The sequence below is a fragment of the Staurois parvus genome, unplaced genomic scaffold (genome assembly GCF_062004578.1).
Source record: "Staurois parvus isolate SC_StPar_1 unplaced genomic scaffold, SC_StPar_1.0 ptg000655l, whole genome shotgun sequence".
NCBI classification, from domain to species: domain Eukaryota; kingdom Metazoa; phylum Chordata; class Amphibia; order Anura; family Ranidae; genus Staurois; species Staurois parvus.
This window is the reverse complement of record NW_028318451.1, coordinates 357005-501183: the sequence shown is the minus strand read 5'-3', so window position 1 is coordinate 501183 and position 144179 is coordinate 357005. Positions and strand designations below refer to the sequence as shown.

Genomic DNA, 144179 nt, shown 5'->3' with positions numbered 1-144179 from the left:
TCCAGATTTCTCAGTGAAGAAGAGAAGTTCATCTGGGGTCTGGGGTGGTACATCAAGGAGAAGCTGGCTAGTTCTCCAACAGAGACTGTGCTGCAGAGAAAGCTTGTGAATAGGTCCAGGAAGTTTGTCCTCAGTTGTTGGTTTCCTTTGGACATCCTATACCCCCTTACCCTATCCAGTTCTAAATCACCTTAATAAACCTTAAAAACAAAGCTCAAGGACTGATTTCAGACTCTGGATTCAAGCTTGTGTGGAGAATGCCAATTGCCTGGCTGTGCAGGACTATAGGGGGACCCAAATCCTTAGTAAGCCCCAAGGGGGTAGTGCTACATTAATAAGCAGCAGTATGGTCACTGCTTTACAAAAATAAAAAAAACAGCACACATTTATAAAGCACAAAAGTGCTCTTTACAAATATGTATTTCACTACAGCTCTGATTACTTAAGGAGTTCTATACTGATGAAACACAATAAGAAGTTGTTAAAAAAAAGAGAGGAGAGCCAGGTCCTACAAACTGCTGAAGTCACAGATACATGGCTTGGTTTTCCTTCATATGTGGAGCTCTCTGCTAAGCAAAGAGAACTTCCTTGGGCATCACAGGCCCCACACTGTGACCCACATCTTATGTGGGCCGTGGCTTTTGATGCTCTGTGGCTCAGGTGGGCTTTCATGGTCATTGTTGATAAGAATAGTGATACTACACAGGCAACAAATGTTTTCCAACCTTTCCAAATAATGTTCCTCCCAAAGGTGGTTGGCTGCCATGAGAAAAGTCAGATAAAATGATTTTTGATAGAGTATCAAATGAATAAAGCAGACTTCAGGATTCATGGATTTGCCTTGCAAGCATATACCCCCCCCCTTCCATTTTCAAGAATTTATTACATTTTGATTAAATTCTTGGTACCATAAGGATGATTTGCATTCCAGGTCATATAGCCTTCCATATGCTTTGTGGCTTTTAGTTAGCTGTGGCTAGTGAGAGGAGATTAATCGTACTGTTTCATCAGATTCTAGTGTAGTGGCTCCACTCAAGACATTGCCCCTGCTGTATTTTTTTTTTAATGTGCAAAAATTGTTATGGAGTGCTAACGGGTTTTTTCCAAGAATTGTCTATGACTGATGGCTCTGGCCTTGCTCATACACATGTACTGATGCTGTACTAACACTCCTGTAGAGTTACAAACTACAGGGGGACTGTTTGATGAGTGGCCACTATGAAAAGAAGCAACATTCTGTCTAAAGCTGCAAGGCAAGGAAGATGATGGTTCCCAGGTTAACACTGATTGAGGATTATGATTTAACTTAAAACCTAACATAAAGCTGACATTTGGGCTTTACAACCTCTGGTGTGTGTTTTTTTTTCTTTTTGGATGTGTTACATTGGGAGGATTTCCTTTCACCTTCTGTCCCAGAAATAGAATGGACAGTTGGATGGGAATATCTCCAAAGTGAAGGGAAATCCTCCTGCAATTGTTGTCCCCACTGGAAATTGCCCCTGTTGTTTGTGTCAACTGTAAAATCTCTCTTAGTAACATTTTGTGGTCATCAGTACAAACTGAAAGGATAATGCTCCCATGCAGGAGCTCAGACAAATAAAAGAAGAATCATGACAGGAGTATAAACACTTCCTCAATTTATCTGAAACTATGCAGTGCCAGGATGAGTGGGCTTTAATGCCTAGCTGCTGCACCTATGTGTTCATGCAGCTCCAAGGTTCTGTGCTGCGAATGCATTCACTCCCAACACACTAAGTGAGCTGTCACTGTCAGCTCCCAGTCTCTATTTGCTATTGGGAGTCAGTGGAATGGGCCTGTGGTCATGTGACTGCTGTGACAGCCAATCACAGGAATAATATGATCAGTAAGCCACCTCTGTCTCCTGGCAATTACACCATTGTAACGACCCTCACAGGTGACAGCAAGGGGCTAAGGTTGCTTTTAGAATTTCAAAATGGCTTTAACAAAGGTTTCTGGATAAATCAGATGTAGGAATAATCATTTTAGAAGTTTTCCCTCAGTCATTCAACATTTTACATGTCTGGTTTTCCATCTGGAAAGGTCAGTTCATGTAAAACTGATATTTCAGTTTTAGGTAGATGTTGGAAAGTTAAACCTCTTGGCAATTAGTTATACAGTATATTAGGGGGATTCTGCTAGGTGAGATTTCTATGCTATGGCTTTAAAAAGGTGTTGCAACATGCAAAGAGGTGTAGAGAAACTCAAAACTCCCAAATGAAAAAGAACATAGTTAGAAATAAACTCAGGAAGATCTCTCTGTTGGGAAAACTAGCACATTCACAAAGACAGGAACTGGCTCAGCCCATTAATCTTTGCCTATAACTAAGATATCCTTTTTGTTTGGACTTGTGTATTCTTCAATGATTTTTTAGTAAAGACATTTTATCGAATGATTTTTCGTGTTAAAAAAAATATTCGCTGGAAGAATCAGTCACTTATCTTCTGTGCTATGTCTATATGTTTGTGGGTAGCCTAATTCTGCAAAAACAAATGGTGGGAAAATTCAAAATATATGTTACCTATTTTGCAGCTGTGTTTTCTAATAATTTTTTAATGGGTGCTCAACCTGTGGCCCTCTAGCTGTTGCAGAACTAGTCGCATCATGCCTCTGCATTTGGGAGTCATGCTTTTAACTGGCAGCTTTGCAATGCCTCATGGGAAAAGACAAGCTATGCTGAAATGAAACATTCTGTAGCTGTGGTCTCAGGTCCCAGTTCCCTGTCAGTTGTATGACAACTGGGCAATAGGAACTAAGAGAGAATCAGCTGACTAAACTGTGAAACATTTATGGAATGTAATACTAGTTGCACTATCTAGAAACACATAAGAATTTACTAATGCAGTATGCATGAGTAATGACAGAGGCACGGAGTCAGTCACAATGTCAAGTGAATTACATTTCTATAACCAAGCCCATAGAGTGTGCTGGACTTCAGGGGGTTTATTTACTAAAGCTGGAGAGTCCAAAATCAGACTCCCTTCTGCATAGAAACAAATCAGCTTCTAACCTCAGCTTGTTCAATGAAGCTTTGGCAATGAAACCTGGACGCTGATTGGTTTCTATGCAGAAGGGAGTCTGATTTTGGACTCTCCAGCTTTAGTAAATAAACCCCCAAGAGTCTATTCATGCCACAACACTTGAACTAAGAAAAGTGCTTTGTGCTTTGGTGATGCATTTGAGTATTTTTCACATACTGTGCTTTTTTGGGGGGAATATTCTTTATTTAAAACATATTTTATTTACTTAAAGCAGTCTTTTGTTAACAGTTCCAGTCTTGAGTTGCGGGGTAGGGCGAATGGTTGTTCATCATCTCCTCCATGTTCCCCTCCTAGTTGGGTACCAAGCAAGAGTCACTTGAGAGGCCTACCAGGGGGTGGGTTCTCCTAAGCTACACTGGATACCTGATACAGCGTCACTCTACTTCACAAATATGGGGTACCTTTACTCTGTGCTCTTTTCACCAATGCCCTTGGACAAGACCGTGGTTGCTGTTAGGCAATACTTAACCTTAAGGAAGGCCTCTGCTCTTAGAGATGAACATACACCGTGTACATTTGCACAACTTTTTTCTAGTTACTCTTGGGTCCCCGTGTAAATGTACATCTTCCTACTGCAGCTTGCAATCAGGCAGGCTGTGCCGAACACTGACCACAGCCACCTGTTCAGTGTATTCCCACTACCGGTCACTGTAGCACATAGCACTCTCCAATGTGCACTTGACTTTAACTCTTGAACTTCAGTACCTCTGTACAAGATGGGGATTCCCCATCCCATAGCAATCCACTCTGGTTGCTATGGGAAGTGGAATTTTGGTGTGGGAAGTGCAGAATACATCTCTCTCGTGGCTAAAGATAGACCCACCTATAACAGGCACATGTTTCAGGCTGCTAGCTGACTGTACCTTCATTGCTCATGGCAACCACATGTAATACTTGCACTAAAATTGCTCTTCATGTGCTGGTTTTTCATACCCCATGTGTTACATGACCCAAACCTTGGACCCTAGGCACCAGTTACTTGCATTTCACTCCTTTAGCCACTTCAATACTAAGCACTTTCACCCCCTTCCTGCCCAGGCCAATATGCAACTTTCAGGGCTGTCGTAATTTGAATAACAAATCATTCAATATTCAGTCATGCAATACTTTACCCAAATGAAATTAAAAATTAGTGAAGCGCTTGTATCACATGAATACAATCATGTATCTCCATATAGTGTAATTATAAATCAAAGTGACCACTATATATAATAAATGTGTGTTGACTCCCTCTAGTGAAAAGAAAAAATAGTGTCAACCAAAATAGCTAAATAACACACATTAGGAAACTAAATATATAGTGCATAAATCAAATATAATGAACAGAATATATATACGTGAAAACAGAATATTGGCCACATACAATAGTGTCTAAATTATACATAAATGATATATGCCATAGGTGAACAAGACAATATCAAAGGTGAAAAAAATATTCCATGCATGTGACTGTGCTTTAAGCTGGAACACACACGTGATCTCCACTTCTAAGTGCAAGTACTCTCCTTCAAATGGCAGCAATGCCTGCTCACCTCCCTTCCTCGACCCACACAGGGCCTCAAAGCAGTTACCACCTCAGTGGTGTATTCCTCTGGCAGACTCCTTATTCCTCCTCCTCTCTTATGCAACTCATAAAAAGACAAGAAAGCCTTCCATAGTGTAGTAAATTTAATAGGCAAAGTTAAAAATTACAAAGTTTTCCACTCACATGCTCCTTTCCATAAAAAAGCGTTTTTCCCAGCCTGTGGGTAGATATGCATGCACCTGGGGGAATCCAATATGGCCACTGTGTCCGGACATACGTCACCAGGAAGTAGACAAACCGACGCGTAGCGTCACGTGCGTCGTGACTTCATCAGAACCCTGATGAAGTCACGACGCACGTGACGCTACGCGTCGGTTTGTCTACTTCCTGGTGACGTATGTCCGGACACAGTGGCCATATTGGATTCCCCCAGGTGCATGCATATCTACCCACAGGCTGGGAAAAACGCTTTTTTATGGAAAGGAGCATGTGAGTGGAAAACTTTGTAATTTTTAACTTTGCCTATTAAATTTACTACACTATGGAAGGCTTTCTTGTCTTTTTATGAGTTGCATAAGAGAGGAGGAGGAATAAGGAGTCTGCCAGAGGAATACACCACTGAGGTGGTAACTGCTTTGAGGCCCTGTGTGGGTCGAGGAAGGGAGGTGAGCAGGCATTGCTGCCATTTGAAGGAGAGTACTTGCACTTAGAAGTGGAGATCACGTGTGTGTTCCAGCTTAAAGCACAGTCACATGCATGGAATATTTTTTTCACCTTTGATATTGTCTTGTTCACCTATGGCATATATCATTTATGTATAATTTAGACACTATTGTATGTGGCCAATATTCTGTTTTCACGTATATATATTCTGTTCATTATATTTGATTTATGCACTATATATTTAGTTTCCTAATGTGTGTTATTTAGCTATTTTGGTTGACACTATTTTTTCTTTTCACTAGAGGGAGTCAACACACATTTATTATATATAGTGGTCACTTTGATTTATAATTACACTATATGGAGATACATGATTGTATTCATGTGATACAAGCGCTTCACTAATTTTTAATTTTATTTTGCACTTATTGGTATCAGCTAAGTGACAGCAGCTGTATTTTGTCAATTATTCCCATGAGCGCAGGAGGATCCCTTATTATTTACTTTACCCAAATGACATTTATCTTTTTTTCTTCATTTCTGTTATAAAAGTTTGCAAATAAATAATTTTTCTTTTTCACTGATGTGCGCTGGTGAAGCTGTATTGATGGGCACTGATACACTGCACTGATGGGTTCTGATGAGGCTGCACTGATGAGGCTGCACTGATGAGGCTGCTCTGATAAGGCAGAACTAATGGGCACTGATATGCTGCACTGATTATCAGTGCACTGATGATCAGTACTCTGATTATCAGTGTAAATGTCCGCCATCACAGGAAAACCGGTTATTGGCTTTCCTTTCCTCAAACAGTGACAGTGCCAAGGAAAAAAAATGCCTATAACCTACATTTGTTTACATGTGATCAGCTGTGATAGGACATGGTAAAGAGCTAACATCATTGGCTCTTTACCCTGATTGGTGATGATCTGTGTCTGAGGGTCACAGCTCACCACCGATCGCTGCGCCCTCCCAGGGCGCATATGCAGTGCAAGAATGGGAGGACATCATACATCCTCCCAGAATGAGAACAGTCCCGCCTGGCTGTCATTGTACAATAGGCCAGGCAGGAATCAATTAAAGAACTTCTGACCAGGAAGAAGGCAAAGTGTAATGCATTACTTAATAAAGTGCAAAACAATACAAAGTCGAGCAAAAGAACAGTCTTTCTCCTAAATCCATAACCTCTAATCCTACTCAGGCTATATGTTGTCCCGGCATAAAAGGCAGAGTCCATGTGCTATCAGGTCCAACAGTGGCATTCCCCATTAGCTGCTGTCTTCGTGGGAGATGCCCAGGTCTATGGCTCTCACACCTTCAAGGCTGATAGACCTGCTGCAGGACGCCTCAGCTCTTACACAGCATTGTGGCTTCCAAGAATTCTTAAGAGCCCTCTCTCTGTTCTGTTTTTTCTTTCCCCGGGGGCTCTCTGACTCCAGACCACTATCCCTTATTATATCCACAGGAGCAGTGGGTTGGACCCAAGGATCCCACCAAATGAAAAACCCAAGAACTAAGTTAATCCCAACCCTCCTGTCCAGAGTAGCATCTATCTAATTTCAACCTGCTTACACATAGAATCTCCTCTGTTCCTGAACAATGTCTGCTCTCACTAGCACAATCAATATGTCAGCTATAATCATTTTCGGAGGCATCATTTATGGATACCATCCTGACAAGTTTTTTTTGAACTATAGAAGGATATCTATAGAAAGGTATTGTGACGTTTACAATCCCTAGCCTAATTTTTTATTTGCTGTTTTTTTTTGGGCCCAGAGTTTGGTGTGTGTGTTACATGAATATTACATTTATTTTTATTTTTGACAGTTTTGGCCATCTGCTTGATGTTGATGACTAAACTTCAGTATATGGCAAGGCAATGTCACCTACTAGATGTCTTGTTCTTACACTATGGTAAGTAATACTATTCAAATCATGTGTTGCAAGTTTTATTCAAGCACGTGCCATCCTGTTCTTTTGCATAACACTGCCATGACTAGGTTGTCCCTAGTCTCCCTGATGGTATGACACAGTACGCCGATGACGTCAAGCCGTAAACCGGAAGTGCACGTGCCGCCATTTTGGATAAGGGATCTATGCACTTTGATTCAACAATTAGACTGTATAGTGAGTCTTTGATCCTGTAGTGTCCCAGGTGGACACTTTTAAATGGTTTTGGAGATTTTAAGAGTTGACGGTGGTGAAGATTTATGTACCAGTACACCGTCCTGGGTTAAAGGGAAAGGAGTAGTTTGAGTAAAGTATACGGGGCAAACCTGAAGGTGAGCGCAATAGTGTGTCAGAGGTGGATAAGCACTAAGGGGTGACACAGGAGCACCATATATGTGTATGCAGTAGTGTGATCACACAGACCCATTTAGAGCACAGTGGATTTAAAGGGACGGTTCACCTGCAATTTGAGACCATAATATTGGGGCACTTGTTGAAGGTATATTTGGAACATGATGCACAGGAGATATACCACACAAGCACATGTGAAGATATTGGAGTGTTAAAGGGACAGTTCACTATTTTGTATGGTTCATTTGATATTTGCATACACTTTTCATTTAGCACTGGTATATGCAGTTTTATGGATTCATGTATATGTGTTGATATTTATTTTGATATAGCACATATTAATGTCACATAGCACAATTTTGTTTCAACTATTCACATATGCACATTGGATTTGATTAGCACCCTATTTGTATTTATAGTACTGTGTTGCATTTTGTTTTATTTATAGTGAAAGTTATAGCGTTTAAAAATGGTGGTATAGATAGTGGGATTTTTTTTTTTCTACTAATAATGGCAGCAATCAGCTACTTTTAGCGGGATTGCGGTGGACATTCTGACACTGGGAGGAGCTAACTTGGTTTCACTGACATCCCCAGTGATGCCAATATAGTGATCAGTGCTAAAAAAAAAAAAGCACTGACACTGTACTAATGACACTGGGCAGGAAGGGGTTAACATGAGAGGTGATTAAAGGGTTAACTATATGTAGGGAGTGTTTTACTAGGGGGCGGGGGGGGGGGTGTGTGTGCTTCACTGTAAGCACACTGATTGGGATGTCTGTGCTGTGCAAAGCCATCCTGAAGCAGTGTGCCTGAGCTGTCAGGGAGGAAGACTGTTTGTAAACAAAACAGTCTTTCCTCCCCGTCGGAGATGCTCAGTAATTACCGACTTGAGCCCGGTGATTGGCAGCCACAGACGCGAATGGCGGCACGGATAGGGCGCGCGCAGCTCGTGCGTGCCCCCTACTTGGAGATGCAAAATGATATATATATATACACATGATTTTGCACACCCATGCAGCCCTGTAGCAGTATTTCTGCTATAGGGCGGACGGGAAGCAGTTAATATAGACTAATTATATGTCATGGTTGTGTTTTTATAAGTTGTCTGAATGCACAGACTTCACCATTTACTTGCATTGTTATTGCAAGAATCCTGTACATAAAATTAAGTTAAAAAAAAAAAAAGTATTCGTAGTACCCTATACCACTTGAAGCGATGCTGAAGGTGCTCTGGTAAATACAGTGTCCCCCAGTAATATAGAGGGGAAGGTTGTATGATTAATACAGAAAACAGTGAAGCATCAGGGGATGAGAGACGCTGCACACTACTAGCTCAAAAGGTGAAGAGAAATGTGAATGGTCTCAGCCATAAGCTCATGGCTGAGGTCATTCACATTTCTCTTCACTTGTTGAGCCAGTGGTATGCAAAGTCTCTCAACCCCTCACAAAAACGCAGTTAATTTACCTGTTAACTGTATTTCCAGGAATCTTCTAGGACAGCTCCACTTGAGAGATAGGCTCCTCCCCAGGAAACATCCTCTCCACCTTTTTCTTCCTATAAGTAGCCTCTCTCCCAGGGGGACCCTCAGTATAGGAATATGACCGAAGGCCTAGGAGAAAGCATAAAAATGGTAGTAGAAACAAAATATCACTAGTTCATGACATGATGGAACACCAGTATATAAGTATACAGTAATCGGGAGGGAGTTACGCTGTCCTAGAAGATTCCTGGAAACACAGTTAAGAGGTAAATAACTGCGTTTTCCTGAGTCATCTTCTAGGACAGCTCCACTGGAGAGGACTGAATAGGAATACATACATTAGGGAGGGCCCTTTGCTTGTAGGACCTTCCTGCTGAACGCCTGGTCCTTACTGCCAATCAGGTCTAAACGGTAGTGCCTGGCAAAGGTTGTGAAGCTGGACCACGTTGCGGCTTTGCAGATCTGTCCAGGGGAGGCCCCAGCCTTTTCCGTCCAGGAGGCTGCGGTGGCCCTGGTCGAATGTGCCTTTAAGCCAGGTGGAGGTGACAGAGACGCAGTTTTGTATCCTTCTGAGATGGCCTTTCTTATCCATTTTGCGATGGTGCTTTTGGAGGCATTGTATCCCTTCTTTGGGCCCTGGAACAGGATGAAGAGACGGGATGAGCATCTCCATGTTTTCGTGCGCTCGATGTATGCAATTAAACATCTCCTTACATCGATTTTGTTGTAGTCACCCTCTTCCGCGTTGCTTGGGTTGCCATCAAGGGATGGTATTACTATTTCTTGTGACTTGTGAAAATGTGATGCGACCTTCAGTAGAAATGCCAGACCCATGCGGAGGATGATTCTGTCCAGCAGGATCGTGCAGTATGGTTCTATTACCGACAGAGCTTGCAATTCGCTGACTCTGCGGGCAGAGACTAGTGCTATATGGAGGGTGGTCTTAAGGGTTAAATGCTTGAGAGAACATTCCTCCAAGGGTTCGAAAGGTTCTTGCTGAAAACTCTTCAGAACTGTGCCCAGGTCCCATATAGGGTATTTTGGTATGGACGGAGCTCGGCGTCTAGAAATAGCCCTCAGGAACCTGATTACTAATGGGTTTTCCGCCAATCTGAACTCCAGAAAGTTTGACAGAGCGGCTACTTGCACCTTAAGAGTATTGGCGGCCAGGTTCTTGTCCGCCCCGGCTTGAAGGAATTCAAATACTGTATTTAGGACGGTGGCCCCTGGTGACTCATTCCTGTTTCTCCAGGAGGAAAATTTCTTCCAGATTTTATCATATATGGTGTTTTTCGATTTTTTTCATCCATCTAAGATGGTGGCGACCACTCTTTCTGACAACCCTTTTCCAGCTAGCCTGTTCCACTCAGAAGCCAAGCTGTCAGGGATAGTTTTTCCGGGTGTGGGTGTAGCACTTCCCCCTGGGCGAGTAAGTCGTGCCAAGGTGGTATCATCCATGGGTCCGTTAAGCTCAGTTCCCTCAGCCAGGAGAACCATGATCTCTTGGGCCAGAATGGAGCAATCAGGATGACCCTGGCTTAAGATGACTGAATATTCTGTATTACCCTTGGTAACAATCTGAATGGTGGGAAAGCATAGAGGAGGTCTCCTTCCCATTGTTGGGCTAGCGCGTCTGTCCCTGCACTCCTGGGGTCCTTTTTCAGGTAGAAGTACTTCTCTAATTTTGTGTTTTTCCTGTTGGCGAAGAGGTCTATGGAGGGAGTGCCCCATCTGGTGCAGATTTGGTCAAATGCTATATGGCTGAGGCACCACTCTGTCTGGGTGACTTGCTCCCGGCTCAACTGGTCCGCCAACTGATTCAGATCCCCTTTCAAATGCACCGCCGTGATGGATTTTGGGTTTCTCTCTGCCCAGCTCAGGAGGGTTTCTGCCAGATCCATCAGTCTCGGGGACCTCGTGCCCCCCTGCCTGTTTAAGTATGCAACTGCCGTTGTGTTGTCGGACAAGATCTGAACCTCTTTCCTCACTATCTTCTCCTGAAAAGACGCAAGAGCTTTGAAAATTGCCAATAATTCTTTGTAGTTTGACGACCTCCCCAAAATATCAGTGTCCCACCTGCCCTGGGCCAGGCAGTCCTCCATATGAGCACCCCACCCCCACATAGTTGCATCTGTGGTGATTCTTACTGGGTTGACTTGCTTCCACTTCCTTCCTGCTTCCAAGGTGTGGATGTTCCCTCACCATCTTAGTGATTCTCTCACTTTGTGCGTGAGGCGGATTCTGGAATCTAGGGCTGCTCGGCTGCCATCCCAGTGGGAGAGGACGTGGTTCTGCAACACTCTGGAGTGTAACTGTGCCCATTGTACCCCCGGTATGGCGGCTGTCATGTGCCCGACCAGCTTCATTGCGGTTCTGACTATGCAGGTCACCTTCCCCAGAAGGTCTACGTATCTTGCTGCAATTTGAGAGCTTTCTCTGCGGTCAGGTATAAGCAAGTATTTGTTGGGCCCAGAATGTACCCCAAATACGTGATCCTCCTGGAAAGGACTAGCTGTGATTTCTCCATATTTATTAACCATCCCAGGTTTTCTAGGAAGGATATTGTGTGTCCCACGTGGGATTCCTCTTTCCGTGTCCGCAAATAAAAGCATGTCGTCCAAATAGGGGATGATGTTTACCCCCTCTAACCTCAGGGCTTGTAGAGGTTCCGCTAGGATTTTTGTGAATGTTCTTGGAGCTCACGACAGACCAAAGGGGAGTGCATTGAATTGAAATAAGATCATTCTTTGTACACCTTTCAGTGCAAACCTTAGAAACTTCCTCGATTCCTCCCTTATCGGGACGTGAAGATATGCGTCCTTCAGATCTATTGAAGCCATAAATACGCCCGGCGGCAGGAGTTCTTTCGCCGTGTGTATGGTTTCCATGCAAAACTTTTTGGGTTTTACGAATTCGTTCACCTTCTTCAGGTCGAGTATCATTCTGTAACTTCCGGACGCCTTCCTTCTTAGAAAGAAATGGGAGTAGAAACTACTTCCCCTCTCTTCCTCCTCCAGCTGACAAATCACGTTCTGCTGGAGCATCCCCTCCAGGAGGTTCACCAATGCGTCTGCCTTTTCCCTGTCCCTTGGCAAGGGGGTCGTGAAAAATCTTCGAGGGGGGGGGTCTTGAAAACTCTATCCTGCAACCGTTGTGAATTGTGTCTAAGATGAAAGTGTTCTGGGTAATCGTCAGCCATTGTGCGTGGAAGTGTCCCAGTCTTCCTCCCACTTGGCTTCGCCAGTCACTTGGGCTGAGTCTTGGATCTACTCTGATTGGGGTTGAAGAGGAAGCCTCCCTTCCCCCTCAACTTGTTCCTGCCCCTCCTAAAGCCCCAAGCCTGTTCTCTGCCCCTGAAATCTAGCCTCTCATGTTGTATACTGCCTGTTGGGGCGAAAAAACTTTCGTCCCGTTTGCTTGCTGGGGACTGGAAAACCTTTCCTTTTGTCGGCCAACCTTTCCAGGACCAAGGTTAGTTCTCGCCTGAAGAGGAGTTTTCCCTTGAAGGGCAGGCCGCAGTGTCTGGATTTGGAGACAAGATTTTAACCAGATAGCTCTTCTGGCCGAATTTATGAGCGCCGTCGGTCTCGCTGTATATCTGACGCATCTGCGATAAAAGCCACTGCTCTTTCCAACACTGGTAGTGATTTCAGGATCTCCTCCACCGATGTACCTTGTTCCAGGTGAGAGCGGAGCTGTCCCAGCCATACATCTAAGGTTCTGGAAACACAGGTTGTTGCTACCACTGGTTTGAAGTTTTTAAGGTTTTTAGGAAAGAAAGCCTTCTTTTCCGGCTCTTCCCATTCCCTCTTAATGGTAGACCATAGGGTAGAATGTACTGTGAATGTGCGGCCGCTTCTTTTTTGTAGCCCTGCGTACAGCTGGTCGTGCAGAAAGAGATCCGGCTGTTCCTCTTCTAGATTGAGAGTATCATAGATCACCTTCAAGAGGCCTTCCGTATCTTCTACCTGAAAAGGGAACCTTTGCGACTTTTGATCGTGATCCTCAACCTCGCCTTCCTCTGAGTCTGAAGTGCTGGGTGGTTCTTCTTCTCGACTTGCGGCGGCGGCGGCCTGGTCCTGCTTCCTCCTTTTCCCCGCAGGGAAATGCCTGAAGTGCCTGGTTGGGGCTCATCCTGGGCTGGTTCCTGCCTCTGCTCCCTAAAACTTTGAAAGGTCTTAGACATTGCTTGCATCATGTTCTGCAGAAAATCTTTAAGAGGGATCCCGACTCCTTTTTAATTAGCTTATCAATGCATTCTTGGCACAGTTGCTTCCGCCAAGCGCTAGCCAGCTTCTTCCTGCAGGTAGCGATTTTTTTTCTTTGACTCACAAGGAGTCTCTCTTCCCCCTCTTTCCTCCTCTTGTGGGCCCATCTAGGGACAGGGAGACACCCACTGACACCCAGAAAGCCCTAGGATGTTGTAGAAAGAAGAGGAGGAGAGGGGAACCCCTGACGGGCCCCCCCCAAAGACAGAGGCCTCCCCCAGCTCTGACAGATCTGCCTCCATTCTCGCCACAGCCCGCCCTTGGTGCAGCGGTTTTTACAGGGTTAACGGGGCTCCACCCCCTCCCTGGGGTCCCAGTGCGCCGACCTCCCTCTCACGGTCGCCGGTGGATGAAGCGGCCATGGTGTGGGCAAATTCTGCGGTCCGCTGCCCATAACCAAAATGGCGGCGGTCCACTTCCTGTTCCTCCTGCACCAGAAGCGACGCCCTGGCTTTGGCCAGCCGCACTTCCTGGTTCCATGCTGCCAAGGCTAGGAGGAAAGGTAAGCTTACCTGCGTCCCACAAGGGAAGGCCCCTGCCTAATAGGTCGGCGGAGCGGGCTCTACCCCCTGGAGAGCCGTGCTTGGACTATCCGGGGGTCTGTGAAAAGAACCTGGCTGAAGCCACCCCACAAGGCTCCTGCCTTGCTAAGAAGAGGAGGAAGGGGGGCTCCAGCCAGGGGGCCTCTGTACCTCGCCAGACAGCCAGGAAAAAAACAAACAAATGGAGTAGCGTTGTCCTGGCCGGAGGAAACACTAATACTGAAGGTCCCCCTGGGAGAGAGGCTACTTATAGGAAGAAAAAGGTGGAGCAGGTGTTTCCTGGGAGGAGCCTATCTCTCAAGTGGAGCTGTCCTAGAAGATGACTGGGGAAAATGTAGTTTCTACTTCTTGGCCAAATTTAAATACAATTAGAACCACCAATGTTGAATAAGAACATCAATCAAAAGATTCTTAGATGTGAGGGCTGCATTTGTTTCCTTTTACCAGCTGTTTCTCTCTGATTTTCACCTAGCAATCCTGCCAGTAACACATTTCCTGTCCTAAGTTGACAATGCTCACTTGTTGCACAGTATCTATTGGAGAGTAGCATGGCCACCTTCCTGATATGGACTACAAACACTGCTGCCTTTCCTTATCTATATTACATAGAGAGGTTGTGTCCTGTATTCCGCAAAAGATGTCTGAGAAGGTATTTTATTTTTTTTTAATTTTAGTTCAGTTTACAAGGAGTTACAAGGTCACTGGATTTTTGGCAAGATCAAGTAGATTTCTGTATTAGCAAGTATGTAGTTTTCGGTATTAGATATGCCTTAAGCTAAAGCATGAACATTTGGTAAACTCAAGAACTTGCCTGACATTCAGTGAGGGGCCATGCACATTAGCTTAAAAATCGCTGCTTCTACAGGAGGTTTGTGTTTTGCCTATAGAAGCAGCTCAATGTTATCCAAGTGTCCTTGTACATTAGGATGTTTAGAGACATATTTTAAGCTCAGTGTTTAACTGATTGCCAACCAGCCACAGTACATTTACTGCGGCAGGGCGGCACCGCAGCGCAAAATCACATATATACAGTGGGGATCGAAAGTTTGGGCACCCCAGCTAAAAATTTGTATTAATGTGCATAAAGAAGCCAAGGAAAGATGGAAAAATCTCCAAAAGGCATCAAATTACAGATTAGACATTCTTATAATATGTCAACAAAAGTTAGATTTTATTTCCATCATTTACACTTTCAAAATAACAGAAAACAAAAAAATGGCGTCTGCAAAAGTTTGGGCACCCTGCAGAATTTATAGCATGCACTGCCCCCTTTGCAAAGCTGAGACATGCCAGTGTCATGGATTGTTCTCAATCATCATCTGGGAAGACCAGGTGATGTCATTCTCAAAGGTTTTAAATGCCCAGACTCATCTGACCTTGTCCCAACAATCAGCACCATGGGTTCTTCTAGCAGTTGTCTAGAAAACTGAAACTGAAAATAGTTGACGCTCACAAAGCTGGAGAAGGCTATAAGAAGATAGCAAAGCGTTTTCAGATGTCAATATCCTCTGTTCGGAATGTAATTAAGAAATGGCAGTCATCAGGAACAGTGGAAGTTAAAGCAAGATCTGGAAGACCAAGAAAAATATCAGACAGAACAGCTCGCAGGATTGTGAGAAAAACAATTCAAAACCCACGTTTGACTGCACGATCCCTCCAGAAAGATCACTGGAGTTGTGGTACACTATTCCACTATAAAGAGATACTTGTACAAATATGGTCTTCATGGAAGAGTCATCAGAAGAAAACCTCTTCTACGTCCTCACCACAAAAATCATCGTTTGAACTTTGCAAATGAACATATAGACAAGCCTGATGCAAACAAGTTCTGTGGACCGATGAGGTTAAAATTGAACTTTTTGGCCGGAATGAGCAAAGGTACGTTTGGAGAAGAAGGGGCACAGAATTTAATGAAAAGAACCTCTGTCCTCTGTCCAACTGTTAAGCATGGGGTTGGATCAATCATGCTTTGGGGTTGTGTTGCAGCCAGTGGCACAGGGAACATCTCACGAGTAGAAGGAAAATGGATTCAATAAAATTTCAGCAAATTTTGGATGGTAACTTGATGCCATCTGTGAAAAAGCTGAAGTTAAAGAGAGGATGGCTTCTACAAATGGATAATGATCCTAAACACACCTCGAAATCCACGGGGGATTACATCAAGAGGCGTAAACTGAAGGTTTTGCCATGGCCTTCACAATCTCCTGACCTCAACATAATTGAAAATCTATGGATAGACCTTAAAAGAGCAGTGCGTGACAGACAGCCCAGAAATCTCAAAGACCTGGAAGACTTTTGTAAGGAAGAATGGGCAAAGATACCTCAAAGAAGAATTGAAAGACTCTTGGCTGGCTACAAAAAGCGTTTACAAGCTGTGATGCTTGCCAAAGGGGGCAGCACGCACACTCTGCTCCTCACAAGACCTCCTTCTCTCTAGTTCCCTGGTCTCCTCCTCCCATGCCCGCCTCCAGGACTTCTCCAGGGTGTCACCCATCCTCTGGAACTCCCTTCCCCAACCCATCAGATTATCACCTACTCTCCTCTCCTTTAGGCGCACCCTGAAAACCCATCTCTTCAGGGAAGCCTACCCCCTGCTAACTTGACCGACCTCCTCCACTCTTCCTACCACTCCATCCCCCACAGCTTTCTCCTCCTGTACCACTATCCCGTCCCTTCTAGATTGTAAGCTCAAAAGAGCAGGGCCCTCGATACCCTCATGTTTTGCATTGTATTGGTATTGTTCTGTCACATGTTCTGTCCCCCTTTGTAATGTACAGCGCTGAGTGAACTATTGGCGCTTTATAAATACTGTATAATAATATAATAATATTAACTCTGCAGGGTGCCCAAACTTTTGCAGACGCCATTTTTTTGTTTTCTGTTATTTTGAAAGTGTAAATGATGGAAATAAAATCTAACTTTTGTTGACATATTATAAGAATGTCTAATCTGTAATTTGATGCCTTTTGGAGATTTTTCCTTCTTTCCTTGGCTTCTTTATGCACATTAATACAAATTTTTAGCTGGGGTGCCCAAACTTTCGATCCCCACTGTATATGTAATTTTACCTATCCGGTAGGGGGCGCGCGCAAGGCACATGACCACCCTACCCGCACCGCCGATCGCGGCCGCGGCTGTCAATCACTGGGTTCCGGCTGGGGATTACCCGCCGGAGCCTGGCGATTACCGGCAATCACTGACAAAGAGGACGGCTGCAGAGTTTACACTGCAGCTCTCCTCCCTGTCAGTTTCTAGTACACTGTTCTGGATAGCAGAGTTCAGCTTTCTAGATCAGTGTGTTCCTGTGAAGAACACATCCCCCACCCCCTAGTGAAACACTCCCCTCACACAGTTAACCTTTTGATTGCCTCCAAAAGTTAACCCATACCTCCCCAGTGCCATTAGTACAGTGTCAGTGGGTTTTTTTTTGCACTGATTACTGAATTGGTGTTACTGGGGATGTCAGTGACCCCCAAGTCAGTTCCCCACCAGTGTCAGAATGTCTGCCTCAGTCTCGCCATAAGTCGATGATCGCCACCATTATTAGTATTAAAAAAAAATTGAAATTCCAGTATATACAGTTGTGTTCAAAATAATAGCAGACATCACTAACCTGATCAATCACTGTTTTTGGTAGAAATGATATTTCTACATGGCAAATAATTTACTAGCAGGAGTAATAGACATCCAACAGACCCAACAGTCATGACATGCATGCTGCTGATTCTGTGTAATTGAATCCCTAATTGAAAGGGGCATGTTCAAAATAATAGCAGTGTGGAGTTCTATTAGTGAGGTCTTTCATTCTTTGAAAAACAGGTGGCAATTATTGCCCTTATTTAACGAAGGAAGGCAGCAAATGTTGTACATGCCGGTTACAGTGCATTTCTCTCTGAAAGTCTGAGGAAAATGGGTCGTTCCAGACATTGTTCAGAAGAACAGCGTACCTTGATTTAAAAGTTGATTGGAGAGGGTAAAACATATAAAGAAGTGCAGAAAATTATAGGCTGCTCAGCTAAAATGATTGCAAATGCTTTAAAATGGCAACCAAAACCTGAAAGACATGGAAGAAAGCGAAAAACTACCATTCGAATGGATAGAATAGCCAAAATGGCAAGGACTCAGCCAACAATCATCTCCAGGAAGATCAAAGAAGGTCTAAAGTTACCTGTGAGTACTGTTACAATTAGAAGACACCTATGTGAAGCCAAGCTATCTGCAAGAAGCCCCCGCAAAGTCCCACTGTTGAAAAAAAGACATGTGCTGAAGAGGTTACAATTTGCCAAAGAGCACATTGACTGGCCTAAAGAGAAATGGCGCAACATTTTGTGGACTGATGAAAGTAAGATTGTTCTTTTTGGGTCTAGTGGCCGGAGACAGTTTGTCAGATGACCACCAAACACTGAATTCAAGCCACAGTACACTGTGAAGACAGTGAAGCATGGTTGCGCAAGCATCACTGTCGGAGATTGCCGCGCCGCTGGGCTCGGCGCAGGCGCAGTACACCTCCCTGTACGCAAGCGCCGGGACTTGGCCGACCGCGGCAATCAGGTTCGCGCATGCGCAGTAGTGACCACGGGCGCGCGCCTGGCACCAATGACAGCGCAGGGCGGGATATTTAAACGGCCCTGAGCTGTCATTCAGTGCCTTTTGGTCTCCTTGTATCCTGTGAATCTGTGAACCTGTTGTAGTAAGTTGCTGACCCGGATTGTGCCCTGACCTTGCTGTTTTCTCCTGTTCTTGACCCTTGCTTGCCTGACCTCTCTCCTGAATGCCCCCTATTGGATCTGACCTGCTGTTGCTGACCTGGCGTGTGACCCGACTATTCTTTGCCCGCTGCTCTGTACCGCACCGTCCCCATAGTTACCGACCCGGCTTGTATGACCCTGCACCTGCTCAGCCATCCATCCATCCATCCGTCCCTCTCAACGGGGTCTCCAGACCTCCTCATACCTGGCTCTCTCCCGTGGGAGCCCCTGGCGAATACCCCTACCACTGACGGGTGTCCTCAGTAGTCACGACCTGGTCCTGGGGTACTCCAAGTCCATCCCCACCATCAGGGGCTCTGGTGAACAAGTACTCTGGGGCTTAGACTCCGTGCGCTGGGAACATCCGATCAGTGGAGTGCTAGTGGTACCGCCGGGCGGTCCCTTACAATCACGATATGGGGATGTTTCTCATACTACGGTGTTGGGCCTATTTATCACATACCAGGGATCATGGATCAGTTTGAATACATCAGAATACTTGAAGAGGTCATGCTGCCTTATGCTGAAGAGGAAATGCCCTTGAAATGGGTGTTCCAACAAGACAACGACCCCAAACACACCAGTAAACGTGCAACATCTTGGTTCTAGACCAACAAGATTGACGTTATGGAGTGGCCAGCCCAATCCCCGGATCTTAATCCAATAGAAAACGTGTGGGGTGACATCAAAAATGCAGTCCAATCATCCTGGGCTGGAATACCTGTTCACAGGTGCCAGAAGTTGGTTGACTCCATGCAACACAGATGTACAGCAGTTCTCAGAAACAGTGCTTATACAACTAAATATTAATTAAATGATTCAAAGGAAAGCAAAATCTTCAAACATTTTTCAGTTTATATAGTGAATGTTTGAGTTTGTAAAGAAGAATACAAACTGCTAATTTTTTGAACAGTCTAATATTCACTTTTCTTCAATTTTTTTAGAGGAACAACACAAATTTGATACATTTTTCTTCATGTTTTGATTTGGAATAGAATGTGTAGTGTTCCCAATGCATTTCTGTGTATGGAAATAAAAGCTATTAGAAGGATTTTGAGCTTTATTCACTTTTTTCAACACACTGCTATTATTTTGAACACAACTGTGTACAGTATATGTATATATATATTTGTAAACGCTATAACTTTCACGTAAACCAATTAATTTACACATATTGGGATATTTTTAGCAAAGACATGTTGTAGAATACATTTTGGCCTAAATTTATGACGAAATTTGATTTTTAAATTTGTTTACTGGACATGTTTTATAGCAAAAAGTCCAAGATATTGTTTTTTTTCTCAAAATTGTCGGGCTTTTTTTTTTATAGCTCAAAAAATAAAAAACGCACAGGTGATTAAATACTATCGAAAGAAAGCTCAATTCGTGGGAAAAAAAGGACGTAAATTTCATTTGGGTGCAGTGTTGCTAATAATACCAGCACTGCAGTATCACTTGGTGACGTGGCGAGTCCCATAAGTACAGTACAAGCTGGTGCGGTGGTGAGCACAAGTATTGTCCCGCAGCCACCAAGAATTCACACACAGGCCCATAAAGCCCCTAATATCCTTCCCGAATGTGCTCGCAAATCCAGATTGGCAGCCAACAAATTCTGCAGCACCGTACTTCCCCATTCACTGCCCAACCCAGAATTCAAGTGGAAACAGCAAATTTAACTACTCACATTGAATTTTTTTGGGGCTGTTTTTCATGGAAGATCTGTATACATTGATTGTGGATCAAAGCAATTTATATGCTCAACAATTTATCGCCGCCAACCGAAATTCAAACCTTGCCAGACCATTCGCATGGAAACCCATTACGGTTTCCAAATTTACAATTTTTTTGGGGCCTAACCCTCAACATGGGCATTACTAAAATAAATTCATTGCGGTTGTATTGGTCCACAGACCCGATTCATTATATGCCCGTGTACTCTGCTGCCATGGCCAGGCATAGATATGAGAGTATAATGTGTTTTATGCATTTCAACGACAATACACTCTGTCGTCCTTGAGGCGACCCTGAATTTGATTGGCTCCACAAAATTCAGCTCCTCGTAAATCACCTTAACCAAACATTTGCAGATGTCTATACTCCCCAGCAAAACATTTGCGTTGATGAGTCCCTAATTAATTTTTTTGGCAGCCTTGCATTCAATTTCTCCCCAGCAAGTGTGCCAGATATGGGGTCAAGATGTATAAGACCTGTGAGAGGACAACAGGCTATACATATAAGTTTTGGATTTATGAGGGAAGCCCCCCCGGATACCCAGACTACATGGGAAGCAGTGGAAAGATAGTTTTGGACTTGGTGTCATACTTTTTCCATATAAGGGACCACTTATACGGACAATTTTTATTCAAGCATGCCACTATTTACACATTTGTACAATCATGAAACTGGCGCATGTGGCACCGTGTTACCTAATGTGTGCCCATTAGAAGTGGGTGGATGCAGGGCGGTATATCTAATAGTGGGTATACCACACACATTTTCTGGCAGAGATTTCTTCTCTTTTTTCATTTAGCCCACAGCCGGCATACAAAAAAAAAAAAAAAAAAAAGAACATAGCATATATACCCAACAAGGATCAGCTATGTACTGGTACATCACTGGACTTTGAATGGTTATACCAGGATGATGCCTACAGCTGCAGGCATCATCCTGGTATAATTTTTTTCAGCCAGCAATCGGCTTTCATATAAAAGCAATGCTAGTGGCTAATTAGCTGCAGGATTGCTTTTACAAGCAGCAGGAGATGATGCCCCTCCGCTGCCTTCCATGGCCTTCTCGGGCAGTCCTGTGCCATCGGGGGGACCTGCCAGCTGACCATAGAGCTGATTGGAAACCAGAATGGTGCCAATCACTCTATAGTCTAAGAAATCAGAAGCATTTCATCACTTCAGTTTCGCAGGATATAAACGGCGCCATTTGTAAATTAGGAATGCATCTGATCACACCGATCTTGGTTTGATTAGATAATGTAAGGACAGAGGAGATATCTAGAGTCTGATAGACCCCATATTTCTCAAAAAATAATATATGACAATGCCCATTGAAGTTATGGGGGATATTTGCATTCCCTGTGATAGCATTAAATGTGATCAAAAAAAAAGAAAGAAAGGGACAGTGTAAAAATAATTTTAAAAATCAAAATAATTTAAAAAAACAAAAACCCTCCCTCACCCCCCACGCGCACACACCTGTGTGCACGAGCGTTGACCCTGTGCTGGTATGTAAACAACGGTTGCACCATGCATGTGAGGTATCACCGTGAACATCAGATGAAGGGCAGTAATTCTAACCTCTTCTGTAAATCTAAAATGGTAGCTTGTAAAGGCTTTGAAAACGTTGCCTATGGATTAAAAATATATGCAGTTTTTCGTTACTCCAGTGGCCTGATGTCACCCTTTCTGCCCTTGCTCCCAATTATTAACAACCCTCTTTTCCCACCAGGTTTAGATCACCCGAGGGTGTTTTCTTGGTGGGTGGCTAATGGTTTCTCGCAGGTACGACACTTTTTGGATTTCTTGGTCCTTCCCCACCTGGAATTTTCTTCGGGAGTCCCGGGATATTCCCCCAGCGGAATTTTTTCGATATCTTCAATTGCGGCACTGGCTGCTCTCGCTGCGGGGCACTTCTGCTTTCCCATACCAGAAATCTGCCTTTGAACAGCTTTGTGAGAAGCGTCCGGGCGCCCCGGGCCTTATCTCCTTTCTTTATGCAGCTCTGAACAGACGCTCGTCGCATATTTCTCTTTCATATGTTGTTCAGTGGGAGCGCGACCTGGGAGTGGCTGTGGATCTGGAGGACTGGAATAGGGCCTGGTCACTCATAGCTAAATGCTCATTCAATACAACCACGCTGGAGGCTGCCTATAAGGTATTGTTTTGTTAGTATTGGGTTCCTGCTCGTCTGGCCCAGGCTAACCCTGCCTGTAGTGATCGATGTTTTCGGGGTTGTGGCCTTCGTGGCGATGTATTGCATATCTGGTGGTCATGCCCAAGGTTGGTTCGTTTTTGGTCTCGTCTGTTTGGCCTCCTTTTCACTTTGTTCCATCTCTCCATACGCCGGGATGCTTTGCTTCATTGCCCCATACTGGGCCTCTTGGCTCGTCAGCAGCAGTTGGCTTCCTATTTGTTTTTAATCGGCCACTAGAACAATTGCTCAGGCCTGGAGGAGTCCGTTTGTCCTTTTTCAGGGGGTGCGGGATCGTATGACTACTATGATGATCAACGAACAGATGTCGAGTATATGCAATGACTCCTAACGTAAATTTTTGAAAATATGGGAGCCGTGGTTGCAATACGCCTTTCACACACTCCCCCCGGCTAGTATGGGGATGTAATGGCGTTTGGCATTGGCGCTCTTGGACCCCTGCTCTTTGGTGTTTTTTGTTTTTGTTTTCTTCTTTTTTTTCTGTTTGTTTTTGGTGTGACAGTGGACAGCTGTCTTTAGTTGTGATAGTCAGAGTTACGTTAATGTTATTGTAACTTATGTGCCTTTGCTAGCCCCTTGCCTTGTTGGAGTTTGAGCACTGTTTTCTCTATTATGCCCTTTTTTTTTTTATCGGTGCAATTGATAGCCCCTGCGCGGGCGTGTTTTGTTGCCTCTGTTTTATACTGTTTAAAATTAATAAAAAATCATTGAAATAAAAATATATGCATCTTTTCGCCATTGCACAGGGCATAGGTAGTTTTAAATCATGTCATGTTTGGTATCTATTTACTCGGCATGCCATCATCTTTTGTATTTTACCAAATAATTGGCCAATATATTGTGTTTTTGTGCATAAAAAGTAGAAAAAGTGTATTTTTTTTTTATTTGCTTTTGAAAAATCACTGCGCGAGTACTATGTGACATAAAAAATTGTAGCACCCACCATTTTATTCACTAGGGTGTCTGCTTTAAAAAAAATATATGTTTGGGGGTTTAAATTAATCTCCTAGCAAAAAATACTGATTTTTTTCATGTGAACAAAAAGTGTCAGAAAAGTCTTGATCTTCAGGTGGTTAGAAGAGTGAATGATGTGTGGCATAAACTTCTAATGCTGGGCATAAAATGCCCCCACCCCCCCCAAAACAACCCCTTTTTGGAAAATGGACACCCCAAACTAGTTGCTGAGAGGCATGTTGAATCAATAGAAGAATTTATTTTTTTACCACAAGATTTTGGAAAAATGACGAAAACAAAATATAGATTTTTTTTTTTTTTTTTTTACACAAAATTGTCACTTAAAATGATTTACTGCTCACACATGCCATGGTTATATGTGGAATTACTCCCCAAAATACATTTTGCTACTTCTCCCGAGTATGGGGGTACCACATGTGAGAGACTTTTTGGCAGTCTAGCCATGTACAGGACCCCAAAATCCAATAAGCACCTTCAGGCTTTTAAAGGGCTTTATTTCTTCATTACACTTCCTGACTACCTATCACAGTTTCACAGGCCCTGAAATGCCAGGATAGCGCCAACCCCCCCCCCCCCCCCCCAGATTACCCCTTTTTGGAAAGTAGATACCCAAAGGAATTTGATAAGAAGCATGGTGAGTATTTTTGCAGATCTCGTTTGTTGCCACAAGTTTTTGGAAAATTAAGAAAAAAAAACAAACATTTTTTCTTTTCTTTTTTTATATTTCAAAACCTTGTGAGAAAAAATTAGATCTGCAAAATACTCACCATGCCTCTTTTTAAATTCCTTGGGGTGTCTACTTTCCAAAAAGGGGGGGGTTTGGTGCTATCCTGACATTTCAGGGCCTCCAAAACTGTGATAGGTAATGAGGAAGTGAAATGAGGAAGTTACACACCTTCAGGCTTTCAAAGTGGTCATTGGATTTCCTGTATGTGGCTCCTGTATGTGGCTAGGCCCCTAAAAAGTCTCACACATGTGGTTTCCCCATTCTCGGTAGAAGTAGCAGAATGTATTTTGGGGTGTAATTTCACATATACCCATGGCTTGTGTGAGAAATAAATAATTTAAATGACAACTTGAAACGTTTTTGTCATTTTCCAGAAACTTGTGGAAAAAAAATAAATCTTCCATGGAATCAATATACCTCTCAGCAGATAGCTTGGGGTGTCTACTTTCTGAAAAGGGGTCATTTGGGAGTGTTTGTACTATCCTGGTAATTTAGTACATCAAGAAATGTGATAAGCAGCCAGAAAGTAAAAGCTGTGTAAATTCCATTATCTATACCATAGTTTGTAGATGCTATAACTTTCACACAAAGCAATCAATATACACTTATTGGGATTTTTTAACCAAAAATATGTAGCAGAATACATTTTGGCATAAATTTATGATGAAATGTTAGTTTTTTTGGATATTTTTTATGACCGAAATGAGAAAATATAGTTTTTTTCAAAAAAATGTTTTTTTCTTCAAAACTTTTTTTGTTTATAGCGCCAAAAATAAAAAGCGCACAGGTGATAAAATACCACCAAATGAAAGCTCTATTTGTGTGAAAAAGGGACATAAATTTAATTTATGTACCATATTGCATGACCGCACAATTGTCCGTTAAATTAGGGCAGCGCGGTATAGCAAACAAATGGCATAAATTGCAGTATCTATACCATAGTTTGTAGACGCTATAACGTTCACACAAAGCAATCAATATACACTTATAAGGATTTTTTTTTACTAAAAACATGCAGCAGAATACATTTTGGCCTAAATGTATAACTAACTTTGAGTTTACTATATATTTTTTATAGCCGAAAGCAAAAAATATTCTTTTTCTTCAAAATTATCGGCCTTTTTTTTGTTTATAGCGTAAAAAATAAAAAGCGCACAGGTGATCAAATACCACCGAAAGAAAGCTCTATTTGTGTGAAAAAAAGGACATAAATTTCGTTTGGATACAGCATTGAATGACCGCGCAATTATCAGTTGAATTAGTGCAGCGCCGAGTAGCAAAAAGAGGCCTGGTCATTAAGGGGGGTAAATCCTCTGGAGGGCAAGTGGTTAAAGGCAGACAAATACCCCTTCTGGTTTGTTTTGTTGAGAGCAGTTTTCTGGCAGAAAAAAATGCTGAATGCTCCTAAACTCTTATGAGCTTTTTTTCTACCAAGGGAACTGGCGTTTTTTAAAGCCCAGCGTGCACAGAACCTTACATGTGCGCTGAAACTGCTGTAGACGTTAACTCTGATGGTAGCAGAAAAACTCTAAATGCGGCAAAAATGTGTGTAAATGCGGTATTGCGTTTACCCGAGTTTAGCGCTTGGACATTTATTCATTTCAGTGGTCAGAGTATTTTCCATTGAAATGAATATACGCCCAAGCGCATTTACGCACGTTTTTGCCACTTTTGGCATTTTTGGCACAAAAGGTTTATCTCCTAAACGCAATTCTTCTGCTCTGCATTCAGGAGAGGGATGTTTAACTGCCCCTAAACTCTGCTGCTGCTAAACTCTAAGGCTACGTTCACACTAGCCTTGTGTGCAGGCGGCAGAGAGGCGTTTGGGAAGCGTTTTTACCGCTTCCCAAACGCCTCTGCCAACTCTGCACATTACAGCACATGGTGCTGTTCTAACAGGAGCGTTTGCGTCGCGGCAAAACGGACGCCTCTGGTCGAGTCAGGAGGCTTTGAAGCCTCCTATTCTCGTCTATGGTGCCGCTCCGCAAACGCCCGGCCGGCGTTTGCGGTGCGGTTGCGACGCGGTTGCGGGGCGTTTGCGGAGCGGTAACACCACTCAAATGCATTATAGGCGTTTGTGGGGCGTTATTAACGCTCGGCAAACGCCTAGCAACCGCCGCTAAACCGCGCATGCGGCGTTTGCGGAGCGTTTGCCGAGCGTTAAAAACGCTCCGCAAACACCGGACCAACGCTTGCCAAACGCTATAGGGGCGTTTGGCAAGCGTTGGCAAAACAGCCTAGTGTGAACGAGCCCTAAAAAAACAAACAAACCTATGTTGGACACATAGACTTTTATTGAGCTGAGTGCAGGGGCTTTGGCAAAAAAATTCACAATTCACATTTAGGAGCAGCAGTGTACATGAGGCCTCTCGCTTTTTTGCAGAGGCAATCAACATTTCTAATGCAATACAAGTTCATGTACTAACAATTGCACATTCACGCAAGTTGAACCTCATTTTCTTCCCTTGAAGTTTAGATTTGTAACACCAGTCTCAGCAGGCAACATTTGCCTTTATTATATCTCTGGGCTAGCACTAGGGTCAGGATGTAAAGTAATATTTCGTTAAGTTCCTATTTTAAAGACAAGTAAAAATTGTGAATATTGTTTCAATGCGGTATCAAAGCAGAACAAGATGAAACAAAGCAATTAGTGAGCAAGACAGTAATGTTGAAGTTGAAACTGAGAAAAAAAAAAACACTGAATTTTAGTTCTCTATGATGCTAAAACAAGACCACAATAATGCAAAAAGATTCCAAATGTGGTATCTACCATATAAAAGAGGATTTAGGTTATGAACAAAATCTACACAGTATGAGTAAGGTCACCTGCTTAAAGCGGACCTTTACTCAAAAGTGAAAGTGCAACTATTTCTCCTTCCCACTCCAGCCCTAACACATCTTTTTTTTTTTGACAAATACCCACTCCCTCAGTTCTCACCTAGGCAAAAATGACATCCACTTGGGCCTGACCCCTTCTCATGCCCCCCACGCACAGCCTCCTGGGACATGTCATATGTTCCAAGAGGCTGCAGGACAAGTCCCCCAGTGGCACCACACAATATTGTGCGTGCCCAGTGGAGAGTCAACAGTATTTCCTCACAGTTGGCTCTCAAATCAAAGATGGGAGCCCCGGGACCCGCAGCGGTTAGCTGCAGAAATACAGTGCTGAGCTCCAGGCACTGGTAAGTACTTGTTTTTAAAAGGTCAACAACTACAATATTTGTAGCTGCTGACTTTAATTTTTTTTCATGAAAAAAAACAGACCTCATGTAAGAAAAATATACATTACAAAGAAATAACAAATTTATATTAATCAGTAGTAGTTATTGCCTAATGAGTGAATAAGCATGATGAAATATCAGATGAACAGGTAAATACTCCACTAATTTTAAATGCACCCACTATAGATACTCTACATCAGGGCTGAATTTACCTTTAGTGATAGCAGACATATGCCTGTGGGTGTCAGAGGCAAAGAAGCATTTACTGCAGGCCCGGACTGGCCATAGGGCACACCGGGCATTTACCCAGTGAGCCGGGGCCACCAGGATAGGAGGGGCGGCCAGGTGGCACATAGAGAAACTGGACTGTGCATTTCTCGGTTCCTCTATGTGCCGCCCGGCCACCCCTCCTATCAGGCCCAGACTGGCCATATGGCACACCGGGCATTTGCCCAGTGGGCTGAGGCTGCAGCACATAGAGGAATTGGGCCGTGCATTTCTCGGTTCCTTTATGTGCCACCCCTCCTATCCATCTCCTGCATGCCCTCCCCAGTCGCCCCCCTATCTCCTGCAGTGCTGCCGCTGGGTTCCCCCCTCCCTGCAGCTGTTTTGGGGAATCTGTCAGCATATTCTGTCCCCAATGCTGACAGTTCCCCGCCCACCACAGACACAGGGACTTAGATAAGGGAGGGTCAGGGGTGTTTAAACCCCCCCCCCCCCCCCGTGCACCCTGCTGTACATCAATGGAATGGTGTTCCTGCTGTGCTGCTTGCCGTGTGTTGCTGGCAGCAGAGCAGGGACCACATGCAGCTTATTCCTGGACTGGCCTCATCGCCTCAGCAGTGTTGAGCTGTCAACGGCATGTGTGCAGGGCAGGCACTCACCCTGTATTCACAGCCACGGCTCCCTGCCCACTAGGCGGGCCATGCTGTCAAGCTCGGGTTAGGCGGCCTGAGGGAGACTGACTTTGACACGAGGCAGCAGCAGAACACAGGGGAGCGGGAGCAGCCATCGTCTGTCCCGCCTACCGCTCTATTGCTATTGGCTCCTTGCAGTTCCTCTGCTTGGGGGAGGAGCTTTGGGGGAAGAGCTGGAGAGTGCTTGTCGCTTGCTCTGTATCTACCGGACTGGTGGTTGCTGCTTTCCTTTCCAGTCCAGGTGTGTCCCTCTTTCTCTTGTGTTCTTCTCAGGCTAGCTTACTACTGCTGGTGAATTTCTTCTGTTCCTTTATACTAGATAATTAGAGCCTGAGAGATTGTGTGGCTGTGGAAACTGGCAAAGTTGATGATTGAGTGTCCATTGCTGTTGGGTTAGGCCCTGTTCACATCTAGCGATTTGTGGGCAGAATCGCTGAGCTATGTCTGCAGTCAAAGACCATCTCCTGTAATAGGTAAGCAGTCTCTGACCATCTCCTGTAGTATGCCTTCCGTCTCTGACCATCTCCTGTGGTATGCCTTCCGTCTCTGACCATGTCCTGTAGTATGCCTGCAGTCTCTGACCATGTCCTGTAGTATGCCTGCAGTCTCTGACCATGTCCTGTAGTATGCCTGCAGTCTCTGACCATCTCCTGTAGTATGCCTGCAGTCTCTGACCATCTCCTGTAGTATGCCTGCAGTCTCTGACCATCTCCTGTAGTATGCCTGCAGTCTCTGACCATCTCCTGTAGTATGCCTGCAGTCTCTGACCATCTCCTGTAATAGGTAAGCAGTCTCTGGCCATCTCCTGTAGTATGCCTGCAGTCTCAGACCATCTCCTGTAGTATGCCTGCAGTCTCTGACCATCTCCTGTAGTATGCCTGCAGTCTCTGACCATCTCCTGTAGTATGCCTGCAGTCTCTGACCATCTCCTGTAGTATGCCTGCAGTCTCTGACCATCTCCTGTAGTATGCCTGCAGTCTCTGACCATCTCCTGTAGTATGCCTGCAGTCTCTGACCATCTCCTGTAGTAGGTTCTCAGTCTCTGACCATCTCCTGTAGTAGGTTCTCAGTCTCTGACCATCTCCTGTAGTAGGTTCTCAGTCTCTGGCCATCTCCTGTGGTATGCCTGCAGTCTCTGGCCATCTCCTGTGGTATGCCTGCAGTCTCTGGCCATCTCCTGTGGTATGCCTGCAGTCTCTGGCCATCTCCTGTGGTATGCCTGCAGTCTCTGGCCATCTCCTGTGGTATGCCTGCAGTCTCTGGCCATCTCCTGTGGTATGCCTGCAGTCTCTGGCCATCTCCTGTGGTATGCCTGCAGTCTCTGGCCATCTCCTGTGGTATGCCTGCAGTCTCTGGCCATCTCCTGTGGTATGCCTGCAGTCTCTGGCCATCTCCTGTGGTATGCCTGCAGTCTCTGGCCATCTCCTGTGCTATGCCTGCAGTCTCTGGCCATCTCCTGTGCTATGCCTGCAGTCTCTGGCCATCTCCTGTGCTATGCCTGCAGTCTCTGGCCATCTCCTGTGCTATGCCTGCAGTCTCTGGCCATCTCCTGTGCTATGCCTGCAGTCTCTGGCCATCTCCTGTGCTATGCCTGCAGTCTCTGGCCATCTCCTGTGCTATGCCTGCAGTCTCTGGCCATCTCCTGTGCTATGCCTGCAGTCTCTGGCCATCTCCTGTGCTATGCCTGCAGTCTCTGGCCATCTCCTGTGCTATGCCTGCAGTCTCTGGCCATCTCCTGTGCTATGCCTGCAGTCTCTGGCCATCTCCTGTGCTATGCCTGCAGTCTCTGGCCATCTCCTGTGCTATGCCTGCAGTCTCTGGCCATCTCCTGTGCTATGCCTGCAGTCTCTGGCCATCTCCTGTGCTATGCCTGCAGTCTCTGACCAATGTCCCTATCATGTCTGCAGTCTCTGACCATCTTCCGTAGCAGGTCCACAGTCCCTGACCATCTTCCGTAGCAGGTCCACAGTCCCTGACCATCTCCTGTAGCAGGTCCACAGTCCCTGACCATCTCCTGTAGCAGGTCCACAGTCCCTGACCATCTCCTGTAGCAGGTCCACAGTCCCTGACCATCTCCTGTAGCAGGTCCACAGTCCCTGACCATCTCCTGTAGCAGGTCCACAGTCCCTGACCATCTCCTGTAGCAGGTCCACAGTCCCTGACCATCTCCTGTAGCAGGTCCACAGTCCCTGACCATCTCCTGTAGCAGGTCCACAGTCCCTGACCATCTCCTGTAGCAGGTCCACAGTCCCTGACCATCTCCTGTAGCAGGTCCACAGTCCCTGACCATCTCCTGTAGCAGGTCCACAGTCCCTGACCATCTCCTGTAGCAGGTCCACAGTCCCTGACCATCTCCTGTAGCAGGTCCACAGTCCCTGACCATCTCCTGTAGCAGGTCCACAGTCCCTGACCATCTCCTGTAGCAGGTCCACAGTCCCTGACCATCTCCTGTAGCAGGTCCACAGTCCCTGACCATCTCCTGTAGCAGGTCCACAGTCCCTGACCATCTCCTGTAGCAGGTCCACAGTCCCTGACCATCTCCTGTAGCAGGTCCACAGTCCCTGACCATCTCCTGTAGCAGGTCCTCAGTCCCTGACCATCTCCTGTAGCAGGTCCTCAGTCCCTGACCATCTCCTGTAGCAGGTCCTCAGTCCCTGACCATCTCCTGTAGCAGGTCCTCAGTCCCTGACCATCTCCTGTAGCAGGTCCTCAGTCCCTGACCATCTCCTGTAGCAGGTCCTCAGTCCCTGACCATCTCCTGTAGCAGGTCCTCAGTCCCTGACCATCTCCTGTAGCAGGTCCTCAGTCCCTGACCATCTCCTGTAGCAGGTCCTCAGTCCCTGACCATCTCCTGTAGCAGGTCCTCAGTCCCTGACCATCTCCTGTAGCAGGTCCTCAGTCCCTGACCATCTCCTGTAGCAGGTCCTCAGTCCCTGACCATCTCCTGTAGCAGGTCCTCAGTCCCTGACCATCTCCAGTAGCAGGTCCTCAGTCCCTGACCATCTCCAGTAGCAGGTCCTCAGTCCCTGACCATCTCCAGTAGCAGGTCCTCAGTCCCTGACCATCTCCAGTAGCAGGTCCTCAGTCCCTGACCATCTCCAGTAGCAGGTCCTCAGTCCCTGACCATCTCCAGTAGCAGGTCCTCAGTCCCTGACCATCTCCAGTAGCAGGTCCTCAGTCCCTGACCATCTCCAGTAGCAGGTCCTCAGTCTCTGGTCATCTCCTGTAGTATGACTGCAGTCTCTGACCATCTTTCCTATCAAGTCTGCAGTCTGACCATCTCCCGTAGTAGGTCCGCAGTCTCTGACTATATCCTGTAGTAGTTAGAATTGCTTATAAATAGCCTACCCCAATGTAGTGGCCTTTGCAATGCTCAGATAAGGTAGCACAGTAAGGATGGCTTGGCTGTTATCGTTTCTTAGGCTGTGTTCACACATACTGCAGTGACTTGCGTTTTACTGCATTGAATGAACACAGGTCACTGCTAGGACACACAAAACAATTGTGTTCTGTGTGTCCTGTTCACACTGCAACACAGCCCGGAGGTACGGTGCCGTGAGCTGTGTTGAATTTTATTGCAGTGCACAGGATGGTGCCGCATATCACCACACAGCAGCGCAAAGCACCCTGTTGCTGTGCTGTGACATGAATGAAGAATGACTTTCATATTTCATTTAATTAAAACATATTTTACCTGTTACTGAACCCCCCAGAACAAAAACTTATCTACAGCCCTGCACAGACAGGAGAGGAGAGAGAAATCTGCCCCTCATCATGCCCTCTCCTCCTTCTTTCCCTCCTTCCTTCCTTCTTTCTTTCCCTCCTTCTTTCTTTCCCTCCTTCCCTCCTTCTTTCTTTCCCTCCTTCTTTCTTTCCCTCCTTCTTTCTTTCCCTCCTTCTTTCTTTCCCTCCTTCTTTCTTTCCCTCCTTCTTTCTTTCCCTCCTTCTTTCTTTCCCTCCTTCTTTCTTTCCCTCCTTCTTTCTTTCCCTCCTTCTTTCTTTCCCTCCTTCCTTCCTTCTTTCTTTCCCTCCTTCCTTCCTTCTTTCTTTCCCTCCTCCCTTCCTTCTTTCTTTCCCTCCTTCCTTCCTTCTTTCTTTCCCTCCTCCCTTCCTTCTTTCTTTCCCTCCTTCCTTCCTTCTTTCTTTCCCTCCTTCCTTCCTTCTTTCTTTCCCTCCTTCTTTCTTTCCCTCCTTCTTTCTTTCCCTCCTTCTTTCTTTCCCTCCTTCTTTCTTTCCCTCCTTCTTTCTTTCCCTCCTTCCTTCCTTCTTTCTTTCCCTCCTTCCTTCCTTCTTTCTTTCCCTCCTTCCTTCCTTCTTTCTTTCCCTCCTTCCTTCCTTCTTTCTTTCCCTCCTTCCTTCCTTCTTTCTTTCCCTCCTTCCTTCCTTCTTTCTTTCCCTCCTTCCTTCCTTCTTTCTTTCCCTCCTTCCTTCCTTCTTTCTTTCCCTCCTTCCTTCCTTCTTTCTTTCCCTCCTTCCTTCCTTCTTTCTTTCCCTCCTTCCTTCCTTCTTTCTTTCCCTCCTTCCTTCCTTCTTTCTTTCCCTCCTTCCTTCCTTCTTTCTTTCCCTCCTTCCTTCCTTCTTTCTTTCCCTCCTTCCTTCCTTCTTTCTTTCCCTCCTTCCTTCCTTCTTTCTTTCCCTCCTTCCCTCCTTCTTTCTTTCCCTCCTTCCCTCCTTCTTTCTTTCCCTCCTTCCCTCCTTCTTTCTTTCCCTCCTTCCCTCCTTCCTTCTTTCCCTCCTTCCTTCCTTCCTTCTTTCCCTCCTTCCTTCCTTCTTTCTTTCCCTCCTTCCTTCCTTCCTTCTTTCTTTCCCTCCTTCCTTCCTTCCTTCTTTCTTTCCCTCCTTCCTTCCTTCCTTCTTTCTTTCCCTCCTTCCTTCCTTCCTTCTTTCTTTCCCTCCTTCCTTCCTTCCTTCTTTCTTTCCCTCCTTCCTTCTTTCTTTCCCTCCTTCCTTCCTTCCTTCTTTCTTTCCCTCCTTCCTTCCTTCCTTCTTTCTTTCCCTCCTTCCTTCCTTCCTTCTTTCTTTCCCTCCTTCCTTCCTTCCTTCTTTCTTTCCCTCCTTCCTTCCTTCCTTCTTTCTTTCCCTCCTTCCTTCCTTCCTTCTTTCTTTCCCTCCTTCCTTCCTTCCTTCTTTCTTTCCCTCCTTCCTTCCTTCCTTCCTTCTTTCCCTCCTTCCTTCCTTCCTTCCTTCCTTCTTTCCCTCCTTCCTTCCTTCCTTCCTTCCTTCCTTCTTTCCCTCCTTCCTTCCTTCCTTCCTTGCTTCTTTCCCTCCTTCCTTCCTTCCTTCTTTCCCTCCTTCCTTCCTTCTTTCTTTCCCTCCTTCCTTCCTTCTTTCTTTCCCTCCTTCCTTCCTTCTTTCTTTCTTTCCCTCCTTCCTTCTTCTTTCTTTCCCTCCTTCCTTCCTCCCTTCTTTCTTTCCTCCCTTCCTTTCTAAAAAAAAATGTAAACAAAGAATAAATTATAAAATAAAAAAAAAATTAAATAACCATAAAAACCTACAGACTCTAGTGGCAGAACTACCAGGGTCGCAAAGGTCGCTCTTGTGACTGGGCCCTGGCGTTCCGCCACAGGGCTCCTAGGAAAGGGTGCCCGGGCTTGTCCCAGTCCAGGCTTGATTTCCTGAAATTTTTTTGTACTTATGCATAAATCCTCTATAGCTTTAAAATGAAAAGGATGAAAGATCCCACTATGTGTTTATAAAAAATGTAATTTCGAAAAAATTGAAAGGCGAGAAGAATTCAAGTTGGAGATGTGTTCACTTATTCTTCTTTTCAGAAGACAGATGGTACATCCCACATACTGTATATGATACGCATTTTAATTAAACATACAAAGATGTGTACATTACAATTTGCATGCGGTTGCAAATGTGTCAATTGAAACTCCTCTCTTATCCAGCAAAAGAGACAGCACCCACAATTTCCTGCCCCCACACCTGTAAGAAACCATAGTACTATGTAGGTTTTGCTGTTCTAATCTAATGGAATTTAAATAAACAGATTGAGTAAAAGAATATTTCTGAAAGAAGAAGCATTCTGGCTGAAAAATGTAAATTCTCCTGACAGACCACTATGGACGCCAACATTGGAGTATAAAACAAATATTTTTTATATAAAATTTTATTTACAATTATGTGATTTTTCTATGCTAGTCAGAGAATACAAATTGCAGCCATCCAGACATAATTTTTTTTTTTTTAGAGGGATTAGATAACATTTTTATATATTCTTAAGGCTGAATACTTGGTCAACCAACAATGTAATCATGGGAGAGAAATCTCTCCACCTCAGCTTCCAAATGTTATATGTTGTCAATTCCTACCAGTTCCCCACCAGTATAGTCCTGAAAGTTCAAGGTGAAATGCAAGTATGTACATTGTAATTTAAATAATTTGGTAATTATTCTAAATCTTCTTATAGAATAAGTTCATCTTTTAATAAAAAATAATAAATGCACATTTTTTGTAGGTAAAAAAATGTGCATTTATTATTTTTTGCTTGTGGAACCTCTAAAGCATTGCATCAGCGGTCAGCAGATTGCTAGTGCCATGCAGGTCTCCCCCTGACCTGTCAGTATATCTGTTTGCTCATACATCCCGTACGGGGGAGCAGATACTTACTCACAGGAAGACTCAATGAACTACCACGGTGCTCCACAATGCCATGATAGTTCAATGACCACTACAAGCCGACAGCCGCAAAGGCTGTCGGAACATGTAGTGTTCTCATTCACAGAATACTGTGAATGAGTGACGTGGCCAGGTGGGCAGAGCCCCGTTAAGCTACATTTTTTTAAAATTGTGCAAGCTAGTGAGGGGGGAGAAGGTCCCCGCTAGCTGTCACAATGGGGATTGGGGGGGGTGCAGGGGCCAGTTCCATCATAATATGCTACTTGTTATGCCTTGACATGTAACATGTTACAAAAGGTGAACTTCTACTTTAACCACTTACCCTCCAGAGGATTTACCCCCCCTTCCTGACCAAGCCATTTTTTGCGATGCATTATTTTAACTGACAATTGCGAGATCATGCAACGCTGTACATGAATGAAATTTATCTCCTTTTTGTTCCACAAGTAGAGCTTTCTTTTGGTGGTATTTGATCACCTCTGCTTTTTTTTTTTTTTTTTTTTTTTTTTTTACATTTTTGCACTATAAACAAAAAAACACTGCCAATTTTGAATTAAAAAAACTATTTTTGACTTTTTCCTATAAAACATATCTAAAAAAATTTAAATTTCGTCATAAATTTAGGCCAAAATGTAGTTGGTTTACGTGAATGTTATAGCGTCTACAAATGGTTGTATATATACTGGAAATTTTTTTTTTTTATATTATACTAGTAATGGAAGCGATCAGCGATTTATAGCGGGACTGCGGCAGGCATTCTGATACTGGGTGGAAACTGACTGTCATGGTATATGGGCCCTGCCAATCATTAATTTCTGCTTAAACCTCTCATTAATTCCTTGTGCCAAACGTCCCCAAATTTAATTACTGTATGTCCTCCCTGTCATCCAGCCAAATCAATGTATTTCCTCCACTGTCATCCGGCTTTATGTTCCCAAATTCAATTAATGCCTTTCCTCCCCTGCAATAATGCATTCCAACCCAAACTCCGTTAGACAATTCCCTCTCTGTCATGTGTGTATTCTGTTGTGTATTCTAGCCCAAACTTCCTTAACAATTTCCTCTCTGTGTGTGTATTCTGGCCAAACTTCCTTAGCCACTTCCCCCTTTCAGGATGACCGGCCCCCTGCTGTTTCTCGTTCTGCCTCGGCTCTTTAAAGCTGAGCTTCATTGCTGAGCAACAAGGCCCGCCACCCACGGCCCGCCCCTGGTTGCCAGGGCGACCGGGAAGCGTCCTACACCGGTTTAATAGACTGGTGCTGGGCTCTTCCCGATCATTCTTCTCAGCTGTGCAGCCATCGAGGGAGCCCGGCTGCGGCGGGACCCTTGTGGCTAGACTCTGCCAAGACCCCCAGCCAAGGGGGAGACCGCACCAAAGCCCTGCCTGAGACCCCAGTCGAGGTAGGAGATTGCCTGCCAGTTGCCTGAGACCCCAGTCGAGGGGGGAGATTGCCTGCCAGCCTAAAGGGAGAGACCACTCGCCTATTCCGTACCCCAACAGATACCTGTGTCCTACTTTCCTATCCCTGGGAGACCAGGCACTCTGTCGGATCCGTGAGCATATGCTTTCCCCTGTTTTACTTGAACTGTTCCTGTGCTGACCCTCCATCCCCCCCTGTTGGATTAAAATCTGCTACAGAGACTTTTCCTTTGCCCTTGGTACCGGACTACAAGTGTTTTAACCCTTTCTTGCTGTCCCTCTATTGGCAAGGTCGCCCTCCCTGCAATCCCCCCATTGAGTGACTGTCATTTTTTGTCTCAATAAAGCTTTGTGCGTTTGCCATCTGCTCTGTGTGTTCTGTCCTGCCTACCCTCTGTCACATACTGGTTGGCAGCGGTGGGATCAGAACACTAAGGAGATGGCAGACAGCGAAAGCCAGCTGATGATGGAACAGGCCTGGCCCAGCGAATACAGAAAGTGGACTATATCGTGTCTGCAAGAAAGGGCAGAGGAGCTGTCCCCTACCTGGAGGGGCCTAGCCAAAGATGATCTGGTCACAGCCATTGAGGAAGCTGACCCCCAAGACGCCTCAGCAAGGGAGGAGAGCAGACCAACCCCAGCCTCCCCATAACGCCATAACCCAGGGCCCAAACGCTCCTGGCTTACTCGGGCGGAGGAAGAGATGGCCCTCCTGGGGCCAGACGCTACAGTAGAGGACAAGCGAGAGGCTATCCGGAGGGCGCACGAAAGAGAGAGCCAAGGGAGTCACCATGAACTAAGTTGTCCTTCCAGCCCCAGGACCGCGGGTTACCCCCCTCCCCGAGTCAGCCGCAAGGACTTTAAACCCTTCAACGAAGCCACCGGGGATGTGGAGGGGTTCTTTCAGGACTTTGAGCAGCAGTGCCAGGTCATGGAGGTGCCAAGCACGGATTAGATACGGCACCTCATGGGTCTGCTAGAAGGGGGTGCAGCCACAGTTTACCGCACTCTGGATTACTTGGAGAGCCGAGATTACACCCGGGTCAAACAGACTGGAGTATTACGCGGTGACCCCAGGAGCGCTTCGGGCATGCTTCCGTGACCTTCCCTGCCATGCTGAGCCGTCCTATCGAATGTATGCACACAAGATGTCGCAGTACTGTCGGCGGTGGCTAGAAGGGAAGCAGGCCCACACCGCAGAAGAAATCATTCAGGCCTTCCTGAAGGAGCAACCCCGGGGGCTACCTACCCCGCCCAGAAGCAGGCCGTGCAGGTGGACGGACACCCCGTCACCAGTTTTCGAGATACGGGGGCCTTCTTGACCATCGCCGACCCCCGAGTGATCCGGCCGGAAGCCATCCAACCCGGCCCTGGATTCGCCATCGAGCTGGCAGGAGGATCCAGACATCATATCCCCAGGGCATCCGTACACCTCGACTATGGATTCAGGGAGAAACAGTGCCAGATCGGCGTAATGGGCGGCCTCCCGGCGGATGTTCTGCTCGGAAATGACCTAGGGGAGCTGCGATGCCAGTACGTCAGGACGGTGACCCGGAGCCAAGTAGGTCGAGGTTCTCCTACAGACGAAACTACCACGAGACTTTCCCCCAGCATGGACTTGGTGAGTAACCACCCACCTGACCCAGACATTTCCCGGTCCCAGGTCAGGGAAAACCTTTTAAGAGGGAGGTAGCCACAGACCCCACCTTGACCAAGTTTAGGGCCCAGGCCACAGCAGGGCGGCAGGAGGGGGGTGGAGACTGGCTTTGGGGGGAGCAGGGGCTGTTGTACTGCCAGGCAGGCCCAAGCCGTCTGGGACAACCCCCTGCTATCTCCAAACAACTGGTAGTGCCTAGACGGTTCAGGTTCCCGCTACTCCAGATAGCCCATTACATTCCGGTAGCCGGCCACCTGGGTAAGAGGAGAACAGAACAGCGGCTGACCCAAGCCTTCTACTGGCCAGGCATCTCCCAGGCCGTCGCCCACTTCTGTCAAACCTGTGACACCTGTCAGAGGAAGGGACGCCCAGGGGACCACCCCAAGGCCCCGCTCCGCCCCTTACCCATCATTGAGGAGACCTTTCAGCGGGTAGCTGTAGATATCCTGGGACCCCTGGCCCGCCCCAGTAAGTCTGGGAAGCGGTACATCCTCACAGTGGTGGATTACGCCACCCGCTACCCAGAGGCTGTCCCCTTGTCCAGCATCTCTGCCCCTAAGGTGGCCGAGGCCCTAGTCACAGTTTTTTTCCGGGTGGGTTTCCCCAGCGAGATCTTGACCGACCAGGGTACCCAGTTCATGTCCGATGTGGTCCAATCCCTCTGGCGCACGTATGGGGTACGGGCGATCCGGACCACTCCCTATCACCCCCAAACCAATAGCCTCTGCGAGTGCTTCATTAGAACACTGAAGAGCATGCTGCGGTCCTTCGTTGATGGGGAGGCAGACTGGGAGAAGCTCCTCACTCACCTGCTGTTTGCATACCGGGAGGTACCTCAAGAGTCAACAGGGTTTTCCCCATTTGAACTCCTGTACGGGAGGAAGGTCCGCGGTCCCCTATCCCTGCTCCGGGAGCATTGGGAAGGGCAGATAGAGGACACAGATACCCCCGTCGTCCCCTACGTCCTCGAGCTGCGGGAGCGACTGACCCGCCATGGCCCGCGGCCACCTCCGGGCGGCCCAGATGCGCCAGAAGGTGTGGTACGACTGCAAGGCACGCAGTCGCGAGTTCACTGCAGGGCAGCAGGTGCTCAAGATAGTCCCCAACCCCCAGAACAAGCTCCAGCACACCTGGGAAGGACCCTACAAGGTCCTTCGCAAGTTAGACGAAACTAGTTAGGTCATTAGTCTTGACGCCCGCGACCGCCAGCAGCGCACGGTTCACATCAATATGTTGAAAGAGTACCATGACCGGACTCTGTCCGTGCTAGCCGTCTGCCCTGCCTCCAAAGGCGTAGCGGATGAGGGAGCCCTGCCCGATCTCCTACAAGCCACCAAGGTCACCACCCCCCTAGATCAGATCCCCCATGGGGGCTCGGCAGATCCCCCATGGGGGCTCGGCAGAGCCCCCCACCAGACGGCCCAGATGCGGACCGGGCCGTCCCCTTTTCGGCCACCCCGGGCCGCATCGGATTAGCCCTCCACCATGTGGAGACCCAGTCAGAAGCACATCCAGCAGGCCCCATACCGAGTCCCTGAATCAGTGAAAGCAGCCATCCGGGCAGAGCTCTCAGAGATGCTCCAGCTGGGCATCATCCGACCCTCCCGCAGTCCCTGGGCCTCCCCGGTGGTGCTTGTTCTGAAGAAGGATGGGAGCACCCGCTTTTGCGTGGACTACCGGAGGTTGAATGACTACACCGTCAGTGACGCCTACCCCATGCTCCGCATAGACGACCTGCTGGACCGTCTAGCCGGGGACCGATACATTAGCACCCTAGATCTCAGCAAGGGCTACTGGCAAATCGCCCTCACAAAGGAGGGCATTGAGCGCTCCACCTTCATTACCCCGTTCGGCCTGTACGAGTTCCTAGTCATGCCCTTTGGAATGAAAAACGTCCCCTCTACCTTCCAATGGGTCGTGGACCAGCTACTAGAGGGATGCCACGAGTTCATGTGCGCCTACCTAGATGACATAGCCATCTTCAGCGACACATGGGAGGAGCACCTGCCCCACGTGGGGGCCATCCTGGACCGTATCTGCGGGGCCGGACTGACAGTGAGACCAGACAAATGCCAGTTGGGAATGGCTAAGGTACAGTACCTCGGGCACAGAGTGGGGGGGGGACACTGAAACCTGAGCCAGCGAAGGTCCAAGCCATTTATGAGTGGCCCACCCCCCAGACCAAGAAGCAAGTGATGGCATTTCTCGGTTATAAATTTAGGCCAAAATGTATTCTGCTACATGTTTTTGGTTAAAAAAATCCCAATAAGTGTATATTTATTGCTTTTTGTGAAAGTTATAGCGTCTACAAACTATGGTATAGATAATGGAATTTGCACAGCTTTTAAATTTTTTTGCTATACAGCGCTGCGCTAGTTTAACGGACAATTGCGCGGTCATGCAATAGGGTACATAAATGAAATTTATGTCCTTTTTGTAACACAAATAGAGCATTCTTTTGGTGGTATTTGATCACCTGTGCACTTTTTATTTTTGGCGCTATAACCAGAAAAATTTTGAAGAGAATTTTTTTTTCAAAACAATATTTTCTCATTTTGGTTATAAAAAATATCTAAAAAAACTAAAATTCTGTCATAAATTTAGGCCAAAATGTATTCTGCTACATGTTTTTGGTTAAAAAAATCCCAATAAGTGTATATTGATTGCTTTTTGTGAAAGTTATAGCGTCTACAAACTATGGTATAGATAATGGAATTTACATAGCTTTTACTTTCTGCCTGCCCATCACATTTCTTGAGGTGCTAAAATACCAGAATAGTACAAACACCCTCAAATGACCCCTTTTTGGAAAGTAGGCACCCTAAGCTATCTGCTGAGAGGCATATTAAGTCCATGGAAGATTTATTTTTTTCCCCAAGTTTCTGGAAAATGACAAAAACTTTTTTTTTTTTTTTACACAAAGTTTTCATTTAAATGATTTATTTCTCTCACAAGCCATGGGTATATGTGGAATTACACCCCAAAATACATTCTGCTACTTCTACTGAGTATGGGGATACCACATGTGTGAGACTTTTTGAGACCCTAGCCACATACAGGAGCCTGAAATCCAATGACCACTTTGAAAGCCTGAAGGTGCGTAACTTCCTCATTACACTTCCTCACTACCTATCACAGTTTCGAAGGCCCTGACATGCCAGGATAGCACCAAACCCCCCTAAATGACCCCTTCCTGGAAAGTAGACACCTTAAGGAATTTAAAAAGAGGCATGTTGAGTATTTTGCAGATCTCATTTTTTCTCACAAGGTTTTGAAATATAAAAAAAGAATAGAAAAAATGTTTTTGTTTTTTTTCTTCATTTTCCAAACATTTGTGGGAACAAATGAGATCTGCAAAATACTTACTGTGCTTTTTTTTATCAAATTCCTTGGGGTGTCTACTTTCCAAAAAGGGGTCATTTGGGGGGGTTACGTGCTATCCTGGCATTTCAGGGCCTCCGAAACTGTGATAGGTAGTCCGGAAGTGTAATGAGGAAATAAAGCCCTTTAAAAGCCTGAAGGTGCTTATTGGATTTTGGGGTCCTGTGCTTGGCTAGACTGCCAAAATGTCTCTCACATGTGGTACCCCCATACTAGGGAGAAGTAGCAGAATGTATTTTGGGGAGTAATTCCACATATACCCATGGCATGTGTGAGCAGTAAATCATTTAAATGACAATTTTGTGTAAAAAAAAAAACAAAAAAACTTGTGGTAAAAAAATATATTCTTCTATTAATTCAACATGCCTCTCAGCAAATAGTTTGGGGTGTCTACTTTCCAAAAAGGGGTCATTTTGGGGGGTGGGGGCATTCTATGCCCAGCATTAGTCGTTTATGCCACACATCACTCACTCTTCTAACCACCTGAAGACCAAGCCTTTTCTGACACTTTTTGTTCACTTGAAAAAAAATCAGTATTTTTTGCTAGGAAATTAATTTTAACCCCCAAACATTATATATTTTTTTAAAGCAGACACCCTAGTGAATAAAATGGTGGGTACTACAGTTTTTTATGGCACATAGTACTCGTGCAGCGATTTTTCAAATGCAAATTTGTTTAAAAAAATACACTTTTTTTATTTTAATGCACAAAAACACAATATTTTGGCCAATTATTTTGTAAAATATAAAAGATAATGGTATGCCGAGTAAATAGATACCAAACATGACATGCTTTAAAACTGCGCATGCCCCGTGCGATGGCGACAAACTGCAAACTTTTTTAATATCCATAGGCAACGCTTTAAAAGCTACCATTTTAGATTTACAGAGGAGGTTTAGTGTTAGAATTACTGCCCTTGATCTGACGTTCACGGCAATACCTCACATGCATGGTGCAACCGCTGTTTACATACCGGCACAGGGTCAAGGCTTGTGCGCACGGGAGGGGCGATTTTTTTTTTTTGATATTTTGATTATTTTTTATTCTTACATTGATACCTTTTTTTTTTTTCATTTTCTTTTTTTTTTTTTATCACTTTTAATGCTAGAACAGGGAATGCAAATATCCCCTATAACTTCAATGGGCATTGTCATATATTCTTTTTTTGAGAAATCTGGGGTCTATCAGGCTCTAGATATCTCCTCTGCCCTTACATTATCTAATCAAACCAAAATCGGTGTGATCAGATGCTTTCCCAATTTACAAATGGCGCTGTTTATATCCTGTGAAACTATAGTGATGAAATGCTTGCAGCTTCCGAACTCTTAGACTATAGAGATGATTGGCACCACTCTGGTCTCCAATCAGCTCTATGGTCAGCTGGCAGAAACACCGGCTGCATTCTCAGGTTCCCCCGATGGCACGAGACTGCCCTGGAAGGCAGCGGGGGAGGGGGGGCATCATCTCCCGCTGCTTGTAAAAGCAATCCTGCAGCTAATTAGCCACTAGGATTGCTTTTACATGAAAGCCGATCGCTGGCTGAAAAAAACGACACCAGGATGATGCCTGCAGCTGTAGGCATCATCCTGGTATAACCATTCAAATTCCAGTGATGTACCAGTACGTCGCTGGTCCTTGTTGGGTATATATACTATGTTTTTGGTTTTTTTTTGTATGCAGCCTGTGGACTGAATGACAAAAATGAGAAGAAATCTCTGCCAGAAAAAGTGTGTGGTATGCCCACCATTAGAATATACCGCCCTGCATTTACCCACTTCTAATGGTGGGCACACATTAGGTCACACTTTGCCACAAGCACCAGTTCCAAGACTGAACAAATGTCTAAATAGTGGCACGCTTGAATAAAAATTGTCCAGGTATAAGTGGTACCCCATATGGAAAAAGGATGACACCAAGTCCCAAGCTATCTTGCCACTGCTCCCCATGTAGTCTGGGCATCCGGGGGGGGCTCCTCGTGACTATATTTTCCCTCGTAAATCCAAAACTTTTATATGTATAGCCTGTTGTCCTCTCACAGGTCTTCTACATCTTGACCCCATATCTGGCACGCTTGCAGGGGAGAAATTGTATGAATGCAAGGCGGCCAGAAAAATTAATGAGGGACTCATCAATGCAGATGTTTTGCTGGGGAGTATAGACATCTGCAAATTTTTGGTTAAGGTGATTTGTGAGGGGCTGAATTTTGTGGAGCCGGTCAAATTCAGGGTTACGCCAAGGATGACAGAGTGTATTGTCGTTGAAATGCATAAAACACATTATACTCTCATATCTATGCCTGGCCATGGCAGCAGAGAACACGGGCATATAATGAATCGGGTCTGGGGACCAATACAACCGCAATTCATTTCTTTTAGTAATGCCCATGTTGAGGGTTAGACCCAAAAAAATGTAAATTCGAAAACCGTAATGAGTTTCCAAGCGACTGGTCTGTCAAGGTTTGAATTTGGGTTGGTGGCAATAAACTGCTTTGATCCACAATCAACGCATACAGATATTCTGTTTAAAAACAGCTCCAAAAATCAAGGAAGTATGTGAAAGACCAAGATGTACTAGACCGCTGGTACTCGCCAGTTTACCAAAAGGTAGAGCGGCACTAGTACTGGCACCCTGCTGCATATGAGAGTCATCAAAATTTACCGGCAAGTGCTAACAGAGATCAGGCCTGATTCTGCGAACACTGCGGTTTTGTGTGCAATGTATCAAGTGACAGTGACCTACTACTCTGCACTTGCTGGGGGAGAAAGGGGGGGGGGTAAGCGTAGGGGCTAAACGCAGGTGCCGGGGCTGATCCCGCTAATGCTGCGTTTTTGGGGACACTATACTAATGTGAACGCTGGTATAGTGATGATCTGATCAAAGATATTGACCCGTTCAGACACTATACTAGCAATGGAGGTTTATTGTACATGAGCGTGCTCCTTACAATCAAGGGGTCAAATGTGATGACTGGTGTACTGACGGGCAATCTGACGCTATCTGTGAGAGGCGTGAAAACCACAGGAGCACGAATCGTGTGTGTGTGTATATATATATATATATATATATATACAGTTGTGGCCAAAATTATTCAACCCCCAATGCTGTAAAGGGGTTTAGGGACTATAGTGTACATTTGGAATTGTATTCAGAATCAAATCCTACAAGGACGTTGTAACTACCCAAATGCAACTAAAATGACATCAATTGTTTATGTAATACAGTAGTAAATGGTTCTTATGTGGTTTCTTCATTGCCACAATTATTCAACCCCTTAAAGACTACCACTCTGAAGAACAGAGGTTCATACAGGTGCTTTCCATCAGGTATTGAAAACACCTGTGGATGTCACCGAGCAGCAATCAAGCATAATAAGCACCAATTAGGCAGCTTTAAAATGACTGTGATACTCAGCTCCTTCTAGACATTTACTGGTGTGGTTACAAACATGGTGAAGGCAAGAGAATGGTCCAGGAAGACAAGAGAAGAGGTGATTTCTCTTCACAGGAAGGGCAATGGCTATAAGAAGATTGCAAAGATGTTAAACATACCAAGAGACACCTTAGGAAGCATCATTCGCAAATTCAAGGCAAAGGGCACTGTTGAAACGCTACCTGGTCGTGGCAGAAAGAAGATGCTGACTTCGACTGCTGTGCGCTACCTGAAGCGTAGAGTGGAGAGAAGTCCCCGTGTGACTGCTGAGGAACTGAGAAAAGATTTGTCAGATGTGGGTACAGAAGTTTCAGCCCAGACAATAAGACGCACACTGCGTAATGAAGGCCTCCGTGCCAGAACTCCCAGGCGTACCCCCTTGCTGTCTCCAAAGAATAAGAAGAGTCGACTGCAGTATGCCAAAAGCCATGTGGACAAACCACAAAAGTTGTGGGATAGTGTTCTGTGGACTGATGAAACAAAATTAGAACTGTTTGGGCCCATGGATCAACGCTATGTTTGGAGGAGGAAGAACAAGGCCTATGATGAAAAGAACACCTTGCCTACTGTGAAGCATGGTGGAGGGTCAATCATGCTTTGGGGCTGTTTTGCTTCTGCAGGTACAGGGAAGCTTCAGCGTGTGCAAGGTACCATGAATTCTCTTCAGTACCAGGAGATATTGGATGGAAACGTGATGCAGTCCGTCACACACCTGAGGCTTGGGAGACGTTGGACCTTTCAACAGGACAATGATCCCAAGCATACCTCCAAGTCCACTAGAGCATGGTTGCAGAGGAAAGGCTGGAACATTTTGGAGTGGCCATCGCAGTCACCAGACTTAAATCCGATTGAGAACCTCTGGTGGGACTTAAAGAAAGCAGTTGCAGTGCGCAAGCCTAAGAATGTGACTGAACTGGAGGCCTTTGCCCATGAAGAATGGGCGAAGATACCCGTAGATCGCTGCAAGACACTTGTGTCAAGCTATGCTTCACGTTTAAAAGCTGTTATAACTGTAAAAGGATGCTGTACTAAGTACTAAGATTGAATGTCACTTGGGGGTTGAATAAAACTGATAATGCTGTGAGCACAGAAAAGACATTTGTGGTTATTTCATTATAACTGTTATGTTATATTTGTCTGACCTACAAGTGCCTCTTTAATGTAAATGTAAGCAAGATGACTGAATGATCAAAAGCAATGTCAAACTGGCCAAAACACTCAATTTCAGTGGGGGTTGAATAATTTTGGCCACAACTGTATATATAGTGATTGCGTACCCATGCCGCCCTGTAGTAGTATTTCTGCTATAGGGCGGTCAGGACGCAGTTACAGAAGCGGTTTGTGTTACGTCGCTGCGTTACTTTAACTGACAATTGCGCGGTCATGCAACACTGCACCCAAATTAAATTTACATCCTTTTTTCCCACAAATTGAGCTTTCTTTCGGTGGTATTTGATCACCTGTGCGGTTTTTTATTTTTTGCGCTATTAAGAAAAAAACTATATTTTGGACTTTTTGCTATAAAACATGTCCAGTAAAAAAAATGTAAAAATCAAATTTAGTCATAAATTTCTGCTAAAATGTATTCTGTGACATGTCTTTGCTAAAAAAAAATCCCAATACATGTAAATTGGTTTACGTGAAAGTTATAGCATCTACAAATGGCGGGAAAGATACTGGGATTTTTTTTTTTAATATACTAATAATGCGGCGATCAGCGACTTATGGCGGTGAGCAGCAATTTATGACAGTGATCAGCGACTTATGGCGGGACTGCGGCAGACATTTTGACACTGGGGGGAACTGACTTGGGGTCACTGACATCCCCAGTGACACCAATACAGTGATCAGTGCGAAAAAAAAACACTGACACTGTACTAATGGCACTGGGGAGGAAGGGGTTAACTTTTATTGGGTAATGAAAGGGTTAACTGTGTGAGGGGAGTGTTTTACTAGGGGGCGGGGGTGTGTACTACACAGGAACACGCTGATCCCGAGAGAGAAAGTCTTCTCTCAGGTTCAGAGTGCTCTGAACTGACAGCAGAGCTGCAATGTAAACACTGCAGCCGTGCTATCTGTCAGTGATTGCTTGTAATCGCCGGCACCCGGTGGGAAATGACCCGCCGGGAGCTGGTAATGGACACTCGCTGGCACAATTGGCGGGACGGGTAGGGCTACCTGTTTTGCATAGTGACGTTAAAAGACGGCACTGTGCGTACTGCTGCCGCCCTGCCGCAGTAAAAACACTGCGGCGGGTCGGCCAGCGGTTAAATATTGGCACCACATTGGCCTTACGCCAATCCAGTTTTGCTATGCCAGTCATTAAAGAGTCCCTAAAAGTTAGAAACAATGGCTTTGAAATGACAGAGCTCAATTCTTTAAGGACCAGTGGGTGTATGCCATCTTGTCCAGGTGCTTTGTTCACCTTCATACTGTCTAAATATTTTTGGATAATATCAATTGTGAGCCACAATATTGTCAATACCATGCCCATTATGGACAAGAGCTCCCCCATGCTCCTTTGTATACACAGAGCTGAAGAAGGTATTAAATAAATTTGCCTTCTCTTTGTCCCCAGTCACCCACTCTAGATTTTCTAAAGGGCCTACATGCTCGGACCTGACCTTTTTACTATTAATATATTTGAAGAATTTTATGGGGTTGGTCCTACTATCTATTGCAATCTGTCGTTCGTTTTCAATTTTTGCGGCCTTTATTTCCTATTTACATATTCTGTTATATTCTTTGTAATGTTGAAACGATGATAGTGTTCCTTCATTTTTATATTTAATAAACGCTTTTTTCTTATCTATAGCTTTTTTAGCTTTGGCCATAAGTCACATAGGTTTGATTTTTAGCCTTTTAAACTTGTTGCCCATGGGAATATATTTTGCAGTGTGTTCACATATAGTCTTTTTGAAGAACTCCCATTTCTGTGTTGTGTTCATCGATGCCAATATTCCCTCCTAGTCTAAGTCTTGGAGAGCAGCTCTCAGCCTTGGAAAATTAGCTCTCTTGAAATTGAGCGTTATTTTATTTTTCCCGTATGTGCTCGCTGTTTACAGCTAACAATAAATGAAATCATGTTATGGTCAGTGCTACCCAGATGTTCTTTTATATGGACATTTGTAATAAGCTCTGCATGGTTTGAGATTACCAGGTCCAGCAGAGCATTATTCCTAGTAGGGGCTTCTATGAACTGTACCATAATTTGTTGTCTTATATCACACACGGAAGATGAAAAGTGTACTTAGAATATTCCTCTGCAATCATCAGAAACCCTCAGAGAACCCACTTTCTCCTGTCACACTTTCTCCTGACCCCACTCAACCAAAACACCTTCCCTAATATACACCTTTTCCCATTGACCAACATGTTGAGCAATCTGATTGGTTTGTTTTATGAGCATGTTTGATCGTATGTGTTTCAAACAATGTGTCTAGACCTAGAACAGCTGTATGCATAGATTTTAGTTAAAAAGTTAAATAGATACTACTTGTCTTCTTTATAGCAAAACTGCAATTGAAATTATCTTCACCATAAACAAGTACACTATGAATATTTAAGACCTTTCCAAATGTAATCAGACAAACTTGCATTTTACAATGCAATATATTATATACAGGTGAAACTCGAAAAATTAGAATATCCTGCAAAAGTTCATTTATTTCAGTAATGCAACTTAAAAGGTGAAACTATTATATGAGACTCATTACATGCAAAGCAAGATAGTTCAAGCTGTGATTTGTCATAATTGTGATGATTATGGCTTACAGCTCATGAGAACCCCAAATCCACAATCTCAGAAAATTAGAATATTACATGCAATCAATAAAAAAAGGATTGTACATAGAACAATATCAGACCTCTGAAAAGTATAAACATGCATATGTACTCAGTACTTGGTTTGGGCCCCTTTTGCAGCAATTACTGGCTCAATGCAGCTTGGCATGGAAGCTATCAGCCTGTGGCACTGCTGAGGTGTTATGGAAGACCAGGAAGCTTTAATAGTGGCCTTCAGCTCTTCTGCATTGTTCAGTCTCATGTCTCTCATCTTTCTCTTGGCAATGCCCCATAGATTCTCTATGGGGTTCAGGTCAGGCGAGTTTGCTGGCCAATCAAGCACAGTAATCCCACGGTCATTGAACCAGGTTTTGGTGCTTTTGGCACAGAGAGCCCATGCCTCCTCTCTACTCCTGTGGTTCCCACCTGTAAAATTGGAGGGGGGCTTGTGGAGGAGGATTGATGGGGGGTTGTTTGTGCTCGGAAGCAAAAGATAATGGGGGATTTGTCGTAGGAGGATTGGGGGTTATGTATTATGAGGCAGGATTGGAGAAGATTTGTGCTAGGAGGGGGCATTTGGGGGGGGACGCAGAATTGTGCTGCGAAGGGTAATTTGAAGGGGGTTGTGCTAAGACATGGGATTTGGAGGGATTTGCATTAGGTGAATTATTGAAGATAATATGAGGTTCGTGGATCAAGTCTCCTGCCTCTCTCATGGATTCATTTACTTTGCTTGAACGCCACTGGTAGAATGTTCACATTGGGACAGCAATACCCAGGGGTGTAGTTACCATGAGGCAAACAAGGCGTTTGCCTCGGGGGGGCATTTTTCGGGGAGGTACTGCACTGGGATAATTCATAATAAAGCTTCTCACTCGCAGCCTGTTGGGGGAATCAGGGGTGTGGCTGATAATTAAGATATTATAATTACTCCTATTATAATAGGAGGTTGGTTGTGACTCAGAAGGAAACACACAGTGGTGGGGGAAGACTGGATGTTGGCAGGAGTGTACAGTATCACAGAAACAGTACACAGACTGGGGAACACAGAGATCACAGGAGCTGGATGCAGATTAGAGATCAAAGACACTGGGATCATTGAAACACACAAAAGCAGTGTACAGGTTGGAGAAACACTGGAAACACGGAAGGTCATGGAAACAACACCGTGGAACACTACAAAATACACAATGAAACACAGGGGGCCCAGCATCTAGCATATAGACATGTTGCTGGAACACTGAGCAACATGCATGCTAGTTCTTTAAGACAGTGCCCCCTTTCTGATTGTGTGGCTTCATACAGAGGGAAAAATCTAATGTGTGGAACATGTGAGTGTGACATCATCATTACCTTTACTTAAAGCGTTACTAAACCCAGACCCTGCATTCACTATATCTGGTCTCCTACAGTACACACAACATGGAAATGCAATTATGTTAGTAAAAATAAACTGCTTAATACCTTGTCTCATCAGCAGTTAGAGGTTAGGTCTTGGGACTTCTATCAGTGTCTAGCCAAGCACATGTTAAAGCTTGTAGGAGGATTTTGCATTTTGCTCTAGGAGGATGCAGGACCTCTGGCCTCTGTCTGGAAAGTACTGATTGGCCCTGAGCTGATCACATGCACTCTCCCAAGAAAAAGAAACCTTTCTAGCAATACACGTCAAACTAAACATGTGCAGAGTGACTCCACACGATATGTCTTGTCAGGAGATAAGAGGGGGGCACTGGATGAAGGGGAGGATCAGAGAAGTCAGGATCAAACAGTGTTTTTTTACACAATGCAGAGGATTAACCCCTTAGGTTCCAAAGTGAGTAGAAAAAGCATGCTTTACTGCATATACTGTTCTGGGTTTAGTAACACTTTAAAAAAAATTCTTGACTGGCTCAGATATTACATCTTTCCAAACTCTCAAAGACTCACACCACCTTAACCTGAAAGGCATCTCCAATACTTCCAAATTAAACATTTCTTTCAACAATTGACACATACCTTGCAGGACCTGTGCTTCGTCATGGTGTCTGAGAAAACTAAAATATAAGAAAAAAATAATTTGCACGGCCTAGGTGTGATTTCTCTAATATATTCTTTATTTCCCATTATGCCTGTTAACACCCTTTTTTCTTATATGCAAAAACTTGAAAGAGGCTTTGAAAGTTTATATTATATGACTATATATTATTCTATTATATGTAGTGTGGGTTTATATAAGTGTTGACGTCTTCCGTACAAGTGGAAGTGATGCAGTGTACGTGTGACCTTGTAGCCACGTCCTTCCAGCCAGAACAAGCGATGTACACAATTAACAGCAATGAGTTTAATATAGTTTTACATTACCTATATCACAAAAAAAGTAATACATAAAATATATAATATGCATAATTCTGGTTTCATTATCTCATTAGGCCAATCTACTTTTAACATTTGGATTTTTTGTTCGTGTTTACAAAGATTCCTTGGACATAAACATCCGGGTCATCCTCTGTTTCCGCTCGTGCGTGATATCGCTTGATAAATTTTTTTTTTCGGCCTTTTTTCATACCACCACATAGAAAATTGGTCGTTTGTATGCGAAACAACAGCATTTTTCACTGTTCAACCGGATTTTTTCATTCACAATATTGTTATCAGGTAAAACATCCTGCTCATCAACAAAGAGAAAATCGTTCGATCAGTAGTTCCGCAAAATTTTTCAGACGATTTTCTTATATGTGCGGGGCATTATCTTACAAAGAACCACTTCAGAGGCTTCAGCAAAGTACAAATATACCAAATCCACAGTCACTTTTACTGTTACTGCTTACTTTTTCCTACAAACAAAGCAGACTTCTGTTTTCAAAAAGCAATACTGGAAAATGTTTTTAAAATATATATTTTATAGCAGATACTCCTGTATGTGGTGTTTTACTAATACATGTACAGTCCATTGGAAAATGGTGGAATTATAAAAGGTTTATATTCTAATGTCCTGGGGAACATCATCCAAAACCAATTCGACTACAAACTGTAAAAATAAGAGACTTTAACCACTTGCCTACCAGGCACTTATACCCCCTTCCTTACCAGGCCAATTTTCAGCTTTCAGCGCTGCCGCACTTTGACAATTGCGCGGTCATGCAACATTGTACCCATATGAAATTTTGATCATTTTTTTCTCACAAATAGAGCTTTCTTTTGGTGGTATTTAATCGCCACTGGGCGCTTTACTTTTTGCGCTATAAATTAAAAAAAGTGCAAAAAATTTGAAAAAAAAAAAAAGTTTGTTTCTTTTATAAAATTTTTCAAACAGGTATTTTTTCTCCTTCACTGATTTGCGTTGATGAGGCGGCACTGATGGGCACTGATAGGCGGCACTGATGGGCACCACTAAAGGGCACTGATAGGCAGTACTAATGAGGTGGCACGGATAGGCGGCACTGATAGACAGCACTAATTAGGGGTCACGGATAGGCGGCACTGATATGCAGTACTGATAGGCGGCACTGATGATGGGTACTGATAGACGACACTGACTGGCATCACTTCTGGGCACTGACTGGCGGCACTGACTGGCACAACCCCTGGGCACTGACTGGCAGCACTGCTGGGCTGCACTGGTGGGTGGCACTGGTGGGCAGCACTGGTGGGTGGGCACAGGTGGGTGGCACTGGTGGGCACAGGTGGGTGGCACTGGTGGGCACAGGTGGGTGGGCACAGGTGGGTGGCACTGCTGGGCACATGTAGGTGGTACTTCTGGGCACAGGTAGGTGGCACTGCAGAGTGGCACAGGTGGGGGCACTGCTGGGCACAGGTGGGGGCACTGCTGGGCACAGGTGGGGGCACTGCTGGGAACGGGTGGGCGGGGCTAGTGGGCGCACTGCTGGGCGGAACTTGCGGGTGTCACTGCTGGGCACCGATCATCAGGGCACTGATCATCAGTGCCCTGATGATCGGTGCCGATCCCCGCTCTGACAACTGCCGGTTCTCGGCAGTACTTTCCTCACGATCTGACAGCGTGAGGAAAGTGCAGCCGAGAACCGGCACTTGCATTTCCCTGTGATCAGCGTGTCATTGGACACCGCTGATCACGTGGTAAAAGGCCGGTGGGATCGGCCTTTCACCACATCATGTGATCAGCTGTGTCCGTAGGACACAGCGATCACGGAGATCGCCGGGTGCGCGCCCCCTGGGGCGCGCAGGAGAGCGCGTTCTGGGAGGACGTCATATGACGTCCACTCAGAACTGGCCGGCCGCGGTGAAGCCGTCATTCGGCTATGCGCGGTCGGCAAGAGGTTAAATGTGCAACCCAAGAGATCATACACAATACCAATTTATAGACAGAAAATGCATCCATAAAACTTAATTGTTTATCATTGTACAATAGCACAAAAAAGGAATACTAGATTTACCGTATTTTGCGCTCCATAAGACACACTTTTTCCCCCCCCAAAAAAGGGGAAAATGTCAGTGCGTCTTATGGAGCGGCCGGTCCGGTATTTCCACCGCCGCCATGTCAGAATACCGGGCCAGCCGCTCAGCTCTGACCTTTGGGGAGGTGGGGAGCGGGTACCTGAATTTGACAGGTACCCGCTCTTACTTCTGCGGAGTTGTTCTTTGACCTTACCTGTTCCTCTCTCCAGCAGCGCGCTGTCTTCCCGGCTTCTGTAGTGTGGACGCTCGGCTTAACAGCCGGGTGCCAAGTGCGCATGCGCAAGAAGCGGTGCTTTTTGTGAATGGTAAGGCGGTACCTGGGACACATGACAGATCCCAGAAGCCACCGGACCAATCACAAAGCACAAGTGCTTCTCGCTCATGCGCACTGGGCACCCGGCTGTCATGCCGAGCGCCCACACTACAGAAGCCGGGAAGACAGCGCGCGGCTGGATAGAGGAACAGGTAAGATCAAAGAACAACTCCACGGAAGAAAGAGCAGGTACCCGCTCCCCCCCCCCTCCCCAAAGGTCAGCAGTCATCCCTGTGCTGTCCGCAGTCTCTGGTCATCCCTGTGCTGTGTCTGCAGTCCATTAGTTCAGAATTTTTTTTTTCCTGTTTTTTGCCTCTAAAACCTAGGTGCGTCTTATGGTCAGGTGCGTCTTATGGAGCAAAAAATACGGTATCCTGCTCCCAAAACATAATTAAAACTAACAACTCAACTAACAACTATAGAACAAAGGAGGAAAGTCAGCATCTTGTCGTGAATGTGCCATTCTAATGTGTTTTGAGGAAGTTGCTTCATCATGACACAGGACACACTATATAGATCTTCTTAGTATCATCATTTTTATGCTATAAAGAATAAATTCAGTGGGGATATCATTTTATACAAAACAAATTATATATGTACAAATACATTCAAAAGTGTACCATTCACTGTATACCATAAAGAAAACATTTTAAATACATAGAGAAAACAATTAATATGTCCTGGCTTAAACTCTGGAAACAAATTATAAAATCAATTAGTCTGCCATGCATTCCTTCAAACATAAAATACTTGCCTAAATATAACTCATAACACAATGAGCACAATGTGGGCCGAAGGAACCAACAGTCTCACCCAGCCTGTGGGGAGGCCCTGGAAGCACAAACCAAGGAGAAAGACAGTTATAAATAGTCTAATAAACAAACCCCTCATTCTCACTAAAAAGTGATTACAAAGAGAAGATAGGGATTATAATTTAAATAAGTCTTTTACTAACTTACTTTCAACTATATTCACTGCAAAAGGTTAAAGTCCAACTCCAGGTTAGAGTGCGGAAGGGTTACACCCTCTTTCCAGTTTTTCTGATATCTGTGACCTGGTGACCTCAGTGAAAGTGTACAGAGATAGTAATAAAAATATCACAGAGGTTATGTCTTCTCTTCCTAAAAATAGTGTGTGTTTTTTTTTTTAACTGTCTGTGCTCCCATTTGAGCATATCTCCCAAACACCATGGAAACCGCATTCCTTACCTTTCCTGACTTTATCCAAGTCTAAGGAAATTTTTAGCTGAATCTTTGCTTTACATATATAGGTCTGTAGTTTTGCAGAGTGACTGCAGTCCTTTTTTAAATGTAGGCACCACTGCATTCAGTCCTCATGCACACTGGACGTTTTTACAGCTGCTGTTTTAAGCTTTTTCTACAGCCAGTAAACCCCCCCAGCATGTTATCCTATGTGTTCGTGCGCACATAGACTGTAATCAGCGTTTTTTTGGCTGGAAAAACCCTCCAGGACTAGTGGGTTTCTAGAGGAGTTTTTTAGCTGTGAAAACGCTCTAATGCTGAAAAACGCAGCAAAACACAGTAAATCACGGTAAACCGGCAGTTTTGGACTTTTTTTGAACAAAAAATAATAATTTGTTGTGGTAAAAAACACTAAAAAGCACAAACGCAAACAACGCGGCAAAACTTTGCTAAACGCTAATGCAAAAATTCTTAAAACCGCTGAAAAACTCACGTTTTTAATGTGACTGTACACAGCTAACATTACCAGCTTTATTAAAACACCCAGTGTGCATGGAGCCTAATGCTCAGAAGAGGAGAGAGTGGTACACTACCCAGAAAAGCAATCAATGGAAGACTAATATGGTCCAATGAATCGAGTTTCACACTGTTCCCAACCACTGGACATGTTTACATGTGGCAAACACCATCCCAAGCTTACGACCATGACTGTCTTGTGCCAACAGTAAAGCATGGTGGCTACGCAGGCATGGTCTAGACAGCCATATTCTGAAGGCTCCATCATCACCTTGAAAGGTAGAGTCACTGCCATGGTGCAAACATTGTTTTCTCAAAGATGGTGCTCTTTACCAAGAAGATAATGCTCCAATTCACAAACCGGAGTTTTTGGACTTTTTTGACCACAAAGATTTTTTGTTTTTGAAAAAAAAACCCGCTAAAAACCGCAAATGCGGAAAAACGAGGCAAAATGCTGCTAAACGCTAATGCAGAAATGCTGAAAAACTCGCGTTTTTAACATGACTTTACACAGCTAACGTTACCAGCATTATTAAACGCCCAGTGTGCATGGAGCCTTACTTTGTGCCAATCATTCGGTGCACAGCCAGTTATTAAAGTGACTTTGTCATAAGAAAAATTTAGGGGTTGCCAATGTAGGCCTTCTTCTGCTAGATGCCTGATTGTCGTATATTTCAGTCAGTCTCAGAACAAACACACTGTAAATGAGTGTCAGAAAAGTGTCTGAACTACTTATCTCAATACTTGTTCCAGGTCAGTGACTCTGACAACTATAGCACTCACCCCCAAAAGGGTTGGCTATTTTGGTCCCGAAATTTTCCCCAGTAGAAGCACTAGCAGCCAGACACAAAGTCTCAGTTACTCTTCTGACTCAATGATAAGTCTAGGAGTACTCTTTTTGATGCTTTATTGAAAAAAACATGGACTTGGATATGTGCAGGGTAACCATGGCATACTCCAGCAACATTAAGCAGTAATTTGAGGAAGCCTATCTTCCTCCTAAAGGTTCTAAGCATTGTTCTTGCAGCAGCAAATAATGGGCTGAGCTACACAAAGACACAATAAACAATGGCCACTTTTAAGCACAAGCTGACTCTGATGCAAAAGGGATAGTAGCAGCAGGTAGTCGCTGGGATCTCACACTGGTCTGTACTCACTAATGTCCAGTTGATGCCTCCTTCCAATATCTGCCAGAGATATCACCTGTGAACTATTCAGTCCAGATCCCCCAAAAAGAAGTCCCTCAGTCATCTACTGCAGAGTAAAGCAGAATAGGCCACCCAGCTAGCATATCTGAGCCCTCATTGAGAAGTAGAACAGCTAATCTGGACTGTCCAGAGGGGCAGCAACTATTCAGAATGAGATCTCCTCGTTCTGGACAAGAAAAAGAACAGCTCTAGGCTTCTGACTATTTATGCTCACTCCCAGCCACCATCTGGGCACCCCCAGGGATTGACTGAGACCACATAAATATTCATACTGTAGATTTGACTGTCCCGGACCACTACTTTCCTGAACCATCCAGAAAACGGGGAAGCAGCCAAAACCACAGCCTGTGAAACACAGAGCAAACCAGAGGAATCACAAGCATCTCAACTGATCACAGGAGAACTTTATAACTAAATTTACCTAACTAGCACCTATCTAGGAGGAAGCTACACAACATTGAAATGAAAGGATCAAAATGACAACCAGGGAACCAACATTCTCAATGGAGAATTTACTAATGTTAGCCTTCATTAAATATATTACAATAATCTAGCTGTTAATGAATTTCTTACTTACAATACTATGTACTCACACTAACAAAATGGGAACACACATGATCACCATTATAAATATACCACCTTCATAGGGATTCCTAGTTCTTACTGACAATCCATTAGTTCAACAAAGTTAAAGGGGTTGTAGGGGTTGTTATTGAGGGTAAAATGAACTGTGCTTTAAAGTGAAACATTAAAGTCAAGGTTAGTCCAGTTGGTCACAACCAGATAAAATGTAAAGGAGTTCAGGACAGGCAGAGTCACCAACAACTAGGCAGAATTGCACCAATAAGCCAAATAAATGCCACAGCAGGTAAGGTATGTGTGCAATTAAAAAAAAAAAAAAGAATCACAAACCAATCAGGATGTACTTGGCCATGCCCCATCATGGGTCAACTGAGGAAATAATATGTGTGAATGTGCATGCATGACTACAGTAGCAGGTATGCAGAGGGAACCAAAGAAGGGCATCAAGGCAGCAGCAGGACATGGTGAGAATTCCAGGAGAATTTTAGGGTGGGGACCAACTGTGTGACTGCAGTGACTGATTTGATTGTATAATTTTGACCAAAACTCACCATACTGATGTGTTCAGTTGTACTGAAAAGTTGCACTTCTCCTTCTAAGGGGTGATTCACACTTTATGCTTCATTGCGGTGTTTTAGTGGAAGAGCTGCAAGGGAACACAAGGTAAGCCAAGTATAAAGGGGTGGGAGATTCCCTTTGAGGAGATACTGTCACTTTGACCTGCATGGGCATGGTGTTCAAGCATAGCTCCTAACTGTCCCTGATTTTGCGGGACTGTCCCTCATTCAGAACAAAGTCCCTCTGTCCTTCTTTCCTCCTCATTTTGGTCTGATCTTTATAGTTATACAGTATATAAAATATACTACCTTATCTTATCAAAAAGTGTTTTACAGTGCTAAACCTTTCATCCAATTCCTAAATTGCTGCATTTATAAATTCCAAAAGCCAATACAGGCATACCTCGGTTTACAAATTTAGTGCGTTCTGCGGGACTTTTCATATTGTGAAAAATTAGTAAATCGAAACACGGTTTCCCATAGGAATGCATTGAAAACCAATTAATCCATTCCGGAGGTCAGAAAAAAGTTAAAAAAAAGTATTTTATCTGTTCAAAACTCCTTTATAAAGTGCACTTTAAAGGCATTGTACTGTACAGGAACATGATTGAAAAAAAAAATTTGTAAATGCATTGAAAACCAATTCATCCGTTCGTATGGCGAAAAAAATTTGTAAACCGAGGCATTATTTTCAATGGATTTTCATTCGTAAAACGAAAATTACGTTAACCGAGGGGTTCGTAAACCAAGGTACGCCTGTATAAAAGAGTAGTAATGGTAAAAAAAAGCACTGGTTGCTTTTAAGCAATCTTTTTTTTTTTTTTTTTTTTTTTTGTACAATTTTCCTTTTAAGGGGGGCATGGCAGGGGTATGTCCTATGTTTACATGCTTTTGCTAATATAGTAGGTGTCCCTCAGAAAGCTGGGAGGTATGATTGATTGTCTTTCAAATGAATACAAACCTACTTTCCGTATACACTGAACACATACTGTATGACTGAGAACTTAGAATTAAAAAATATTCTATAATTTCTGTGACATGAGCAATAGACAAAAATGCATAGAGCTCAAAACAAAGGATAATTCTTTAAATATGAAATACTTCCATTACATGCTTTTCTGCACATATACATGGTACAGAGAGCAGCAGTCAGGAGAATGTAATGCAGAACAGAGCACATCAGGAGTGGGGATATAGTCCTAATGAATCTATTTTAGTGAATTGAGCATATACTGTATATGTCACATAACCATACTGCATTGCACTACAACAGAACATTGGACTGTATTATGTTATTACCAGGGGTGGACTGACAACTCATGGTGCCCCCAGGCAATAAGGGATCATGGGGCCCGTGTCTTCACCCAAACCCAAAAAAACCTATGAAAAAGCCAATGAAAGGTACCAGGGGCCCCCTACTGACCCCGGGCCCTTGGGCAGCGCCCAAGTGCTCGAATGGTCAGTCCGCCCCTGGTTATTACAGTACATTTTGTAAATATTCACATTGTAATAGCAGACTAGATCACACAGTAAGAATACAGGGGTTGGACAAAATTATAGAAACACCAGATAAAAGAACAAAATAGTTACCTAATATGGTGTTGGACTGCCTTTGGCATCCAAGACGATCTGAATTCTCCTTGGAATTGAAAAATATAAGTCTTGGATATCACTCTTAAAGCAAAAATTGTTCCAGTACTCGCAGAGATACCAGAAGCAGAAAACAAGCCTGAACCTTTTTCTCCAAAATTGACCATAGTGGCTCTATGATATTGAGGTTCGGCAAATGCAGCACCCAAAGAAGGTGTGAAATGTCATCTGAATGCTTGTCAAACCACGATTTGACAATACTAGCTGTGTGAATTGGAGCATTATCTTCTTGGTAAATGGCACCATCTTTGAGAAAACAATGTTTGCACCATGGCAGTGACTCTACCTTTCAAGGTGCTGATGGAGCCTGCAGAATATGGCTGCCCAGACCAAGATTGCGTAGCCACCATGCTTTACTGTTGGCACAAGACAGTCATGGTCGTAACCTTGGGATGGTGTTCGCCACATGTAAACATGTCCAGTGGTTGGGAACAGTGTGAAACTCGATTCATTGGACCATATTACAGTCTTCCATTGATTGCTTTTCTGGGTAGTGTACCACTCTCTCCTCTTCTGAGCATTAGGCTCCATGCACACTGGGCGTTTAATAATGCTGGTAACATTAGCTGTGTAAAGTCACATTAAAAACGTGAGTTTTTAGCATTTTTGCATTAAAGATTAGCAGCGTTTTGACACTTTTTTTGCTCAAAAAAAGTCCCAAACTGCCTTTTTGCCACAATTTAGCATGTTTTACCGCCTTTTGCTGTGTTTTTCAGCATTAGAGCGTTTTTACAGCTAAAAAACTCCTCTAGAAACCCACTAGTTCTGGGTTTGTTTTTCCAGCCAAAAAACGCCACTGCTAAAAAACACTGATTACAGTCTATGTGTGCATGAACACATAGGATAACATGCTGGGGAGTTTACTGGCTGTAGAAAAAAACATCAAAAGCCCAAACCAGCAGCTGTAAAAACGTCAGTGTGCATTAATATGGGTCACTAGTGATTTGGCAATTGCAGCTCCCCTGTGTTTTGCTTATGGAGTTCCCTCCGCTCAGTTATTTTTGCATGGGTTTTGGAAGACTGAGATTGAGCTCTGCAGTCATGTTTGCAGCAGTTGTTTTCTTATGCCGGGTCACAATCCTGTGCAATGTCCTTTTTGTCTCTTTCGGTCAGTTGACCATGTCGATCGCTCTTATGCTTATCAGACGACGTTTTCTCGGAAATTGTATGTGCCATCATAACCTTTGATACTGTACCTTGCGACACAGTAAATAAATTGGCAACTTCAGTGACAGAGTCGCCAGCAAAGCAGCACTAACAATTTGCCCTCTTTGAAGCTCAGTAAGCTCTGACATGACTCCATATTACTAGCAGCGCACACAGTGAATGATGAAGGCTTCCCACCTGATAGCTAGGTGTCTCATCACAGAGTGGAAGCAAAAGAATGTTACATCACTTCTTTCATCGTAAAACATATAGTCACTTTCACACCTGGAAATCATGTAATGTTTCCATATTTTTGTCCAACCCCTGTATATAATACAAAGTCACAAAGTAAGTAAGTATGGCATGCTTGTTAAAAAAAAAAAAAAAAAGAACTTTACAATTACTTTATAAATTTTAATATGTTGACTCTGCTTTTTACTGAATGAAATGTGGAAAAAATGGTTAATTTCATATTTGCCTGCTGTCCTTTTATATTTAACTTTTATTTGATTTTCAGTATAAAAAGAACAACATGTTTGTAAAAATAATTCACGTATACACATTCCATAATACCCCATTATATCCCCCCATCCCCTTTTTCCCCATCCATGTCCTCTTACTGACCCATATCTTCTCTCATGTTTATCTATTTATTTCCAGCATTGCTTTCCCTCAGAATCACAATATCACAATTAAGACTCCTGGCTTCTAAATTTCTCCCCCAATTCCCTCCAGTTCCATATATCTTTCAGAGGATTTAAATTTCAACCAACTACACCACGTTTTCATGAGTTTTTCCATTTTATCCTCATCCATGTGACATAGCTCCTCCATCCTATAAATATTTTCAACTCTATTCATTCGTTAATTTATTTGCCTGCTGTCCTTGATACAAGTGTTTCTTCTGAATAAAGTTTTGTCTTTCAATGCTCACAGGGGGTGTGTCGTGTGTCTTGTGTCTGCAGCCACAGAGCTTCGTTGTAGAAGACTCAACAAATGCAGTTGTGATCTCTGAATGTTTTCAGGTTTAGTATTTCCTGTTCCTCTTAGTCTACAATGGTGCAGATGTTATGATTTTTATTCAGTGTTAATCGTAATAAGAAGTTAAATGATATTTTCCCAGGAACTGGTACAAAGGTCTCATTGTGCAATCTTCAGCAGCATGAATAGCCTGTTTGTGTAGTTCCTTTTCATGACATTCAGTTCTTGGATCACATTCATATGGTATTCAGATACAAATGAATATTGCTAAACTGTAATGTTCTTCAATACAAATGTATCAATCTTCTTTTGTAGACAAGGACTTGCTGAATGAATGCACTCAGTAGTCACATACACACATTTTACCTACTGATTAGTTCTCTATGCAGAATACCATTTCCTGAAAAAGAAAAGGCTGTCCTTAATAAGAAGCTGCATTAACCCTGCATCAGAGGGGTGACAAGGGATTGAGGGAAGGAGGGATCCTTTTCTTTATGTAAGAGTTTGATTTCCAGACAAGCTATGCAGAGGGGGTGTATAGACAAGCTATGGAGTGAGCTTTGCAGGAAAACATCACTCAGCACTCCCCATAATGTACCCCAAAAACACACAGCTCACCTTCATATTCATTGTCATCAACATCATCATGTACCCCATTACACTTAGACCACTGTAAAAAAAAAACAAAAACTGTCCATTCCATATCATACACCTTGTTACTCTCAGAACTTTACCACTTTCACCCTATTATACTCCTGCACTACAGCTTGCTTCCCAATTACACTGAGTATTTCACATCCTGCACTGTGCTGCATCTAGTGCATTGCACCCCATTGGCATGTACTAAGTTGAATTCAGCATTCTGCAGCATGCACCGTTTACATTTAGCACACAGAATTCTTCACTTATTATTATTTTTATTACAGATACTTATATAGCGCCATCAATTTGCGCAGCAGTTTACATTTTATATTGTACATTCACATCTATCCCTAACCCTCCAGGAGCTTACAATCTAAGGCCCCTAACTCACATTCATACATAATAGGGCCATAATAGACAGAAGGGAATTGGCCTACCAGCATGTCTTTGGAGTGTAGGAGGAAACCCAAGCAGGCACAGGGACAACATGCAAACTACAGACCGTATCGTGGTTGGGATTCAAACCAATGGCCTTGGTGCTGTCAGGTGGAAGTGCTAACCACCTAGCCACTGTGCTGCCCAGTATATAATGCACTTACAGTATATTCTAATCACACAACAGTATGAACACACATTCCCCTCCCCCCTAAAGCTCGCCCACATCACCCCCATACTCAAAAAAACCCTCCCTGAACCCCACTGACCCGAACAACCTCAGACCCATCTCACTGCTGCCATTCACTTCCAAGCTCCTTGAGCGCTTAGTTTACAATCGCCTAAGCGCCCACCTCAATGACAACAACCTCCTCGATCCCCTACAATCCGGCATCCGCCCCCAACATTCCACTGAAACCGCTCTACTCAAAATCATTAACGACCTGCTATCCGCCAAAGCTAATGAACACTACTCTGTCCTCTTACTCCTTGACCTCTCCGCGGCCTTTGACACAGTTGACCACCCCCTCCTCCTTAAAAAATTACACTCTCTTGGCATCAGAGACTCCGCTCTCTCCTGGCTCTCCTGCTATCTATCCCAACGCTCCTTCAGCGTTACCTATAACGCTGCCACCTCCCCCTCTCTCCCCCCCTCTGTTGGGGTCCCCCAAGGCTCTGTCCTCGGGCCCCTTCTCTTCTCCATCTAAACCTCCTCCATCGGCAAACTGATACACTCCCATGGCTTCAACTATCACCTCTATGCTGATGACACGCAAATTTACCTCTCCACCCCTCACCTCACCCCTTCATTCTCCGCCCGTATCACCCACCTACTGAATGACATATCGGACAGGATGTCGCTCCACTTCCTCAAACTGAACCTTTCCAAAACCAAGCTCCTAATTATACCCCCCCCCACCCTCTCCATCACGACCAACAACGCTACCATCAGTCCCACCACGCAAGCCAAGATCCTAGGTGTCATCCTAGACCAGGGGTGGGCAAACTTTTTGACTTGAGGGCCGCAATGGGTTCATATATTGGACCCGGGGGCCGGACCAAGAGTAGATGAATGATGTGTATGTGTGAATTAATATAAATTAAATTAAAATTTGTAACATTAAATGTTTAGATTAATTTAAGGTAGAAAAGCATAAAAAGAGTTATTTTACAAAACATTTATGCCCCCCACTAGCTGTTGGCCGGCCCAGCCACTACCATGCCATCCATAGTAAGTATAGTAATATTCCCCCATAGTAAGCATAGTAATTAATCCCCCATATAGTACTTCATCCCCCCTATAGTAATTCATCCCCCCTATAGTAATTCATCCCCCCCATATTAATTCATTCCCCATATTAATTCATCCCCCATATTAATTCATCCCTCATATAGTATTTCATCCCCCATAGTACTATTCCCCCCCAAGTAGTAAGCCAAGTCCCCCCTGTGTAAATTTACTTACCTTTGCTCCGCGCGTTCCTCTCGCCGTGTTCCCGTGCCGTTCCGGTCTTCAGGGCGGACTGTGAGAGGAGCCTAGCTCCTCTCACGTTCGTCACGCTGCCCCGCCTACACACATCCTGACAGCCAATGTTTGCCTGCCCTGGCTGTTTTTTTTTTTTTTATCACGCTCCGCGGGCCGGATTAAAAGGTCCGCCGGGCCGTAGTTTGCCCATTGCTGTCCTAGACTCTAACCTGTCCTTCCAACCCCATGCCCAATCGCTGACTACCGCATGCAGGTTCCACCTCCGCAACATCTCCAAAATACGTTCGTTCCTAACCCCAGACACTACTAAACAACTCGTTCACTCCCTTATTATCTCACGCCTGGACTACTGCAACTCCCTTCTCACCGGCCTACCCCAAAACAAGCTATCTCCGCTCCAGTCTATCCTGAACTCAGCGGCCAGACTCATCCACCTTACCAACCAATCCACTTCTGATAATCTGATGGGCTGGGGCAGGGAGTTCCAGAGGATGGGTGACACCCTGGAGAAGTCCTGGTGGCAGGCTTGGGAGGAGGAGACCAGGGAACTAGAGAGAAGGAGGTCTTGTGAGGAGCGGAGTGTGCGTGCTGGGCGGTACTTGGATATTAGGTCAGTGATGTAGTATGGGGCAGTATGGTGGACAGCTTTGTACATCAGTGTTAGGATTTTGAATTTGATCCGTTGCGCAATCGGAAGCCAGTGGAGGGATTGGCAAAGGGGGGTGGCGGAGATGGAGCGGTTGGAAAGGTGAATGAGTCTGGCAGCCGTATTCAGGATCGACTGAAGCAGGGATAGCCAGCGGTGAGGCAGGCCAGTGAGGAGGGAGTTGCAGTAGTCGAGTCGTGATATGATGAGGGAGTGTATGAGCTGTTTAGTGGTTTCTGGGGTTAGGAACGTGCGTATTTTGGCAATGTTGCGGAGGTGGAGTCTGCACGAATTTGTTAGATTGGACTTGGGGCTGGAAGGATAGGTTGGAGTCCAGAATGACACCAAGTACTCTGGCCTGCAGGGCGGGTTTGATGGGGGCGTTGTTGGATGTGACGGAGAAGTCAATGGGGGGGGTGTCCAGACTGGGGGGAAGACAAGAAACTCGGTTTTGGAGAGGTTCAGTTTAAGGAAGTGGAGCGACATCCAGTCTGATATGTCGCTCAGTAGGTGTGTGATTCGGGCGGAGACCGAGGGGGTGAGGTGGGGGGGTTGAGAGATAGCTTTGTGTGTCGTCGGCATAGAGGTGGTAGTTGAAGCCGTGAGAGTTTATGAGTTGGCCAAGGGAGGAGGTGTAGATGGAGAAGAGAAGGGGCCCGAGGAGAGAGCCTTGAGGGACCCCAACAGAGGGGGAGTGAGGGGGAGGTGGTAGCATTATAGGTAATGATGAAAGAGCGTTGTGACAGGTAGGATGAGAGCCAGGAGAGAGCAGAATCTCTGAGGCCAAGGGAGTGTAGTTTTTTGAGGAGGAGGGGGTGGTCGACTGTGTCGAAGGCCGCAGAGAGGTCAAGGAGTAGGAGCACTGAATAGTGGCCATTAGCTTTGGCGGTTAGCAGGTTGTTGGAGAGTTTGAGTAAGGCAGTTTCGGTGGAGTGTAGGGGACGGAAGCCGGACTGTAGGGGATCGAGGAGGTTGTTGTCGTTGAGGTGAGAGCTTAGGCGGGTGTAGACTAGGCGCTCGAAGAGTTTAGATGTAAATGGGAGCAGGGAGATAGGTTTGAGGTTGTTCGGGTCATTGGGGTCCAGGGAGGGCTTTTTAAGTATGGGGGTGATGTGTGCATGTTTCAGAGGGGAAGGGAAAGTGCCGGAGGAGAGGGAGAGATTAAAGATGTGGGTGAGGGAGCGTAGGATGGAGGGGGAGGGAGGTCGTAGGAGTTGTGAGGGGATAGGGTCGAGGGGGCAGGTGGTGAGGCGGGCATCAGAGAGGATCTTGGAGACTTCCTCGACGGTAGTAAGGTCAAAGGTGCGAAGTGTTGGGGGGGCTTCAGTATGAGGAATGTAGGGTGGGGTGGAAGTGGAGGTGAGAGCAGTGGTGGGGCCGTGGGAGAGGGGTGATGAGGGGGTAGTTGAGTGAGGGGGAACTGGGTTGGAGGGAGGAGCAGCGAAGAAGTCCCTGCGGGTTATATCGAGGGAGAGGGGGGATGAGCGGGTAGCTGTGTGAGAGGGGACGGGTTGAGAGGGCATGTGAGTTGCAGCGATGTCCTTGCAAATTGTGTCAATCTTGTTTTTGAAGTGATTGGCAATCTCAAGGGCAGTGAGTGAGGTGCTGGGTGGAGGTGGAGAAGAGTCGGTGAGGATTGGAGGAGAGTGTCTTGATGAGGGTCAGGAAGTAGGCTTGTTTGGCTGCGTGGAGGGAGGAGGTGTAGGTATGGAAGGCAGATTTGTAGCGGGTGAAGGCTTGTTGGGATTTGGTTTTGCGCCATAGTCGCTCCAGGGCACGACTGTGTCATTTGAGGGTTTTGGTGTGATCAGTCTGCCAGGGCTGGAGCGGTCGGGGTCTGATGTTGCGTGTGGTTAAAGGCGCTAGTGAGTCAAGGGCTGTTGACAGCGCGTTGTTGTAGGCAGTCATAGCCAAGTCGGGGCAAGACAGGGGGAGGCTGCTGTTGTGGAGTTGATCAGCTGCAGAGTGGAGGGGGGCAGGGTTAAGGTTGCGGAGGTTACGGCTGGTAGTGTGACGTTTGGAGGGGTAGGCGTTGGTGGATGAGGAGATAGAGAAGGTAATTAGGTTGTGGTCAGAGAGAGGGAAGGGGGTGTTAGTGAGGTTGTGGGGAGCACAGCGGTTAGAGAAGACGAGATCAAGGATATTACCGTCGGAGTGGGTGGTGGATTGTATGCACTGTGCAAGTGCAAAGGAGGAGGTTAAGTGGAGGAGATGGGATGTGTCTGGGTTGTCGAGGTTGACAGGGATGTTGAAATCCCCAAGGATGATGGTGGGTAGCACAGAGGAGAGGAAGAAGGGTAGTCAGGAGGAAAAGTCACCCAGGAAGCGGGATATGGATCCAGGAGGCTGGTATATCACAGCAATCTTCAGGGGGGTTGGGGAGAATAGTCGGACGCAGTGGGCCTCGAAGGAGGAGAAGGATAGGGAGGGGGGGTTTGGGAGGACTCGGAAGGTGCTCTGCGGTGACAGGAGCAGACCAACCCCACCACCTTTACGACCGTTAGGCCTGGGTGAATGGGTCCAGGTGACACCTCCGTAGGAGAGTGCAGCAGGGGAGGTAGAGTCAGTGGGCTGGATCCAGGTTTCTGTGATCGCTAGGAGGTTGAGGGAGCGGGAAACAAAGAGGTCGTGAATGGCGGTAAGCTTGTTGCACACCGATCGGGCGTTCAGGAGTGCACATGAAAACGGGGGGGAAATTTTAGGGAGCAGGGGGACAGATACTAAGTTACGGGGGTTGCGGCAGAACGTGGAGGCGGGAGGGTGTTGTGCGGGTGAGGGAGGTGGTGGAGGGCCAGGATTCGGGGAGATGTCCCCCGCGGTTAGGAGGAAGAGAAGGGTGAGAAAGGTGGCATGGGAGCGGGATGTGCAGGAGCGTGAGAAACTACTAGTGGAGGTGTTCGGGTCAGTGGGAGAGTGGAGTAATAGGAGGAGGTGGTGGGTGCCGTAGAGGGGCGAAGGAAGTAGTGAGGACACAATATACAAATGTTTGGGAGGAGCAGAGGGATATAGTGAATGGATTTTGGGAACGGAGGAGAGGAAAATGAGAAGGAGGAGTGGAAGAGGCATTTTGCGGAGGTGATGAGAGCAGTAGTAGGGAGATGATAACAATGAGGGGGAGATGTACAAGTTTTGGAGTGGAGCAGAGGGGTAAAGAAATGAGATTTGGGAACAAAGGATAGTAATATGATAAGAAGAGGGGGCGTATTATATTACACTCATCACTTTACAGGAAACAGTTTGATACACTCAGTACATTGTAGCATGCACCCAATTACACTAAGCACTTTGCAGCACACATCCTGTTACACTCTGCACTTTGCAGCATGCACCCCAATACAGTCTGCAGCATACACCCCATTACAATTAGGCTTTGCAGGATGCACCCATTACACTGTGCATTTTGCAGCATGCTCCCCATTACACTAAGTACTTTACGGCAAGCTTCCCATTACAATCTGAACTGTGTCATGCACCCTGTTAAACTCAGCACTTTTCAGGAGGCACCCATTACCATAAGCAATTTGCATCCAGCTCCCTGTTACACTTAGCACACTGTTAGAACACTGCAATAGTCACACCTTTACTCAGCATTTTTCACCAGGTACCTTGTCACACATAGCATGTTGTCACCCTCTGCTCATCACAGCAGGTGGCCTAATACACATGGCATATCCTATCAGGCACTCTGTTAAGATGGCCATACACTACAAAATCTGATTGTACAATCTTCTTTAGATCTACTAAGAACTATGAATTATAAGGACCTGTGTGATTGGATATAAATTGATTGTATAGGTTTGTCCTCATAATACTTAGTTTTGGAAAATGTAAATGAGATTGTACAAGGATTATACAATCAGATTGTAGTGTGTATTGCAACCCCCTACACTTAGCAATTCACAGTGTGCACCCTGTTGCACTCAGCACTCTGCAGTATATGCATCAATATTCTTAGCCCACTCTACTATGCAGATAAATGTACTCAGCAAATACACAATACATGCAGCCCATATACCACATATACCAACCACCAGTGATGTATTTGAGTTTCATGCTGCCCTAAGCAACACAAAAATCGTCTCCTCCTGTGCAGAGACCTTGACAGGGACCAACAATCCCCTCCCCCACGAAGAAAGCCTGACATTGACCAACATCACCCCAGCCCCCACCCCCACCCGAGAGAGCTTTCCACTACCACCGCCCCCAATACACTGGCAAGCCCCGTCCCCCCAGCGGGGAGAGAAGATACTCACCTTTACAGCTCCGGACATCCCCAGGAACAAGAATCGGGCTCTGCAAAAGCAATCAAGCAGCCCGTAGCCTCTCTCAGATCCCACCTGGTCCCCATGCTACGTGTGTCTTTTCTGCCATCTCTTGTTTAGGGAAAAATGCCACCTTAGGCAAATGCCTTGTTTACCTTGTGGTAAATACACCCCTGACAACCACATGTCATATGCACCTCAGAGCTCCCATTGCTGAATAAGCAGGCTGTCATTTATCAGCTATTCAGATCTGCATTTTCTGACTAGCAAGCTTCATTTTCACCGGAGTCTTATCACTTTCTCTGTATTACTTCCTTCTCAACACCACTTTAGCTGCCTACTTTTCTGTTGATGGAACACAGTAACTGTTTTCTTTCCTAATATTGGTCAATTATAAATTGTTTAGAATTTATTATATTAGTTGAATAGGTTTGTTGGCATTTGCCTCCCCTCCAGGGTGCAGCTATAGGTCCAGTTCGTCCTGGATGATAGATGTGATGGGGTGGACTCTGTGATGACTGGGGACTCTAACATAATGGGGGGACTCTGTCATTTAGGTACCATGTTTTGATTGTCATAGACACAAGCTAGCACTTCAATAAAAATCACTGGTATGGTTTGTTTATTTCAGGTACTTATATAGCGCCGTCAATTTACGCAGCGCTTCACATACAGTCATGGCCGAAATTGTTGGCACCCTTGATATTTTTCCTGAAAATCAAGTATTTCACACAAAAAAGGTATTGCATTAACACATGTTTTGCTATACACATGTTTATTCCCTTTGTATGTATTGGAACAAATATAAAACAGAGGCAGAAAAGCAAATATGACATAATGTCACACAAAACCCCAAAAATGGGCTGGACAAAAGTATTGGCACCCTTAACTTAATATTTGGTTGCACACCCTTTGGAAAACATAACTGAAATCAGTCGCTTCCTATAACCATCAATAAGCTTCTGACACCTCTCACCCGGAATTTTGGACCACTCTTCCTTTGCAAACAGCTCCAGGTCTCTCTTATTGGAAGGACACCTTTTCCCAACAGCAATTTTAAGATCTCTCCACAGGTGTTCAATGGGATTTAGATCTGGGCTCATTGCTGGCCACTTCAGAACTCTCCAGCGCTTCTTTGCCATCCATTTCTGAGTGCTTTTTGACGTATGTTTGGGGTCATTGTCCTGCTGGAAGACCCAGGATCTTGGACGCAAACCCAGCTTTCTGACACTGGGCCCTACAGTGCGACCCAAAATCCTTTGGTAATCCTCAGATTTCATGATGCCTTGCACACAGTCAAGGCACCCAGTGCCAGAGGCAGCAAAACAACCCCAAAACATCATTGAACCTCCACCATATTTTACCGTAGGTACTGTGTTTTGTTCTTTGTAGGCCTCATTCCGTTTTCGGTAAACAGTAGAATGATGTGCTTTACCGAAAAGCTCTATCTTGGTCTCATCTGTCCACAAGACGTTTTCCCAGAAGGCTTTTGGCTTACTCAAGTACATTTTGGCAAACTGTAGTCTTGCTTTTTTATGTCTCTGTGTCAGCAGTGGGGTCCTCCTGGGTCTCCTGCCATAGCGTTTCATTTCATTTAAATGTCGACGGATAGTTCGCGCTGACACTGATGCTCCCTGAGCCTGCAGGACAGCTTGAATGTCTTTGGAACATGTTTGGGGCTGCTTATCCACCATCCGGACTATTCTGCGTTGCAATCTTTCATCAATTTTCCTCATCCGTCCACGACCAGGGAGATTAGCTACAGTGCCATGGGTTGCAAACTTCTTGATAATGTTGCGCACTGTGGACAAAGGCAAATCTAGTTCTCTGGAGATGGACTTGTAACCTTGAGATTGTTGATATTTTGCCACAATTTTGGTTCTCAGGTCCTCAGACAGTTCTCGTCTCCTCTTTCTGTTGTCCATGCTTAGTGTGGCACAGACAGACACACAATGCAAAGGTTAAGTGAACGTCTCTCCTTTTTATCTGCTTTCAGGTGTGATTTCTATATTGCCCACACCTGTTACTTGCCCCAGGTGAGTTTACAGGAGCATCACATGCTTGTAACATTCTTATTTATCCGCAGTTGTGAAAGGGTGCCAATACTTTTGTCCAGCCCATTTTTGGAGGTTTGTGTGACATTATGTCGAATTTGCTTTCTTTCCTCCCTTTTTTTGTTTTGTCCCAATACACACAAAGGGAATAAACATGTGTATAGCAAAACATGTGTTAATGCAATACGTTTCGTGAGAAATACATGATTTCCTGGAGAAATATCAAGGGTGCCAACAATTTCGGCCATGACTGTATATATTGTACATTCACATCAGTCCCTAACCCTCAAGGGGCGTACAATCTAAGGTCCCTAGCTCACATTCATATACAAGGGCCAATTTAGACAGGATTCAGTTAACCTACCAGCATGTCTTTGGAGTGTGGGAGGAATCCGGAGTACCCGGAGGAAACCCACGCAGGCACAGTGTTTTATAGGCAGGAGGTGCCGTGGCTGGGATTCAAACCAACAACCCTAGTACTGCCAGGCGGAAGTGCTAACCATTTAGCCACTGTCCTGCCCATATTGTTACATCAAATGCCAAAAAAAAAACAGCTAGAAAGGTACCTCTGACATGTTTTAGCCACCTCTTACTCGTAGTATTAGTAGATTGGTAGATTTGGTGTGTACTATACTGAAATAAAGTGATCTTGCAAGGGTAAATTCCTGACATGTCATAATATACATAGTGTACAGAATATAACTTTCTAAATACACTGTTTCCTTTTTCCCCACTAAGGCTCAGTTCACACTATTGTTGAAAGCAGGTGTTTCAGGGGCTTTTTTAATGCTCCTCAAACGCCTACTATAATAATACACATGGCAGCACACAGTGCTGTTCACACTGAAGCATTAGCTCTATGTCAAAATTGATGCCTCATGTCAAGTCAGGAGGAGTTGAAGCCTTTCAACGCCTCCAATTCATGTCAATGGTGACACTTCTCAAATGCCTGGCAGGCGTTTGCGAGGTGTTAATACCATTAAGTTTTATAGGCATGTGTGGTGCAGTTTTAATGCTTATAAAATGCCTCAAAACTCTGCATAGGGCATTTGGGGAGCGTTTTTAACGCTTGTAAAACGCCTGTCTAACGCCTGTCATTATAGGGGCGTTTGGGAAGAAGTCAAGTGTGAACAAACCCTAAGGCCCCTTTCACACCTGAGTGTTTTATAGCTTGAAACTTCCAAACACATAACATCCAAAATCCCATAGTTTTGAATTGTGCCTTTCACAACTGAGCATAGTGTTGCTTGAAGCTTTTAGCACAAAAAATGTGCAAAAAAAAAGTGCAAAAATGTGCTGTGTTTTGTTTTTTTTTTTGTTTTTTTTATGTAGTATCTAGCTTTCCATTAGCTTAACAATATAAGTTTGTCCTACCTTTCCTTATATATTACACTATAGGCACCATCCCTAAAATAGAAAACAGAAAAACAACCACCTCCCACCCAAATAAGGTGGGGGCAAAATGGGACTAAATGTGCCACCAAGAGATCAAATATATATAAAATCAATGCACATTTTATTACATAGTTAAAAATTCAAGATACAGTTGTGCTCAAAAGTTTGCATACCCTGGCAGAAATTGTGGAATTTTGGCATTGATATTGAAAATATGACTGATCATGCCAAAAAATGCTCTTTTATTGAAGAATGATGATCATATGAAGCAATTTATTATCAAATAGTTGTTTGACTCCTTTTTAAATCCTAATGATAACAGAAATCACCCAAATGGCCATGATCAAAAGTTTACATACCCTGGAATGTTTGGCCTTGGTACAGGCACACAAGGTGACACACACGAGTTAAAATGCCAATTAGAGGTTAATGTCCCACATATGTGGCTTTTTAAAAATTGCAATTCGTGTCAGTATATAAATAATCAATAAGTTTGTTAGCTCTTACGTGGAAGCACTGACTAGGCTAGATACTGAGCCATGGGGATCAGAAAAGAACTGTCAAAAGTCCTGCGTAACAAGGTAATAGAACTTTATAAAGATGGAAAAGGACATAAAAAGATGTCGAAAGCCTTGAATATGGCAATCATTACTGTTAAAACACCTATTAAGAAGTGGAAAGTTCATGGATCTCTTGATACCAAGCCATGGTCAGGTAGACCAAGAAAGATTGCAGCCATAACTGACAGAAAAATTGTCCGGGATTCAAAGAAAAAGCCACAGGAAACCTCTAAAGAAATACAGGCTGCTCTGGAAAAAGATGGTGTGGTTGTTTTTAAGGAGTACAATATGGTGATACTTGAACAAAAATGAGCTGTTTGGTCGAGGTACCAGAAAGAAGCTTTTACTGCACCAATGCAGGTTACCTATGTGTTTGCCCTACTAACCCCTGTATACCACCCTGATAACTCACTGTATATTGCCCTACAAACTGCTGACCTCCCATCCTCTGCTTCCCTGACATTTTTTACTGCACCCCCACATCAGACAGGCAAGATCTGAAGAAGGCAATGAAGATTTTCATTGTATCACCAGGAGGGCATGCTTTTACAGCTAGACTGTTCAATAAAAACACTGAGTATTTTCTAATTTATGTTGCAGTTAGTGTTAGGGTCTGTATACACTGTATTTACATGATATAGTTCTATACACTGTCATAAGGTGTGTTCGAAGATGATACAGAAGGTGCAGCTGTTCTATGTTGCTACTCTCCTTTATTTATTTGCCACGTGCTCATCCCAATATATACATAATAATGTCACATTTTATTTTCTTCACTTTGTTGAAATACTGTTTCTGATTTTCCAATAATTTAATTTGGTTGGGAGTGTTTATTGAGATCCCCAGGAACTTTTTCTGATTGAGCATGAAGAGACACTTTGCAGCAGGGCCCAGTGACTGTTCTGGAAAACTTACCAGACAGCAAACAGCTTTCCACAAAGTGGGAAAGGGAATATGTTGCCCTTTAATAGAATAAACTCTTAGGCCTTAGTTGACCAGTGTTGAGCTACTGTTTTAAAAACTATAACAGAAACTTGACTTTAGCATCAAGTCTAATTTATAGAAACAGAAAAACTCTTTATTTGTATATTTATTTAAAATTGCAGCCTGCGTTTGCCAGAGCAATGACATCCATAACAAGTGATGTGTATGGGTCCCTGCTTGGAGGACACACAGTGAAACGGTTTCATCTTCAGTCAGAGTTTGTCAAGGTGGAAATCATATCCTTTGGCTGTATAATTACTTGCTTAGAAACCAGAGACAGACATGGAAATTTCTCAGACATTGTACTTGGCTTTGATGATTTAGAAGGTGAGTTTCAAATAATATGATCTTTATATTTTTTTAGTTGTAAAATTTTAAAAATGTGTCTTAGATATCAAGATTTTATAAACATGCAAATCGATGAGTCCTGTATCTAAACACATACATCATCCAAATGTTTTTATGCTGATATTTAACAAATTGTGTGGAGTATGTAGGGACAGACTCTGCCCCTAGTGTAGCACAATTGGCCCCTTTTAAAGTTGATCTCCAGGTTTCATTTAACATTAAAGGCTAAGTTCACCATTGGATAAACAACCAACACCACAAGGATAAAGCACCTCATAGGCTACAAAAAAGCAATTTTGATGAAAATGAATGTAAAAATGACATACATCTCAGAACCCACAACCCTGTCCATCTATCCAAAACCCCCATCCCCCACTCCTGACCCTCCAGAACACATCACAGCCACCCCCCTCCCTAATTTCTGTAACCGACCCCCTACCCCACTCCGAAGCGCAAGATCCTGCTGTCCTTCACACCTCCCTCATGTACCACTAGTTTCCCTCTCCCAGGAAAAGATGTTAACACCCCACCAGAACCTGGGGGTGGGGTCCCTTGCTGAAAGACCCTTTAGGATCCAGTAGTCAGAATGACCTGTTATATGCAATTATAAGGTCCAAAGAAGTCTATGCACAGAAGGTTCAGAGCGCTATCCTTTGTGTGGCTTCCTCATGCCCTGAGGAAGCCCCCGTCAATGGGAGGGGCAAAACATGTAGGCGGAAAAGATAGCGTTCTCCCTCCCTAGGAATTTGTTCCGCGGGGATGCCGGAGTGCACATCGGCTTGCAAGTACCTGCTTGGAGTATATAATCCTCTTGACAGCAGGACTAATGGACACTGCTTGGCTTACAGCTTACTAAGACCGTGATGAAGGATTCTAGCAAGCGGAGAGGAGTTCTTGTGCACTGAAGAGGAAGTGGTGAGATCGCTTCAGTTATCTATTTTACATGGCGCTTCCTGCAGTGTAATCCTATTATATAGATCTTCCTATATACCATGGGTCAGTCAGCTACCTTACAAAGGAAGACTTGCTAATTGGTAGGCTGGACCCGATAGGTCTCTTATTGAAGTGAAGTTTTGGAGAGACTGTAGGATCAACATCTGTGGCTTTTGCACTAGGAATCAGCATTGGGGCAGTACAGTGTCTACCTACATTGCTACACATACTCCGTCATTGAGAGCTGAGGGTTCAGTACCTGCCCCTCACGTAATACAGCGGGACCCAGCTCCAATATCACAGGTGCAGAGTATAGCAAGATTACCTTCTGTGCACAAATTTCTTTGGAACTTATAATTACATATAGAAATCATGCTGTCTGTTGGACTCTAGCGGGTCTTTCAGCACGGGACGCCTCCACCCCCCGGTTCTGGGAGGGTGTGTTAACATCTCTTCATGGGAGAGGGGAACTAGTAGTACTTAAAGGAGGTGTGAGGGGCGGCAGGATCTTGGAGTAGGGGGTCAGTTACAGAAGTGAGGGAGGGGGGTGGCCGTGGTGTGTTCTGGAGGGGCGTGGCCGTGGTGTGTTCTGGAGGGGCAGAAATTGCTTTTTTTGTAGCCTACAAGGTTCTTTATCCTTGTGGTGTTGGTTGTTTATACATTATTTTTTTTTGATACATCTCCCCTTAATAGGGTTTGGCACTGGGTATATTACCAGTCCCAGGAAATATATATATTTTTTTTTTAACATTACATTCACCATTGGAACATGTTACATGTTCTACCCACATTTAGGGTGGAACATGTAACGTGTTTCAGCTCCTGCCCCCTCTCCCTCCAATCCCTCCTCCCTGTGACAGTGGGTGGGGGTTCTTTTCCCCACACCCACTGCCACATTTTGAAAACAGTGCTTTCAATCTGATGATTAATTTTAGACATAGAAAAAAAATTTAACTAATTATGACTATTATTATGATTATTCCAGGTTGTTTATCTTAAATGATCTGTTGCTCATCTGTGAAAAGTTTCAGTCCCATAAACTTGTTAAACAACAGAGTTATGTCTCTGCAAAATAGTTTCAATTCTGTATAGTAGTTCATTGCAGTAGTTGATTCATTACACTTTTGCTGGTTAACACATTAATCTCCATACACTTTGTACAGTGCAGAGATCTCCCCAATATTATTTCCTCTTCTGCTCAAATGTTTTTTAGCCTATTTTGGTAGGCTATTTTCTCTAATTGGTCAAATGTTTAATTCTTCTGATCGTAGAATCTTAAAGTAGAACTAAAAACGCAGTTATTTACCTGTTAACTGTATTTCCAGGAATCTTCTAGGACAGCTCACTTGAGAGATAGGGCTCCTCCCAGGAAACACCCGCTCCACCTTTTTTTCCCCTTTATAGGCGTCCTCTCTCCCATTGGCCCCCAGTATAAGAATATGACCGAAGGCCTAGGAGAAAAACAAAGAAGAAAACCAGTAATAAAGCTATCCCCCATAGGTTCGCAACATACCTGCACATAATCGTGTGATCAAACAGTAATCGGGGGGGAGTTACGCTGTCCTAGAAGATTCCTGGAAATACAGTTAACAGGTAAATAACTGCGTTTTCCCGAGTCATCTTCTAGGACAGCTCACTTGAGAGGAGTAGAATAGAAATACGTACATTAGGGCGGGCACCCTGCTTGTAGGACCTTCCTGCCAAATGCCTGGTCCTTGCTGCCGATCAGATCCAGCCTGTAATGCTTAGTGAAGGTGGCGAAACTGGACCACGTCGCGGCTCTGCAGATCTGTCCGGGGGAGGCCCCCCCTTTTTCCGCCCAGGAGGCCGCAGTGGCCCTTGTGGAGTGGGCTTTTAGGCCGGGCGGTGGTGACAGGCCTGCCGACTTGTAACCTTCCGAAACTGCCTCTCTGATCCATCTGGCGATGGTGCCCTTGGAGGCACCGTCCCCCTTCCTTGGTCCCTGGAATAGGATGAAAAGCCGGGACGAGCGTCTCCATGTCTTTGTGCGTTCGATGTACGTGATCAAACACCGTCTTACGTCTAACCTGCTACAGTCCTCCGTGCTGCCCGGATCGGCCTCCAGGGAAGGTATTACTATTTCCTGAGATCTATGGAAGTGTGACGCGACCTTAGGTAGGAAGGCCGCGTCCGTGCGGAGGATGACTCTATCCAATAAGATGGTGCAGTACGGCTCGATCACTGAAAGGACATGCAACTCGCTGACCCTGCGGGCAGAAACTAGTGCCGTGAGGAGGATGGTTTTAAGAGTCAAAGATCTGAGCGAACATTCATCCAGCGGTTCGAAAGGCCCCCGCTGAAAGCTCTTCAGGACTGTGCCCAGGTCCCATGATGGAAGTTTTGGCAAGGACGGGGCACGGCGCCTGGAGATAGCCCTCAGGAATCTGATTACTAATGGTTCTGCCGCCAACCTCAGCTCGAGAAAGTTCGACAGAGCCGCTACCTGTACTTTGAGGGTATTGGCGGCCAGACTCTTATCCGCCCCGGCTTGAAGGAATTCAAGAACTGTATGCAAAATGGGCGTGCCCGGTGCTTCGTTTCTGACCTTCCAGGCGGAAAACTTCTTCCAGACCTTGTCGTACAAGGCGTTCGTCGACCTCTTCCGGCCATCCAAAAGGGTGGCGACCACTCTTGCCGAGAGCCCCTTTTCCGCTAGCCTGTCCCGCTCAGAAGCCACGCCGCTAAGGACAGCCTTTCTGGATGAGGATGCATCACCCTCCCTTGGTTGAGTAAATCGCGTGTGGGTGGTATCATCCAAGGGTCTGCTAAACTGAGCTCCTTCAACCGGGAGAACCAAGATCTCTTGGGCCAGAATGGCGCGATCAGAATAACTTTGGCTTGAGACACCCGGATCTTCTGAATCACCTTCGGCAGTAGTCTGAATGGAGGGAAGGCATAAAGGAGGTCTCCTTCCCACTGCTGGGCTAGCGCATCTATCCCCACGCTTTTGGGGTCCTTCTGCAGGCAGAAGTACCTTTCCCGCCTTGTGTTCTGGCCGTTGGCAAATAGATCGATAGAGGGAGAGCCCCACCTGGCGCAAATCTGATCGAACGCTGACTGGCTGAGGCACCATTCTGTCTGGATGACCTCTCTTCGGCTCAGTTGATCCGCCAACTGGTTCAGGTCCCCTTTCAGATGTACTGCCGTGATGAACTCCAGGTTTTCCTCCGCCCAGCTCAGGAGGGATCCGGCCAACTCCATCAGCCTTGGGGACCTTGTGCCTCCCTGCCTGTTCAAATACGCCACAGCAGTGGTATTGTCGGAGAGAATCTGGACACCTCTCCCCCTTATCTTTTCCTGAAAGGTCGTAAGTGCCTTGAAAACTGCCAACAGCTCCCTGTAATTTGACGACCTGCTGGAGTCTACTGCACTCCACGTGCCCTGGGCCAGGCCGTCTTCAATATGGGCGCCCCAACCAGTCATGCTTGCATCCGTGGTGATCCGCAGTGGGTTGGCCAGCCTCCAACTTCTTCCTTGTTCCAAGGTGAGGCTGCTTCCCCACCACCTTAGCGATTCCTTCACTTCGTGCGTGATGCGGATCCTGGAACTCAGACCTGCTCGGCTGCCGTCCCAGTGGGAAAGGGTGTGATTTTGCAGCACCCTGGAGTGAAGTTGCGCCCATTGCACCCCTGGTATTGCCGCTGTCATCCGCCCGATTATTCTCATCGCGGTCCTGACCGTGCAGGTCAACATCCTCCGGAGGGCCCTTGTGTCCTGCCGCAGGTTGAGGGCTTTTTCTGATGTTAGGTACGATCGGGCCTGTGCGGAGTCCAGGACGTACCCCAAGTACGTAATCCTCTTGGAGGGGGTTAGCTGTGACTTCTCCTTGTTGATAAGCCACCCCAAACTTTCCAGAAAAGATATCGTACGTTCGATGTGCGATCTCAGGCCTCCCTCTGTGTCCGCAAATACAAGCAGGTCGTCCAAATAGGGGATAATGTTTATCCCTTCCAGTCTCAAAACTCTTAAAGGCTCCGCTAAAATCTTGGTGAATATCCTCGGGGCCGACAACAGGCCGAAGGGGAGTGTGTTGAACTGAAATAGCACCGGACCCTTTTCTCCTCCCAGCGCAAACCTCAGGAATCTCCTGGAATCTTCTCTTATCGGGACATGTAGGTATGCGTCTTGCAGATCTATCGAGGCCATGAACACCCCAGGTGAAAGGAGTTCCTTCACCGTGTATATGGATTCCATACGGAATTTGCTGGGCCTCACGAACTCGTTCACCTTCCGCAGATTCAATATCATCCTGTAAGTACCGGACGGTTTTTTCCTTAGAAAGAAATGGGAGAAGAATCCACTTCCCCTTTCCTCTTCTCTCAACTGGCAGATAACGTTCTGACTGAGCATATTTTGTAGGAGGTCCACCAGCGCATCCGCCATAGCCCTGTCCTTTGGCAGGGGTGTTGCAAAGAATCTCTGAGGGGGGCCCTTGTGAACTCTATTCTGTACCCCCTGTGGATGGCCTCCAGAATGTAGGCGTTCTGGGTTATCCTTAGCCATTGTGCGTGGAAGCGCCCCAGTCTCGCTCCCACCTGGCCTCTCCAGTCACTTCGGCTGGGTTTTGGGTCTATTCTGGCCGGGGTTGAAAAGGAAACCTCCCCTGCCTCTCGGCTCGTTCCTGCCTCTTCTTGCGCCCCAGCCTGGGCGCTGGGTTTGGAACCTAGCTTCCCTTGACGCGTATCGCCTGGATGGGCGAAACCCCTTCCGTCCAACCTGCCTGCTGGGGACCGGGAAGCTCTTTTTCCTGTCGGCCGACCTTTCCAGGACTGAATTCAGCTCCGGGCCGAAAAGGAGTTTACCTTCAAACGGCAGGCCACAGAGTTTAGATTTGGAGGCCAGATCCCCCTGCCACGATTTCAGCCAGATAGCCCTCCTTGCCGTGTTTATGAGCGCTGTAGATCTAGCAGAGAGTCTGATGGTCTCTGCTGATGCGTCCGCGATGAAGGCTACCGCTTTCTCCAGCACCGGAAGGGACTTCAGAATCTCTTCCCCCGGAGTGCCTTGTTCCAGATGCGAACGGAGCTGCCCCAACCACACATCCAGGGTTCTGGACACACAGGTCATTGCCACTGCAGGTTTAAAATTCACTGCGGACGCTTCCCATGCCCTCTTCAGGAAGGCGTCCGCTTTCCGATCCATCGGGTCTTTTAGGGACCCACCGTCTTCAAAGGACAGATCCGTGTCCTTCGAGATCCTCGAGAGAGGGGCGTCTGGCTTTGGGCAAGTCTCCCAAACTGAGGCATCTTCCTCCTTAAAGGGGAAACGTCTCTTGAGGTTCTTGGGAAGGAAAGCCTTCTTCTCTGGCTCTTCCCATTCTCTCCTGATCGTGGACCATAGGGCAGGGTGTACTGGGAATGTACGGCTGCTTTTTGCCTGTAGCCCTGCGTACAGTTGGTCGTGGAGGGAGAGGTCCTGCTGTTCTTCCTCCAGATCCAGGGTCTCATAGATCACCTTTAACAGGTCCTCCGTGTCTTCCACCTGAAAAAGGAACCTGTCTGCCTTTGGGCCCTGAGCCTCAATCTCACCCTCCTCCGAGTCTGAGGTGTCCGACTGTTCGTCCTCCCAGTCCCTTACCGGCGCTACCAGCTTCCTCTTTTTCCCCCCTTGGGTGCCAGAAGTGCCCGGTTGGGGCTCATCCTGGGCCGGTCCCGGCTTCTGTTCTCTGAAGCTTTGAAATGTCTTGGACATCTCTTGTGTCATATTCTGTAGGAAGTCTTTAAAAAGAGATCCAGACTCCTTCTTGATGAGCTTGTCTATGCACCCCTGGCAGAGCTGCTTCCTCCAGGAGCTCGCCAGTTTCTTCCTACAAGTGGCACACTTCTTTTTCTGCTCACAAGGAGCTTCTTTCTCCCCTCTATCCTCCTCCTGTGGGCCCATCTGGGGACAAGGAGATACACGCGTTCATGCGTCTGTAACAGCAACGCCTCCCCCCCCTGTGCCACTGTGACAGCTCCAGCTGTGGGCCTGGGGGGGGGGGGAGAGGGGGGCTGTGTGTGCGTGGGGGGTACCCAATCATCCCGGGGAGGGGGGGGGGGAGAGGGGGGGGGGGGAAGGAGGGGCGTAAAAACAAAAGAAAGTTGCCAAACAAGGCCCTTACCTTACTGCAGGCCTCCCCCGCTCCCGACAGATCTGCCTCCATGCCGCCGCAGACTCTGCCTCGGTGCGACGGTTTTTCAGGGGCTGGTGGGCTCCGCCCCCCCCCTGCGATCCCCCCTCGCCGACCCCCCTCTCACGGCCGCCGGTGGAGAAGCGGCCGTGGCACGGGTTCCTTCCACGGCCCGCCGCCCATTTCCAAGATGGCGGCGGCCGTTCCCTGCTCCTGCGCCGGAAGTGACGACACCCGGCGCCCGGAAGTGACGCGATCGCAGCGTCCAGACCCACCGCAGCCGAGCCTCCTGGCCATGCTGCCGGGATCCAGGAGCAGGTAAGACTTACCTGAAACCCCCAGGGAAAGGCACCAATGCCTCGGTCGGCGGAGCGGGCTCTACCCCCCTGGAGAGCCCCGCTGGGACCATCTGGGGCCGACGCCCCCACCCCACAACGGGCATCCCTGGTGAAACTGGCTGAAAGGTCCCCCCCCCTCACAAGGCCCCTGCCTTGCTTGGAGGAAGGGGGGGGGGCCCCAGCCAGGGACCCTCTGTACTCCGCCAGAGAGCCCAGATACAAAATAAAAAACGGGCGTAGCTCCTTCCTGGCCGGAGGAAACACTAAAACTGGGGGCCAATGGGAGAGAGGACGCCTATAAAGGGGAAAAAAAGGTGGAGCGGGTGTTTCCTGGGAGGAGCCCTATCTCTCAAGTGAGCTGTCCTAGAAGATGACTCGGGAAAACTATTTTTTTTTTTCATTTTGGATAGAGTAAAGAGAGGTTATAACCCCTGGCAGTTTTGTTTTTTCAATCTGTGTCCCATTGGGGAGATTCCTCTTCACTTTATGTCCCAAAGTTAAAACAGAAAGCACCCCTAAAGCTGGGGAATTCCTGTTTGTTAGCAAAGTCACCAAAACTAGTATTCCCAATGGATGATTTTTCTTCTATCCCTCTATTTCTAATTCTAATGTATTGTTGTTTTATAAATACAAAACAGTATTTGTGTATTCTGAATTCAGCAACATAAAAACAAGCCCGTATTTACCTTTTTAAATAACAAACATGTCATACTTACCTAGTCTGTGCAGTGGTTTTGCACAGAACAGCCCCAGTCCTCCTCAGGTTCCCCACCTGCGTTCCAAGCCCCTCCCCACTATTGAGTGCCTTAAGAGCAAGCCACTCGCTCTGGGGGTACTCCTGCGTGCTCGCTCCTGAACTCTGCTCTGTGTGTCTATAAGACATACAGAGCACAGCTTCTGTTTGCAGCTTTCCCCTTAGCCCCCTCTCGATCCAGCGGCGTGCAGGAGAGCCTCGGCTGTCCTGGAACTCCCTTGGCTGAGACAGCAGCGGGAGCTATTGGCTCCCGCTGCTGTCAATCACAGCCAGTGAGCCAATGAGGAGAAAGTGTGGGGCAGGGCCAAGCAACAGCTCTGTGTCTTATGAACGCATAGAGCCAGGCTGCAGAGTGAGCACACACCAGTGCCCCCATAGCAAGTGGCTTGCTATTGGGGGTATTGGTCAAAGGGGAGGAGCCAGAAGCGTTGGTGGGGGACACTTGTGACAATTGTGCGGTCATACAACATTGTACCCAAACTAAAATTTCATAATTTTCTTCACACAACTAGAGCTTTCTTTTGGTGGTATTTAATCACCGCTGGGGTTTTTATTTTTTGCTAAATTAACAAAAAAAGACCAAAAATTTTGGAAAAAAAACACGTTTTTCTTTGTTTCTGTTATAAAAGTTTACAAATAAATAATTGTTCTTCATAACTTTGATGTATTCTGCTACATGTCTTTGGTGAAAATAACCCAAATTAGGATGTATTATTTAGTTTGTAGGAAAGTTTATAGAGTTCACAAACTATGGTATAGATCTGAAAATTGATCAATCCTGAAGTACTGACAGCCAATCTAATTTCTTGAGGTCCAAGAATGTCAGAATAGTACAGTTATCCCCAAATGACCCCTTTTTGCAGAGTAGACAGTCGGACGTACTTCATTAGAGGAATGGTGAGTTTTTTGAAGTTGTATTTTTTTGGTCATAATTTTTCGGAAAATGAAAAAATTAAAAAAATTATTTTCACTATTTTTTTTTTTTTACATACTGTCACCAGTGCAGTACAGCGTCATCATATAACTGGCATGGCGGTGATCAGGGACACTGACTGGTGACAGTATGAAAAAAAAAATATATATATATTTTTTTATTTTTAATTTTTTATTATATTTGTTGTTTTATTTTTTTTAAGATTTTTTTTTTCATATTTTACTATGACCAAAGTAGTACAATGTTACCATAGTAACATTGTACTACTTTGGGGAAGTGATCAGTATTTTTTTTTTTTTTTTTACACAATTTGCTTATAGCAAAGAATTACTTTGCTATAAGCAAGCATTTACCTGAATGAAATCGATTCATTCAGGGTTTTTTTTTTTTTTTTTTTTTTTTTTGTGCTTAGCTGTGATTTGGCCAAAGCTAATCACATGACATGTGCATGTGATTTGGCCACAGCTAATCACATGACATGTGCATGTGATTAGCTGTGACCATTCACAGCTAGGCACTAGTATACAATGGATGGCATGAATGAAGCCATCCATTGTATACAACTGTCATGTCACCTGCTGTGATTGGTCACAGCAGGTCACATGGTACTGGCAACGGGGTCGGTACTCAGATCTGTCATCGGCCATGTCCGAGGTACACGGCCGGTGACAAATCGCACCGCTGCGCAGCTCTGCAACCGCGAGAACTGCGCATATGCGGGAGCATGCCAAATGGCGTGCACCCGGAAAGCTGAAGCATTTTTGCGGCCGCTATAGGCCGGGTGGCTAATGGTTAAAAGTATGTTATATGTAGTGAGACTTTGTTTTTTAAAGATAAGTAAACTATTTTCACCAAAAAGTAGGAACTCCCTTCAAACCAGGAGTCATTCACTGGGGTATCATTACTCTTCAGGCACTTCTAGATAAAAGGAAACTTGGCTTGAGAAATTGTCAGGCTGATGTACAGTATTAACTATTCTTTCTATTCTCCAGCTATCATACTAATTTTATGACTAATACATTCAAGACTCACTGTTCAGGCATAAGTAAGCAGATCAGGAGTTCTGATTTCACATGCTGCATGATTTGGGAGAGACCTTCAGAATGTATTTTCAGTGACATGGCACATGATAGCTATCAACAGCTGTTTACCTCTCACAATTTTCTCTCTCACTATCTCATCCTCTTGTCCTGCTCTTGGTTAGGAGAGCTTTCTTAGCTTGATTGGTGCATGATTGCAGATATTTTCTACTGCAGCTGTAATACACAGCTGACATCAGCCATTGTTAATCTTTAAAAAATCCAATTCTCTAAATATGTCTTGGATATAATTTCAAGAAACGTATGTTCTCCAACAGCTAGACAAGTCCTCTTTAAACATGGGGATATATAGGACATTTTCCTTCTGGGCCTTAGAATCTCTATAAGAGACTAATAAAAGGTTGATGCAACTGGAAAGTAAATCGATTTAAAGTTTAAAGGAACACGTCCCACTTGGTCTGTACGACTCCATAAATGTTGCCTGTTTTTGTGAAAACTGAACTTTTTATTTTTGGGCTGCACTATTTATGCTGTATCGGATAAAAATAGTACTTTTAGCAGAGGCTGTTGAAATTGTGAAATTGTATTTGATACTTTTTATTCTTTGATCTAGATCAAGGGACATATTTTTTCCTTGGAATGCTTGATAATTATAAGGCTTATACATTGAAGAACACAAAATACATTATAGATAAGATTTATGGATTTAATTATCAAAATCTAAGATTAATCATGAAATATTTTGGCTTCTATAGAGTAACCTGCAATTAAGTAAGTCTTTCTCTACCTGCCGACTGGGATAGAAACGGGGGATCACTGGAGAGGTGAGTATTGGTGAGCTGAAGGGGAAAGCCTTTTCCCAGACACAGACCCTGAATGTGCAAAATGACAGTGTCTTGCAATATGTCAGTGTTGAAGGATTCTGAGCACAGAACATTCCCAGAATACAAATCTGTAAGCTGTTCCTTTGTTTACAATTTTCTGGTCCTTCAGTTTTAGCTCTTCTACTCACTAGTATTTACTCCTGATCTCCTTCTGCTTTGTACTCTGCTTATCTTTTGTTTTGACTCATGTTTATTCTCTCTGGCTTGCCCTGGTCTTCTCTCCGTGTACAGACTGCCCTTGCTGTGAATATGACTAAAGCTGGCCATAGATGGATTGAATCTCAACCAGCCAAGATTCAATTTATCTATGGGCAGGCTGGTTGTACTGAAGTTGATTCATTAATCGACTTCAGTACAACCAGTCTGTTGAGAGTTTTTCCTTTGAGCACTGCCAGCGGTTATAGCCGCCAGCAGTGATCATTGTATTCTGATGTTAGCGAAATCTTCTGCTGTCAGAACATAATAACTTATCAGGAGGGATTCCCCCATCAACACTGACTGTGTTGATGGGGGGAATCAAGCACTTTTCTTCTCTTCCACCTGTGGTGGAAGAAAACTGCATAATAAGTGGGCTGCTTAAGACTACAGATCTACCTTACTTCCGGAGGTTTCTTATTATTAGCCAATATCCTATGATTAAATTACACATCAACCAATGGATGAATGCACTTATGTTGCCACAGTTTGCAACAACAGGCTGCTAAAAATTTGATGAAATCTGAGTTCTGTATTTTTCACTTATACTGTGAAGTGCTTTATGTACATTTTCCTTTAGGGTAATGACAGAAGAACTTTTTTCTGCTTCTCATATTTTATCCCTTTCTTGTATGAGATCATATAATGTTTTTGAATAACTGCATTAATTGGTGTTTTTTAAATATATATCTGATTAAAATCTAGCTTTAAAAATTCACCTTCATCTGAAAGAGGTGTCATTGGCCAGGATTTGCAAGTGTTAGCACCTGAATTTGCAGTGTGCTGGCACCTCACAGGAAGCTGCTTGAATGCTGTGATGTTATCTGTCAGAGAAAATATGTTAGCATAACAGAATTGCTGACACAAAGGAAAATGAAAAGTTACTAGCTTGAATAATAACTTGCAGTGGTTGGAAAGTCTTTTAGTTCTTTACAGCTGGTAAAGAACATCAAACACAAAACTTTTAGTTATTAAATAGCAAGAATATTCAGCAAGGGCTGGCTATAGATTTACAAAAGGGAACTGTACATGTGTGGGACTTTCAGTATATCTTTGGTAGTCATCCAATACACAAGTGAATACAATTTATAAGAATATCAATTGTATTCCAATATATTAAAAAGTATTAAATCCAACAAAACATTAAAACACAACCACCACTATTATTTGCTGTATATGCTTGTTTATTAGTCTACGCGTTTCGTGGCTTCCACCGCTTCTTCAGGACCAACAAGGCATGTAAGTGGTTTAGGAGATTGCGAAGGTTATAAAATAAAGTTCTGAAATGGAGAAAAAAGAAAACATAAATATCAAATACAAATTATATATTCAGTTCATACATACATCAAAGGTACCCCATATATGTAAAAATTAATCAGATCATTAATAAGCTATCCTCATGATAACAATGATTTCTTACCCCAATGAGTAAACAGAGGGAAAAGAGAAGCCAAGAGGATTATATATCTTTGCTGCTGGACTCAGTAAATGTGCCTGTTGGCCCATGGGAGAGATTCCTAGAGGTAAACAACTGCCAACGTAAACTCCCTAATACCTCAAACATCAAATCTCATAATGAAAAATTTGAGGCTTGTGAGGTATTAGGGAGTTTACTTTTGGAATTGTTTACCTTTTAGGGATCTCTAGAATTTTGGGATGATACCTTGGTAGTCTATTTACTATCCTAAATGATCTCACTCTTCACCTTACTACATATTTTCAATACTTATTGACTATAGATTTAGTGTTGTCTCTCTTTACCATAAATTTACCCTAAACCTCTTTGATATTTTTTTTTAAAAGCAAACCAACATCCGCTTGAAAACACAATTGCACCAAGTTATTTTTTATATGCGATAGCGCTACGATTCTTTCCTGCCCATAGACAGTCTATCACTAGTTAGGAAAAAATAACCTTTTCACCTGACATAACTGCATGCTTTGGCTTATGTAATGTTGTATTCTTTTAAATGTGGCATGGACCGTGGTGGAAATAGCAAAAGGTAGTTGGCCCTTACTGAGGCACAGCTGGTGTGTTAGAGCTTCCATCAAGCCATTGAGGGTGCAGATGTGCTGCAGACAGAGAAAAAAAGCATGATATTTGCAATTGCCTGAATAGTGGTAGCAATTAATCAATAGATCGGCAATCAATGTGCTGTTGTAGGCTGGTTGTTACAAAGTGAGGCACATGGTTTCTATCCACTTTCCTGTCTCCCTATAGTAGAAATACTGCTACAGGGCAGCACGGGTGCAAAAAATCATGTATATACCCATGCTGCCATTCGCAGCCTCGGCTGTCAATCACAGGGTCTTGGCCGGTGATTCCCAACCGGCACTTGGCGAGCTCTGAGGATTTCCAATGGGGGAGAGACCTGTATGTAAACAATACAGATCTCTCCCCCGTCAGCTCCTGCACACTGCTTTGTATGGCTCTGAATAGCAGAGCCATACAAAGCATTTTGATTACAGTGAAACACACACACAGCCCCCATAGTAAAACAGCACAGAGTTAACCCTTTGCTCGCCCCACATGTTAACCCCTTCTTGCCCAGAGCCATTAGTTCAGTGTCAGTGCTTTTTATTAGCACTGATCACTGTATTGGTGTCACTGGGGATGTCAGTGACACCAAGTCATTTCCTCCAGTGTCAGAATGCCCTCCGCAGTCCCACTATAAGTCGCTGGTAGCCACCATTACTAGTAAAAAAAAAATAACAAAATTCCAATATATATACTGCCATTTGTAAATGCTATAACTTTCACATAAACCAATTAATTTACACGTATTGGGATTTGTTTTTAGCAAAGACATGTAGCAGAATACATTTTGGCCTAAATTTATGACGAAATTTGATTTTTTAAAATTTTTTTACTGGACATGTTTAATAGCAAAAAGTCAAAAATATTGTTTTTTTTTTTCAAAATTTCGGCCTTTTTTTGTTTATAGCGCAAAAAAATTTAAAACCGCACAGGCGATCAAATCAAGGGTAATTTTATCCCTCCATTTTACGAAGTCGTTTATTCAGACTTATGCAAACTATGTGACACCCCTAAGAAAAACCACACATCAGATATGTCATACTCAGAAAAAATGACACTTCATAAGCTCAATAACAATTCAGATATCATTATCAAGCAAGCGGACAAAGGAGGGGGTATAGTGATCCAGAATAGACAGGACTATCTTAAAGAAGCCATGAGACTCCTGGGCGACTGTGAGACCTATGAAACACTAACAGCAGACCCCATAAGTCACTACAAAACCTCTCTCAAGGCTCAACTAGACTCAGCCTCACGAGTAGGTGTGTTGACAAAACCTGAGTGGCTTTTTCTTTATAGACCATTCCCCCTCACCCCACATTTCTACCACATCCCCAAGATTCATAAAGACCCCATCAATCCACCAGGAAGACCCATTATCTCTGGTATAGACAGCCTCACTAGCAATGTGGGCAATTATATTGACCATTTCTTGCAACCATATGTAACATCTCTTCCCTCGTATGTTCGAGACTCAGGACACATGTTGAACATACTGTCGCAATACCACTGGCAACCAGGGTATAGGTGGGTTTCACTGGATGTGGCCTCACTTTATACCTCCATAGCACATACATTTGGGCTTACAGCGATCCAACACTTCCTCTCTTTGGACAGTTCTCTGCATCCTTTGCAGGCTAATTTCATTACCCAATGCGTAGAATTTTGTCTAACACACAATTACTTTGTGTTCCAAGATTCTTTTTACCGGCAAATAAAAGGTACAGCTATGGGAGCCAGGTTCGCTCCCAGTTACGCCAATTTATTTATGGGATATTGGGAAAAATTTCATATATGGAGTAATAACCCATTTGGAGCGAACCTTGTTCTTTTCACGAGATATATAGATGACATCTTGATAATATGGGATGGCACGGACGAGGAATTAGAACGTTTCTTCACACATTGCCAATGTAATCCTTTTAACATTGAATTTACGAAAGTGGTCAATGATAACACACTTGTGTTCCTAGATCTGGAACTGATGTTTGATAACGAACTCAACATCATCTCAAAAACCCACTTTAAGCCCACAGCTGGAAATTCATATTTGCATGCTGCCAGCCATTATCATCCAAGATGGATAAAAAATGTGCCCTTAGGCCAATTTTGCAGGCTGAAAAGAACCTGCTCACGTTTAGAGGATTATGATATGCAGAGCAACACCCTTAGAAATAAATTTATAGAGAAGGGGTACTCTTCGGCCGTCATTAAACAGGCATACACAAAATATAGAGCACAATATTCCTTGGTCATTCCAGAACAAGAGCGGGTTCGTGTTGAAGGAAAACAGCTTACCAAACGTATTGCCTTCTGCACTCAATTCAACCCCAAGGCCTTCCAGATAAGAAATATTTTTAAAAAATATTGGGGCATTTTACAACAGAACCTTTTTCTCAGTAGTACCATCCCAGAACATCCGGAGGTTATCTTTAGAAAACCAAAAGATTATAGGATTTAAATAGCCACCAACAGAGTCAAAAAAATTCAAAATTCAATGGGGTCCCCTTGGAACAGACTTTTTGACCAAAAAGGTAGTTACAAATGTGGGGGCAGCAACTGTGGCTGTTGTAAGTACATGTGGCACAAGAAAAAAGAGGTCATGGGGCACGATGGCAACACATACAGCATTAGGCAATTCATCAACTGTAGCACACAATATGTGGTGTACTGTCTCATTTGCCCCTGCAGTCTATTATATGTGGGTCGTACCATCCGCACTTTGCGTACAAGATTTGGGGAACACAAAAGGAACATCAAACATGGTCGTGATAAACACTCCATCCCAAACCACTTCAAAGAAAAACACGACAAAAGCCCTATGGGTCTTAGGGTGTTTGGTTTGGACAGCATACCTAAGGACATAGACACAGGCAGACGTTTCCGCCGTCTATGCCAGAGGGAAACCTTCTGGATCCACCGCTTGGGCACACTATCACCCAGAGGGCTAAATGAGGGGTTTGACATCCAATCTCTCATCTAGTTTTGAAATATTAATCCCCCTTGACTCACTCCCCTTTTTATATATATATATGCCAATCTGGGTGATGGGATATCTTTAAGATAAGTCACTTTCTTTGTGGTCAATACATTAGGCATATCACCGTTTTAGTCCCTAGAGATGTCAATCTCCTGCTATCATGGACAAAAGTAGGGGCGGACTGTTGGCTCGTGGGACCCATGGTCAGTGGGGGGTCTTTGGGCACCTGTGTCCTTGCCCACACTCGGGAGGGCCCATGGGAAGGCTCCGGGGGCATCTCATGGGGCCCCTGCTGGCTCCGGACCCTCGGGTGGTCCATCCGCCCCTGGCCACATGGTTTATATGGTTTTATTGCACTATTGTTCTCATTGTTTTATTAATAGTCTTCATTATCATCATTTTTCCACCACCATAGTTTATGATTATGTTCAGTTTCATCATGTGCGGTGTGAACTTGGATTAATTATTTATATATATATATATATATATATATATATATATATATATATATATATACAGATTCCCTGCGATCAATTAAACCAATACAATTACACCAGTGTATCACATATTTTTAATATACACCCGCATCAGAGGCGGGCCTCTTTCCTTTTTTTTTTTTTTGTCTCTTCTTCCCTCTTCTCAGACTTATTATTCATTAGTTTCATGTTTTCTCATTCTCCCCCCCCCCCCCCCCCCTATTTTTGTCACACTCCATACATCATACAATACTCACCACATATCTATATCCCCCTTCCCTCCTCCCCCCCTCAGTTCTGACATGTTGATCATTACATTTTCATTATTCATTACAAACATATCTGCCCTCTTGGTTCCCTTCCCCCCCTCTTTTCCTTGCCCCCTAAGTCTGCCACTTTCATAGGTTCATTTCCATTATAGAACATTCATCACATCTGCCTCCTCTTTCCCCTCTCCCCAGCTCTGTCACTACTATCAGCTGCATTTCCAGTACACATCACACAACAGGTCTCTGTCTCCCCCCCCCTTCCTTTCTGTCACACTCATATCTGCCTCCTATCACTCTTCAGTTCAGTCCCTTTGTTCCCGAGGCCATCCGTGCCATTATCACCACAACACCACATTCACCCCCTCCAGCCATCCTCCACATGGCTATGCTGACTCAGTTCCCTTCTTCCCCTCTGGGAGGAGCCTTGCAGTCACTGCACGTGTTCATGTTTTGTTCCAGGGATACCAGACATGAGTCATCCGGAGTTTACTTCCTGTCTCGTGGTTTGCATTCCAGCAGCCATTTCCCCACAGGCATAAAGCACACTCTCACACCATCCCACTCAGGCGTCAACAGCAAGGCTCTTACTTTCCATTCATCATACAACAGCATCAGAGGTATCTACACCATATTCATATGTCTCATCCATTCACTTAACCATTGCCTCCTAAAGGTCATTCATAGACACACTCTTTATTTCATGTCTTCTAATGTCCCCAATTTTTTTTTTTTTCCAACAGTCCAATATCACTACACAGCACTAACATAGCGCCGACAGTTTGCTCAGCGCTTCACGTTTGAATAGATATATATGGTCTACAGCCACACTCGTTACTTTAAACTGATAATCATCCACTATGCACTAGTCTTATTACTTTTATTTTTATGATGTTTATTAATATTATTATTTTTATCATCATTGCCAGTGTTACTACTACGATTATTTTTATATATTTTATTTTAAAAATTTTTTTATATTTATCTACATTTGCAGGTGCTATATTCATGTGTTTTTAATAATTTTTTATTTGCTTTGTCTCTTATGCATATACACATATACAAAGATACATACATGCACTGTGTATATATGTTTGTATATGCGTTTATAAAAACTAAAAAAGATTGCACTTTAAATAACCCCCTCCAACCCATCATCTTATAACAAGTAGAGGAGGTGGAGCTTTGCTCCCAAGGCATCTAGCCCTGGTTATTTACTACTTGACCTCCATACATTTTGGTCATCAGCTCTGAGGAAAGGGATTCGTCCCCGAAACGCGTCAGCATTTGACCGCACTGACAGTGAGAACACCTTGCCTGCCGTTGTGGCCATTGTCATTTTTCAATGCTTTTGAGATACATGCTTCTTCTGTGAGTATGTTTGTTTTTATTATTCTTTCACTCCTACAATAAACCTTGGATAATGCACTAGGTGTGTGCGCCACCTGTTTTCTTTTGATCAAATGCCACCAAAAGAAAGCTCTATTTGTGGGAAAAAAGGATGTAAATTCCATATGAGTGCAGCGTTGCATGTCCACGCAATTGTCAGTTAAAGTAGTGCAGTGTTGTATCTCAGAAAATGGCCTGGTCAGGAAGGGGGGTAAATCCTCTGGCAGGCAAGTGCTTAATGTGGATTTTTCAGTACAGTTCTCCCCATATAGAGGTACATATGGTTATTTGCAATACTAAGATGCACAGTGGCATTTTGTTAGTGTCATGATGTGTAATGTGTGCCCAGAAAACATTTCCCTGTGCTATTATATCAGAACCATTGTCATAAAACAGGCTGGATCCTTGGATTCATGGGGTCTACAAATTATGACCCTACCATCTGCATGATGAGGCAGAAATTTAGATCTCCAGTTGTTCATCTTGTGCTTGTTGGATTATTATTTCCTGTTTTTAGCTGACAGTAGAAGAACCCTGTGTATTCCTCCACTGCTGTAGCTTACTCACTTCAAAATGGTATTGAACCCAAAAGCAAACATGTATTACATTGCAGCTTACCAATTCTTAGACATATTGGCTGCATTTGTTTTCTTTTTCAGTTTTTTCCTCCTTTTATTTCACCTGGTGAGCTGGCCAGTAAGTCTCTTGCTTTCAACAGAAGCTTTCCTGCAAATGTTCCAGTTAAGACTGTTGAGACAAACCATTTAACAATGATGTGGGAACTTACAATGATCAACTTTTATTTATCATGTAAAATCCTTTATCCCAAAAGAAAAAAAAACTGTTGCTGTAACTGCAGTGTGAGCTGGGGTTCAGCTTCAATGTGTTAGTGTATCTACATCTGCTAGCATATCTAACACTCCCCTCCCTCAGATTAACAATGCTGCTGTCTTCTGTGCTCCTTCATCTTGAGTGGGGGCAGTCTAGTACAGGGGGTACAGATCACCAGATCAAAACAGAGCGAGAAAGCTTAGAAAACTAATGCAGCCAACACATATAAGGAATGGTAAGCTTAAATATAGTTAATTTTTATTTTTGGGTTTATTACCACTTTAAGGATGCCTTTCTGCCCACCATTGTATCGAAAAGTACTTATTTAAGCAATTGTGGACTTCCTGTTTGCTTGAATAAGCTTGGCTATTCTAAATTTAAATTAGATTTTTTTGAAAAGGTGTTTATTTCAAACAGAACTTTCACACCATTATCTGTAAAATCTTGGCGAACAGCGTCTTTAAAATCCGAGAAAGTCAACAGTTTCTGAAATGCCACAACCACTATGTAAGTTGTTATTTGGTCAGTCATGTATATTTCCCAGTCTGTTTACCATGGTTGCAAGAAGTGGACTTTTGGACCCTGTCTGCATGCTTCCACAGGAAAGCCTAAAAAATGTAAGAAAAGACAGATTTTACATGTACTATCTAATATTTGCTCTCCTGCAGAGCTACAGCTTCCACAGGAATCTCTTGAAGGAACACATTATACAGTATCTATAAATTGTCCCCACATTTAGGACACCACATTCCATCGCTAACACATTAAGTATAAGAGCAGAGATTATGGGACTTATAGGGTGTCTGCGTGATGAAATTCTGTGAACCTAATGGAATATAACTACCAATGTACGGTAAATACCAATATACGAAAGTACACAACACCCCCACCCCTCATCACACATTTGCCTTGTACTACACATTATACAAGCTTATGCATTCAGTTATTGATAAAATTCTCTTTTCACTCCACAGTGCATTAGTAATTGTTAGGAAAGGATGATGGTACTGTGTTACGTATATCTCAGACAGTCTGCTTCCTTGGACAAAATGGCAAAGTATCTGAAACAATGCAAAGACATATTAGAGCACATAATTAGCCAGATAAACATAATTACTCCAAGCATCTACAATTATAGAAACCACTTAGAATTTAAACTGTGTGCATGTGATATCTAGCGCTTTCACCAAAGACCCCCCCAGGGGACTGCAGTGGACAACATGGGCCAGGGACAGGCTGCCTCTGTATTCATATTATGAAACAGTGTATTAGGATTACTTTATATTCTGTGACTCACAGGGATACATGATATCATATCTTCTCTAAAGTGTCTCTTCTCCAGGGAGAATAAGTTTAATGCTTGTAATAGTTCATCGTAATTGAGATCCTCCAGTCCCCTTATTCATTTTGTTGCCCTTCTCAGGACTCTCTCCAGCTCAAGCACATCCTCCCTGAGGATTGGTGACCAGGACTGAATGGCATACTCATAGATGTGGTCAAACCAGATTTTCATAGTTTTATCTCTTGAGTAAATACCCTTTTTTATGCATGCTAATATTCTGCCAGCTTTGCTTGCTGCAGCTTGGCATTGAATGCTGTTGCTGAGTCTGTCATCTACTACGACCCCTATGCCTTTATCCATCCTGGATTCCCCCAGGGGTTCTTCCCCTAGCGAGTAACTTGCGTTCATTTTGTAGCCCCCGAGTGCATTACTTTACATTTTTCAACCATAAACCTCATTTGCCATGTAGTTGCCCACTCCTTTATTTTATTGAGGTGTTCTTGCAAATTTTCTCTATCCTGTGAAGCTATTGCCCTACCTAGCTTTGTATTGTCAGCAAATACTGAGCTTGAGCTATTTATACCAACCTCTATATCATTTATGAATACATTAAACAGAATTGGTCCCTGGACAGAGCCCTGAGGTACCCCACTTACCACTCCAGACCAGTCTGAGCACACACTATTTATCACCACTCTTTGGACACGCTCCTGTAACCAATTCTCTATCCATGAACAAACCCTATAGTCTGTCTACAGACCTCAGTTTGTGAATTAAGTGTTCATGGGGGATTGTATTGAATGCTTTTGCAAAATAAAGGTACACAATATCCACAGGCCTTCCCTTATCTAGCTGCTGTTAGGATTTGTTTTACCCTCCGTCATGATGGGGTTAAAGGATTTTTTAGAATAGTATTTACAGCTCTGAAACTTTAACAAGCCATCCATAACCTGATTGCACTAATTTGGACTGATGCACTCAGCTAAATTAGTAATACCTTTGAGGGAATACATGGTAATTTAACCTGGCGTTTTTTGTCTATATGCCACTGTGATGAGTAAGACAGTCATAGAAGCGTGGATGGTTTTCGGTGTGTTCAATTGTTATATTAACAAAAAGAATTTAAATAAACCAAGCTGTACAAATGTTGGCACATTTGTTGAAAATATTATATTTATCCAGGCTACACAGACAAACATCCCTATTTTGGAGCAGTGATTGGTCGCGTTGCAAACAGGATTGCCAAAGGTATCTTCACTGTGGATGGTAAAGATTACCTTCTTCCAATCAACAATGGGCCTAATAGCATCCATGGGGGACTTAAGGGCTTTGATAAGGTAATAAGGGGTTTCTTTAAAATATACATGTACATTGTAATCATCATGTATCCAGTATGCTGTACCATTGAACTGACTTGATTGCATTTATAGATTTACTTAAGTTTTTATGTTTTTAATTGTTTTTTATGTATCATTGCTTTAAAGTCAATTGCTCCTTATACTAATTTTTTCCTACATATCACACAATCCAGGTATATAGTTTTCTGATGGTTCTAGATTATGACAGGCGGTATTTTTTTTCATAAATATTAGTAGATTAAATGTTAGTAGAGATTTACGGTCAATGAATTAAATTAAATTTTTATAACATCAGCATTGTCAGGGTTGTGGAAATTAAAAAAAAAAAAAAATACTTGTCCAGGGACTAAATTTGACAATCTACATGTCCAGATAAAAAAAAAAATATTTTTTTTTAACCAAAACTGTATTTAAATCGGAGGTTATTTTAGGAATGTTAGGGGCTTTTAAAAACAAAAGGGGCTTTATGGCGACTTAAAGGTGTAATTATTTTATCATTGCGCTGTTTATCTCCTCCTCACCTCCCTGCCTGTCTCCAGCACTGCACCCGGGGACTAGCAGGGAGGAGAGCACTAATTGGCTGCTCCTCAGAAAAGGGGAGTGTTGGGTGTATTCTTTACCCCTTTCGCTGCCAGAGCCTTTTTTGCGTTTTTTTGCACAAGTTTTCATTTTAGGCCTGAAGATTACATAAAACCCCCAAACGTATATTTTCTGAAAGCAGAGACCCTAAGGAATAAAATAGTGGTAGTTCCAATTTTTTTTACGTCGCATGATATTACCACAAAATTTCAATATAAAATGCAAGTTAATTTTAGGGCATAAAAAAGCAATACATTTCCCTATTTTTTTGTAAAATATAAAAGATGAGGTTGCACCGAGTAAATAGATATCCAACATGTCAAACCTTAAATTTACGTGCGCTCATGAAATGGTGACGAACTTCAGTACCATATATTTTCTATAGGTGACAATTTTAAAGCCCCTTATAGGTCATCAGCATAGTGTACGGAGGAGGTCTCATGCTAGAATTATTGCTCTCATTCTGGCATGCGCAGTGATATGTAACGTGTATCGCAATCAAGATTTTCATGTGTAGGCGCCCCAGCGTGTACTTTTACGTTTGTACATGTGTATATGTGGGGGGGGGGGATGTCCCGTGCTTGGGTGTAACTTTTTGATTTTTCACAATAAAAAAAACCAAAACTTTTTTTCTTACTTACTTTTTGTTTTAATCACATAGGGAACAAAGTCCCCTTTCAATTTCCTTTCAATTTCTAAGAACTACATATCCGATGTTACCTTTCTGCCTGCAGGGACTGATATCTGTATTGCCTCCTGAAACTCCTCCTCTCAGCACCATTGTAGTTCAGAAGTGCAAGATCTGGTAATATCCTGGGCTGGACACTACTTAAAAGCAGTATTAAACCTGAAACCAAAAATGTAATATATTGCAGATTACCAATCCTTAGACGTGGTGGCCGCAATAGTCACCTTCTTTTGGTGACTGGCATTCAGCTTTCCAAGGTCCTCAGAAAGCCTGGTCATCGTATCCTGCTTGAGGACCGTGACTACCGGGGAGGCCCAGACTCTAGCTGACCCCTGGATTCCTGATTGTGCCATTCCCTTGGTCTCTGTGCCCCAGTCAGCCTGCACCTCCTGAATCCAGATACCATCTATCAGAGGCATTGACAGCAGCTTCGGAACCTGAGGGGCAGGAAGGGGTGATTGGATCTGAGGACTGCAGCCCTCTCTCTGTAATCCAAGCATCCACCCCAATAAGGCCCTTGCACCCCCAATCCAAGCGTGCTGTCTCTGCCTATGACATCTGTCTGTCTGCCTGTTGACACACCATGACACATGAGATCAATTAACAGGCTCCCAGCCCCCAGTGAATAGGCCAGTCATTCCAGCCTCCCTGTTCTTTTGTTTACACTTCCCAGCAGGGGAGTTCACACCTAGCCCCAGGCTGAAATCCCCATATGAATGGCTTTCCAGAGCTACCTTACTCGTGGGACTACAAGTCACAGCTAGCTTACCTCTGAAGCTCCTTTGGGAATCGCTTTTCAGTGCTGCCTGAGGCGTGGAACTACAAGTCCCGGCCGGCTGTTGTGTACCCTTCTTAGCAGGGCAACTCACAGCTAGCTGACTTCTGAAGTCCCTTTGGGAATTGCTTTTCAGTGCTGCCTGATGCGTGGAACTACAAGTCCCAGACGGCTGTTGTGTACCCTTCTTAGCAGGGCAACTCACAGCTAGCTGACTTCTGAATTTCCTTTGGGAATCGCTTTTCAGTGCTGCCTGAGGCGTGGAACTACAAGTCCCAGCCAGCTGCCTAGTCCTGTGCAAGGCCAACGGCTGGGCACTTATCAAGGCAGAATCTTTTGGGCCTGGGCAAGGAACAGGCCTATCCAGACCATCCCCTTGCTCAGCCCCCAGAGACTGTACCTCTGCCCCCGTCACAGTACTGTGGGTGACCCCCAACAGTGAAAATACATAATTTGTCTCATCATGAATATCATAATCATTGTTAGCATTACCAACCATACCATCAACAATACTGACATTATCAATGACATTACTGACATTACCATCAATGTTGCTGACATTATTATCATCCACATTGTCATCACAACCATTATCAACAGTCACGTTCATAATATCAATGACACATGCGTTCGATACCTCCCCAGGCAAGGGGATTTCTTCTCGTTCTCCAGCTAATGGAGAACCCTGTAGCCCCACTCCATTCCCAGCCCCCTCCCTCTGTCCATCCACAGGTGGCCCAGATATTACCCCAATATCTGCCCACATTACCTTGGCAGGTCCAGAGAGTTCCAGGGGGCCCTTCCGGGTATTCTCGGCAGGGGCATAATAAGAAACCAGAGTGCCTAGGTCAGCACCCAACAAAACAGGTGTGGGAATTTCATCCGAGACCCCCACCGCCCTCATCCCCCTCCCCGCACCCCAGTCTAGGAATACCTTTGCACAGGGTATGCGTGAACAGGTCCCCCCAACTCCTGTGAGGGTAAGGAACTTTCCCGGGATGAGGTTCCGTGGCTCAATCAGCTCTGGCCGGATCAAGGTGACTTCTGCCCCGGTGTCCCGGAAACCAGTTACGGACCGGTTGCCCACGGTAACTTGCTGCAAGTTGGCGGGGTTTACCTGCATCTTCCTGCGAATGAACAGCACAGAAGAAGAGTTGCTGGCCAGATGATGTCGTCTGCTTCTGCTCAGGACACTGCGTCCTGAGATGTCTGGTTTTCCCATGGGTGAAACATCGGCGGGTGTCAGGCAGAGATGGCTTGGCTCCAAGCGCTGCAGGTGTGGGCGGAGCAGAAGCTTGACTCACCGAAGTAGGAGAGATTGCTAGGGGCGATTTCCCCCCTTTCCAGCCGTTCGGAGGAGCCTTGCGAGGGTCAGACACCCGCGTGTGGACGAAGGTATCTGCCAGGTCTGCTGCAGCTTTAGTAGAGGCTGGCTCCCTCTCCAAGACTAACTGTCTGACGTCTGCTGGGCAAATGTGCAAGAGTTGATCTCGTATCATGAGATCTTCCAAAGACTCATGGGAGTCAGCTTTCAGTCCCTTAGTCCACTGTCGGAATATGGTGCATAAGCGACTCGCCACATCCGTGTAAGAGTCCCCAGGTCCCTTCTGCATGGACCTGAACCGCTTGCGGTACACTTCTGGGGTCATCTGGTACTTCCGGATGATGGCATGTTTTAAAATTTCGTAATCATCGTCTTGCCCCTCTGGCAATTCGACAAACGCATCCAGGGCCTTGCCTCGTAGCCCTGGTGTCAGGTACCAAGCCCATTGAGTTTGGGGCACATGGTACTGACAGCACGTTTTTTCAAATGACAATAAGTACGTGTCAATGTCACTCTCCTTTTCCATCACTGGAAACTTGGCTGCGCCCACGGAAAGAGTGGCGTCTCTGTGATCTAGGGCCCCGAGGTTCTGACCCGGTCGCTGCTGGAGCCTTGCCATCTCCAGCTCGTGCCGACTATCAGCTTCCCTCTGCACCGCCTCTCTCTCAGCCTGGCATTCCGCAGTTTCTCTGTCAGCCGCTGCTTGGCATTCCTCTCTCTCAGCCTGGCGTTCCGCAGTTTCTCTGTCAGCCTGGCATTCAAGGAACCGCAGGTATGCCTCAAGATCTGTCTCCATGAGGCGTTTCAGGGCTTTCTGCATCTGAGGAGAGTCTCTGCTGGTTACAGGCACTCCGCTGCTGGCCCGCTCAGGCGGTGGTGTGACGATAACTTTCGGTGATCTTCCAGTGTCAGCCTCTGTATGCCCATCCTGTGAGGCCATCTCTGAGCCACTGGAAATGTGGGTAGCGGGAACCCCTTCAGGTTCAAGTTCCCCCGAGTTCTGATCTGCTCGGATATCATACTCCACTAGATCACTAATCAAATCTTCACGATTTTTGCGACCGACGTCCAATCCTCGGTACATTCTGCCTTCAAGTCACCTTTGCTCATTTTCTCATATTCTGCTACACCAGGCATAATTGCAAGCAAAGATAGAATACGAAAGTAGGAAAAGGAAGGAGCTGTTGCTATATGTCTCTGTCTCTCTCTCTCTCTCTCTCTCTCTCTCTCATATATTTATATATATATATATGTATATATATATATATATACAGTGGGGATCGAAAGTTTGGGCACCCTAGCTAAAAATTTGTATTAATGTGCATAAAGAAGCCAAGGAAAGATGGAAACATTTCCAAAAGGCATCAAATTACAGATTAGACATTCTTATAATATGTCAAAAAAAGTTAGATTTTATTTCCATCATTTACACTTTCAAAATAATAGAAAACAAAAAAATGGCGTCTGCAAAAGTTTGGGTACCCTGCAGAATTTATAGCATGCACTGCCCCCTTTGCCAAGCTGAGACATGCCAGTGTCATGGATTGTTCTCAATCATCGTCTGGGAAGACCAGGTGATGTCAATCTCCAAGGTTTTAAATGCCCAGACTCATCTGACCTTGCCCCAACAATCAGCACCATGGGTTCTTCTAAGCAGTTGTCTAGAAAACTGAAACTGAAAATAGTTGACGCTCACAAAGCTGGGGAAGGCCATAAGAAGATAGCAAAGCATTTTCAGATGTCAATATCCTCTGTTCAGAATGTAATTAAGAAATGGCAGTCATCAGGAACAGTGGAAGTTAAAGCAAGATCTGGAAGACCAAGAAAAATATCAGACAGAACAGCTCGCAGGATTGTGAGAAAAACAATTCAAAACCCACGTTTGACTGCACGATCCCTCCAGAAAGATCACTGGAGTTGTGGTACACTATTCCACTATAAAGAGATACGTGTACAAATATGCTCTGCATGGAAGAGTCATCAGAAGAAAACCTCTTCTACGTCCTCACCACAAAAATCATCGTTTGAACTTTGCAAATAAACATATAGACAAGCCTGATGCATTTTGGAAACAAGTTCTGTGGACCGATGAGGTTAAAATTGAACTTTTTGGCCGGAATGAGCAAAGGTACGTTTGGAGAAGAAGGGGCACAGAATTTAATGAAAAGAACCTCTGTCCAACTGTTAAGCATGGGGTTGGATCAATCATGCTTTGGGGTTGTGTTGCAGCCAGTGGCACAGGGAACATCTTATGAGTAGAAGGAAAAATGGATTCAATAAAATTTCAGCAAATTTTGGATGGTAACTTTATGCCATCTGTGAAAAAGCTGAAGTTAAAGAGAGGATGGCTTCTACAAATGGATAATGATCCTAAACACACTTCGAAATCCACGGGGGATTACATCAAGAGGCGTAAACTGAAGGTTTTGCCATGGCCTTCACAATCTCCTGACCTCAACATAATTGAAAATCTATGGATAGACCTTAAAAGAGCAGTGCGTAACAGACAGCCCAGAAATCTCAAAGAACTGGAAGACTTTTGTAAGGAAAAATGGGCAAAGATACCTCAAACAAGAATTGAAAGACTCTTGGCTGGCTACAAAAAGTGTTTACAAGCTGTGATACTTGCCAAAAGGGGCAGTACAAGATATTAACTCTGCAGGGTGCCCAAACGTTTGCAGACGCCATTTTTTTGTTTTCTGTTATTTTGAAAGTGTAAATGATGGAAATAAAATCTAACTTTTGTTGACATATTATAAGAATGTCTAATCTGTAATTTGATGCCTTTTGGAGATTTTTCCATCTTTCCTTGGCTTCTTTATGCACATTTAATACAAATTTTTAGTTGGGGTGCCCAAACTTTCGATCCCCACTGTATATATAAACAAATATACACCGCTTGTTTCTAAGGACTGTTTCCACAAAGGTTACAATCCTTCAGTGCAGAGCCAATTTTTAACACTGCACTGAAGCTCTTAATGCAATTATCCCACGTACGCTGCCAGCCAATATGTCACGATTGCAAGATCGCCGCCACCAACATGCGACAATCTCACGACCGCGACCACTAATATGTCACGATCACGGCGTCAGACCCCAGACCTTCTCACCAAACTCGTGACCGAAGGACCGGCCGATCCAGACCGCGATCTGACGTGCGTAACAATGCCACACCCAACTGCACCCTACACAGCGATTTTCCAGCTAATGGATTTCAATCTGTGCCGGCAGCCTGGATGCGCTTGTTACTGGGTCGGGTTAATTACGCAACTAACCCTTCACTGCCACCACCTCTTTTTGCACAGAAAAAGGGGAAACTCTTTATCAAATATACACTGTAATGGTTGAAAAGTTGTCTGTCCAATACGGTCACCGCAGGCCGATTGGGCAGAGGAATAAACAAACACAGTAGCGTCTCTGTAGAGGCAGGAATTCGTAAATTGCAATTAAGCGCTTTAGAAAAGCAAGAAGAAAAGGAGACAAGGCCCTTTCTCCTTTCTTCCTTGCTTTACCATTTGGCCTACATTTATGGAGGTCCCTTTCTCATTTCTTTCTTGCTTTATCGTTATTATCTGACAAATTATATAATGGTATTATACCATTTGGTTATAGTGAGTCAGCAGCTGTATTGATCATGAAATTGTGAGCATATTGTTTTTAGTATATATATCAGCTTGATTGAAAAGCTGTTTTACCGCTTCCCTACCGCCCTATAGCAGAACTACAGCTACAGGGCAGCAGAGCTGCGCAAAATCACGTATATATACGTGAGTTTGCATTTCTGGGTAGGGAGTGCATGCGCACCACCCTACCTGCACCGCCATTGGTGGCTACAGCTGTCGATCACCAGGTCCTGGCCAGAGATTACCCGCCAGCACCAGGCGATCATCGAGGAACATTGACAGGGGAGAGGTCTGTATGTAAACAATACAGATCTCTCCCCTGTCAGCAACAGCATGCTGCTTTGTATTGCTCTGCATAGCAGAGCAATACAAGGCAGCATGCTTACACAGTAAAACACACACAGCACAGTTAGTAAAACAGCACACAGTTAACTCTTTGATCGCCTCAGATGTCAACCCCTTCCTGCCCAGTGCCATTAGTACAGTGCCTTTTATTAACACTGATCACTGTATTAATGTCACTGAGGAGGTCAGTGGTAGTTAGTCAGTATCCCCCCAGTGTCAGAATGCCTGCCGCAGTCCCGCTATAAGTTGCTGATCGCCACCATTACTAGTATTAAAAAGAAAACAAAATTCGAGTATATATGCCGCCATTTGTAGATGCTATAACTTTCACTTAAACCAATTAATTTACACGTATTGGGATTTTTTTTTAGCAAAGACATGTAGGAGTATGCATTTTGGATGAAATTTGATTTTTACATTTTTTTTTTTACTGGATTTGGCTATTTTTCAAAATTGTCGGTCTTTTTTTGTTTATAGCGCAGAAAATAAAAAATGCAGAGGCAATCAAATACCACCGAAAGAAAGCTCTATTTGTGGGGAAAAAAGGACATAAATTTCATTTGGGTGCAGCATTGCATGACTGCGCAATTGTCAGTTAAAATAACGCAGTGCCGTATCACAAAAAATGACCTGGTCAGGAAGGGGGTAAATCCTCTGGAGGGAAAGTGGTTAATATGGCTGTAAATAAACAGTATGCTTTGTGAAGTATTGCAAGGTTCCCTTTTTCGGTGCCAGTAGAGTCTATTATTTTTTTCTCCTTTTTTTGTTTTCATGACCTGCGTAACAAGATAGTGGAACTTTAATAAAGATGGAAAAGAATATAAAAAGATATCTAAAGCCTTGAATATGTCATTACTGTTAAATCACTTATTAAAAAGTGGAAGATTCAGGGATCTCTTGATACCAAGCCAAAATCAGGTAGACTAAGAAAAATTGTAGTCACAACTGCCAGAATTGTTCAGGATACAAAGAAAAACCCACAGGTTACCTCAGAAGAAATAAAGGCTGCACTGGATAAATAAGCTGCATGGTCGAGTTGCCAGAAAGAAACCTTTACTGCGCCAATGCCACAAAAAAGCACAGGTACAATATGCCCAACAGCAGCTTGACCTGCCTCACAGCTTCTGGTACACTGTAAACTGGAGTGATGAGACCAAAATAGAGCTTTGTGGTCACAGCCATAAGATCTATGTTTGGAGAATGGTCAACAATGATAAGAATACCACCCCAACTGTGAAGCATGGTGCTGGCTCACTGATGTCTTGGGGGTGTGTAGAAAATACTGGCATTCTTCTGCACGAAAGCTGCGCATGAGACACTTAGACTTTTCAGCACAACAATGACATTAAGCCCAAGGCCAAGTTGACTCTCCAGTGGTTACAGGAGAAAAAGGTGAAGGTTCTGGAGTGGCCATCACTATCTCCTGACTTTAATAGCATCGAACCACTATGGGGACATCTCTTGCAGTTAATGCAAGACAACCATTGACTTTGCATGACATGGGGGCATTTTGCCAATACAAATGGGCAGCTCTACCACCTGCGAAAATTCGGGGCCTCATAGACACCTATTACAAAAGACTGCACGTTGTCATCTATGCTAAAGGGGGCGATACACAGTATTAAGAACTAAGGGTATGCAAACTTTTGAACAGGGGTCATTTCATTTGATTACTTGTTGCCATGCTTTGTTTTATGATTGTACCATTCTGTTATGACCTACAGTTCAATATGAATATGAATCCCATAAGAAATAAATTAAATGTGTTTTGCCTGCTCACTCATGGTTTCTTAAAAATGGTAATGTATATTACCAAATCTCCAAGGGTATGCAAACTTGTGAGCACAACTGTATACATCATTGTAAGGTTGGTGGACTTAAGAAGACATCACATTTCTTGATGTACTTTTTTGAATTCTATATGCACCCTAGGTGCGTTTGGGGCCATGCATCCACACATCGCATTGGGAACAGCGTCTGTATCTCTGCAGCTTCTGCTTCCCAACTGACAGCAATGAGACTGCTGCCTGCACGGGAATGCACAGAACACCTGTGCATGTATGTGCATATGTGGTTAAACACAGCCTTCACATGGGGTGTATGGATTCATACACCCCATGTGAACGAGGCCTTTATAATTGATTTTAAATAGAAAATACTGCATTTGGCCACTAGATGAAGCTAAGTGTCTTAGATCCATCTAAGCATACTTAGCTGCATCTAGTAGCCAAATGTGGTATTCTATGCTTAATGTAAGCGCAACAGTGCACATCATCATAAACACCATTCCTACCTTCAAGCATTGTGGTGGATTATTTGGAGCAGGCCCTGTATAGCTAACCATTTTCTTTTATATCTCTCTCATTTAGCTTGCAGGTTAAATGTGAGAAAATCAATATATATACAAGTGTAGCACTATCTCCTTGGGAGTTGCTGAAGATTTGGGTTCCTCCTATTGTTCTGCACAGCCAGGCAACACGCATTTTGGCAGACTTGCACTCCAGAGACAGTAAACAGTCCTTGAACATATTTTTTAAATTTTATTAGCGGTAATAAACTTGGATGGGGTTGAGGGGTGCATGGGATGCCCAAGGAACTGTAAACTGAGGACAACCTCCTGGCAACTATCTACAAGTCCAAAATAAGGATTTTCTCTTCTAGGAGAGCTCTCCAGCCTCTCCTGGTATACCACCCCAGACCACAGATAATCATCTTCCTATCCAGATGTCTGGAGGAATCCCTGAGCAAGGGGATCCAGTGGTTGCTACAGCAAAGGTTAACAGCCCCAGGTATAGAGCGAGTCAGGTTTCCCTCTTAAATGCTCTTTCCCCCTGTCTGGTGCAGGACTACTCACTCAGTCCTTTTCCTGTAAGTTGGTAGCTGCTGGGCTGGCTCCATAGGTGGTCCTCGCTCTACGGGCCAGTGAGGTCTGAGTGATCCTCCTTCCAAGCTTGCTGCCTGTAGGTAGGCCCTCTCCCAGGCTCCTACAGCTCTTCTCGCTCCATCTTCCACCCGAACTCTCCTGCTTCTGAGCAGGCTCAAACATACTTAAAGGCTGTCCCAACCCCATGCCAAGCTTCCTGCCTGGGGATTGGTCTGGATCCTTTAAGTATGCAGACAAGCTCTTCCTCACCCCTGCCCATTGAGTTCTAGAGCCTTCTCCAAGTCTCTAGATCAGGGGGAGGTATCAGGGAGCTGATCTGCAGAGCCTCTCAGCCCTTACCCAAATTTGGGTACTCATCATTTCTATCTAAAAAACGAATTAACTAGCTCCCCCTAGCTAATTAGGAGGGTGCTTCACAAGATCATTGTATTCAAGTAGCCTCAGCACTAAATGCCCAAATGGTGTTTGCATCTAATAAGATATAATCACTGTTCAGCCAAGTATTTTACACCCAAATTGTTTGGTTTTTAATCGACTTTTGTCAAGCTGAGTGGTGCCAACGTCCTGAAATTCTCATGATTCCGCAGGAATCAGTTGAAATTTGAGCCGTGTATGGCTAGCTTAAAGCTTTTGAGCATAGCGTGTATAATAAATGCAGAAAAATACAAGGAATCTTGCAGAAAAAACTGATCCAGTTTGCAAGAAATGTTTGTCTTTGAAGATTTATCTTCTAGCAGTACAATGACCTCGCACATAAAGCCAAAACTGTGCACAAGCATAGCTTGAAAACAATAATGTTAATGCACTGGCGTCGTCAAGTCAAGCTGTTAATTCAAACTGTCACAAAAATTATTAATAGACACGTATTGGGAGTTTTTGTTTTTTTTTTTACCAAAAATATGTAGCAGAATACATTATGGCCAAATTTATGACTAACTTTGAGTTTATTGGATGACCAAAAGTAAAATTTGGGCCATAATGTATTCTGCTACATGTTTTTGGTAAAAAAAAAAATCCCAATACGTGTATATTAATAGTTTTTGTGACAGTTATAGCGTCTACAAACTATACACTTTATTCCCAAAGTAAAATCAAGCACCTAGGCATGCAGACTTCTTCTACAAACATTTGTGACAGAATGGGTCGCTCTCAGGAGCTAATTGAATTTAAGCGTGGTACTGTGATAAGCTGCCACCTATGCAATACGTCCATCCGTGAAATTTACTTGCTACTAAATATTCCATGGTCAACTGTTAGTGATATTAAAACAAAGTGGAAGCAACTGGGAACAACAGCAACTCAGCCATGAAGTGGTAGGCCACGTAAAATGACAGAGCGGGGTCAGCGAATGCTGAAGTCCACAGTGCACTTAAGTTGCCAACCTGTCAGCAATAGCTAAAGACCTCTAAACTTCGTGTGGCCTTCTGATTAGCACAACAGTGCATAGAGAGCTTCATAGAATGGGTTTCCATGGCCAAGCAGCTGCATCCAAGCCATCACTAAGTGCAAGGCAAAGCGTCGTATGCAGTGGTGTAAAGCAAGCCGCCACTGGACTCTAGAGCAGTGGAGAAATGTTCTGTAGGGTGACGAATCATGCTTCTCTGTGTGGCAATCTAATGGACGTATCTAGGTTTGGTGGTTGCCAGGAGAACGGTACTTGAATGTCTGCATTGTGCCAAGTGTAAAGTTTGGTGGAAGAGGATTATGGTGTGGGGTTGTTTTTCAGAGGTTGGGCTTGGCTCTCTAGTTCCATTGAAGGGAGCTCTTAAGGCTTCTGCATACCAAGATATTTTGGACAATTTCATGCTCCCAACTTTGTCGGAACAGTTTGGAGATGGCCCCTTCTTGTTCTAACATGACTGCGCACCAGTGCACAAAGCAAGATCCATAAAGACATGGATGAGTGAGTTTGGGGTGGAGGAACTTGACTGGCCTGCACAAAGTCCTGACCTCAACCTGATAGAACACCTTTGGGATGAACTTTGGGAGACTGCGAGCCAGGCCTTCTCATCCAACATTAGGGCCTGATCCTACAAATGAGCTTCCTAGAAGAGTAGAAGCTGTTATAGCTGCAAAGGGTGGACCAACTCAATATAGAACCCTACAGACTAAGACTGGGATGCCATTAAAGTTCATGTGTGTATAAAGGCAGGCGTCCCAGTACTTTTGGCAATATAATGTATATTGGAATTTACACAGCTTTTATTTTGACTGCCTATCACATTTCTTGAGGTACTAAAATGCCAGGGCAACCCCCCCATGCCATGGATATATGTGGAATAACACCCCAAAACTCATTCTGCTACTTCTCCCGAGTATGGGGATACCACATGTGAGAGACTTTTTGGCAGCCTAGCTACATACAGGCCCCCAAAATCTTATAGCCACCTCCAGGCTTTCAAAGGGCATATTTTCTCATGTCCTCACTATCTATCACAGTTTCAGAGGCCAAAAATTCCAGGATAGTACAAACACCTACCCAGATTACCCCTTTTTGGAAAGTAGAATTTAGCAGATATTTTTGTCACTGGGTTTTGAAAAAGAAAAAAAACATTTGTTTTCTTTCTTTGTTTTCCGAAAACTTGTGACAACAAATGAGATCTGCAAAATACTCACCATGCCCCTTAGCAAATACCTTGGAGTGTCTACTTTCCAAAAAGCGGTCATTTGGGGAGTGGGGGGGGGGGGGGGCAACTTTAGAAGCTTATGCCACACTCAAAGTTTTTTTGCTAGTAATTTTTTTTTGTCACACAGTATTTGCGCAGTAATTTTTCAAACACTAATGTTTTGGAGAAAATACACTTTTTTTGAATTTTATTGCACAAAAACACAATGTATTGCCCGGGATAAAAGATGATGTTACGCCAAGTAAATGGATACCAAACATGACCTGCTTTAAAAATCTCATTTACACCCCAACTCTCCTCAAAGGAAAATGATCAGAAATGGTAACTACAGTCCGGTCCATAAATATTGGGACATCGACACAATTCTAACATTTTTGGCTCTATACACCACCACTATGGATTTGAAATGAAACGAACAAGATGTGCTTTAACTGCAGACTGTCAGCTTTAATTTGGTATTTACATCCAAATCAGGTGAACGGTGTAGAAATTACAACAGTTTGCATATGTGCCTCCCACTTGTTAAGGGACCAAAAATAATGGGACAGAATAATCATCATAAATCAAACTTTCACTTTTTAATACTTGGTTGCAAATCCTTTGCAGTCAATTACAGCCTGAAGTCTGGAACCCATAGACATCACCAGATGCTGGGTTTCATCCCTGGTGATGCTCTGCCAGGCCTCTACTGCAACTGTCTTCAGTTCCTGCTTGTTCTTGGGGCATTTTCCCTTCAGTTTTGTCTTCAGCAAGTGAAATGCATGCTCAGTCGGATTCAGGTCAGGTGATTGACTTGGCCATTGCATAACATTCCACTTCTTTCCCTTAAAAAACTCTTTGGTTGCTTTTGCAGTATGCTTTAGGTCATTGTCCATCTGCACTGTGAAGCGGCGTCCAATGAGCATTTGGCTGAATATGAGCAGATAATATTGCCCGAAACACTTCAGAATTCATCCTGCTGCTTTTGTCAGCAGTCACATCATCAATAAATACAAGAGAACCAGTTCCATTGGCAGCCATACATGCCCATGCCATGACACTACCACCACCATGCTTCACTGATGAGCTGGTATGCTTAGGATCTTGAGCAGTTCCTTTCCTTCTCCATACTCTTCTCTTCCCATCACTCTGGTACAAGTTGATCTTGGTCTCATCTGTCCATAGGATGTTGTTCCAGAACTGTGAAGGCTTTTTTAGATGTCGTTTGGCAAACTCTAATCTGGCCTTCCTGTTTTTGAGGCTCACCAATGGTTTACATCTTGTGGTGAACCCTCTGTATTCACTCTGGTGAAGTCTTCTCTTGACTGTTGACTTTGACACACATACACCTACCTCCTGGAGAGTGTTCTTGATCTGGCCAACTGTTGTGAAGGGTGTTTTCTTCACCAGGGAAAGAATTCTTTGGTCATCCACCACAGTTGTTTTCTGTGGTCTTCCAGGTCTTTTGGTGTTGCTGAGCTCACCGGTGCGTTCCTTCTTTTTAAGAATGTTCCAAACAGTTGTTTTGGCCACGCCTAATGTTTTTGCTATCTCTCTGATGGGTTTGTTTTGTTTTTTCAGCCTAATGATGGCTTGCTTCACTGATAGTGACAGCTCTTTGGATCTCATCTTGAGAGTTGACAGCAACAGATTCCAAATGCAAATAGCACACTTGAAATGAATTCTGGACCTTTTTTCTGCTCATTGTAATTGGAATAATGAGGGAATAACACACACCTGGCCATGGAACAGCTGAGAAGCCAATTGTCCCATTACTTTTGGTCCCTTAACAAGTGGGAGGCACTTATGCAAACTGTTTAATTCCTACACCGTTCACCTGATTTGGATGTAAATAACCTATAATTAAAGCTGACAGTCTGCAGTTAAAGCACATCTTGTTCGTTTCATTTCAAATCCATTGTGGTGGTGTATAGAGCCAAAAATGTTAGAATTGTGTAGATGTCCCAAAATTTATGGACCTGACTGTATATGGTAGAGCAGAAAACTGCTCTCAGTGTTGCAGCTGCACTACACCATAATAAAAACGCAGAAAGGAACACAATCATACATAACTAAAATTTTGCAATTTCATGGTGTTAAAATAGCACTTATGTCAAGCACTGAAATTGTTCCCCTATACAAACATCTGACACCCATATTTTAGATAACTTCAGCATATCTGCTAATAAAATGCAAGTCAAACTCATTATTTTAATTAACAACATATCCATAATACCTGTATTCCAGTAGGTATTATATAGCAGAGGATGCACAAACATTCATACACATTAGAGAAAGATAATGGACCAGCAAAAATGGAAAGGCAGTGAATGGGGAAGAGAAGCTGTAAAGAAAAATCAGAGATTTGAGAGCAATGAGGAGCAAAGAAGCCATGCAGAAAATACAAAAATGGAGAGGCAGCAGAGAAAAGAAGGACAGTGGGGAGACAAGACAACTATGGGCTAGAGTAACTGTGTAATGGAGAGTAACATGCAGCACAAAGACACAAGCACTGAAAAAAAGCATATGATAGTGACTGGGGATGAATTAGAGGAGAGATGGTTTCAGGGAGGAGGAAGTGGGAGAAATGAACGTTTTGAGTGTGAAAATCTCCAGCAAATGAGACTAGGACAATCTGGAGACTGTTCACTTTATTTGTGAAGTAAAAATCAAGCAGAAGGCTGATAAAAAGGCTGATTGTGTTAACTATAATCATAACAGCTAATTTTGAAATGACCAATATTTCAGTCATAGTTTTTTTTTAATTTTTTATGTCTTTAATGCCTGTTGAAACATCTGATAATATTTGTGTTAATAAACACTTTATTGCAGGTTCTGTGGACTCCAGAGGTGGTAGAGAATGGTGTCAAATTCTCTTACACAAGTGGCGATGGAGAGGAAGGATATCCTGGAGAGTTAAAAATCTGGGTGACTTATACACTTGTTGGTAATGAACTGGCTGTAAATTATAAGGCGAAGACCAGTAAGACCACACCTGTAAATTTAACAAATCACTCCTATTTCAATTTGGCAGGACAGGTAAGAAAATTTCAATATGCAGTCACGTGTATCAACTTGTACATGAAAAAAAAAAGTTTCACTTTCTTAACATACAGTAAATTAATCAAAACCTGATTGTTTTTAATGTACATATCTGATAGTCTTTATAAACGTGTGCAGCAAAATTATACATTGTTTGGAAGGACTTCCATGTTCTTTTAACTTGCTTAGATACTAAATAGCAACCCACAATATTTTGTGGTCTCTAGAAAAGGATTTTCAGTATTTCAAAACTTCTGTGTAATGGTATGTAGAGTCAAAACTTTTTTTAGTATTGGATACAGTAGGGAAGGGATAAACCCTTATCAGGTTATTTTTTTTTTCTCTGCCTATGTCCCACTAGGGAAGTTACTTTTCACTTCACATCCATGGGATGCATAGTGAATGGAGCTCCCATCTTTGAGAGTTGTCATAATAATAAGTGTCCCCATAAGAGGATTATAACCAAAAAAGTCGAGTATCTGGCTGCTCATCCCTATAGAAATGCATATACCCAAAGAACCCCAAGTGGGACTTTAATGCAGCAAATTGGATCATACATATATTGAAAGACATTTTGTTAAGAGATTTTTATCAACTTTATTACATACACATTTCCATTGTAATCATAAATACATAGTTTCTAAAAAGAATATTGCTCTGACAGTGCTCTTAATACAAGAATATGAAACAACACAGAAAAAGAAAGAAAATACCCCAAGTACCCATAATAGGATTTTCCCTTTTTTGTTATGCAGATTACATGAAAGTTTGGATTATTCATGTTTCTGCTCTGTAACAATGGTCACCAATAAAAATAAAGTAATGAATCTCCCCAGAGGGGAATCAGAAGGCAATATAAACTTGACAAAGGGTCTAATCGTTACCTACTGTATGCAAAGAATTTAAAGATATATTCCATTGATATACAGTGACACAAACTATTTGAGCCATTTAGCTATAAAAAGGTGGTTTAAAGCCAAAAACGTATTTTTATCATACAGTACAGAACACAGGAATCAGTTATTTGACTATGGGTTATACAGTATGCTGCTACATTCAGGTGATTGGACACTGGCAAACAGCTTCACTGGATAGACTCACTAGTATTCTTATATAACCCCACTGACTCTGTGAGGCTTCAGTTTTTGCTAGTGTTCTTGGGTGATGGACCCCTTCTCCTCTTGGAGAAGCGTTTACTACTACCCGTGTTTCCCCGAAAATAAGACACTGTCTTATATTTTTTTTGGTTCAAAAAACACACTAGGTCTTATTTTCGGGGTAGGTCTTATTTTTTAAATGTCCAGGTGTGGACAGGGGGTGCAGAGGTGAGCTGCAGGCAGTTGTGGATGAGGGTTACTATGGAGAGGGCCGGTTGATGACAGTTGTGAGCTGCAGTCAGGTGTTGCAGAGGTGACTTGACAGGTGAGTTTCAGACAGGGTGCAGATTTGAGCCACAGACAGGGTGCAGCAGGTGAGTTGTGTGATGGGGAATGCAGAGGTGAGCTGTGGCCAGGGGGTGCAGAGCTGAGCCGTGGCTGGGGGGGTGCAAAGGTGGGTTGCAACTCAGCTCACCTCTGCACCACCCCAGACGCAGCTCACCTATGCACCCTGTGTGCAACTCACCTAACTCAATTTACCTCTGCAACACCTGACTGCAGCTCACCTTTGCACATCCCCCCTTCCCCCTCCACTGCCCTTATATGGTTAGCTAGCTTGCAAAACACAGCTGTCAGCAGCCGGCCCCTCTTTATAGTAACTCCCATTTTCGGGTCCTATCTTCCCACACAGTGCACCAAGCGCACTTACTCACTGCTCTGCCTCTTCCCCACTGGCTGGTGATCACCCCTGGGGCATTGGCTTCCATGCATTAGGCTGCAGGAGGAGATGCCCCACCCCTAAACACACTGCATACTGCACCCTCAGATATCAGTTCCTTCCTTGTCCCACAGTGAGTACAGAGGTAGGGAGGTTCTGTGGGAGCGGATGGTGCTGTCACTTCAGCCGTGCTTCTGTGTTTATAAGAGACAGTAGATATGGGTGTGCGCAAGGCCAGTGCCGGAGGTGGCGGAATGGCGTTCCGGCTGAAAAAAAGCCCTGATCACAACTAGGTCTTATTTTTGGGGTAGGTCTTATACTTTAACAATTCCCAAAAATATCACTAGGTCTTATTTTAGGGTAGGTCTTATTTTAGGGGAAACGGTATATTTTCAACAGATTTAATTACCTCCTTCATCTGACACCTCTATTAAGATGTGACTGCTTCCTACCTTCATGTATTTTGAATTGGTGACCTTTTGAGCACACCTAAGAAACCACATCCATACCACACAGCTGTGGGTGCTGGCACTGAATCCTGCATTCAGTGCTCATTTTGGCATGTGATGCAACTAGTGTAGTGAGCAACAGGGTGCTATACAGGTCCAGGGCCATGATCCATTTTTATGGCGCCCAGACCCTTCTGAGGGTATGGCCACCATGACTCACAAAGCCTGGACCCTGGACATGGACAAGACTCTGTAGTATACAATACATCCTTATCCTACAAGATATACCACAGGGCTATACACACAAGAGGCTTTTAGGGCATAGGTGTACATGGACTAACACTCTTAATGTTTTCCTAACTTTATTGTCTCACTTTTTGGTTTTTAATGGGTCACTTTCTTACAACATCTACCAATCCAAAATTGGTGTTTTTTTTCCCACTTCCCAACCAGAAGTTCAACTCCAGTTAGTGGTGTAGTGCTTATAGGACTCTTAGCTGCACATTTCCAGCTGCCATTTTCTGTCAACAATGCAGACTGATCATTTGTCATACCACCTGTTACCTGATTCTGAAAAGAAACAGCCCTTGCAACTGGGTTAGCTCCTGGGATGCAGTAACTCCCTCATACTGGAAATGCTGAGCCCCCATAATCCACCTTCATTCTGTGAGTACCCCACAGGGAAAGACCCTCACTTAACAATGGAGGATTATGTGCCTGGGAGTGGAAAAACATGGGACAGACAGTGGTTTATCTGCTGCAGGCCCTGATAAAACTTGTCTGAATCATCAAAAGAAAACCATTTTTTTCCAATGCGGATTCTTCTCTAAGACAACATAGGGTAATTCATTACTTTCTAGCTACCTGTCCCTAATACCCTCCACCTGAGGAGGTTAATTGCACAGTCTTAAGCCCTTACTACTTGTTTTGCCATGGTATGTCCCCCTTGGCCATCAGGCCTTGTCCATAGCTCCAACGCACTCTTTCTTAACCCTTCTACAGCTGCAATTTGCATGCTTGTCTATCCTAGACTAATGTGTCTAATCTGTCCTCTTGACTTTGGTGCAGGACCACTGTATTGTATTGTATTGAGAAAGTATGCAATCCCCCTTTTCCCTGGGTTTCTTGGGTGGTTTTTCTTCCCCTCTACTTATGGTCTATAGCAGCTTTCACACTGACCTATCTAGCTCAGCCTTCATCCTTAGCCTATGTGTGGCAGCCTGGCCAGGAGATTTCCTCTTACAAACCAGATATTTCTTATATTATTGCATTCCATCCTTACATTGGATGCCCCCCTTACATCTTCATTCAGCCATGTTGATTTACCCCCTACTCTGTAATCATCTGTAAATTGATTCCACTTAGTGTTCTAATAAGGAACTTCATCCTGAATTCCTTACTTGTTCCTCTTTCTGCGTTTCCTTTGGGCAGCCCTGCATAAAACATTTCAGTCAGGACCTTGTACACCTTCCCTTATTTCTCAAGACTTTGCACTCCTTGTGCAACTTTCTACTGCAGAGGTCTCTTTCTTGTCACCTGCAGGATCTCCTGGCAATTTTCATCTCAGAGTGGGGCTTTAAAGCGGTTACCTTATTTTAATATCCCCCAAAAAATTAACATCATGCAGCTAGGAGAGATGTAATTTCCATTAAATCAAGATAAAGACATTATTAGGACAGTACTAAATCAGATCTATATCTCCTATTGCACCATAGTCTTTAAACCTGCAATACAAAACAAATATAATCCTCTTACTGGAACTATGGTGATATTATACTGTTACACCTAACTGTGTGTAAGACGGTACTAAAACAGGTGTACAGCATTTACAACCATATTCTTTAGTTAGGCATTATATATTTTCTTTTCTTTTGTATATTATATTTGGGCTTATTAAGGTTGAATAGGTGAAAATATTGGAGAAAATTATTAACATATAACTTATTGCATTTGTGTTTGTAACGTCACTGCTATCTTTTAATCTTTAACTGCTGCATTTTTAAGGGTTCAGAAAATATATATGACCATGAAATTTCCATTGATGCTGAACACTACCTTCCTGTAGATGACACAATGATACCCACAGGTAATATTCTACTATTTACTCAAGACAATATGTTGTAAAGAAGGAAAGTAGACAAGGATAGTCACAAATACAGGAGAGCAAATAACGGAAAATCCAATCTGCCATTGATTTGGTGAAGTGGACCCATTATTTGCTGTGCTGGGTGGTATTCGTGAACTGGCAATACCTGGTACAAAGTGTTGTTTTACAGTTAAAATTCATTTTTAGTTAGTTAAAAATATGGTGGGCGGTCCTACCTGCTGAGCACAACAGGTGGGATAATTTTTGACATGGCATGTACACATGGCGATTGGGAGGTGGTAAAAAGTGTTGGAATACAGTGGTCATGCATTTTGTCCAACAACTACATCAGTATTCAGTAGAGATATATTCTTCAACCAGTAGATGGCAGTGTTTATAAGTTTGTAGCTGCATCTACAGTGCATCCAGAAAGTATGCACTACGCTTAACTTTTGCCACATTTTATGTAACAGCCTTATTCCAAATGGATTAAATTAATTTTTTTCCTCAACATTCTACAAACTATACCTCATAATGACAATGTGAAAGAAGTTCATTTTGAAATCTTAGCAATTTATTGAAAATAAAAAAACACACATGTACATAAGTATTCACAGCCTTTGCTCAATACTTTGTTGAAGCACCTTTAGCACCAATTACAGCCTCAAGTCATTTTGAGTATGATGCTACAAGCTTGGCACACCTATTTTTGGGCAATTTATCCCATTCTTCTTTGTAGTACCTCTCAAGCTCCATCAGGTTGGATGGGGAGCGTTGGTGCACAGCCATTTTCAGATCTCTCCAGAGATGTTCAATCAGGTTCAAGTCTAGGCTCTGGCTGGGCCACTCCAGGACATTGACAGAGTTGGCCCGTAGCCACTCCTTTGTTATGTGGGCTGTGTGCTTAGGGTCGTTGTCCTGTTGAAAGATGAACCATCACCCCAGTCTAAGGTCCAGAGCGCTCTGGAACAGGTTTTCATCAAGGATGTCTCTGTACATTGCTGCATTCATCTTTCCTTCGATCCTGACTAGCCTCCCAGTTCCTGCTGCTGAAAAACATCCCCACAGCATGATGCTGTCACCACCACGCTTCACAGTAGGTATTGGTATTGGCCAGGTGGTGAGCGGTGCCTGGTTTCCTCCAGACATGACGCTTGGCATTCAGGCCAAACAGTTCAATCTTTGTTTCATCAGACCGGAGAGTTTTGTTTCTCATGGTTTGAAAGTCCCTCAGGTGCCTTTTGGCAAACTCCAGGCAGGCTGCCATTTGCTTTTTACTGAGGAGTTGCTTCCGTCTTACCACTCTACGATACAGGCCTAATTGGTGGAGTGCTGCAGAGATTGTTCTTCTGAAAGGTTCTCCTTTCTCCACAGAGAAATGCTGGAGCTCTTTCAGAGTGGCCATCGGGTGCTTGGTTACCTCCCTGGCTAAGGCCCTTCTCCCTCGATTGTTCATTTTGGCCGGGCGGCCCGCTGTAGGAAGATTCCTGGTGGTTCCAAACTTCTTCCATTTACGGATGATGGAGGTCACTGTGCTCATTGGGACCTTCAATGCAGCACAAAGTTTTCTGTACCCTTCCCCAGATCTGTGCCTTGATACAATCCTGTGTCGAAGGTCTACAGACAATTCCTTGAACTTCATGGCTTGGTTTGTGCTCTTACATGCACTGTTATTGTAAGACCTTATATAGACAGGTAAACCAGGAGAGGAATAGAGTAATCAGAATCAAACTGCCTTTTTACACAATGCAGAGGATTAACTCCTTAGATGTCACAGTGAGTATAACAAGCATGCTTTACTGCATATACAGGCTGATTTTACTGTTGTGGGTTTAGTAACACTTTTAATCAGCTGTTTGTGTAATGTGGTATTTTGTTTTTCAGGTCTATTCACACAAGATGTTGAGGCTAGTATTGACTTGGTAGTACATCAGTTTGCTGGAATGCTGAAGCATGCCCTTATGTTTACTACCTGTTAGCTGAATGTGGTCAATATGAAATATTTATGTAGCACTACCACTACCCCCTTAGGAGTTTCTGCGTATTTGGGTCCCCCTATTATCCTGCACAGCCAGGCAACACGCAGCTTCGCACAGACTTGCATCCAGGATACAGTAACCAGTCCTTGAGAATTGTTATTGTAGGTTTTGTTAGGAGATTGAACTTGGATAGGGTAAGTGGTGTAAGGGATGCCCAAGGGTAATGGCAACAGAGGACAATCTTCCTGAACTATGTACAAGTCTCTGTAACTGCAAAGAACAGATCCTTGTTGGAGAGCTAGCTAGCATCTCCTGTTGTACCACCCCAGACCCTAGATACTCCTTTATCCAGCTGTACTGGGTGAATACTTGTACAGGGGATCAAGTGCCTGTCACTTTAAGAGAGGACAGTCCCGGGTAGTAGCTAATCCAGTTTCCCATCAGAGTGTCCCTTCCGTATACTGGCCCAAGGGGCGCAGGTCTACTCACTTAGTCCTTCTCCTATGAGCGGATAGGGTTGGTGGCTGCTACCAGGGTATCTAGCTGGGCCATTCCCTCCCATGCTGCATAGGTGGTCCTCGCTCTGGGGGCCGCTTAAGACCCAAGATTTCCTCCTTCCAAGCTTCCCTGCCTGGAGGCAAGCCCCTTTCCATCTGGGCCCTCTCCCAGGCTCCTGATCTCCAGTCTCACTTCTCCATCTTCCACCAAAACTTTCCTGCTGCTAAGCAGGCTCAGTAAGGGCTGTCCTGGTCCCTTGCCAAGCCTCCTGTTGGGGATTGGCCAGGATCCCCTAAGAGGACAGACTAGCCATTCCTATCTTCCGCCCACTGCTCCAAGATCTTTCTCCAAAGTTCTAGTGCAAGGGAAAGTCTCAGAGCTAGTCTGCGGCGGCTCTCAGCTCTGACCTAAATTTGACTCTGCTAGCTATCACACCCAGGCTGCTACTCATCCCTCCTCACTAAGAATTGAACTCTAGTTCCCCCTAGCTGACCAGGAGGGTGCTACATTTATATTTAATATTTCATATTTTTTTACTTAAAAGACATTTAAGCACATACAGTGGTTATAAAAAGTCTACACACCCCTGTTAAAATGTCATATTTCTGTGATGTAAAAAAATGAGACAAAGATAAATCATTTCAGAGCTTTTTCCACCTTTTAATGTGACCTATAAACTGTACAACTCAATTGAAAAACAAACTGAAATCTTTTAGGAGGGGGGGAAGTAAAAATAAAAAACTAAAATAATGTGGTTGCATAAGTGTGCACACCCACTTATAACTGGGGATGTAGCTGTCTTAAGAATTAAGCAATCACATTCAAAATCATGTTAACTAGGAGTCAGTACACACCTGCCATCATTTAAAGTTCCTCAGATTAACCCCAAATAACGTTCAGCTGTTCTAGTAGGTCTTTCCTGACATTTTTTTAGGCGCATCCTACAGCAAAAGCAATGGTCCGCAGAGAGCTTCCAAAGCATCAGAGGGATCTCATTGTTTCAAGGTATCAGTCAGGAGAAGGATACAAAAGAGTTTCCAAGGCATTCGATATTTATTTATTTATTTCAGGTACTTATAAAGCGCTGCCAATTTACGCAGCGCTTTACACATATATATTGACCATTCACATCAGTCCCTAACCCTCAAGGGGTGTACAATCAAAGGTCCCAACTTACATTCATACATACACATATTAGGGCCAATTTAGACAGGATCCAATTAACCTACCTGCATGTCTTTTGGAGAGTGGGAGGAAACCGGAGCAAACCCACGCACGCACAGGGAGAACATGCAAACTCCATGCAGGAGGCGCCATGGTCGGGAATCGAACCCATGACCCATTTACTGCAAGGCAGACATGCTAACCACTAAGCCACTGTGCTGCCCCTTGGAACATAGTGAAGACAGTCCTCATCAAGTGGAGAAAATATGGCGCAACAGTGACATTACCAAGAACTGGACGTCCCTCCAAAATTTATGAAAAGATGAGAGGAAAACTGGTCCGGGAGGCTGCCAAGAGGTCTACAGCAACATTAAAGGAGTTGCAGGAATATCTGGAAAATACTGGCAGTGTGGTACATGTGACAACAATCTTCCATATTCTTCATATGTCTGGGTTACAGGGTAGAGTGGCAAGACAGAAGCCTTTTCATACGAAGAAAAACATCCAAGCCCAGCTAAATTTTGCAAAAACACATCTGAAGTCTCCCAAAAGCATGTGGGAAAATGTGTTCTGGTCTGATGAAACCAAGGTTGAACTTTTTGGCCATGTTTGCCGCAAAAACAACTCCTCGCATCACCAAAAGAATGCCATACCCACAGTGAAGCATGGTGTTGGCAGCATCATGCTTTAGGGCTGTTTTTCTTCAGATAGAACTTGGGCTTTAGTCAAGGTAGAGGGAATTATGAACAGGTCCAAATACCAGTCAATATTGGCACAAAACCTTCAGGCTTCTGCTAGAAAGCTGAACATGAAGAGGAACTTCATCTTTCAGCATGACATTGACCTAAAGCATACATCCAAATCAACAGGAATGGCTTCACCAGAAGAAGATTAAGTTTTGGAATGGCCCAGCCAGAGCCCAGACCTGAATCAGATTTGAAAATCTGTGGGGTGATCTGAAGAGGGCTGTGCACAGGTGATGCCCTCGCAATCTGACAGATTTGGAGTGTTTTTGCAAGGAAGAGTGGTCAAATATTGCCAAGTCAAGATGTGTCATGCTGATAGACTCATACCCAAAAAGACTGAGTGCTGGAATCAAATCAAAAGGTGCTTCAACAAAGTATTAGTTTAAGGGTGTGCACACTTATGCAACCATATTGTTTTTGTTTTCTTTACTTCCATGCACCTAAAAGATTTCAGTTTGTTGTTCAATTGAGTTGTACAGTTTATAGATTACATTAAAGGTGGAAAAAGTTCTGAAATTATTTATCTTTGTCTCATTTTTTTTACATCACAGAAACCTGACATTTTAACGGGTGTGTAGAGGTTTTTATATTCACTGTATATATTTTTTGTCTTTAATGTAATGAGCAAATAAGCTTGTTCAGTGTACATTTATAAATTACACAATGATTTCAAAACAATAACGCACATTGATAAATCCTGCTGATTTGTTTTACAGAAACAGCTAAAGGCATCATGTTCACTTTAAGAGGGGATTGCAGCATATACCATGTTGGGTTTTTTTATATTTGAAAATCAACTTATTGTAATCTATGAAGACAAATAGTGGAGTGGTAATGCAATAGAAGATTAACTACTTATCCAGGTTCAATATGTATTTTTGCAGCATCTGCAAACTTGCGACCCAACTTCCATAAGCCTATTTAAACCATTCAAGCTCTGTAGATGGGTGTAGGTTATGGAACAATGGCATGTGCACTTCAAGCAATCCACCAATCTGCAGCATAAACTAAACTGAGTTGATTTATGGTAATTGATAACATAGGTACTTGCAAGAATTTGACCCTGATCTTTAGCTGTCAAGAGGTTTATAAGAAGATAAACAATTCAATGGGTAAACTACAGTATACAACAAAGAAAGTGCAGCGCAAAATATATGTATATATACAGTCCACAGAATATAGTCTACAGTCTATATATGTATAGTAAAGGTCAATCCGTGAATCAAATGAGTGATGCATATGCTTCAAAGTGTACACCCTGTTACAAATTATTATGCAAATGAGTACAATTCAAATTTAATCGAACAAACCTCCTAATGATAACAGTATTTTTTTTGAACATAAAAAACTTACAATGCACTCTTCCAAATTATTACGCACAGTAAGTTTCAAAATACTTTATAGGTTGTAAAGAGCTGAAAATTATCATTTGTTGTGTTTGCAGCATATTTACTGAAATCAAAAGCTATTTTAATCAAACTTTTAACAACATTTTAACTTTTTAAACATTTTAACAGGTCACGTTACATTGTAACATAGGACCCCTTATTTGATAGCAGCTTCACAAGTTTTGCATCCATTGAACTTGAGTTTTTGGACAGTTTCTGCTTGAATTTGTTTGCAAGATGTCAGAATAGCCTCCCAGAGCTGCTGTATGGATGTAAACTGCCTCCCACTGTCATAGATCTTTTGCTTGAGGATGCTCCAAAGGTTCTCAATAGGATAGGTCAGGGGAGGATGGAGGCCACACCATGACTTTCTCTCCTTTTATCCCCATAGCAGCCATTGATGCAGAGGTATTCTTTGCAGCATGAGATGGTGCATTGTCATGCATGAAGATGATTTTATTACGGAAAGCATAGTTCTTCCTTCTGTACCAGGGAAGAAAGTGGTCAGTCATAAAATCCACATACTTTTCAGACGTCATCTTTACACCTTCGGGGACCCTAAAGGGGCCAACCAGCTCTGTTTCCATGATTCCAGCCCAAAACATGACTCCACCACCGCCTTGCTGACATCGCAGCCTTGTTGGACCAGGGTGGCCGTCCACCAACCATCCACTACTCCATCTATCTGGACCATCCAGGGTTGCACGGCACTCAACAGGACTGTTTGAAAATTAGTCTTCATGCATTTTTCTGCCCAATGCAGCCGTTTCTGCTTGTGAGCATTGGTTAGTGGTGGCCGAATAGAAGGTTTATGCACAGTTGCAAGACTCTGGAGGACTCTACACCTTGATGTCCGTGGGACTCCAGAGGCACCAGCAGCTTCAAATATCTGTTTGCTGCTATGTAATGGTATTTTAGCAGCTGCTCTCTTGATCCTATGGATGGATCTGGCAGAAATCTTCCTGCATCAGCCACAAATCTCTTAATAGTGCGATGATCACGCTTAAGTTTTCGTGAAATATCTAATGTTTTCATACCTCATCCAAGGCGTTGAACTATTTCACTCTTTTCGGCAGCAGAGAGATCCTTTTTCTTCCCCATATTGCTTGAAAATGGTGCTCTGCTTAATAATGTGGAACACCCTCCTTTAGTAGTTTTTCCTTAAATTGGGCTCACCTGTCAATCTAATTATCACAGGTGTCCTAGATTGTTTTCAGTCAAAAGAGCCCTGAGACACAATGCCATCCATGAGTTAAACTGAAAAACAAAATATTTAATCTTTGTGACACTTAAATAGAATTTGCATATTAATTTGGAACAGGGTGTAATGGTATTCACTCCCCGTCCCCAAATCATGCAGATGCTCACCTCAAAGGAATGACCCCTGAATCAACAGACAGATCACAGCTCGCATTTCCCCACTGGTGTATCAAGATGCTGGCAATTCAGTCACATGTGATATATCCCCCCATCAGTTCAGATATATATGTAAAAGATCAAGGGAAGGCAAATAGTGCTCTGTTTGCTGAACTTTATTAATAAAAAGCTAAAAACACACTTATAAAACCAGCACTTTATGCATAAACAAGCGCTCGTGTTGACAATCCAAAGAGTCAAGAGAGCCGCGGATTACATCATAGCATAGTTCCACCCCTATACACGTTATGTCCTAGGCAAGACTTCATCAGGAGGAACATTCTCAGAAGTTTATCCTTTGCGTTGACTCATTTTTTATGCAAATGGATAAATTAGATTGTTAATCTGACCATAATCATCATGGAATTACACATCTACTCATTCAGTAATATTTTATAAGGTAGGTTAATATAATCATAATGAAAACCCAAAGAAAAAGAAAATGGGCTACACTCCTAAAAGGCCAACCTCAAAAGCATGTTTATCTCATTAAACTATAGAAAGTAAAAACACATTGCAACGGGGATCTGGAAACCACTCCTGACCATAAAACACCTAGTCACTCGCATAGGGGGGGATCAGCCACAATGGGCACCCTATAGATGGTACCAGAGAAAGTGTCCAATGTGCCCCAGTGACCCGGTGTTGCTATCTAGGTCGTATCAGCTGTACAAGCTTGTATAGACTGGACTGGTTACACACATCAAAGTTGCTGTGGCAGGTACTCGTATCATGTCTTTGCATCTAGTTCCGCTGGCTGTGTCACCATCCATGTCCTCACTATCTATACATTGATTGGATTTCATTTTGGAAGCTTACCATTGCAGATTGCTGCGATCCGCTAATGCCTGGTCATCAGCCTGTCTCCATATTTGCAGGATGTATGTGGATCATCTGACACCGTGCATTTTCATGGACTTTATTATAGTGGGCACATCTTGCTGGACATTATTGTTAGGACTTCGATACTATGTGCATAATCTTTTTTTGTGCACTATTGACCTGACTGTTTAGGTTGGACTTCAGAGGCAAGAGCCCTTTACACTTGGTATCCTTGTTCAGGTCTTTGATTAGTATACTCTAATATATAGTCATCTGGTATTGAGGTTGGCCCCTTGACTGCAGTCAATCATTATCCATAGTATTATTTCATCATTGTCTTGCTTATGCAGTGTGTTGGTAGATGGGTTATTCGATCAGGCGGAGTCTGGGGGGTAGTGGGGTTTTAGTGGGTGAGTGCTACACCTCAGCTCCCTTCTTTCCTTTTTTTGGGGGGTGGGTGGGTTAAGGAGGGTTTTTGTGGGAGGAGTGTTGGGGTACCTTGGGAGGCACTTTGGGGGATTTTTCTGGGGGGTTATTGAGAGGTGGTTGTGGTGTTTGGTGGGGTTGGTCTCTAGGGGAGGTGGGGGTGCTGTGGATACACTGGGGCACATTGGACACTTTCTCTGGTACCATCTATACGGTATCCATTGTGTCTGGTCCCCCCCTATGCCAGGGGTGGGGGGGTTTTATGGTCAAGAGTGGTTTCCAGATCCCCGATGCAATGTGTTTTTACTTTGTATGGTTTAATGAGATGAAAAAACATGTTTTTAAGGTTAGCCTTTTAGGTGTGTAGCCTATTTTTCTTTTTCTTTGGTTTTTCATTGGATGTTTTAGGCAACATCCTACCAGGTATTTCTGGAGGCACCTCACTCTACATTTAATTTTGGTGGACTCCCCGGCTTTTACTTCTCTTATTTTGTACTAACATAATCGTGACTTATTAACACAGCATGTTGCAGTTCAGCACTAGAAGTTTTGCAGCAAGTTGTTACTAAATAACAGGTGTGTTTTCCTTCCGTTTAGCAAACTGCTTTATTCAGGTGTGTGCAGATAAACCATGTGTTTTTTAATCTTCTGCTAATGCTTTCATGTGTTCTCAACGTTTAACTTAAATTTAGGTCACATCAAGTAATCTGCTTCCCTTTAGTTTGTGACCTTATTTAGGGCGTATCCTTAATCTTAAACAATATTGTACACATATATGGTGGTAACAACATGAACAGATTGAGATCTGTGCCAGTAGTTTCAAGCTCTGTTAGCTTGTCATACTACAATAAATGTACAGTACATATATTTTGTTTAGCTTTGCCAGCCATTCTGAACATTTATGTCAAGAAAAAGGATTACTAATGTATACAGTGCATCCAGAAAGTATTCACAGTGCTTAACTTTTGCCACATTTTATGTTACAGCCTTATTTCAAAATGGATTAAATTCATTTTTTTCCTCAACATTTTACAAACAATACCCCATAACGACAATGTGAAAGAAGATTGTTTTGAAATCTTTGCAATTTATTAAAAAAAAAAAAAAGGAAAAAAACCACATGCACATACTGTTAGTATTCACAGCCTTTGCCATGACACTCAAAATTGAGCTCTGGTTCATCCTGTTCCCACTGATCATCCTTGAGAAGTTTCCACAACTTGATAGGAGTCCACCTGTGGGAAATTCAGTTGATTGGACATGATTAGGAAAGGCATAAACCTATCTATATAAGGTCCCACAGTTAACCGTGCATGTCAGAGCACAAACCAAGCCATGATGTCCAAGGAATTGTCTGCAGACTTCCAAGACAGGATTGTATCAAGGCACAGATCTGGGGAAGGGTACAGAAAATTTTCTTCAGCATTGAAGGTCCCAATGAGCACAGTGGCCTCTATCATCCGTAAATGGAAGAAGTTTGGAACCACCAGGAATCTTCCTAGAACGGGCCGCCCAGCCAAAATGAGCGATTGAGGGAGAAGGGCCTTAGCCAGGGAGGTAACCAAGCACCTGATGGTCACTCTGAAAGAGCTCCAGCATTTCTCTGTGGAGAGAGAACCTTCCAGAAGAACAACCATCTCTGCAGCACTCCACCAATCAGGTCTGTATGGTAGAGTGGCCAGACAGAAGCCCCTCCTCAGTAAAAAGCAAATGGAAGCCTGACTGGAGTTTGCCAAAAGGCACCTGAGAGACTCTCAGACCATGAGAAACAAAACGGATGAAACAAAGATTGAATTCTTTGGGCTGACTGCCAAGCATCATGTCTGGAGGAAACCAAGCACCACTCACCACCTGGCTAATACCATCCATATTGTGAAGCATGGTGGCGGCAGCATCATGCTATGGGGTTGTTTTTCAGCGGCAGGAACTGGGAAACTAGTCAAGATTGAAGGAAAGATGAATGCAGCAATGTACAGATCCATCCTTGATGAAAACCTGTTCCAGAGCGCTCTGGACCTTAGACTGGGGCGATGGTTCAACAGGACAATGACCCTAAGCACACAGCCCACATAACAAAGGAGTGGCTAGGGGCCAACTCTGTGAGTGACCCAACCAGAGCTCAGACTTGAACCCAATTGAACATCTCTTGAGATATCTGATAATGGCTGTGCACTGATGCTCCCCATCCAACCTGTTGGAGTTTGAGAGGTACTGCAAAGAAGAATGAGAGAAATTGCCCCAAAATAGGTGTGCCACGCTTGTAGCCTCACACTCAAAACAACTTGATGCTGTAATTGGTGCTATAGGTGCTTCAACAAAGTATTGAGCAAAGGCTGTGAATACTTATGTACATGTGTTTTTTTTTTTTTTTTCATTTTTTTTTCTAATAAATTGCAAAGATTTCAAAACAAACTTCTTTCACGTTTTCATTATGGGGTATTGTTTGTAGAATGTTGAGGAAAAAAATGAATTTAATCCATTTTGAAATAAGGCTGTAACATAACAAAATGTGGCAAAACTTAAGCACTGTGAATACTTTCTGGATGCACTGTATGTAACCCTAGCAATTAATGTTTTTAATTTTCTTCCTTTTGATCTGTTAACCACTTGCTGAGCATTTTTCTCCCCTAGAGTTCCAGAACATTTCTACTTTTTGGTGATGTCCGCACATTATATCTTTATAACTATAGGTTTGTAGTGTAATCTAACTAATTATAAATTGTTTTTTGGGGACAGATTGGGCTTTAATCTGGTAGCAAATATGTATACACATTTTATTTTATTTCCTTTTCTTTTATTAGGAAAAAATAGTAAAAAATGTATTTTTATGTAGTGTTTCCCAATGCAGTGTTAATGTAATTTGTGCACTACTATATAATTACCACAAAATATCAACCTAGTCCACATTAGTGCAACTTTTTTTGCAACATGGTTTTTTACTAAGCTGTGCTGCTGCTGCTGCTGTTGAGGTTAAAGGATAAGGTAAGGGTCACGGGGACAATAAAAAGAATAACCAATGTGTTCCAAGGGACCAAAACACCTCCTTCACCTTCCTTCAAGTGGGATTATTTGCACAAATATTGTCAGCAGCTGGTTTGTTAGCCAAAGTATTATTATTGGACACCACAGTTGTTCTAGGACTCATTCACACAAAAGGGCATACTTAGGTGCGCATAACCCGTGCTGGTATGCATGAGATTGTGCATCCCCACAAACAACCACCTCAGTTTCACCCACACCATATGATCAATCATCATGATAAAATCAAGCCAGGAAACTGAAGTATGGAAAATTATGTCTGCGGTCTCTTTATTTGGGTTTTACAACAAATCTGATCAGGTAAAAAAAATGTGCATTTATTATTTTTTGTCTGCAGGAGCCTGTAAAGCAGATTGCTGGTGCCATGCAGGTCTCATGCAGATCTGTCAGTATATCTGCTTGCCCTATGGGATGTACGGGCAAGCAGATATACTGATACTGACTTGAAGATTCAATTAACTACCATAGCGCTCCACAGTGCCATGGTAGTTCATTGAAAACTGCAAGCCGACAGCCGCTAAGGTTGTCGGGACTTGTATTTCATTCATTCACTGAACTCTGTGGATGAATGACTCAGCCGTGTGGGCGTAGCCCCGCAGCACCACGCTGTTTTCAAATCTGACAGTTAGTACAGGGAGCTTCTCCCCGTATTTCTGACAGAGGGAGGGGGGCAGCAGCTTCAGCATTGGGAACATGTTACATGTTCCCAAAGGTTAACTTATCTTTTAAAGGACTTATCTTGGATCACAAGACTGAACAGAATTACAAATTATTTGGAACTTAAATTTTTTATAAAATCTGCCAGTTAGGTAAACACTATTCCCCACAAATGATAGAAAAAACAATACTTCCTAATAATTTAGGAAAGATTGGGATCATTTTTAATTCTTGTCAGCATGTCACAAAACATAAAATTGATTGTCTGATATGGCGATTCTTACAGGAGACATAAACCCAGTTGAAGAAACAAACTTTGATTTGAGGAAACCAGTTAATCTTGGAAGCCAGATTGCCAAATTGCAAGAAAGTGGGTTTGACCATAACTTTTGCTTGAAGGAGTCACAAAAACAACAGACTTGTGCAAGGTGGGACAGCTTTTTCCCTTTCTTTCTCATGCCATCTTTCTTATAGACCTGTTTTCCTCACTCTTTCAAATAATTTTTATCTTTTAACATAATTATGAACCAATATGATCTATATTTTACAGGGTATACCATACGCCTAGTGGCAGAGGGCTCCGTGTGCGGACAACTCAGCCTGGCATCCAGTTTTACACAGCTAATTTTTTGGATGGCTCACTGAAAGGGAAAAGTGGTGCTATATATCCAAAGCACTCAGCTTTTTGCCTTGAAACTCAAGCATGGCCAGATGCTGTAAATAAGGTACTTTTTTTTTTTAAATTTTTTGTAGGGCATATTTCACCCAAATTTTCACTTTGATGGCTTGGATTACAGTTTATTAAAGTATATTAAAATTGTTATATCGATGCAAATATGCTAATTATGCTAAACTTCAATTCCAAATATTTCTTGGTTCTTACCCTATTGTGAAATACCCTTCACAATATTTATCAAATATAGGGGGAGTGTGTCCAAGATGGCACTATAAGAGCTGGAAGGTAAACAGATTCTGGTAATCCTGTTTACATAGTCCAGGTTTGTGCTGGTCACTGGCTCCTTTTGTCAATCCCACTCCCTGCCATATGTACTATATTGCCAAAACTATAAACATTTGTGAAAGAATGGGTCGCTCTCAGGAGCTCAGTGAACTCAAGCGTGGTACCCTGATCGGGTGCTACCAAGTTCATCCGTGACATTTCCTTGCTACTAAATATTCTGTGCTCAACTGTTACTGGTATTCTAACAAAGTGAAAGCAAATGGGAACAACAGCAACTCAGCCATGAAGTGGTAGGCCACATAAAATGACAGAACGGGATCAGTGCATGTTGAAGCGCACAGTGCGCAGAAGTCGCCAACTGTCTGCAGGGTCAATAGCTAAAGACCTCCAAACTTCGTGTGGCCTGCAGATTAGCACAACAGTAGTAGAGAGCTTCATGGAATGGGTTTCAATGACCGATCACCTGCATCAAAGCCTTACATCACCTAGTGCAATGCAAAGTGTTGGATGCATTGGCGTAAAGCACACCACCACAGGACTCTAGAGCAGTGGAGACGTGTTCTCTGGAGTAACGAATCATGCTTCTCTGTCTGGCAATCCAAAAGACCTGTCTGGGTTTGGCGGTTGCAGGGGAACGGTACTTGCCTGACTGCATTGTGCCAAGTGTAAAGTTTGGTGGAGGGAGAATTATGGCGGTGCGTTGTTTTTTAGGAGTTGGGCTAGGCTCCTTAGTTCCAATGAAGGGAACTCTTAAGGTGTCAGCATACCAAGACATTTTGGACAATTTCATGCTCCCAACTTGTGGGAACAGCTTTGGATGGCCCATTCCTGTTCCAACATGACTGAGTACCAGTGTACAAAGCAAGGTCCTGACCTCAACCCAATAGAACACCTTTGGGATGAATTAGAGCGAAGACTGCGAGCCAGGTCTTCTTGTCCGACATCAGTGCCTGAATTCACAAATGTGCTTCTGGAAGAATGGCCAAACATTCCCATAGATACTCCTAAACCTTGTGGACAGCCTTCCTAGAAGAGTTGAAGCTGTTATAGCTGCAAAGTGTGGGCCAACTCAATATTGAACCCTACGGACTAAGACTGGGATGCCTTTAAAGTTCATGTGTGTGTAAAGGCAGGCGTCCCAATACTTTTGGCAATATAGTGTATTTAGAGTCCTTTTTCTTAGACACTGATGATAACCACCAACTAAGATACAGAATTGAGAATGTTTAAGCCTACTATATCTGATATTCTGAAGGCTTTATATGCTAGCCATTTTCCCAGAAAGGAAAGGTTGATAATATAAAATCTGATTTGAACATTCTGAGACATGTTATACAAAACATGTCCATGAAAGAGCATCTAGCATACAATGCAGGGTAAGTGAATAAAAGATTTGCTCTTACGAATAAAGTGGTTCTAAAGGCAAAAAGGTTTTTTTTACCTTAATGCATTCTCTGCATTAAGGTAAAAAAAACCCTTGTGTGTGTGTGTTTGCCTCCCCCAAACACTTACTTGCACGTGTAAATTACAATACGTAGGGAGGACTAAAAGATCATTGAAAGTCAGGTTGAAGGAACATGTAAAAAATATCTTTAAGGGTTGTGGTAAACACAATGTCTCTAAACATTTGCATTAGTACATAATAGAGATCCGTCACATTTAAAATTTTGGGAAATTTAAAATCACCAAAAACAGTGGGGAGGATTTTTAGATTGAACACACTGACCCCTAGTGGTTTGAATGTAGAATTCGATTTGAACTGTTTTATTAGTGGTTTTTAATTATGTATTTTAGTTTTTATGTGGATATGCATTTCAATAGAGAGATATAGTATATATTTTCTATATACCTATCGGAAATTATGGTAATTTATGAAGTTTTATTATGTTAACTGTATCTCTTCTTTCCCGTTGTTTCATGCAAATGGTGTTATGGGATGAATATAGTCTAGTTATGCACCATGATAGTCGTTTTAAAATAGATATCATGTTCTAGTTTAAGATCAATATCTCTTTACATCATATAGTAATTGGCCGCCATTATTAGTAGATATTGCATTAATGTTAAAGGCTTACAATTATATGCTATGAAGGACATAGAGAAGATGGCCACCATATATTCTATATATACAAGACTACAACAAAATGGCCATCAATTGATTATGATCACAGACTATTTAAGGACACACGATCTGTCCTCTATTATCTGTTGATGAAGTCACATAACGGTGACGCAACACGGCCGTAACTGGAGGCAGATAGAATAGGAAGTGACGCATGCGGAATTGTTTATGCGATCTTGGATTGTGAAAGCACATTTTATCCTGATTTATGTGAGTGCAATATTTTAAATAAATGTGAATAATTTTAAACGTGTAATGCACCATATGAGGCGTTATGCATGAACGAGATGCTGCAGCTTATCTAAGGTAGAACGGGTCCTTCTAATACATCTGGGCATTGATTCAAAAGGAGAAGAGGGAAATGGAGTGTCTATAAGGAGATGAGTGAAGGAGAAAGACGGAGTTATTATGCATACACATTATTAAAGAAAAGTGGAGGTGAGAGTTCTGGGAGCACTAAGGTGGCACAAGGTTGCACGAAGTGGATCTTTAGCATGGGCACTTTTTAGAACCATTGGTGTTTGTCACATATATGTTATATGGACTGATTGTTTCAAGCAATTTATTGATTTGCACATTATTGCTATGGACTTATTTATTTAAGTACTATATTTGTTCACCGGAGTATGTCATTTATCAACCTCCTGTATTGAACTGTATCATTGCTGTATTGTCTCCCTTTATACTGTAAAGTGTTGAGAAAACTGTCGGCGCTATATAAATCCTGTATAATAATAATGATGATAATATAGAATGATTTGTTTACTATGCACATATTTTGATGTGGTGTTTTAGATAGCAGCGCTGCATCACATTTATTACTTCATTGCACTTTCATGTGGGAATACATATTGAGGTCTAATGGAGAGATTTATACCTTGTATTTGGTGGGATTTAAGGGCAACCTTAAAATATATAAGTCAGACAATTTTTAAAAGAAGATTTGACATTTTATTTAAAACATCAGTACATATTTCCCCCATAGCATGATCTCATCCTATACGGGGGGGGGGACTCATTCTCCAAAACACAGCAAAGCATTCTCAGTTTGATCATTTTTTGTAGTATGTAAAACATGTAAAGTTGGTTTTCCAATTCCTGGATCAGAAAAAATATGCACAAAAAGTGTAACTATTGATAATTGTTGTCTTAGAGTGGTATCATTCATGCATTGGATATAGGCTGAATGCACTTGTAGTTCCCTCAAATGAGGTTGCAAGATGAATATCGCTAATTTTCCTATGCAACAATTACTATTGCCAAGCAAGTATGCTTTCAAGAATTGTTATATTCTATGGGGGAAATATGTACTGATGTGTTAAATAAAATGTCAAATCTTCTTTTTAAAAAATTGTCTGATCGTTAGAAAAATAGGGATGATGGCAACCACACTCTAGGTTACACCGGATGACTCTTTTATCTACACATATTGATGTCAGCTGCAGCGTTTATTAACTGATAATCACCGCACACTAATTAGTTGGCACAGGAATCTGTATTATTCATTTTAATACAGAAATGTGAATGGAAGTGCCATGTCCCTGCTAAAAAGTCACGGGAACAATAAAAAGAATAACTAATGTGTTCCATGGGACCAAGACACCTCCTTCACCCCCTTCAAGTGTGATTATTTGCACAAATTTTGTCAGCAGCTGGTTTAACCAAATTATTATTATTGTACACCACAGCTGTTCTAGGACTCATTCACAAAAGTGGGCACACTTATGGTGCGCATAAACCATGCTGGTATGCATGGGATTGTACATCCCCACAAACAACCACCTCAGTTCCACCCACACCATGACCATATGATCAATCATTATGATAAAAACAAGCCAGGAAACTGAAGTGTGGAAAATTATGGCCGTGGTCCCTTTATTTGGGTTTTAAAACAAATATGATAACCTTTAAAGGATAAGTTCACCTTTTGCACAAAAATATTAAATGCACATTTTTTTGCAGGTAAAAAAAAATTTGCATTTATTATATTTGGTGTTGATCAGCAGATCACTGATGCTGTGCAGGTCCCCTGCAGATCTGTCAGTATACCTGCTTGCCCATGCGGGATGTGCGTAATGCAGTGCAACTTCTATTAACTGTGGACAGGTGGCATGAGCAGGCTAGATAACGTACATCATCCAGCCTGTTTCAGGACAGGCATGTGCGCACTTCCTTCTGGTCCTCGCTGATACTGGCTACAGCGGTCTTTTGTCAGCAGGTCCCAGCCAATGATTTATGGCTGATACCTGCTGATTGGCTTTAGCCAATCACAGCACACAGTTTACAAACATAAACTAGCTCCTAACTTTTTAGATGCACTGGGTTTTATGTTTTTTTTTTTTTTTTTTTTTTTTTAATTCTAGCCCCAGTTCCCAAACATTCTGCTACACTGTGGTGAAGAGTACAACCAAACAACTTGGTTTCAGTTTTCCGTGGAATAAAAAAAAAAATGGCTTTCAACAAAGTAGGTACAAATCTGCTGCGCCTCTTCCAAAACGACGGTTCTGACAATGGGGGTTCAATCAGGAATTTGAAATTTTGCTTTACCCAACAGATGCAAGTTGTTGAGGTCTGCTGTAAGAGCATGATGTTACAGTACACATCTGAGTAACACAGCCAATATTGATCAGATTGTTATCCTATTTCTTCACAGAATACCATGTTAGTCACTATTAATTTTATAAGACACTTTATATAAAATGGTGCTAGATACTCATATTTTCACACTTGCATTATAAAAAGAAACACACACAACATTTTCAACTGCAGTGTATAAGGGCTCATGTACACTGCAGCTGATAAACTCATGTTCAGGAGATTTTCTGTGTTTTTTTTCAGCAGCCCCTGAACTCTCCCTAATGTTTTCCTATGTGGCCATGTACACATAGTCGTTTACAGGCAGTTGTTCACAGTCGGGTTTTTTTAACGCAGCAAAATTGCATTCAGGAGTAGATTTTACTGCCATTTCAAACACTTGTAAACGCATGTAAACACGGTTAACCATGTTTATAAGTGTTTGCGTTTAGAAGCGTTTTTGGACTGGTCCATATCGATGGCACAATTCACTAAGCGGTATCCTACCGCACCCGAGTATACGGTAGGACTTAGCATTTAAAAAAAAAACTATTTGAATCCACTAAAAAAGGCTACTAAAATACCACAATTTATTTTATCAAGTCATGCGGTATTTTAGTAGTGAAAAGCATGCATCATGTTTCAGCTGTCAGCAAGATTTCCACTGGCAGCTGAATGTGTAAAAGAGAGAATTGCCGGCAATTAAATGATTTTAAAAAACAGCGTGGGGTCCCCCCCTCCCATCCATACCAAGCCCTTTCGGTCTGGTAATGGATTTTGAGAGGAAGCCCCATGCCAAAATTAAAAAAAAAAAATGGCATGGGGCATGGAATCCATACCAGACCCTTATCCAAGCATGCAGCCTGGCAGGTCTGGAAAGGGGGGCCGAGCAAGCATGAGCGTGCCCCCCCCCCCCATGAACCATACCAGACCACATGCCCTCAACATGGGGGGATGCTTTGGGGTAGGGGGAGCTTCCCCCCAAAGCACCTTGTCCCCAAGCTTTGTGCTGTGTCTATCCCGCACCAATGTGTTAATAAATAAGTATGATCAAATAAATGTATCTCCACTGTGTTATACAGTATATAAATCCTGTGTGTACATGTAAGTGTATAAAAAATATATGCATTAAGGAAATAAATATAAAATAAATGGTGGAAGCAACTTGCAGTCAATTGTGTTCCCACAACCTACACAAACAATTTATATGATAGACTACTGCACCTTCCTGAGGTATCTAATCTAACATTGCATAAAAGAAATGTAAACAACTTAAAAATGATCCTGTGCATAAATAATATAAACTGCTTAAATACAAGTGAATAAAGTTGTTGTTAATATTTGTGATCCAATGTCCATATAAACTCAGTATCTCCTTCCCCTCATCGGGGTTGTCATCAGATCTCTTCCCCAATCATCTCCTAGGGCACCTGTCCTCTTCTCCACTGAGGGTCCTGTGTCTTCTCCCGAAAAAAATGGTGTATGGCCCTTTCAGAGATTGTAGTTCCTCCTTTGGGAGACTCATATAGAAAAAGGGGGAGCCTCATGGTGTAGTATATTTATCCAGAATTCTTTATTTAGTAAATTGCACTTACACAATTAGGTAAAATGCTTTTATATACATAGAATACAGCAGGGCCGCAGCTCCTGCGTTTCTTCCAGTTACGGCTTTCAGTCTGGCAAGCTTTGAGCACACGCCTCTTCTTACTGATGCTTTGAGTGAGAGTTCGGCCCTTGCTGTCCTAGCGTGCAATGCATAGCTATTGGTCCTGCATTATACTCAATGACATTAGCATACAAGCACCAGCCAGAATATCCTAGAAGAAGCATTGGGTGATCAGTCTCACAAGGCAGGAAGCCTACCAGAGCGTGGCGTGAAGCAGATATCACAACTTATTCTTCTACCCCTAGAATTACTGAGCATTTAACCATTGCAGTGCAGGGGGACCCTACTGCAATGGTATTTTTTGTGTGATTGACAGAATTCAGATTTAAAACATAAAAGCTCAATGAAGAAAACAAGTAGAATGTGTTTTATTTTAAATGTAAACTCCAGACAGAACAAATCAATGCAACTTTGTAAATCACAAATAAATCGATAAATTTATTTTGTTAAATGAAAGCAGTGTAAGTACATCAATCAGACTTGGTATCAGCCTAATGCAGTATACAAGCAGAACAGCAGAGCTTAAGAGGGAAGGGAGAAGCAGCACAATATGCAGATCAATTGTGATGCAGTGCAATGAGACATGCTGATGGAAGGAGAAAGCAAAATACTGCGTGAAATTAGGGAGGGGCACCTGTGCCTGAAATGTAATTTACAGCAGAGAAAACAAGATTTTCTGCCCTGCCAGACAGGGCTGTTTGATGTGCCAAAGCTGTGTAAATCTCAAAACTGGACGGACAGAATGCAAATTATTAGTAAGGTGCCCTTATCTATTTCATCTTTGTATGTCGAACTTTAAATTCTTCCAAGAGTTCCAAATGTTAGCAAGAAAATGCCAGTTCTTTGGATGCAATTCAACAAAATATGCCCCATCAACATTTTTTTTTTTTTAACTCTTTATAATTTTTCATTCATAGACCATTATAATGTATGATTAATCACCCATAACACACTATGTGGGTGAGGTCTTGTGACCCATTGTTTACCAATGCACATTTTTATAAGTAGCAACATGTATACACCAATCCGGACTGCCACTGAAAGTGCACACTCTTGGGTTTAATGTGAGGGGTATGTACATCCAAACTGGAGGAAGTGTTTAGGAATTACAGCTCTTAAGAGTAGCCATCCCCCTTTTTTTACCAAAAGTAAGTGGACAGTTGAATCAAAAGCTGTTTCATGGCTAGGTGTGGGCTACTCCTTCGTTATTTCTTCATCAATTAAGCAGGTAAAAGGTCTGGAGTTGATTATACAGTTGTGTTCAAAATAATAGCAGTGTGTTGAAAAAAGTGAATAAAGCTCAAAATCCTTCTGATAGCTTTCATTTCCATACACACAAATGCATTGGGAACGCTACACATTCTATTCCAAATCAAAACATGAAGAAAAATATATCAAATTTGTGTTGTTTTTCTAAAAAAAAAAATTAAGAAAATATTAGACTGTTCAAAAAAATAGCAGTGTTTGTATTCTTCTTTACAAACTCAAACATTCACTATATATACTGAAAAATGTTTGAAGGTTGCATGGAGTCAACCAACTTCTGGCACCTGTGAACAGGTATTCCAGCCCAGGATGATTGAACTACATTCCACAGTTCTTCTCTATTTCTTGGTTTTGCCTCAGAAACTGCATTTTTGATGTCACCCCACAAGTTTTCTATTGGATTAAGATCCGGAGATTGGGCTGGCCACTCCATAACGTCAATCTTGTTGGTCTGGAACCAAGATGTTGCACGTTTACTGGTGTGTTTGGGGTCATTGTCTTGTTGAAACACCCATTTCAAGGGCATTTCCTCTTCAGCATAAGGCAGCATGACCTCTTCAAGTATTCTGATGTATTCAAACTGATCCATGATCCCAACACCGTAGTATGAGAAACATCCCCATATCATAATGCTTGCACAACCATGCTTGTCTTCACAGTGTACTATGGCTTGAATTCAGTGTTTGGGGGTCGTCTGACAAACTGGCTCCAGCCACTAGACCCAAAAAGAACAATCTTACTTTCATCAGTCCACAAAATGTTGCGCCATTTCTCTTTAGGCCAGCAAATGTGCTCTTTGGCAAATTGTAACCTCTTCAGCACGTCTTTTTTTCAACAGTGGGACTTCTTGCAGATAGCTTGGCTTCACATAGGTGTCTTCTAATTGTAACAGTACTCACAGGTAACTTTAGACCTTCTTTGATCTTCCTGGAGCTGGTTGTTGGCTGAGTCCTTGCCATTTTGGCTATTCTATCCATTCGAATGGCAGTTTTTCACTTTCTTCCACGTCTTTTAGGTTTTGGTTGCCATTTTAAAGAATTTGCGATCATTTTAGCTGAGCAGCCTATCATTTTCTGCACTTCTTTATATGTTTTCCCCTCTCCAATCAACTTTTTAATCAAGGTACGCTGGTCTTCTGAACAATGTCTGGAACGACCCATTTTCCTGAGAATTTCAGAGAGAAAAGCACTGTAACCAGCATGTACAACATTGGCTGCCTTCCTTCCTTAAATAAGGGCAATAATTGCCACCTGTTTTTCAAAGAATGAATGATCTCACTAATAGAACTCCACACTTGCTATTATTTTGAACATGCCCCTTTCAATTAGTGATTCAATTACACAGAATCAGAAGCATGCATGTCATGACTGTTGGGTCTGTTGGATTTCTTTTACTCTACTACACCTGCTAGTAAATTATTTGCCATATAGAAATATAATTTCTACCAAAAACAGTGATTGATCAGGTTAGTGATGTCTGACTGCTATTATTTTGAACACAACTGTAAGTGTGGTATTTGCATTTGGAATCTATTGCTGTGAACCTACATCATGCATTCAAAGGAGCTGTACATGAAAGTGAAACAGATCATTGTAAGGCTTCAAAAATGAAACAAATCCATCAGAGAGATAGCAGCAACATTAGGAGTGGCCAAATCAACAGTGTGGTATATTCTGAGAAATGAAAAAACGCACTGGTGAGCTCAGCAACATAAAAAGGCATGGACGTCCACGGAAGACAACAGTGTTGGAGGATCCTCTCTATGGTAAAGAAAAACCCATTCACAACATCCAGACAAGTGAAGGACACTCTCCAGGAGGTGGGCGTATCATTGTCAAAGTCTTATAATCAAGAAAAGACTTCACGAGAGCAAATACAGAGGGTCACCACAAGGTGCAAACCATTCATAAGCCTGAAGAATAGTAAAGCCAGATTAGACTTTGTCAAAAAAAAATCTAAAAAAGCCAGAACAGTTCTGGAAAAGCATTTCTTTGGACGGATGAAACAGATTAATCTGTACCAGAATGAGGGTGGAGAAAAAAGTGTGTAGAAGGCTTGTAACAGCTCATGATCCAAACCACACAATGCCATCTGTAAAACATGGTGGAGGCAGTGTGATGGCATGGGTATGCATGGCTTCCAGTGGCACTAGGTCATTGATGTTTATTGATAATGTGACAAAAGCAGCCACATGAAGTCTGCAATGTTTAGAGATATAATGTCAGCCCAGATTCAGCCAAATGCAGCAAAGTTGATTGGACGGCTCTTCACAGTACAGATGGACAATGATCCAAAACGCACTGCAAAAGCAACCCAGGAGCTTTAGAAGGAAAATAAGTGGAATATTCTGCAATGGCCGAGTCAATCACCTGATCTCAACCCAATTGAGCATGCATTTCACTTGGTGAAGGCAAAACTAAAGGCGGAAAGACCCACAAACAAAGTACAACTGAAGACAGCTGCAGTTAGAGCCTGGCAAAGCATCAGAAAAGAGGAAACCCAGCCTTTGGTAATGTCCATGGGTTCCAGACTTCAGGCAGGCATTGCCAGTAAAGGATTCTCAACAAAACATTAAAAATAAAAATTGTATTTATGATTATATTCATTTGTCCAATTACTTTTGGTCCCTTGAAAAAGGGGGATGACTAATCTTAAGAGCTGTAATTCCTAAACCCTTCCTCCATTTTGGATGCACATACCCTCAAATTAAACCTGAGAGTGTGCACTTGCAGGCCATATCCATTATATAACTATAGCTTGAATATGTTTTGGTAAATACCTGACAAAAACTAAAATTGTCCCTGTGTCCAAATATATATGGACCTAACTGTATGTGGAGAGAGGGTGGAGGGGAGACAAAAAAAGGTCGGTAGAAGGGGCATGGAGCAAAATGGTTCCTAGATTTGGCATATACCAGTAACCCTAGCAATTGATTCTAGTGTCTAAGTGGAAACTGCCAGCATAGCTTGATAATCAGGTGAAAAGGTGAAGTTGGCCCAGTAAAACCATCTCTTACAGAATGCATGATTTCATTCCATTGAGTAAATGTTTTAGGTGGGAGTGTTTGTATTTGTAGAGAGTGGAGCCAGATGAAGATATATGAAAATATAAGTAGCTGGGTGTCCTTTTCCCTTGCCATCTCCAACAGATAGAGAGACACTGCGGTAAAAAACTATGAAGTGTCATTGTCAGGAATGGACTCACCATTAGTGGTGGGACTCATCTGTCGTGTGGGCTGCAGTACCAGGGCTGGCCAGCGGGTCCTCTCAGCAACCAGAAGCTCACTCCTGCAGTCAGCCATCACCTGAGGCTGATTGCAGGAGGTGTATTTAAGGAATGGCCAGACCTGCAGTCAGGGCCTTGGTGTATGTTTCCCATGAGCCCCTGTACCTGCATCCTATCTGCTTCCTGCCTGATCGTGACTCTGAACGAACTCCGCCTGTCCTGACCTCGGCTATTCCTGACCACTCTTCCGCTCGCTCCTGGTACCGTTTGCCCGTTTGCTACCGACCCGGCCTGCCCGACTACGTTTGATTGTATATATGGTTATCTGTTGGGTGTGGGTTGTTTGCACGGTGTTATGTTTACCTTGCACTGCGTTTGTGTTGTTTAGTCTTCAATAAATTGTCTTGTTTACACTATACCTGAAGCCTGCATTTCCCTGTGTCAGTCCACACACCTCTGGTCATACCTGGAGCCCTGACATTACACCAAGGCCATTCCTGCCCAGAAGTGGCTGCACAGGGAAGCCATCTTGGCTTGTTGTTGTGAAGGATGCATCCAGAGGAGGTTATATACTTGTGTCTGCTAGTCTTAGATGACAGAATATGCCTGTCAGACTCTGCAGGAGTATACCAGGGATCAGCTGCTAGAATGCATACGGGTCGCTCATTCCCTAGTAGATCAGAGCACAGAGTTCTCTGAGGTGCAACCATTGATTCAGGCTTGTGTTGAGTTGGCTTCGTCTAGTACCCCTGAAAGCAAGGATGACTTTCTTCCACCATTCAGTGTGGATCAAATAGAATCACTGGTATGGTTGTTGGAGGATGATCCGGATTGCTTCTGGGAACATTATTCAGCATGTTCACCACATGTGCTAGTGGAGTGTATAAATGCAGTGCAGTCTTTGGTCAGACAGGCTATGTGTAAGCTGAGTTTAATTCAACCAATACTACAGTCCTGGTCAGACTTGTTACACCCAGCCTCAGTCAGCTTGCAACAAACCCGTCCTGCTTCTAATCATTCCTCTGCTCAAAGCTCTATTCCTGCATTCCCGACAGCACCCCCAGTTACAGCCCAATATACCCTGCTATCTACCACATGTCAGTACCCTGTTCCCACTCGCTGCACCTATCCTGCCTTTAACCCTGTAAAAAAGGCCGCTGTAACAACTATTCCCTCCTCTGTTCCACCCTCCAGCTCTTTTCTGTCCCCAGCTACTCCATCCATTTACAGACCTGCATTTACTTGCAGTGCCCCAGTAACTAAACCCAAGAAGAAGCGAAAATTCTTTCCAACCAGTACCATCCTACCAGTATCCAAACCGGTCAGCCTGCTGTCTGAGAACCCTCCTTCCGTTGTTCAGCCTGATGACCCAGTGTACGCTACCCAGCCTGATGGCCCGCTCCAGCCTGATGGCCCGATCCGGCCTGATGGCCCGATCCGGCCTGATGACCCGATCCGGCCTGATGACCTGATCCAGCCTGATGACCCGGTGTTCATGATCCAGCCTGATGACCCGATCCAGCCTGATGACCCGGTCCGGCCTGGTGCCTCGGTGCCCGTGGTCCGGCCTGGTGCCTCGGTGCCCGTGGTCCGGCCTGGTGCCTCGGTGCCCGTGGTCCGGCCTGGTGCCTCGGTGCCCGCTGTTCTACCAGATTACTCGGTGCCTGCTGTCCTGCCAGATGACTCGGTGCCCGCTGTCGAGCTTGGTGACCCAGTGCCCGCGGTTCTGCTAGATGGCTCGGGGCCCGCTGACTTGCCAGATGACTCGGTGCCCGCTGTCGAACTTGGTGACTCGGTGCCCGCTGTCGTGCCAGATGACTCGGTGCCTGCTGTCGAGCTTGGTGACTTGGTGCCCGCTGTCCTGCCAGATGACTCGGTGCCCGCTGTCCTGCCAGATGACTCTGTGCCCGCTGTCGAGCTTGGTGACCTGGTGCCCGCGGTTCTGCTAGATGGCTCGGTGCCCGCTGTCGTACCAGATGACTTGGTGCCCATGTCGTGCCAGATGACTCGGTGCCCGCTGTCGAGCTTGGTGACTCGATGCCCGCTGTCCTGCCAGATGACTCGGTGAACGCTTTCGAGTTTGGTGACCCGGTGCCCGTGGTTCTGCTAGATGGCTCGGTGCCCGCTGACGTGCCAGATGACTTGGTGTCCGCTGTCGTGCCAGATGACTCGGTGCTCGCTGTCGAGCTTGGTGACTCGGTGCCCGCTGTCGAGCTTGGTGACTCGGTGCCCGCTGTCGAGCCAGATGACTCGGTGCCCGCTGTCGTGCCAGATGATTCGGTGCCCGCTGTCGTGCCAGATGACTCGGTGCCTGCTGTCGTACCAGATGACTCGGTGCCCGCTGCTGAGCTTGGTGACTCGGTGCCCGCTGTTCTGCTAGATGGCCCGGTGCCTGCTGCTCCGCCTGATGGCCCGGTGCCTGCTGCCCAGCCTGATGTGCCTCTGTCTGCCCAGCCTGATGTGCCTCTGTCTGCCCAGCCTGATGTGCCTCTGTCTGCCCAGCCTGATGTGCCTCTGTCTGCCCAGCCTGATGTGCCTCCGTCTGCTGCCCAGCCTGATGTGCCTCCGTCTGCTGCCCAGCCTGATGTGCCTCCGTCTGCTGCCCAGCCTGATGTGCCTCCATTCGCTGCCCAGCCTGATGTGCCAACCCCTGATGTCCGGCTAAACTAGCCAATAACTGATTCCCAGCCTGCTCCGGGAGATCCTGTGTCCAGTAACCTGCCTTCCTGGGTTCTCCTACACAAGGAGAAGTCTACCAGCAGGAAACCCAGCCAGCCGGTTGACTCCGGCAGTAGGATATCCAGCCAGTTACCTGACCCGGGCGGTGGAACATTTTGCCCACTAAGGACTGTTTGGAGCGTCCTGAGGCTGCTCCTTGAGGGGGGGTACTGTCAGGAATGGACTCACCATTAGTGGTGGGACTCATCTGCCGTGTGGGCTGCAGTACCAGGGCTGGCCAGCGGGTGTTCTTAGCAACCAGAAGCTCACTCCTGCAGTCAGCCATCACCTGAGGCTGATTGCAGGAGGTATATTTAAGGAATGGCCAGACCCGCAGTCAGGGCCTTGGTGTATGTTTCCCATGAGCCCCTGTACCTGCATCCTGTCTGCTTCCTGCCTGATCCTGACTCTGAACGAACTCCGCCTGTCCTGACCTCGGCTATTCCTGACCACTCTTCTGCTCGCTCCTGGTACCCTGTTTGCCACCGACCTGTCCTGCCCGACTACGTTTGATTGTATATATGGTTATCTGTTGGGTGTGGGTTGTTTGCACTGTGTTATGTTTACCTTGCACTGCTTTTGTGTTTAGTCTTAATAAATTGTCTTTTTACACTATACCTGAAGCCTGTCTTTCCCTGTGTCAGTCCACACACCTCTGGTCATACCTGGAGCCCTGACAGTCATAGGGACCTTATACCACCTAGAGAGGATTTTATATTCCGTTTCTTGTATGGAACTTGAGATGGTGGCCCTATGGGTTATCTGGAGGATTCTTTCTCTGTTTGGCCGTAGACATGCAACCCAGATCTCTTTCCCTTGGAAAGGTAATTTGGTTACTCCAGATCTGGGATGTAAGATAGAATGCAGTGAAACAATCCTATTACAGTATATTGGTTCAGTGTCAAGGTGTAACTTTTTAAAAGGAGAGAGAGGGAGCAGGGATTGAGTCTTGTGGTGCAGAAACTTGACTGCATGACTTCCCAAAGAACAAAATGGGGGGGTCGCTCATCACCTATAGTTCATACAGGGAATCTGTCCCAAAATGGTGTAATCTGTATGTTTGCTGGTGTAAGGCCTGGTTCACACCTATGCATTTTTTAGTGCATTTTGCAGAAACTCACTACAGTTTATTTAATATGGTTTACTATGGGACACGTTCACATCTATGTATTTTCAGCCGCTGCATTTTTTGGAAAGGGTCAGGCACTATTTTTCCTGCAGCAGATTGTAACACGCATAGGTGTGAACCAGGCCTTAGTGTATAGAATATATCCTGTCATGAAGACCAAGAAGAAAGCATGGATGCCCATTACCAGGGTCATGCAGGAAGGTGTCTGAACAGTGAGAACTGGTAACCTATTCAGTTTAAGCAATTTAAGGGTGGTGCCAATACAGGGTGGTTAAGTAGTAGCTTTGGAGCA

General features: G+C 43.8%; 1 protein-coding gene across 4 annotated transcripts; it reads left to right on the top strand.

Annotated features, from left to right (window-relative positions):
• The first annotated feature begins 28562 nt into the window (after positions 1-28562).
• Positions 28563-135047, top strand: GALM (galactose mutarotase). 4 transcript variants are annotated; one of them, XM_089694180.1, is made up of 10 exons: positions 28563-28613; positions 28692-28845; positions 61191-61279; positions 73822-74026; positions 95700-95854; positions 111532-111738; positions 116010-116091; positions 128513-128654; positions 128777-128951; positions 133673-135047. In XM_089694180.1, the coding sequence occupies exons 4-10, from the start codon at positions 73840-73842 to the stop codon at positions 133748-133750; spliced, it is 1026 nt and encodes a 341-aa protein (XP_089550306.1). In that variant the 5' UTR covers positions 28563-28613; positions 28692-28845; positions 61191-61279; positions 73822-73839; the 3' UTR covers positions 133751-135047. The 4 variants fall into 4 exon arrangements, with proteins under 4 accessions (XP_089550306.1, XP_089550308.1, XP_089550309.1 ...); XM_089694182.1 differs by lacking the exon at positions 28692-28845 and having other exon boundaries at positions 28595-28613; XM_089694183.1 differs by lacking the exon at positions 73822-74026 and having other exon boundaries at positions 28596-28613.
• The last annotated feature ends 9132 nt before the right edge of the window (positions 135048-144179 follow it).

Excerpts from the sequence above, each read along its gene's own strand:
- GALM (XM_089694180.1), top strand. The coding sequence starts at position 73,840 with ATGACATCCATAACAAGTGATGTGTATGGGTCCCTGCTTGGAGGACAC. Across the intron at positions 74,027-95,699 it reads TGGCTTTGATGATTTAGAAG|GCTACACAGACAAACATCCC; the intron begins GTGAGTTTCAAA and ends ATATTTATCCAG. Across the intron at positions 111,739-116,009 it reads ATTTCAATTTGGCAGGACAG|GGTTCAGAAAATATATATGA; the intron begins GTAAGAAAATTT and ends TGCATTTTTAAG.